The following is a 134,132-nucleotide window of genomic DNA, read 5'->3' on the forward strand; positions in this document are numbered from 1 at the left end:
CATTGTTTCAAGGTTTTTCTCCTTTTTTCAAACCTCTTTGTCTCACACTGAAAATGGTGAAGCGTGGTCTAGGCCCAAATATTTGCTATTTTCTACAAATGTTTCCTCATTTCCATGCATTTTTATATTTCCATGAGATGGCATTTGCAAATTGAAATCAAACGAAAGACAATCATATTTTCATTAGAATAACTGCCCCCCCCACTCTTCTTTCAATAGTCTAAAAATGACAAAATTTTATCATTCTTCTTTTCCTCAGTCACCTATTTTATATTATTATTCAAAAGTGAATGCATATTATTAGCTTAAAGTCAAAATTTGAAAATTTACTTCGAGGACTTCTTTGCTCCTCGAAGTAAATCAACATAAAAAAAGAAGAAAATTAAGTTCTGTTTCATGTTTAACAAACCAAACAGTATAACTAAAGTCAGCGCTTCGTTACCCGGGATGGCCCTTTGTGAATCTAATGTCGGGGTAGTATTTTGTTAATTTCGATAATTAAGAATTTTAAAGATATCTAAAATCAGGTATACTGATTGCTAATTTCAGTGATCTGGAAAATAGATCAAGAAAAGTAGATAACATGATAGCGCACTGATGGAATTATTAATCATTATAACCGTTGTGCTAGAGAACGGTAGCCCCCATCCCCCTTATCCCAAGTGCTAAAAACATAAAGCCATAAAAGAAAAAAAAGTCTTTACTGTCAAAAGTATTAGTCGTTACTCTAACCAAGGAAAAATACAGGAAGAAAATTTGCCCTACCCTTTGGGAGTTTAAAAATTGTAAGAATTGAATTGCAATTGATTGAATTTCGTATGGATCCATAACTAACAAGCTACTATAAAACAATTTGCTTGCTTTAAGTCCCGAAATGAGCAAACTACATGCCTGATTTTAGAACCTATAGAGCACAAATCCGGGTCCAGAAGACCCGATTTTAGTGGACCCCCCCACCCTAAAGAGCGTTAATTCAAATTATTGTTTTTACAAACTACTGATCAGCCTGCACATATATGCAGCAGACGCGGACACCTGTTAGCTGTTTCTAAATATTCTTATTTTCCCGTTAGATTACCTCTTATAGTACCAGAAATTTCATTTTAGAAAGATGTTTGGTTTCTAACCGCTACCTGCTGAGATTGCACAAGATTAGGAAGTTTTCAAAAGGAATCTGGACAATTTCTACTACTTGTTTCATATTCTATTTGTTGTGATAACTATTTGTCACATTGTCACAACTATTTGTTATGACGTATACTTTTTGTGACTTTGACATTGCCACAATGTCAGAACTTAGTATTGTAACAACTATTTGTTGTGCTGAATCTTCCCTTGTGAGTTTTTCTATTTCTTTCTTTTCCATTTATTTGCTCTGCTTCTTTTTCATATTTCTGTTAGCGAGAACTAATAGACTTATCTTGTCTTTAAGTCCCCCCCCCCAAAAAAAAATGATTGTATAAAACGTAAAGAGTGCAGTATAACGTATAGAAGCTTGAAAAACAGAAATAAATAAACTTACAAAAGACAGCTCGAGGCCAGTTAAGGGCTCAGCCGAGAGGCTGAAATGTGAAAATGAAGATGAATTTCCGTTCAGCGTCATTATGGGCAGAGAACTCCTCCCTGGAACAATTGAAGCATCCTTACTGACTACATCCTCAGTTTTACTCTCGACAAGGTCTACGCTTTCTACGTCTTAAAATAGATAAAACTAAATGACATAAACAATCGTATAAAAATAAATGAATAAATTCTTGGCTTTATTTAATATATTCTATTTTAATTAGTAGCTTAGAGGCTAATTATGTAAATAATAAACTTGGTTTAACTTGTTTACTTTTAGGAAAATTTTTGCTTACAAAAAAATGTACACAAGAAGCTGTGTCACATCTTGTGTAAATATTAAATTAGGTACTCCAGCGTATTTGAAATGTTGAATCTGATTCTGAAACACAAGTTTATGTTGATAGATTGATAAGACAAGTTTATTTCAGGAAATGATGATTAACATTAACAAAGATTCGGATATGCTCGAAGGGTATTGCTTTTCGTCATAACTGATGACGAAACATAAGTATATGGATGTGACATCAAAACCAAAGCTCAATCATGCCAATGGGAACGACTAAAAGAACAATGGCCAAAAAAGACTGCATAGCACGAGGAACTCAAGACAATACCACGCAAAGCATACACTAGAGGTATTCAAGTATAGAAAAAGTGGGTAGAAAAATGCGAGGTTGGTTTCTGCTATGGGTACAAAATAGATGTGGGTGAAAAAAAAATCACTTCACTAGAAAAACAAAATTCATGAACAACCCTCGTATAATTTTAGAATCACATATAAATCAAATTCTTTCCTTTTAGTCCCTTCTTAAAAAGTGTAAGGAGGATGTATAATTTTTTGCCAGTGTTTTACTGCTGTTTGATGAGGATGCAAACGTTCCTCTCACCCTTTGAAAGGCTCTAAATTTTGCTTACAGCCTAAAATTTGGTGATGATGCACAAGAAGATTATAAAATCAACGCAGAATATATAACGTGTATTCTGCACACAATGAAATCACAAGGACAAACCACACAAATATCACATAACAAAATATGTTCTAAGACCACACTGGGTATACATGTCGTCTGAATAAAAACCAAAGGGTTTTTTCTGTGTTTGAGCAGTAAGGATGGCTTGGCCGTCGAAATTTCTGTTTTCGTGTTTTCGCTTCGTTTTTTCAACTAGCTGAAAATCAACCTGGTTATCTTAATTTTCCTGATTCGACAGTCTCAAAAGACCATCTCGGTCGCAGCGGTAGCTAGAAACCTAGAAAGATCCACTTACAGGGCCAAAATTTATTTAAATAATCTGGGAGGAGATTTAATTTTTACAATTGAAAAGGAAACAGAGAATAAGTTACCGTTTCTATATATTTTGATCCATAGAAATAATAACGAACTAGCGTTTTCAATTTAGCGGATACTGAATAATAAAAACCGTTACTTGTCTTTTGAACTAAATCATTCAATCTAAGTAATAAGAGGTGTGGTTATTTCTTTTGTAGATAGGGTATTAAAACTATGATCACCAGAATACATAAGTAATGAACTAATTTTTATTAAAGATATTCTAGTAGGTAATGGCTATCCTGAAAATGTGATTTCTCAAATAATTGAAAAAAGGAAAAAAAAGTTGATGGAACCAGAAATACTAGAAGAAGATTGGTCAAATCAAGAAACAAATTACATAACTTTGCCTTTTATGCCAATATTGTCACAAAAATTAAGAAGAGAATTAAAAAAACATAATATAAATACAGCATTTAAATCAGGACAAACTACAAGCTCTTTGTTAAATAAAGGGAAAGACAGGGTACCGAGAAACTTGCAAAAGGGAGTATACAAAATTCCATGCTCTTGTGGTAAATTTTATGTGGGAAGAACACAACAGATTTTAGAAAATAGGCTACAGCAACACAAGAATGGGATAGATTACTCTCTAAAACAAAATAAAACACCGGAAAAGTTTGAGTCAGCTGTTGCAGAACATGTTTATAATTTTCCTCATCACAGTATTTTATTTGATCAAACAAAAATAGTAGATATGTCTGTAGGACTTTTACAAAGCTTCAGGGAAATTATAGAAATAAAAAGATAATATATGGGGGTATTAGTATCAATAGAGATGAAGGGGATTTTAGGATCAATTCAATTTATAATACTTTACTTAAAAAAGCAGGTAAGATTTTCAACCAATACTGATTTTAATAATAGTTCTGAAACGAAAGATGACCTTGCGAACAAAGGTCAGACTGGGTTAATTGCTGGGAAAAGTAAACGAACTGCAGCTAAGCTTGCAAGCAAATTAATCTGTTCAATTTATAATTCAAACATTGGGTGATGAACTTGTGAGATCTAATTAGGGGTTATGGGCCAGGGGTTAGCAGACCTTTATTGTTTTGGTTTAAGTATAAATATATTTCCAATTTTTGATAGATTTCCATTTATATACTGTGAGGAGGCGTGTTTCAATCAATATAAACATTCGATTTTGTTTATACGCCAGTGAATAGAAGTGTTTATTTAATATGGGTTTTGTTTCCTATTTATTTATATTTTTTCTTTTGATTGTTTAGTATGTTTTTATGTTGATGTAAATTAAGGTTTTTAAAAAGAAAATTTTTTGTTTCATTTTTTTCTTTTCTTCTTTTTTTTCCGTTGAGAAAGGCTCCCAGACGTGGGGCCGAAATATTCGGAGTATTTTTGTTTAATTAAGTGTTTATTTTATTGTATTCACTGCTTTATAAAAATTAAAACCCGTTTTTCTTGTTTAATTTTGCTTAATGGAAAAGCAGTGTGGTCTAATAAATTAGAAAATGCCATTCCCCAATAGCCATTAAATAAGAAGCTCTATTGAATAAGTCTATTCTAAAACTTACTTTAAACCTTATCTGTCTTAAAGCGCATTAGGTCAACACAAAAAACAATTAGGTTTTTCCCCAGTAGGTGATTGGAGAATCAGCAAACAACGAACCACACTTAGAAACAATAGGGAAATTGTTTTTTCTTTTTTTTTCAAGACAGTGGAATTTTAAATCTAAATGAATATTTTAGCCCTATTTCCAAAGACCGTCCTCAGCCCATCACAAGAGAAAATATAAAAAAGAAACTTACATTAAAGACTAAAAATTTTTATATGTTAATACAGCAATGAATCTTATTTCATAAATTGTGTAATGAATATAAGTTATATTATAATCTAAATTATATTATAAATACAAACTATAAATTATATATAATAAATTATTATTATTATTATAAATATGTAAATTGTATAGAGATAATATAAACAAATTCTATCATAAATAAAATAATTTAATAAATTATATATTTGACTTACAAATTGCCTCAGAAACGTTTAGTTCAGTTTTTGCCGTGTTTATGATATATTTGTTTATTATAAAATTTTCTAGTCGATTTAATTTTTATTTTTTTGATTTATACTGTAAGAAGAAAGAATTAGAAAAAAAGTGATAATTACATCCTATTTGAAACTCAAGTATTTGATGCTAGTCGTTTTATTTGCTTAATTAAAAACTAATTGTAAAATATTGACAAAAAGGAAAGTAAAAGTGGAGAAAAGAAGAAAAAGATCCAATCGTTAGAATGATCGAAAATTTTTGCTTAGTAAGAACAAAAAATAAAAAATATCTATTTCATTTATTAAGGTCAGTACATAAACGCGGCTGAATTAGCATATATTCATACCAGATTGTTCAGCACCAAGGACAAACAGTGCCAACCAATACCAAACGGCAGCAAAATTAGGGCTACTCACTAATAAGTGGAAATTCCGATTAAAAGAAAATACGTGATAGATTGGACCTAATCAGATAAACAGATATAAGGATTACTTATCATTTAGATGAATTACTTGAAGACTAAACTTTACTACAGTTGTATGATGCGTGTCATTTTTTTTTTGTTGGAGGGGAGCAACTTAAAGAGAAAGCAGAGCGAATTGAAAAAACAGTACTTAAATATGCCAACTCTTACATTTCAACGAATGAAATCCAAAATAAACTTTGAAACATCAAGAGAATGTAACAGTGACAAGGTAAACCACGAGAAAACAGTACTGAAATATTCCAACTCTTAGATTTCAATGAAATAAAAAATCAAAAGTGAACTTTGAAACATAAAGCGAATTTAGCAATGATTAGGTATACCACGAGAAAACACTACTAAAATATTCCAACTCTTACAGTTCAACGAAAAAAAATCAAAAATGAACTTAAAAACATCTTCAGAATGTAACAATGAGAAGGTAAACCATGACAGACACTACTGAAATGTTCCAACTCTTACATTTCAAAGGAAAAAATACAAAATGAACTTTGAAAAATAAAGAGAATGTAACAGTGACAAGGCAAACCACGACAAAACCCTACTGAAATATTCCAACTCTTACATTTCAACTTAAAAAAATCTAAAATGAACTTTGAAACATCAAGAGAATGTAACAGTGACAAGGTAAACCATGACAAAACACTACTAAAATATTCCAACTTTTACATTTCAAGGAAAAAAAAAATCTAAAATGAACTTTGAAACTTCAAGAGAATGTAACATTGACAAGGTAAACCACTACAAAACACTACTGAAATATTCCAACTCTTACATTTCAACGAAAAAAAAAAATCAAAAATGAACTTTGAAACATCTTCAGAATGTAATAGTGACGTGGTAAACCACGACAAAACACTACTGAAATAATCCAACTCTTACATTTCAACGAAAAAAATCCAAAATGAACCTTGAAAGATCAAGAGAATGTAACAGTGACAAGGTAAACCACGAGAAAGCACTACTGAAATATACCAACTCTTACATTCCAACGAGAAAAAATCCAAAATGAACTTTGAAACATCTTCAGAATGAAACAGTGACAAGGTAAACCATGACAAAAAACTACTGAAATATTCCGACTCCTACATTACAACGTAAGAAATCCAAAATGAACTTTGAAAAATCAAGAGAATTTAACAGTGACAAGGTAAACCACGACGAAACACTACTGAGATGTTCCAACTCTTACAAAGAACAAGAGAATATAATGGTGACAAATTAAACCACGAGAAACACTACTGAGATATGCCAACTCTTACATTTCAACAAAAAAAATCCAAAATGAACTTTGAAACATCAAGAGAATGTAACAATGGCAAGGTAAACCACGACAAAAAATATTTAAATATTCCAACTCTTACATTTCAACGAAAGAAATCCAAAATGAACTTTGAAAAATCTTCAGAATGTAACAATGACAAGAAAAATCATGACGAAATGTAAAAAAAAGTTGAAAAAAATACTATGTTAAAAAAAAAAAAAAAGTGTAATAAAATGGGGGCTCGGGGGGGGGGAGGGGGCTCTTTGGGGGCTCGAGGGGAGGGAAGCCCTTTGGGGGCCTGGGGGGAGGGGCACGTTTGGGGTTGAGGTAGGGGACCTTACAACACTGTCCAAATGGAACTTGTGTATTATAACGACCACAGAGTTTCGACCCAGATCATCCTCTAAAATGTCTCAAACTGTTTCGCCGAAATAATCCCTAAAATGCCGACTAATTTGTTTTCTCCCAAATAATTCCCTAAAAGTAATTCCTGCGTGTTCCTTTGTTTCAGCGTCCCTGCGCTGTAACATTTGAAATTCCCAGGAAACCATTTCCCGTGTAAAATTAAAATATATTCAATCTTAAGGTTTCGAATGAATATTAATTTATCTCTCAGACCTAAAGATCAGAGAAGCCATATTTAAAAATAGAACATTAATTTATCTCTCAGACCTAAAGATCAGAGAAGCCATATTTAAAAATAGAATATTAAATCATCTCTCGGACCTAAAGACCAGAGAAGCCATATTTAAAAATGAAATCCCCTCATGATAGAATTCCCAGTTGATTATGCAAATCAATTTCTCAGAAATCCTGTCCCCTCTAGTGGATCAATACACTTAGATTGGCCTAGAAAGAGGTGTCACTGACCCGTTAGCGGGTCAATAATTCCCCGTTAGTACTCAGTGCACATGTGCAAACTTCGTCTCGGAGTCAGTAGGCTTAGAAACAGCCCCTGATTGACCTTGAAAAAGGTGTCATTGACCCGTTAGTGGATCAACAAACCATGAATAAATTATGTAAGATCAGTACCTTCTTGCCCATCTCTACTAGTATCTAAATCGTCGAAAGACTGCATCAAGGATTCAAGGCAAGGGTTAGTAATTGTATTTAAATAGGCTAGGATGAAAGGTTTTGCCCAAACTAATATGTTAAAAAGTTTTCCTAGATTATAGTCAACCAATCCTAACTAGCTCAATACCAATCATCGGCCAATTCCAACTATCTGCATCATATCGAAGATTAGAAACCCTATAAGCATATTTATAAAAAATACGTTTTAATCAAAACATTCGCCCACGATTAGGAACTGTCCATGCACAGGGGTATTACCCTATATAATTATTTAGCAGCAATAAGCCTAGGATCGCTTGTGTGAGAGGTTGACTCTTATTGATAATCAGGGGCGTCAGTTGGAGGGGGGCAAGGGGGCAGTTGCCCCTCCAATAATGTGGAGAAAAAATTATTATATATACCGTACCCCTTGACTATCTGGATATGGACCTTTCTTCCCCTCCCCCCCCAAAAAAAAACAAACTAAATGCTGGAGATTCACCCCTGTTGATAAGAAAGCATAGCAAAGTGTTGAAAGCGGTGATCAGATGCATTTGGGGCAATATGGAAGTGGGGAGGGGTAGTCACCCCTTCCCACTCTGACCTCTAATCAATTGACCTCTAGTTGATCTCTAATCAATTTTACTTTTAAATAAACCACAACAACTTTTATTTTTTAATCAAATGAGCCCCCTCCAAAGTTTCTATGACCAACCTTATATATGAAGAGCCACTGGGAAAAAATAATAATTATTATTAATTGAAGCCTTATGGCCGTTTACTATAGACAATGCTAGCGGTGGCGGATCCAGGGGGGGCAAGGGAGCGTGCGCCCCCTAGCGTAGTCTAAAGCAGTCTAATATACTTAATTAACTCAAGTTTGCGTTAATTAAACTTGCTCCTAACGCAAGTTTATCGGATCAACCTATTTTGCCCCCCCCTCCCCAATTTTTTTTTTTTTCGTATCAACCTATTTTGCCCCCCCCCCCTAAGAAAATCCTGGATCCGCCCCTGAATGCTAGTGTGTTGTCTTTGATTCTGCAACAAGGATAAGGTCATACCAATGTATACAAGTCTAAAATCACTTGGGTAAATGACTTATTCCAAAGATTTTACAACGCAAAGGATATTAAAAAGCCGTAAATAGTCATTACATAAAAAATAAATAAAAGTCCTACAGCCATTTAATTAGGAGTCATTAATCACCAATATGACATTCCAAAGGTTCCTGGCAAACTTTCAACTTGGGAAACATGTAGTATTTTGAACGAAGATTAAGATAATCCGTCTTATACATCCTTCAATACAGTCCTTTCATATGAGCCGGAACACCAAAATTAATAGATATATTTATGTAACGGACATACATCGGTTCATTTCTGCAAGCACTCTTAAAGTATTCAGCATAAGATTAAATCCCGTCTTCAAGATCAGGGGACAAATCTTTCTTTTTTAAGATTATATTAATTTCGGTTGTATTTATCTTTTGACAAATGTTTAACATACAACTCCACTCGTTTGGCCATTGGTATACATTGATCTAAGTACGGTGCCTGTGTGGATAGGCAGGTAACGCCATGGCATAAAGTAATCCCAGCTGTTTTTGAACATTGATGGGACCATCATATAAACCAGGGGTTCCCGACCTTTTTCAAATCCTGTAACCCTTAAAAAGATTTCCATTGGGGTGTACCCTCTCTCGCGTAGTAATATTAACTAACCTATAATACTTGTAAGATATTATTTTTATTTTCTTCCTCATCTTAATTAAGACTGAGCTTTAAATGTACAAATTATAAATACAACATAAATGAAAACTGAGTATATTCGTAAAGTGAGAAATAAGACTAAATATAACTAAAATTCTTTTTTAAACGAAAACTAAAAGAAAAGAACGCGTAAGTTACTGCTATAAGTCAGAAAACAAATCTAAAACTAGATTGGATACATCTTTTAACATAATCATAGGCAGCGCATTAGCGCTGCCTAAGTAAAGAACAATGTTGGCAAAATGTATTATTTTTTTTCCATACCAGGGCACTTCGTATCGAAGGAGTTGTCGCAGAAAGGGAGTGGAGGGCAATTAACCCCTCTCTAACGCCCACCATTTCCCCAAATACATCCAATCAAAATGTTGTGATAGCCATTTTGTTCAGCGTAGTTGATTTCCAGATAGAAAATACATTTTTGAGGAGGAAACTTCCCCACAACCCTAAGGGCAAGGGTTTTAAGTTATGCCCTGGGGGGCATATAAGAACGATGTTGGCACGATGTATTATTTATTATTTTTTCCTTTAGACCGGGGCACTGCGTATCGAAGAAGTTGTCGTAGAAACTTCGAAAAGGGCTCATTCAATTGGAAATTGGAGTGGAACACCCTTTCCATTCCCGCCATTTCCCGAAACACACCCAATCACAATTTTTAGAGAACTATTGTGTTCAGCATTGTTTATTTTTTAATTTAGATCATGTTTTTGAGGAAGATACTCCTCTAAAGCCTCTATGACAAGTTTTGTGAGATATAACCTGGGGGCATATAAGGTTTTTATAGAAAGTGTTGTCGCAGAAACTTCGAAACGGTTCATTTGATTGGAAATGGAAAGGGCTAGTGCTTTTTTTAATAGTTGAAAGTGATTAGAAAGCGACCTACGCCCCTCTGACGCCCACCATTTCCCCAAACACATCCAATCAAAATTTTGAGATATCCATTTTGTTTAGCGTAGTTGAAAGTTCCGGAAATTAGGTCTTAGAGGATGACAACCACCTTAACAGTGCATAAGGTAAGGGTTGTAAATTATGCCCTGGGGTCATATAAGGTGTTCATAGAAAGAGTTGTCGTAGAAACTCAAAAAGAGCTCATACGATTGGAAATCGAAAGGCCTCTAGTGCCCATTTTAATAGTCGAAAGGGATTGGAAGGCAACTAACACCCCTTCCACACCCACCATTTCCCCAAACACATCCAGTCAAAGTTTTGAGATAGCCATTTTGTTCAGCATAGTTGCTTTCCAGATAGAAAATATGTTTTTGAGGAGGACACTCCCCCACAGCCCTCAGGGCAAGGGTTTTAAGTTATGCCCTGGGGTCATATAAGAACGATGTTGGCACAATAATAATTTATTTTTGACCCACAATACAGAAAATGAAGTGGAGTAACACAAGAAAAGATAAAAAAAAAAAAAAAAAAAAAAAAACCACAAAGATACATTTTAAAAAAGCATAAAAAAAAACTATTACAATCAATGCACGATGGCTACCCGGATAAGTGGGTGGTTAATACTCAAAGTAGCATAAATGTTCTTTTGAAGACGGCTACTTTGTCTGACAAAACAATTTACAATAACCGGAGCGCCGAAAAACCATATCATCTTTCTATTACTGTACCTGCGAGGTAGATACAATAAAAACTTGCAATATCTGGAACACATAGTTCTAATATCGCTAATATCCCCTGGCCGAAACAGGATGTGAAGGCCAGCTGGGAACAAACCCGCATGGTCACAAAAACTGGAGTACAATTTAGCCAATGCTTTTCTGTTATATCTTCCCCTGTTGAAGACAATTTTGGCATACCCCAGTTTCAGCTTCTCTTTAATATCACTCAATGCCCGGAAACGAAATAAGGTAAGTGATTTGCAAATATTGATCCCAAGCCATCGGAAAGATTCAACACTTTTTACAGAAAATACGCCGCAATCAAGCGGTGTCGCTGAAGATTTTGAATTAAACACTAAATATTCGCATTTATCAGTGTTGAGGCTTAATCCAATTTCCCCAACCAGCCGCGATACTAGCAGCACAGACTTCATTAATGTAAACTTTGACCTGCTAACAAGCAGAAGATCATCCGCATATGCAATATAGGAGACGTTTGACAACCCTGAGGAGTAAAAAAGCGGTATCATATTAAGAACATACAATAAACAAGGTTTAAAAATATGAGGTGAAAGCACACCACCCTGACAGACCCCAGATCTAACTGGGATTTTGCCAAAGGCCCGGGAGCCCTGCCTCAACTGAATAAATGAATTCTGGTGCCAAAACCGAAGTACACAAATAATTGAACTATTTATACCCAGACGTGCCAGAGAAAACCATGCCTGAGAGTGACAAACAGTATCGAAAGCTTTAGATAGGTCTAACGCACAAAAGTGAACTTCCGTTTTTAAACGATGTGCTTCTTGTAACACCTTTACAAGTATACGGTGAGCATGATGGCATCCTATGCGAGACTTAAAACCGAACTTTTTTGCGTCATAATCCACCTTATCTTGAATAAATGGGAGCAATACATATTCAAATAGTTTGCTTAAATTACACGCTACAGTGATAGGGCAGTAGGATCCACAATTAAGCGGATCCTTCCCTCGCTTCAGAACAGAGGTAACAGTACCACACAGGAAAGAATCAGGCACTAGTGAGCTACTAACACACATCTGAAAAAGTAGTTGCAGATGGCTAATCAACTCGGGAGAATCGATTCTTAAATGTTCAACACAAATTCCATCCAAATCAACAGATTTAGATTTTAGTTTTTTAATGCTTCTCACAACAGACTCAGCACTAATAGGGATAATATCTTTCTGGCGTAGTCTACGCGGAATAACTGAATCAAGCAATCTACAAAACCTGGAATGGACTGCATAATTTACTGTACTGAAAACTGTCGAGTAATGACTAATCCATGAATCACCAGGAATTAAACTGAACGAAACAGTCAGGTTTAGCTTACTAGAATTCACCACTTCACTCCATTGCCGAGGATTCTTCGGAAATTCCTTACCCTTATATCGGACGCTTCGCAAATAATATTTGAATTCAGATTTAGTTTTTCTTTTAATATTAAATACATGACCCTAAGTGGGGCGGCCGCACGCATTCCATATCCGAAGCCACATTTTTGCCCGATTTTTAACTGAGGGTCCTCTTTCCATAAAGAACTTCTAGTTTTCGAACGAATACGCGAAACAGGGACAGCTATGGCCTCGGCTTGTTTAAGGCAGGCAACAATCAGAGAATAGTAAGAATTAAGTTGTGATCGAGCATTAGGCGAGAGGACACTGGTACAAAGTAAATGGTAAGGAACTATCACAGATGAGAGCAGAGTTGCCAAAGTACAGATATATAATGTCAGTTAGCTTTATTCCATTCACGCTTATTATACTATTTCATTCACCGTTCAGAAGATTCACACTGATTCAGCCCAGAAGAATGCGAAACAGAGACTGTAAAAGATAGGGGAAGGTGATCATAATATCTTTCTTCACTATGAACCTCGACACTCGAGCATATAACACCAGCCGAGCAAACACAGTGGTCTATATCAGACACACATCCACTATTATGAATATAAAAAAAATCTGCACTCTTGGCTACTATCTGATATCCATCTGGCAAAGACTGAAGCACACGATCAGACCGAGTTGACTCTCTATTTATGTTACAATTTAGGTCTCCCACTATGATCCACTTAAAGCTATGACTTTCAATATTCCGAAGGAAATTCTTCAGAGAAGACACAATTTTTGTGAATTTATTAAGTGACAAAACTGTTTTTTTAACATGAGGTAGGTAAGTATTGATAATCACTAGATCTGCAATTCGAAGGGCAATAAAATTATCGCAAGAGTGTATGCACTGGGGAGAGAAGCACGAAAGTCTATTACTCACAAGAAATGCAAGCCCTCCGGAATGTCTGCCCCTCGTACGTCTGGCACTGGTTGTATAAGCTACATGTTCATCACTTCTGTTTAGTGAGCTGACACTTACCGCCGGCAAAAAGATGTTCCTGTAGCAACACGATGTCAAAATCGTTCATTTTCTGATTTATTGAATAATCTTTGTCTTTGGTGCCATTTAGGTTGAAGGAACACACAGAAAACGTTACTGCTCTAGGCATTTCTTGTTTGAGGCTCTCTTAGCTATGGGATTGTGGATTACGCGGCATTTTAGACTGAATGTAACATGACCTTCACAACACAGCACGCATTTCAGTTCAACCAAGCATGGTGCAACTTTTGTTGATAAATGCATACCGCTGCAGCAGGAACAACGGGGAGGGCTGGTACAATTGGCCTTGACATGATCTGGTGATTGACACTTATAACAGCAACGGGGAGGACGGAGGCACTCAAATACTCGGAAAATTTCATATTCTACCTTAAGTCCGAGACGAAGTGCATTTGAAAGTCCAACAGCATCGTAGAAGAATATCTTAACAGTCAAGGACTGCCCGAGGCACTTAGCGTCTACAACTCCTTCACGCCCCACGAACAAACTGACGTCATAAGCTAGCTGTATGTCTTTAACTATTCCAACGAGTTTCTGCTCTTGAAGTTTTGCATCGCACTTCAGAACATTTGGTACCGCATCACAAACGTCCTTTGCAGCAACTGGGTCAATCTGCACAAAAAGTATATTGCCCGACGGATTGATAGAATGATTGGCTTGGTGTCCCTTGATTCGGTCAATGACATCGTGGCGTTTTACAGGATTGTCACCCCCGGAACTTCAGAGACCACTACAGTAGTGGTGGATGCGTTGCCATTTCTCTTACACGAAGTACTTGACAAGGAGAGGAAATTCATACAATAAGATGTCGATTTCTCGTTTATCTGTTTAAGGGCTTGGTCTAGGGAGCTAATCTTACTGACTAACCTGGAGTAAGCTACTGCAGGGATAACCGCCACTTCAGTAGGTGAGACAATGACAAAAATTGGCAGCAGGGTATTATCAGAGTCACACTAACGCAACAAGTCCAAAATATCTTTCAAATTTCACCCTGCCGCTTTGGAACAGATTTATTCAGATCTGCTATTCCCCAAAACTCCGCCTTGGCGTCTTTAATGACTTTATCATCAAAAAATTCCAGTGCATGATTAATTATCGTCACGTCATCGATTCCTTCACGAAAATTTGATTGGAGAAAATTCAGAACCGGCAAATATGCGTATTCCACTAACATCTTGCTCACGTTACAGCAATAATAACTGAAATGCCAATTTTAGGTCAAAAACAGTCCATTGATATAGTTAGATCAATATCCAAAGAATTAAACCTTATGCGCAATGGAAAAGTATAGTCTCTCCTGGAAAACAACATCCACTCCCGAGTGCTGAATGATGTTTTTCAAGTGGTTTCGATGCGAGAGGAGTAAGGTAAGTGTTGGAGGCTGTCTACCTTGTCCCCGCAATTTAAGGGGCAAGCCCAGCGGGTACCACGCTAACAACAGAGGGTACCCAGTGGCTCTTGCTAACAACTCTCCACCCCTCTTCTGCTTACTTTTCTTTCCCCAACTCAATCTCAGCGTAATTGCCTACGAATATCGTATGTCCAGTTTGATCTTAAATGTGAACTTTTATAATTTTGAAGGTCACTGAATTAATTAAGTTCTTGTTAATGAAGTAATAAGTCTAAAAATAGGTGCTTACACTCTGAAGACTGACAATGAAAATGTACTGTCCCAAGGGAATTCGATATAGCCAGCAAAACGATAATCTGATTATGTAAATAAATCCAAACTGAAAGTCCACAGGGGAAAATCACAGCTTTAGCAGGGTTATATCTGAAAAAAATTTGGTGTTAGCACAACGAAGTCTGAATCAATACTGAAATGTATTATTGTATTACAATTATTTTTATTATTTATTAATGTATTATGTATTATTTATTATTTTTTTCCTTTAGACCAGGGCATTTATGTACATATACGGATATTTAGTAATCAAAATGTTAATATTATTTGATTTATTAAAGTTATAAAAGTAAAAACATTTCTATTTTTTCAGTAAAGTGCAAATTCTGTTCTGGCCTTGGGAAGGCATAGGGGTTATGAGCCCAACTCATGTTAATTTCTGCTCGTTTTGAGTTTGACTCGGTTATTTATTGTAATTTCTGTTCGTTTTGGGTTTTATTTATTCATCGATGCTGATTTGTGGTAGTTTCACGCTTGGTAGATAATTTGATTTTATTTTTGCTCATTTTTGGTATAATGGAGTTGTTTACTTTTCTTTGAAAAAGTTTTTTTTAATTAATCTCAGAGTAACAGAACATTTTGCATTGTTATTTTCTAAAGTATTCGGCACAAATATTTATGAACGGACAACTTAATAGTTTCATTTATGAACAGAAAACTTAACACTTCTCAATGAGATCCTTAACACTTACACTTCTCTTAAAACTTAACACTTCTCAATGATATTATGTTTGAGCAAAGATTTTTGAAATATGGGCATAACGATGACAGGTAGAGCCTTAAATAAGGAGCTGGAACATGTATGTTTTTAGGTTTTTTATTGATAAACGCAAACAATGAAAATTCTCACTCAACAAGTGCTGGACTTTGGAAAGCCAGCAAACACTTCAAGACTTTGTAAGGCTTTTTTACGACGAAACAACTGGAAATGCAACTGGGGGAGACTCGAAGTCATGCTTTATTAGGCAAAGATGGACACCCTAATAACTTTCAAAAGAGATGGGGTTTCAAAAATAATTCCAAAAGGTTAAATATTTTTGTAATGTTACTGCTACTACTACTAACAACAAGTCATTGCAGTGCCAAGTCACCTGAAGCCAACACAGTCAACGCGGAAGCTCCTCGTGTAGGTAAAACTGCTCACTTGATCGATATTCTCATTACTCAACATCCCCTCTTCACCTTCATTTGTTCCTAGTTTAAGCAACTTAGTCTTCTTAACATTAATTTTCAAACCTCCCATTCTTGAACCCTGAACTCACAAAATCTAAAAAAAAATAATACATTTTGCTACCATTTTTATCTAGGACACTAGTACCATCTGAATAATCTAAAATACATGCACAAAAACAACATCACTGTGACAGTATGCTTACTGGGAAAGACCTGTTAATTAACAGCCTATTAAAAAAAGGACATTCATATAACATTTTACATAATAGAGAAACATCGCTTTAAAATTATTCTGAGGAAGTTTCCATGAGGGCGAGGGAATTCCATGGGGGTAGAATCTTCCAAATTAAAACGAATTTGATTTTAGTATCTTTTCCCTACTCTTTGCATACGCAATAAAACAAATTAATAAGTTAATTTACGGTAAAATACAATTTTATTCAGCATGACTTTCAAATTAAAATTCGATGTTTGTATTTATTGATTCAGCATATGATGGTGTTTTTCGATTTTTCAATGGAGGAGCAAATTTGGGGGATGGGGAGCTAAATAGTGGCAGCTGGGTAACTGGGGTCCAAATACTTTGGATAAGAAAAATATGTGCACAACAAAAAAGAAAAAGAGATATCGCTGTCTCATACTTCCGTAGTAAAAAGTTTGCTTGAATTCCATTGTTCTATTTTTTTGCACCATGTTTTCAGGACAGTCACACCATTCTTGATACGTATATCAGAATGGGGTGCCCTTTAACTGACAATTTTCTAACCATCTTTTTGGTAATCCGTTGCCGATTTGTCAAATTTTGAACTCGTGAGAAGTACCCAAAACCTGAACATTTTTTTTTATATAGAATTTTTTGTTTGATACATATTGAGACAACCGATTTCCCTGGATTTGTTTATATTAAAACCAGTGCATGCATAGGTCTAAAGTCTGTTGTACCAAAAGGCTCTAAAAACTGGCAGTAACTGTTACAAAGTTGAGAGCTTGATTAACCCTTTCAAGGCCGTACCCAGGATTTTTTTTCGGAGGGGTTTTACTCCAAGATTTTTTTTCGGGGGGGGGGGGGCTGCACAAAAAAAACTCAAAACACATAAAAACTGGAAAACCTTCACATTTATTCCTTTCATTAACCAATTAAAAAATACAACAAACAATCACATTTCCCTGACAACATTTTTGTATAGAATATACAAAAACATTTCCCTTGCAAGAAGCCTTTAAAAGCAACATAAAGAGCTACATTAAACCAAAGATAAAGTCAACTAATGATTCAAGCGTAAATCGGGGCATAAATCAATAACTAAATGAAACCCAAAACGAATAGAATCTATAAAAAATAATCAAGTCAAACCTAATACAAATAGCAATTAACTAAAGCAGGAGTAGGGCTAGTGCCCACCATGGGCGCCCATAAGCTGAATTCCAGGGGGGGGGCAAACTTCGTCTAATTGCTACTTTTAATGCTATATAATAGAAATCTCAGAACAAAAATATAAAAATAAGGCAGCATCATTCAGCCAGGGGGGGGCAGACGCCCCCCCCCCCCCCCCCTGCCCCGGCCGGGCCCCCCATATGGGCGCCCATGGTGCCCACTCATTCTTCATGAAACAAGAACGTCATTTTCGCTTAACTAAAAAAAGTAAATATTTAAAACATTTCTCTGTTGTAAGATTAAAAACTCAAAATTTTCAGGAATGAATATCAACACATACTGTACTGCCAATTCACATTTGGTTAATGCTTTTTAGTAATCTTGGTCATTATGGCAATTTTTGTTCTTTTTTATAATTGATGTAGCGAAAAATAAAAACTCACTGCTAGAAATAAAAACCACTTTGAACAACAATTGTTATGCTTTCGTCCTGGTATTTAGAAAGCATTGAAGGCGTTAGTCCTAGTCTTGTTTGTGGTAATTTTTGTTAGTTTTAGGTTTGACTTCATTATTGATTGCATGGGCGTAGGTAGGGGGGCAGGGGGCAGCTGCCCCCTAGACCTTCAAATTTGCATTACATATGGCTGGAAAAGCAGATGGTTTGGAAAAAGCAGTTGATAAAACTCCATCACACTATCTAGTGCCCCCCCCCCTAGACAATATGCTGCCTAATCCTGCCTACGCCCATGATTGATTGTAATTTCTTTCTGTTTTGTCTTTTATTTATTAATTGACAGAGACTTATTTTTGTTTACAGCTTGAAATAATATTTTCCTTTAATTCTTCTCGTTCTTGGTCTAATGTAGCTATTAACTTTTCGTTGAAAATCTTCTTTTATGGAAAGCTTTTCTAAAGAGGTTTTCTAAACGGCTAAAAAGAAAAACGGGTACTGATGCATTATGCGGACACGGCTACATACTGTATGTGGAATGTCAAACGGGAAATGCTACAGTCAAATAGGATGAATATATAATAGTTTAGAAACAAATTTGGGCTATATATTTGCACATTAAGGGGGGAGGGGGGTTAAAGCATACCATATATTAAATATATAACCTAACGTAACCTAGGTACCTTCCCTCCCCCTAAACCCCAAAAAATAACAGCTTAAATATTGTAATCTCAATGAAAACCGCGCTTTGCATTCCACTCTAACAACTGTTTTAATACCGGGTATCTGTATCTCCCGTTTGACTGTAGCATTTCCCGTTTGACATTCCACATACAGTATATAGCGGTGTCCGCATAATGCAATAGTACCGAAAAATGTAAATTTGGCTGTCATAGGTTCAAAGGAAAGCACATGGTCAGGGAGGTATTTACTGGCAATAAACTAAGCGATGAAAACCTTTCTTTCTCATTAAGTTACATGATAAAATACAAATGGTGTTTACAAGAACCAGGCCTAGTATAACATCTTAGTAGATTCAATCAACTCCTTGTCAATAACAGTCTCATTTCCTCATATCTGCATTTAGTGTCATCACATTGATAAACAAACATAACGAGCTCAGTTGGCCAGTTTATTTATTTAGCAGGATTGTGCAATATAACTATAGAAACCTGTTCTGTATTCTGAAGCTTTGCGTTGAGAAAAAAAAGCGTCTGGCCATAAATCCCCATAACCCTGCATGCAATTTTTGCTTAGTATAAATTCCAGGGGTTGCGCATTATGTGCTACAAGCCAATGGAGGATCTAGATCAAACTTTGGGGGCGGGGGAATGTGATAAGGGTGCAAATAACTGACCAAATTGACTAACTTATTTTAAAAAAGAGAAAACAAAATGAGAACACCATAATTTTTTTGGGGGGGGGGGAGGGGACACTATCTCCGCCACCCTCCCCTGGTTTCGCCCCTACTGCAAGCACAAACAATTCAAATTATGATAAAGCTAGTTGAATAGCTTCTTGCTTTCTTGGAAAGCAGTTGAGTTTGGTGAATGAGTCTCTTAGGAATGAATCCAGGGCTCAAAATATGCCCTGGGAAGGTATTGTCAAGCTATTGTTTCAACCTTTTTCTTATTTTAGGTCTCAGATGATTGGGTACATGACAGGTTTTGCCTAAATTTTGACGAAAAATTTTTAACATAAATTTTAGTTTCTCGGTATCTTTTTCATTAGCTCTAGTTTCTGGAAATGCAATTGCTATTAGGCCACTTTAGCTATTGAGAACAGTTAATACAGAGCCCTGGATAACACCACATTTAACAAGAATTTCACTTGAAACAAATCCATTAAGGTGAACATACTGCTCTCTGTTATGGAGGTAATCATGAAGCAAAGCCAAAATATCCCCTCTTAGTCCATAAAATACACATTTTTGCAATAGTATTTGGTGGTCAACAGTGTAAACCACTCAAACCTACTCTAAGGTTATTATCAAGAGCTCCATTAATTAGAGCTTTTTTTTAATTTTCTTAGGGGGAATCCTTGTAATATTTATTTATGTCTCTTCCCTGAGTGCTAATGAGAAGTTTAATGTTAGATTGACCTCTTTCCTCTGAACCTTATCCACAGCTATCATTTTTCTACTAATCCTGACTAGGACTGAGATGCTATCAATACTGAGGGTTGTGGGGGAGTGTCCTCCTCAAAAATATATTTTCTATCTGGAAATCAAATACGCTGAACAAAATGGATGTATCAAATTTTTGATTGGTTATGTTTGGGGTAATTGTGGGCGTGGGAGGGGGGGCTAGTTGCCCTCCAATCATTTTCGACTATTAAAAAGGGCACTAGAATTCTCGATTTCCAATCGACTGAGCCCCCTTTGAAGTTTCTACGACAACCCCTTCCATATGAAGTGCCTCTGGGAAAAAACAAAAAAAAACAAAAAAACATTGGAGCCGTATGGCTTTTACTATAGGGAACGCTACAGCGTTGCCTCTGATATAAATGTAAAATTTCCGTTTTCATTGATAATTGTTGGATGTAATCGCAGCAATGTAAGCACAATGTGCTATTTTTTTTATTTGTTTGTTTTTGAAAAAAAATTCACCAAGGCACTACGTATGGAAGACTTGTCGCATAAACTTCGAAAGAGGCTAATTCGATTAGAAATTGAAAGTTTTAGTCCCCTTTCTAAGAATAAAAAAAAACATCCGATAAATATTTTGAGATAGAGATTTGAAATTTGAGATAAACATTTTCAGCAAAGCTTAAAAGTACAAAAACTGCTGTGCAAAAAAATGAAAAAAAGATTTATTTAGAAAAGAAACGGAAAACTAATTAAATCAAATATAGTTTTAGTCTGGACAATGCTTAATAAATCCAGTCCAATTGGGACAAATTGTAATGTAGAAAGTACAGTTTTTCAGCATTTTGTCCTCTCAGAGACCTTCGTTCATCATCATAAATGTTCCCAACTATGTTGAAAATTTCTTTCACATGGGACAGAAGAGGGTGGATAGCAAAGATACTTCCGAACACGTTGTGCCAGTCTCTTAAAACGACTGCTGTTATTTCGCCACCACTCTAATGACAGCTTTTTTCCTGTCAATGACGGCCTCATTCCTGTACCTTTCCAATTCTTGATCTAAGTTGTCCGCTGACTCTTCTTCCTCACTTGTTGAAGTTGTGAGCATATTAGCAAACAGGTGGTCGATCAAAGCTGCTGTCCCTTCTCTCCTTTGTTTGGGGTTTCCTCCTTTTCTTTTGCAGTGGCTAATTTCGTTTCTTCCAATGTCTGACTCTGTGTTTCTTCTTGTAGTCACCTTTTAGTGTTACTGAGTGCCCCTTTATTTAGGGGTTGGTGCTTGTATCTTGGATCCAGGAGACAAGAAAGAACATCTTCTATGGTTGTAGGTTCTTAAACTCACCCTTCATTTTGAACATTGCTGCACCAAGTGTGTATCGACAAGTATTTACAATAAATATATTTTGACTTCATTTGACTTATCTGGTGGTTCTCTCTGTTCTCCTCTATGAACGTGAAACGTGGTCACTAAAAGTAGCCGAAGCGTTGATCTTGAATACCTTCAACCACAAAAGCCTGCGTCATATCCTGGGCCTCCACCTCTCAGATAGAATGTCGAACGACGAAGTCAGGAGAAGATGTGGGGATCGCCCATTTGTGGATATATATAACTGCTCACTTGATCGATATTCTCATTACTCAACATCCCCTCTTCACCTTCATTTGTTCCTAGTTTAAGCAACTTAGTCTTCTTAACATTAATTTTCAAACCTCCCATTCTTGAACCCTGAACTCACAAAATCTAAAAAAAAATAATACATTTTGCTACCATTTTTATCTAGGACACTAGTACCATCTGAATAATCTAAAATACATGCACAAAAACAACATCACTGTGACAGTATGCTTACTGGGAAAGACCTGTTAATTAACAGCCTATTAAAAAAAGGACATTCATATAACATTTTACATAATAGAGAAACATCGCTTTAAAAGTATTCTGAGGAAGTTTCCAAGAGGGCGAGGGAATTCCATGGGGGTAGAATCTTCCAAATTAAAACGAATTTGATTTGAGTATCTTTTCCCTACTCTTTGCATACGCAATAAAACAAATTAATAAGTTAATTTACGGTAAAATACAATTTTATTTAGCATAATTTTCAAATTAAAATTCGATGTTTGTATTTATTGATTCAGCATATTATGGTGTTTTTCGATTTTTCAATGGAGGAGCATATTTGGGGGATGGGGAGCTAAATAGTGGCAGCTGGGTAACTGGGGTCCAAATACTTTGGATAAGAAAATATGTACACAACAAAAAAGAAAAAGAGATATCGCTGTCTCATACTTCCGTAGTAAAAAGTTTGCTTGAATGCCATTGTTCTATTTTTTTGCACCATGTTTTCAGGACAGTCACACCATTCTTGATACGTATATCAGAATGGGGTGCCCTTTAACTGACAATTTTCTAACCATCTTTTTGCTAATCCGTTGTCACTTTGTCAAATTTTGAACTCGTGAGAAGTACCCAAAACCTGAAAATTTTTTTTATATAGAATTTTTTTGTTTGATACATATTGAGACAACCGATTTCCCTGGATTTGTTTATATTTAAACCAGTGCATGCATAGGTCTAAAGGCTGTTGTACCAAAAGCCTCTAAAAACTGGCAGTAACTGTTACAAAGTTGAGAGCTTGATTAACCCTTTCAAGTCCGTAACCAGGATTTGTTTTGGAGGTGTTTTTACTCCAAGATTTTTTTTTCAGGGGGGGGGGGCTGCACAAAAAAAAACTCAAAACACATAAAAGCTTTGCTTATATCCATTTTCGTTGCGTTTTTACGAGTCAAACAAATATTTCGGGGGGGGGGGTTCAACCACCCCTCTGGGTACGGCCTTGAATCCTTTATAAAAATTTATTAGGAAGAGTTTTAGGTCTGGATACTCTATAGCAGATAGAATCTTTTATATAATTTTAAAAGAGTATATTTCTTACTGGCTTAAAAGGTCGAAAAGTTTCCGATTCAAAACATATCTTATAAGCATATTCTGTTGTTTTTGTGTGGTATAAATCTAAAATGACACCTATAATTTAAAATAATAGATGACGCATAAAACTGTCTATAAACATTTTTAATGCCCCTTTGTGGTGGTAATATCAACACTCATTACAACTGGCTATTATTCAATTGAGATACACAAATATATGCATGAGCAATCGGAAAACCTGGCGTATTCACTCTTGAGGAGACTTCTGGGTCTCATTCATCCCATTTTATGCATGGAAAAATTTCCTCCAACTCTTCTAAGATACGATTTTAAAATTATCTTGAGGTTTATTTTATTTTTACAAAACCAGTCAGAAGGTGAATTTGTCTAGGCTACTCAGAGAATTCCAAAACATGAGAATGCAAATTAGACGGTTGGTCTTCAAAAATATGAGCAAGACTTTTAAAGACCCGTCGTTGTACTATTAAAGGTCTCAGTAACTTTTTATTTTTGTATGTTATAATTATAACAGAGAAACTGTTTAAACTACAGCTTATTTTCAGTAAATAGCAGATGTCACTTTGACCCTTAGAATGTTTAGGGGAGCGGTAGTCTGGCTCTTATTGGTCGTTATTTCTCTTGATATGAAGTTGGAAATAACTAATCATTTTAGTTACTGTTCCTATTAGGATCAATTTACGCATGCATAGCAGAAAATGTTATCTTTATGTTTGATTTGATTATTCATTTAAATTTCATTTCATTCAGGGTTTCAACTATCGATATACATTAGCTTCTGTTAGCTTTGAGTTTTAATAATTTGATTTTTTTTTTCTACTTGTCTTAAAATTTTTATATGGCTGTTTATTTTTCTTTTAAAATAACTATTCTGCAAATTATTTTTCAAATTGATTTCAGCTCAGTTTTTAATTGCCATATTTATATTACTGGTTAATCTTAGGAATATTTTTAGTTTTTTTTGTGGAATTAAATTAAAATTTTGGAAAAAATTTTATAAGGCTACTGAATTAAAATATTTGACCAGCAGTCTTTCCTGCAGTAATATTTTACTTTTATTTTTACTAATGAATTTGGGGTCTTTGAGGAAAAAAGGGGCGTGGAAGCAGGGCCAGTTGCCTAAAAAAATTTTCGGTCACTTAAAAAGGGCACTAAACTTTTAATTTCCGTTAAAATGAGCCCTCTTCCGACATTCTACGACCATTGGTCCAATTCGATCAACCCCAAAATTCAAACTTTAACAAACACGTATCCATGATCTTTCGTCTTTGCAAAATTACAAAATTCTACGTTTTACAGGCGGGAGCTTGAAACCTCTGCAGTATGGTTCTCGGATAAACTGAATATGATTCTGCGATTTTCATTAAGATTCCTTTTTGGGTGTGTTCACCCCTTTTTCCAAAATCAGGCAAGTTTTCTCCAGGCTTGTAGCTTTCGATGGGTAAAAATTAACGTAATAGATATTATATTTTTGTGATCAGCATAAAAAGAAAATTCTTTCGATGCATCTACTGATATCAAAACTTTGTTTTTTACAGTGGCGGTTACTATTGAGCCGAGCCGCTCCTTACTTATAGTTCGCTACCACAAACTGTTTGATATCACGCGTAAGAATGCCTTAATTTGTTTTGTTTTTTCAAGTAAGAACTAGTAAAGAATTAACCACGTTCTCATCACTTTTACTCGAGCCGATCTTTAAGTAATTTCCCGGAATGATTTGAAAAATTATCAGAAATGAAATAACAAAAGCAGGTTTTTCAGCTGAAATTGATGAGCTACCATATAACTTAAAATGAGCAGAAATTACTCCTTATATGAGGGAGGTCCCCCCTTCCTCAGCAATCGCTAGTTACGTAAAAGTTTTCTAGTGCTTTAATAAAGCTTCTTATTTCAATTGAACTTCTTATTCTTTGAGGATTGGTAAAAGGATTAAGAATTGAAAAGTAAAGTTTGGCTTAAAAAGTGAGGGTTGAGGAAATGGCAGTCCCCTTCAAAAAAGGAATAATTTCTGTTTGTTTTTAGTTTTTATGTTGCTCCTTTCTTTCCGTTGGAAAAAAACTTGTTTTATAAAATTAATTTCGGATCTTTATTCAAAAAATACCGTTTTGGTTTCTGATTTTGGATTTTGGATTTGGATTTTGGATTGGACCGTTTTGGATTTGGTTTTTGGTTTCTGATGGTATCAGGATATAATGGAACTGGCTTTGAAATTTGCTACTCTCCAAAAATGCGTCAAAGAAATGATTGAGAACTGGATCCGAAATAATGTTATGAAAAATTTGATTTCCAAAAAAATAAAATAGCTAAGGCGGCATCTAAAATAAATATTCATATTAGTATACATATAAAGCATATATTTTTACATATATAGTAGAATGAAACACTCAATTTTCGTATATATCAATGCATTCGAAAGTTAATTACTTTCTCCTCTTTTTTAATTACTCCAAAAATAATATCCCGCTTAAATCGAAAAATTATGTTTCTTGCTGGATTATTCTTTCAAACTTAATACTAAACAGATTATTTTACAATAAAAAATTATTAATACGTTGACTCGAGGTCAAACATTTACATATAACATTAAATCACTAGTTAAAATTTAAAGTAAATTAAAAAGGCGTATATATAAATAAGCATTGTGTAATAACTTACACAAGTATTTAAGTCGCAAAACTAGATATGTTATTATACTATTGGTTAAAACTTAAAGCATTTTTAAAAACAAAATACGGTATAGACTAGTATTTATAACAGTAGATATTTTCTCAATTACATTTGTTACAACTATATAACTTTTCTCATATGCGACTACATACATTTTGTTTTAACACTTTGGTTCTATTTCGAACCCACTTGCGTCATTAACTGTCATTAGCTTATAAGCCTGTTTGTTTATTCAGACTTTTAAGCTTTTCAATTCTTTTCGAATTTCTAGGTACTTTAGACAGTTTTCTTAACGTTTTTGTCTGTAATCTCTCTTTTTTTCAGATTTAATTGTCTTTTTGGTTTAAGGCTTTATTGACAGCTTATATCTGATAAGCTAAAAAAAATTTTGCTGTTCACCTTATACCTGTAATGCCATTATCAAATGATTTTTGCCTGTACTCTGAAGGTTCGCTTACCATGACTGCCTTCTGGTAGCTCCTTATAACGTTTCCAGGTCCTCTTGTCATGGCTACAGCTAAAAGGACTATTATGAACCTGCACAGACAAGAGTTATTTGTTTAATAATTTGTGGCTACAATTTCCTCTTGGGCTCTTCTTTCATCAGAAAAGTGGCCCTTGTGCAGAAAATACCGGGCCTTCACGGCAAACAGTAATTCAGTTTTTGACATACAAGTGACAATGACTATTTTATTTTAACGTCCCCACTTTTAGTGGTCTTGTCTTAGGTTTCAACAGCAAATTAAGTCCTTATTAATATTATGTGAAATTTTTTTTTTAATTTTTTATGACATGTTATTTATGTTTCTGAAAACGACTTCAACATAAGAGAGCCCAATTTCTTTTCTCGACTACTTTGAGCATTTTTCTAAAATTTCTATTGATCTTGGCCCGTATTAACCAATGTAACGGGAACACCGAAGTATTAGTGATAACAATTTGTACTTATTTAGCACAATTTTCATACTAGTTCGTTCGGGAAGTTCAATAAGTGTGTCTAACAGAGTTTAACTGACTTCATTCAGTTTATTTTCCTTTTAGTTTCGTTTGGCTATATTTTCAACTTTAACCTTTCTCTTTTTTTTGATTCGATATTTCAATGGAGTCTAAGGGTTTTTTCAAGTATTTTCCCGCTTTTTCAGTAAAATATTTGTTTTTTTTAAAGCCTATATTTATATATTCCATGTTCTTTTTCAATAACCTTAAAAAGTTTTTATGCTGATTGCCATTTATGATAAAATTCATTGTATCCATATTTCTATGAGGTGGGGGGGGGAGTGTCTAATTTTTGCAACCTCTATATTCTTTTTGAAATTATTCAAATTTTTTCTTAAAAAGTTTTTGTATTAGAAAAGTACTGTAGTTTTTCATCTATTTTTTTTTAGAACACTTTTAATTAAGTTTTGCCTTGCATTTGCTAGTTCTCATTTCTTCCTTAAAATGCAATTTTTACGATATACTGGTTGCCAATTTAATCCCAGCTTTAATTACCATTTTATTTGCCAAAGAAAGAGAGACAATACTTCCGTTGCAAGGCTAAATAACTTTGAATTCGGTGCTCCTTATCTGTGGTTTATTGATAAGCTTGAATCTGGGAGAATTACAAGAATGAATTCTGTTCAGAGTTCATTACTGCGAGTTTTCTTTTGTTGTGTAAAGCTATATTTTATTTTCAAAGAAAAAGTGGATACTGTTTAGTTTGTGTTAGGGTTCAACGGATTGGGATTTGGGTGTTTGGGTTGGCACAGGTGAAAACTAATTGTTTAAACTAGGATTCTCCTGTGCCAGTTCGTTTTCTCAGATCCAATACATCGCTAGAGTTAAAATTATTATCTTGAACTACTGTGGTTTTCTTGTGACGATGGGGTTAATTTTTGGCTGATTTTTAATGGATTTTGTTGTTGGCTTTTACCTTCTGGTAAGTTTTTTTTAGGTTATAATTTATTTTTATATCACTTTTTGTTTCCTTTACCTAGGACTCTTTTTTCTTTCTAATCTTATTCTAAGTTTTGCTTAAACCTTTATAGCGCTTCTTTAAAATTTCTTTTTTTCTTTTTACCATTTGTAACCAATAAAAAAAATATTCTCTTAGACTATAACTAATTATAATAAGATTACAGTTAGCTTGTACATGTTAGGATTCATGTAAACTCTCGCTGTATTTTCCTATTATTATTTTTTTTAAATTTCTTCAAAACAATTTTTTTTTTTAAATTCGACTGAAAGTGTCACCTCAAAGAGTTAAAGGTCATTAGATGCATTGCATGTACTTAACAACGAGAGACCAGCAGTGATTGAGCTCACTCCAAATTTGCTAGCTTCCAATGACCCTATTTCCGTAAACTAACCTTCTTCGTTTTTTTTTATTTTTGATTATCCCCCCAAATATATTTTTCCAATATACATATCAAAAGAATTGCCTTTTAATGCTGATTTCGAATATGCATAATTCAATTTGTTTCCTACACACATTTAAAAGTTACGTGGCCTTATTAATTTTATGAAATGAAGCCTAATTTGTTTATACAAGTCTTGTCATTACACCTTTCGTGAAGTTTTATCTCGTTTCGGAAACAAAATTTTTGCAGGAACGTATGATGTAACTTCAGATCGGAGCTAATAATTTAGCGTTAGAACGTGATAGTAATAATTTTTACTGGCGATATATATTTGAAGGAAAACTTGATGTTATTTATATACCGATTAAAAAGAAAATATAGATATTTCTTAAGAGGCTTTTTACTCGTTTTGTTTTTATTTAATTTATTTTTTTCCGTAATATTATTTCTATTTAGTTCCTGGATACAATCTACTTGTACTCTAATTTGAATATAAGGGACTATTGGCTTCACTCTATTTGATTTCTACTATCAGACCGTGTTTTATCTGATATACACTCTACCTGATATTCGACTAAACTCTACTGATTTATAATCAGACTAGACTTGGGGATGATTCGTCATTGTGTAACCGTAAGAGCGGACCAGAGTTATCAATATTAGCTATTCCAAAAGGATGCATTGCCTTCTCTGTTTGTCCTAATGTGGCTTATATTCTATGTAAACAAGCATAACAGTTTTCATATACTGGTAGCTTTATATCCATATGGCTCAAAAGCAGCCATGGCTCAAAATTCAAGTTTGAACTTGTTTTTTACGCATTTTGTACGGCCAGTTCAGGATATAGGCGTTTTCTACAGGTGTTAGTTGAGTAATGATCCTCTGTGCGGGGAAAGGAAAACCTTTTAAGACCTATCCTCATGGCCCCATTTTCTGGTATTAAAACCGTGTCCTACCAACCTTTTTACCTTTTGCCAACTTCCAGTTGCAGCCGGGTAGAAACTCTTTTTTTCGTTTTCTTCGGCGACTTTTGCTAAGCTTTCACATCTGTTTTCTTACTTAAAAGGTTACTTTTCTCGTTTTTTTCCTTTCCTCAAGTACTATAATTATATATTTATATGTCTTTTCCTTTCCTTTGCTTGTGAAACTACATAACTAACCTAGTATTTGTTAGGTTTAAAAAAGGTAATTCTATTGCTTATTACGTCGTAAGATGCCATATTTTTGAAGCATCTATACTCCTAAGACACTTGCAAATGGCAGCTTCTAACCTATGATTGCTAGGACCACAATTTATGTGCTTTCTTTACTAAATTGTAGCAATGTTATCCTTGAACAATAAGTGTAGCCTCTACCTGTAGTATGGCTGACTTAGGACCCTATTTGCTACTATTATGTCTAAATTTCTTCTATTTCTACCAGCGTTTCATCAGTTCAGCTAGATTTTTTTATATTTTTATTTACGTATTATTTTTTTATTCTTTCAATTCGCAGTACAAATACTTTATTATTTAGGTATATACGGCACTACTACACTGCAGTTATTACTAACACTAATAAAATTTCTAACAATTCACATACTTCTACTTGCAAAATACTGAATACTATTTTTTTTTTCATTTTACAGTTCTTGATTGAACCCTTTCTCCATTTTTTCTACTGTACTCAAATCTTTGAGGGGATACAAATTTATTTCTAATAGCCAAAGTTCGAGCAAAGCTGCTCGAAGTTTTGCTAATTCGAGCGCCGCTAAAAGAAAAGTACATTCACTTTCCCCTTCTAATACGGTCATTTCGATTTTTTTTTTAATTTTGCAACCTTGTTTAGTCTCCTCGACCCAGTTTTTCCAACGACCACCAGTTGTTGTGATGTTCGAGGGGCAAAAGGTAGATCGTAGAGAGGTTGTCTAAAACACAATACTTTTATTCAATTTACACATAGTAATTACACATATAGATATGCTACTGGGACTGGCTGCCCCAAATAGACCACAAGTCTCAAAAGCTACAATAATATATAATAAGATACAGACACTTACAATGATCTGACAAAGTTCCAAGGTATTTCTAAAAACAACGAACCAGAGGTCAGTCCGGCATAAAGTTAGTATCAGATCTCCCCTTCCGATAAAATGTATCTTTTATACATTTTTATCAACCACACCTTCCCACGTAGTCGCTAGGAGGTGGTAATTTCTTAATTTCCCGTTAAACAGAACTTGGCAGGATATGTTCCTTATCTTAACAAAAAGTGGCATTTCAAAATTTCATATTTGCGTCTTATATATTTTTACTAAATTAATAATTAAATAAATTAGAAAGCTTTACCACAACCGCCACCATTTGAACCCTTAAAGAGCTATCTATGATGTTCCAACGTCCCGGTAGTGAATAAGAATAAAAAGCACGAAAAAAGAAGACTCATCAGTGCTACCCGTCAACAATTACGATTTGGTCGGTTTACTTTTCGTTTCGATCGGGCCAAATTTTCGAGGGTTTCAAGCTCTTTTTCAAAATTCCTGAAAACTTGCTTTAAAAATAACATATTCCTATTAAAATAATAGCTGCCACTTCTAAATCAGCTACAAAGGAAAATGTTCCATCACTAGACAGTTCTCTTAAAGACAAAGAATTTCTAAGTTTTCGGTTACTATTGGCAATGGCTCGTTCTTTACTAGGTTGCAGCAGTCACTGCAACCATGATGAAATCTTTTAAAGTTGTAATGAATTTTATACTGGCTGGACTACGAGACCCCTAGGAGGAAAGGATCAAAGACCACGCAGACTATTGAAACCTGTCTGAAAAAATGTGGAAGATACTGACAAGTTTTTTACCCTTACACTATATTTTTCCTAAAATTTCCTTATTTGGTAAACTTCGACCGAGTGACAACACTGATACTGGACTTGGTTCCCAATTGGCTAAAAATTAGATGCAAAAGTTCGTAAAGACCATTGGAATAAGATTGAATAGCATTAGTCACAATAACGACTGTGTTGAAATAAGGCAAAACAAAATTTGGGACATCGCACTAAATACTTTGCAGAGGCCCACATTCCATGTGTTTCCTCCAAAAACAAAACAGATCGCTACAATCTCGGATTTTACCAATATAAACCAATCCACCTAACTTGATTCTGTGTAGTTGGAGCTTTTAATGATTATTTTGATTTTGGTTAAAGTCCTAGAACAGAACTTGAGCTCAAACAAGCCAAACGATGACGTGGTAAAGGAACAGTCTAGATATTGCTTAATTAACCAACTCATACCTAAAGATTCTTAGCTATAGGTAGTGGCTGACTCAGGATTTTAAGAAGAGGGGAGGAGGGGGCTCTTTAAAAAAACACCAGGGCGTAATTAAGTCTAACGTACCTTACTGATATTGAAAGCTACATGCCTCTGCGTCTATCCGTCATTTGGCTGTTAGTTGCAAAAAGCTATCCATAAAAGTACATTTATAGAAACACTACAATATTATATAACAAATTCTCGCTCCCTGTTTCCGCTATTAGCAAACCTATCAGCAACACTTTCTACACTTATGACAATATCAAGGTGAATCTGAAAAAGGACAAGTCCGGCGAGTCTTTACTCCGTCATTTTGTTTCTTAGCTACGTTCTAAATCTTCTCAAGGTAGAAAAACTTTGGTCAGCCTACAATTTATTGACAAGAAAATTCTGAGCTTAAGTGTCCAGCGTTTCAACAGAAAAACGCATTTCCATATCCAAAACAATAATCTCGAATAGGGGAATACAAACTAACTATCTAAAATATTCATCGTGTGAGTTGAATGGCACATTAATCGATTCATTTACTTTTTCGCTATCGTCGGGACTGTCATTTCTAGTCCTAGCTCCATTGCTCCTTTAGTTACCTTGTCAAATGTTTTTTTGGCTCGCTTTCACTTTCCCCATACTTTACTTCCATCTGGGTAAGAAAGTCCGCAAAACGGCTTGCTGCAGTTATGCTGTAAGGGTTTCTAACGACTATAAGTTCGTTTTTGACAATTTTTCCAAAAAATGCTACTTATATATCTAAAGATTCTCAAAATGAGTATTTGCACGTATCTACAGTAATAGTCCTGGAAAACATTGTTGAGGAGGTTAATGAAGATAATGATGGGTTTTTCACTTTAATTGCTGATGAAATCAGAGACATTAGTACAAAGAAACAAATGTCTATTTGCGTCAGGTGTACAAACAAAACAAAAGTGTTTGAAAGGTTTTTAAGATTTTTTGAGCTTTCTGAGCTAACTGCAAAAGCTCTTTGCAAAAAATATTAAGTTTTTTTCAAAAGAATGATTAGAACATAAAGAAATGTATTGGCCCGGCCTACATTGGTGGTGCACTATAATGAGTAGAAGTGACCCTATTGATCCCGTACGTACACCATATATGGGCATAGAGTCATTAGGGACAACATGTGGTAATGTCAGTCCCGTACGTACACCAAATATGGGCATAGCCTCCCTAGGGAGAATGATTGCATAATCGGTCAATGACCTCTTTTTTCCAAGTCAAAAACAACAACAACGACCTTGACATTCGCTGAGAGCGTGCACTTACAACAACAACAACATCGACCTTGGAACACCTGTGCTGTCGACCTCAATTCACCTATCGTGAATCAATAATTCCCCTTAGAAACAACAAATTAATTCCCCTTTCTTGACAGATCAATCAACCAATGACATCATCTGTCAGACTTTAAAAATTTTCGCCTAGAAACGATTCTCCAGGAATAGATCCAAGTCATTAATGTCATTGCCTCGGAAACAACTCTCTTGGTCGAACTCTAAAGGATATTAATAACCAAAGGCCATGGAAACAATTCTCCAAGAAACATCTTAGCGATGAATTGTTTTAGCGCGGGAATCAGGTTTCTTATTAATTTGAAATGCATTAGCGCAGAGATGCCAAAAACAAAAGGAACACGCTGGAATTACGTTTAGGGATTATTTGGGCGAAACCGTTTTAGACAGGTTATGGAACTATTTCGGCGAAACAATTAGAGACATTTTGAAAGAAGATTTTAGGAAAGGTTTTAGAAGAGAGTTTGAGGGTGAAACTCTGTGGTCGTTATAATACACAAGTTTCATTTGAACAGTGTTGTGAGGTCCTCTACCCCAACCCCAAAGGGTTCCAACCCCCCACCCGAACCCCGAAGGAAGCCCCCGGTCCTCAAAGGTCTCCCAAGCTCCCAAAGAGCCCCCAGCCCCCCAAACGCCCTCCTCAGACCCTCAAAGGCCCTCCTATGGTCCTCAAAGGGGCCCCCGGACCCCCAAAGGGCACCCCGGCCCCCCGAGGCCCACCCCCCCGTCCTCCAAGGGGCCCCCCGACCCCCCAACGGCCCCCCCGCCCCCAGCGGCCCCCCCCCCGGTCCTCAAAGGTCCCCCGGGCCCGAGAAGCGCCGCGGGCCAGGAATGCACCGCATGGATGCGCCGCAGGGATGCGCCGCAGGAAGGCGCCGCAGGGATGCACCACAGGGATGCGCCGCAGGGATGTGCCGCAGGGATGCACCGCAAAAAGTAAACTAAAAAGTAAAAATTTCGAAAGGTTATCCCCCAAACGCCCTCCTCAGACCCCCAAAGGCCATCCCCGGGCCCCCCAAAGGCCCATCGAGCTCCCAAAGGACCAACGGGGTCCCAAAGGCCCTCCACCGGTCCCCAAATGTCCCCCACGCCCCCAACTGGCCCCCCGGACCCCCAAAGGTCCTTCCCCGGTCCCCAAAGGTCCACTGGGCTCCCCAAAAGACCACCCAATCCTCAAGGGCCCCCAGATCCCCAAACGCCCTCCCTGGGCCCCAAAGGTCCTCCCACTGTCCCAATGCATGCACACAAAAACTTACACACACACAAACGATTACACACACACCCCAAAACTTACACACACAAACACACAGAAACTTACACACACACACACACGAAAAATTACACACACACGCCAAAACTTACACACACACACGCCAAAACTTACACACACACACACACACAAAAACTTAAACATTCACAAGAAAACTTACATTCACAAAAAAACTTACATTCACACAAAAACTTACACACACACACACACACACAAAAATAACACACACAAACAAACGAAAACTCACACACACACGCCAAAACTTACACACACACAAAAACATACACACACACACAAAAACAAATACAAACACACACACACACAAAAATAAAAAGAACAAAAACGAAAAAATAAAAACACACTCAAAAACTTAAACACTAAAAAACTTACACACACACACACACACACACACACAAACTTACACACACACACACACACAAAAAACTTACACACACACACAAACACACACAAACTTACATGAACACAAACAAAACTTACACACAAACACAAAACCTTAGACACAAAAGAACTTAAACGCACAGACAAAAACTAACACCCACACGCGAAAACTTACATGCACACAAAAACTTACATGCACGCAAAAACTTACACGCACGCACAAAAACTTACACACACACCAAAATATTCCTTTCTTACCTCTGCAAAACGTCTAATAATGAATAATTCATACACATTTTCGACTAGCTTAGAGTAAGTGTTTTAAATAATAGCTATTCTGGTTCTATAACACACAAACGTTAGAAAAAATACAAAATTTTCCTTTATTACCTCTGCAAAACGGGTAAAAATGAAGAATTCATACACATTTTCAACTAGCTAAGGGTAAGTGTTTTAAATATGAACCATTCTGTTGCGAAAACACACAAAAGTTAGAAAAAATACAAAATGTTCCTTTATTACCTCTATAATACGGCTAAAAATGAAGAATTCATACACATTTTCAACTAGCTAAAGGGTAAATGTTTTAAATATGAGCCATTCTATTGCGAAAACACAAAAAAGAAATAAAAAATGAAAAATGAAACTTTATTAACACTGAAAAACGGCTAAAAAACAATAATTCATAAACCTTTTCAACTAGCGAATGGTAAGTGTTTTAAATATGAGCCATTCTGTTGCGAAAACACACAAAAGTTAGAAAAAATACAAAATATTCCTTTATTACCTCTGCAAAACGGCTAAAAATGAAGAATTCATACACATTTTCAACTAGCTAAGGGTAAGTGTTTTAAATATGAGCCATTCTGTTGCGAAAACACACAAAAGTTAGAAAAAATACAAAATATTCCTTTATTACCTCTGCAAAACGGCTAAAAATGAAGAATTCATACACATTTTCAACTAGCTAAGGGTAAGTGTTTTAAATATGAGCCATTCTGTTGCGAAAACACACAAAAGTTAGAAAAAATACAAGATATTACTTTATTTACTCTTATTATTTTAAATCAATTAATGTGAACTAACCTTCGAAATATTGCTAAAGGGTTAAATTTTTTATTTTTTAGCTAATATATCGCGAAAACACACAAAAGTTTGAAAAAATGCAATATGTTCATTTTTTGCATATGCATTGTAGCTAAAAATTAATAATTCATACACATTTTCAACTAGCTAAGGTTAAGTGTTTTAAATATGGGCCGGTCTATTGAGAAAACACAAAAAATTTAGAAAAAAATAAAAATGTTCATATATTACCTCTGAAAAATGGATAAAAATTAAGAATTCATTCAAATTTTAAAATAGCTAAAGGGTAAATGTTTTAAATATGATCCATTCTATTTCAAAAACACACAAAAGTTAGAAGAAATGCAAAATATTCCTTTATTACCTCTGCATTACAGCTAAAAATGAAGAATTCATACACATTTTCATTTAACTAAGGGTAAGTGTTTTACATATGAGCCATTCTATTGCCAAAACACACAAAAGTGAGAAAAAATGCAAACTCGTCCTTTATTACCTCTGCAATACGGATAAAAATGAAGAATTCATACACATTTTCAACTAGCTAAGGGTTAATGTTTTATATATGAGCCATTCTATTGCGAAAACACACAAAAGTTAGAAAAAATACAAAATGTTCCTTTATTACCTCTGCAATACGACTAAAAATGAAGAATTCATACACATTTTCAACTAGATCAGAGTAAATGTTTTAAATATGGGCCATTCTGTTGCGAAAACACACAAAAGTTAGAAAAAATACAAAATATTCCTTTATTACCTCTGCAATACGGCAAAAAAATAAGAATTCATACACATATACATCAAGCTAAGGGTAAGTGTTTTAAATATGAGCCATTCTGTTACGAAAACACACAAAAGTTAGAAAAAATACAAAATATTCCTTTATTACCTCTGCAATACGGGTAAAAATGAAGAATTCATACACATTTCAACTAGCTAAGGGTAAGTGTTTTAAATATGAGCCATTCTGTTGCGAAAACACACAAAAGTTAGAAAAAATACAAAATATTCCTTTATTACCTCTGCAAAACGGCTAAAAATGAAGAATTCATACACATTTTCAACTAGCTAAGGGTAAGTGTTTTAAATATGAGCCATTCTGTTGCGAAAACACACAAAAGTTAGAAAAAATACAAAATATTCCTTTATTACCTCTGCAAAACGGCTAAAAATGAAGAATTCATACACATTTTCAACTAGCTAAGGGTAAGTGTTTTAAATATGAGCCATTCTGTTGCGAAAACACACAAAAGTTAGAAAAAATACAAAATATTCCTTTATTACCTCTGCAAAACGGCTAAAAATGAAGAATTCATACACATTTTCAACTAGCTAAGGGTAAGTGTTTTAAATATGAGCCATTCTGTTGCGAAAACACACAAAAGTTAGAAAAAATACAAAATATTCCTTTATTACCTCTGCAAAACGGCTAAAAATGAAGAATTCATACACATTTTCAACTAGCTAAGGGTAAGTGTTTTAAATATGAGCCATTCTGTTGGGAAAACACACAAAAGTTAGAAAAAATACAAAATGTTCCTTTATTACCACTTCAATATGGATAAAAATTAAGAATTCATACAAATATTCAACTAGCTAAGGGTCAGTGTTTTAAATATGAGCCATTCTGTTGAGAAAGCACACAAAAGTTAGAAAAAATACAAAATATTCCTCTATTACCTCTCCAATAAGGCTAAAAATGAATAAGACATACCCAAATAAACAGAGCTTACGGATAGAGTAGATAATATGAGACATTCTGTTGAGAAAACAAACAAAAGTAAGAAAAAATACAAAATAATCCTTTATTACCTCTGCAATACGGGTAAAAATGAAGAATTCATACACATTTTCAACTAGCTAAGGGTAAGTGTTTTAAATATGAACCATTCTGTTGCGAAAACACACAAAAGTTATAAAAAATACAAAATATTCAGTTATTACATCTTAAAACCTCAAAAATTTGAATTATTCATTAAAAATTTATTCTATCTAAGTTTAAATATTTTAAATTTGAGACATTCTGTTGCGAAAACACACAAAAGTTAGAAAAAATACAAAATATTCCTTTATTACCTCTGCAAAACGGCTAAAAATGAAGAATTCATACACATTTTCAACTAGCTAAGGGTAAGTGTTTTAAATATGAGCCATTCTGTTGCGAAAACACACAAAAGTTAGAAAAAATACAAAATATTCCTTTATTACCTCTGCAAAACGGCTAAAAATGAAGAATTCATACACATTTTCAACTAGCTAAGGGTAAGTGTTTTAAATATGAGCCATTCTGTTGCGAAAACACACAAAAGTTAGAAAAAATACAAAATATTCCTTTATTACCTCTGCAAAACGGCTAAAAATGAAGAATTCATACACATTTTCAACTAGCTAAGGGTAAGTGTTTTAAATATGAGCCATTCTGTTGCGAAAACACACAAAAGTTAGAAAAAATACAAAATATTCCTTTATTACCTCTGCAAAACGGCTAAAAATGAAGAATTCATACACATTTTCAACTAGCTAAGGGTAAGTGTTTTAAATATGCGCCATTCTGTTGCGAAAACACACAAAAGTTAGAAAAAATGCAATATGTTAATTTTGGATCTATTTATTATGGCTAAAACTTATTATGTCGTACAGATCTTCAATTCGCTAAAGGGTGAATGTGATAAATTTGTGCCATACTATAGCGTAAACACACAATCGTTAAAAAAAATGCAAAATGATCATTGTTAACCTATGAATTATGTATAAAAATTAATAATTCAAACAAAATAAAAACTATATAAGTGAAAGTGTTTTAAATATGAGACATTCTGTTGCGAAAAAACACAAAAGTTAGAAAAAATGCAAAATAGTAATTTATTAATTCTGCAATACTGCTAAAAATTAAGAATTTATACACATTTTCAACTAGCTAAGGGTAAGTGTTTTAAATTTGAGCCATTCTGTTGCGAAAACACACAAAAGATAGAAAAAATACAAAATGTTCGTTTTTTACATCTGCAATACGGCTAAAAATGAAGAATTCATACACATTTTCAACTAGCTAAGGGTAAGTGTTTTAAATATGAGCCATTCTGTTGCGAAAACACACAAAAGTTAGAAAAAATACAAAATATTCCTTTATTACCTCTGCAAAACGGCTAAAAATGAAGAATTCATACACATTTTCAACTAGCTAAGGGTAAGTGTTTTAAATATGAGCCATTCTGTTGCGAAAACACACAAAAGTTAGAAAAAATACAAAATATTCCTTTATTACCTCTGCAAAACGGCTAAAAATGAAGAATTCATACACATTTTCAACTAGCTAAGGGTAAGTGTTTTAAATATGAGCCATTCTGTTGCGAAAACACACAAAAGTTAGAAAAAATACAAAATATTCCTTTATTACCTCTGCAAAACGGCTAAAAATGAAGAATTCATACACATTTTCAACTAGCTAAGGGTAAGTGTTTTAAATATGAGCCATTCTGTTGCGAAAACACACAAAACTAAGAAAAAATAAAAAATATTACTTTATTACCTCTTCAATATGGTTAAAAATGAATATTTCATACCAATTATAAAATAGATAAGTGTAAGTGTTTTAAATATGAGACATTCTGTTGAGAAAACACACAAAAGTTAGAAAAAATACAAAAATTTCATTTATTAACACTGAAACAAGGCTAAAAAAGAAGACTACAAACACAAATACCTCTACAGCATGGTTAGTTTTTTAAATATGAGCCACTCTGTTGCGAAAACACACAAAAGTTAGAAAAAATACAAAATATTCCTTTATTACCTCTGCAATACAGGTAAAAATGAAGAATTCATACACATTTTCAACTAGCTAAGGGTAAGTGTTTTAAATATGAGCCATTCTGTTGCGAAAACACACAAAAGTTAGAAAAAATACAAAATATTCCTTTATTACCTCTGCAAAACGGCTAAAAATGAAGAATTCATACACATTTTCAACTAGCTAAGGGTAAGTGTTTTAAATATGAGCCATTCTGTTGCGAAAACACACAAAAGTTAGAAAAAATACAAAATATTCCTTTATTACCTCTGCAAAACGGCTAAAAATGAAGAATTCATACACATTTTCAACTAGCTAAGGGTAAGTGTTTTAAATATGAGCCATTCTGTTGCGAAAACACACAAAAGTTAGAAAAAATACAAAATATTCCTTTATTACCTCTGCAAAACGGCTAAAAATCAAGAATTCATACACATTTTCAACTAGCGAAGGGTAAGTGTTTTAAATATGAGCCATTCTTTTGCGAAAACACACAAAAGTTAGAAAAAATACAAAATATTCCTTTATTACCTCTGCAAAACGGCTAAAAATGAAGAATTCGTGCACATTTTCAACTAGCTAAGGGTGAGTGTTTTAAATATGAGACATTATGTAGCCAAAACACACAAAATTTAGAAAAAATAAAAAAACTACATTTATTAAATCTGAAATTAGTGTATAAAAGAATTATTAATAAACATATTCAACTAGATAAGGGTAAGTGTTTTAAATATGAGCCATTCTGCTGCGAAAACACACAAAAGTTAGAAAAAATACAACCTGACCCCCTAATTGAAGGATATGAATTAGAACCATGGGAAAGTAATTTCATCGTATTTTGTATTTCCCAAAAGAGGGCACTTTTCGAGTAAAAGTAAAGAGCTACCAGACTAAACCAAAGATATGATTAAATAATAACGAATAATTGTTCAAACTTAAATTTTCTGTATTACGGGAATAGTTTATTTTCGAACCATTATATCTACCAAAGGTTCAATACCTGAGTTAAACTAAGAGGTTTCAATTTCAGGAAAAAATTACATTTTGACAACATTTGACAATTTACCAAATTTAAAGTTTTGTTTAGTTTCAAAATGTTTTCTGTCACTCATCTTCTATTAATCATTCACAAACAATACTAAAGAAAACCACTTCCCACGGTTTATTGATTTTAAATTATTAAGAAGGCTATTATTTCATTGAAATATACATTTTACATTTTTAATTTTCATGCTCTTGATAAGTATCTTGTCCTTTTGGTGTAAATTGCAGCTGAATGCTTATTTCATCATATTTTGCTTATTTTCGTTGGAAAACACACTGAAAAGACATATTATTGAACTCACATCAAACATTGCCGGGCTTGCATTTGAAGAACCTTCCATTATTTTCTATCTTGTCCTCTATTTCAGCATATAATGACTTTTAAAGCTTTTCAACGCTCTTAAATATACTAACCTAACGGTTATTTATTTACGAAATTGTGCAAACTGTTGATTTAGAACAATAATTACCTTTCTATATATCAATTAACACTCACTAGAATTGCCACTTTTCACTCACGGAGAATGGTTTCAAAACAATACTTCTTACATCGCATAGACTAAATGTGTCAAACGAAACATCTTCAATGCAGATTAATTAATTGTTAAGTTCGATTTTGTTTTGGGCATAGGAGAGCGTCAATGGGAAGTGAGAATTTCTGTAAAACTATCAAAGATTGATTAGGTGTATGGTTAGGCTAGGTTAGATTATGTTAGGTTAGGTTAATTTAGGGTAGACTAGCTTAGCCTACCTACGAGAAAGAAAAGTTCTTAGGTGTGGAGCTCCCCCACCGCCTCAACCATCACTCTTGAAATCCATTTACTTAGGTTAGAGACAGACAAAACGGTAGGTGTATGGTTAGGTTAGATTCTGTTAGGTTAATTAACGGCAGCCTCTATTGTTAAGGTTTTTTTTTTTGGGGGGGGGCTCCCGCCCCCCTCAACAAAAAGTTAGGTGTATGGTTAGGTTAGGTTAGATTATGTTAAGTTAGGTTAATTTAGGTTAGACTAGCTGCCTCTCCACCCCCGGGGGCCACGGGGACTGAAAGCCTACCACGGGTGGGACCCCCACCACCAAGGTTAGGCTACCTAACATTTCAAGGTGACCACCCCCCCACCCCGGGGCCACGGGACCGAAAGCCTGACACGGGTAGGACCCACACCACCAAGGTCAGGTTAGGTTAGACTAGGTTAAGTTACCTAACATTTCTAGGTTAACTTACATCAGGTTAAGTGGCGCGCCACTTAACCTGATGTAAGTTAACCTAGAAATGTTAGGTAACTTAACCTAATCTAACCTAACCTGACCTTGGTGGTGTGGGTCCTACCCGTGTCAGGCTTTCGGTCCCGTGGCCCCGGGGTTGGGGGGTGCACCTTGAAATGTTAGGTAACCCAACCTTGGTGGTGGGGGTCCCACCCGTGGTAGGCTTTCAGTCCCCGTGGCCCCGAGGGTGAGGGGCCATGCTAAGCTGGTCTAACCTAAATTAACCTAACCTAACATAATCTAACCTAACCTAACCATACACCTAACTTTTTTTGTTGAGGGAGGGCGGAGCCCCCCCCAAAATAAAGAAAGCCTTAACAAAAGAGGCTGCCATTAATTAACCTAACCTAACATAATCTAACCTAACCTAACCATACACCTAACTTTTTGTCTGTCTCTAACCTAATTCAATGGATTTCAAGAGTGATGGTTGAGGTGGTGGGGAGCTCCACACCTAAGAACTTTTCTTTCTCATACGTAGGCTAAGCTAGTCTACCCTAAATTAACCTAACCTAACATAATCTAACCTAGCCTAACCATACACCTAATCAATCTTTGATAGTTTTACAGAAATTCTCACTACCCATTGATGCTCTCCTATGTCCAAAACAAAATCGAACGTAACAATTAATTAATCTGCATTGAAGATGTCTCGTTTGACACATTTAGTCTACGCAATGTAAGAAGTATTGTTTTGAAACCAGTCTCCGCGAGTGAAAAGTGGCAATTCTAGTGAGTGTTAATTGATATATAGAAAGGTAATTATTGTTCTAAATCAACAGTTTGCACAATTTCGTAAATAAATAACCGTTAGGATAGTATATTTAAGAGCGTTGAAAAACTTTAAAAGTCAGTATATGCTGAAATAGAGGACAAGATAGAAAATAATGGAAGGTTCTTCAAATGCAAGCCCGGCAATGTTTGATGTGAGTTCAATAATATGTCTTTTCAGTGTGTTTTCCAACTAAAATAAGCAAAATATGATGAAATAAGCCTTCAGCTGCAATTTACACCAAAAGGACAAGATACTTATCAAAAACATGAAAATTAAAAATGTAAAATGTATATTTCAATGAAATAATAGCCCTCTTAATAATTTAAAATCAATAAACCGTGGGAAGTGGTTTTCTTTAGTATTGTTTGTGAATGATTAAAAGAAGATGAGTGACAGAAAACATTTTGAAACTAAACAAAACTTTAAATTTGGTAAATTGTCATATGTTGTCAAAATGTAATTTTTTCCTGAAATTGAAACCTCTTAGTTTAACTCAGGTATTGAACCTTTGGTAGATATAATGGTTCAAAAATAAACTATTCCCATAATACAGGAAATTTAAGTTTGAACAATTATTCGCTATTATTTCATCATATCTTTGGTTTAGTCTGGTAGGTCTTTACTTTTACTCGAAAAGTGTCCTCTTGTGGGAAATACAAAATACGATGAAATTACTTTCCCATGGTTCTAATTCATATCCTTCAATTAGGGGGTCAGGTTGTATTTTTTCTAAATTTTGTGTGTTTTCGCAACAGAATGACTCATATTTAAAACACTTACCCTTAGCTAGTTGAAAATGTGTATGAATTCTTCATTTTTAGCCATTTTGCAGAGGTAATAAAGGAATATTTTGTATTTTTTCTAACTTTTGTGTGTTTTCGCAACAGAATGGCTCATATTTAAAACACTTACCCTTAGCTAGTTGAAAATGTGTATGAATTCTTCATTTTTAGCCGTTTTGCAGAGGTAATAAAGGAATATTTTGTATTTTTTCTAACTTTTGTGTGTTTTCGCAACAGAATGGCTCATATTTAAAACACTTACCCTTAGCTAGTTGAAAATGTGTATGAATTCTTCATTTTTAGCCGTTTTGCAGAGGTAATAAAGGAATATTTTGTATTTTTTCTAACTTTTGTGTGTTTTCGCAACAGAATGGCTCATATTTAAAACACTTACCCTTAGCTAGTTGAAAATGTGTATGAATTCTTCATTTTTAGCCGTATTGCAGAGGTAATAACCGAATATTTTGTATTTTTTCTAACTTTTGTGTGTTTTCGCAACAGACTGGCCCATATTTTAAAAACTTACCCTTAGCTAGTTGAAAATGTGTATGAATTCTTCATTTTTATCCGTTTTGTAGAGGTAATAAAGGAATAAATTTTATTTTTTATAACTTTTGTGTGTTTTCACAACAGAATGGCTCATATTTAAAACATTTACCCTTAGCTAGTTTAAAATGTGTATGAAATCTTCATTTTTAGCCGTATTTCGTAGGTAATAACGTAACATTTGGCATTTTTCTAACTTTTGTGTGTTTTCACAATAGAATGGTTCATAATTAAAACATTTACCCTTAGCTAGTTGAAAATGTGTATGAATTCTTCATTTTTACCCGTTTTGCAGAGGTAATAAAGGATTATTCTGTATTTTTCTAACTTTTGTGTGTTTTCGCGACAGAATGGCTCATATTTAAAACACTTACCCTTAGCTAATTGAAAATGTGTATGAATTCTTCATTTTTAGCCGTATTGCAGAGGTAATAAAGGAATATTGTGTATTTTTTCTAACTTTTGTGTGTTTTCGCAACAGAATGGCTCATATTTAAAACACTTACCCTTAGCTAGTTGAAAATGTGTATGAATTCTTCATTTTTAGCCGTTTTGCAGAGGTAATAAAGGAATATTTTGTATTTTTTCTAACTTTTGTGTGTTTTCGCAACAGAATGGCTCATATTTAAAACACTTACCCTTAGCTAGTTGAAAATGTGTATGAATTCTTCATTTTTAGCCGTTTTGCAGAGGTAATAAAGGAATATTTTGTATTTTTTCTAACTTTTGTGTGTTTTCGCAACAGAATGGCTCATATTTAAAACACTTACCCTTAGCTAGTTGAAAATGTGTATGAATTCTTCATTTTTAGCCGTTTTGCAGAGGTAATAAAGGAATATTTTGTATTTTTTCTAACTTTTGTGTGTTTTCGCAACAGAATGGCTCATATTTAAAACACTTACCCTTAGCTAGTTGAAAATGTGTATGAATTCTTCATTTTTAGCCGTATTGCAGAGGTAATAAAGGAATATTTTGTATTTTTTCTAACTTTTGTGTGTTTTCGCAATAGAATGGCTCATATTTAAAACATTTATCCTTAGCTAGTTGAAAATGTGTATGAATTCTTCATTTTTAGCCGTTTTGCAGAGGTAATAAAGGAATATTTTGTATTTTTTCTAACTTTTGTGTGTTTTCGCAACAGAATGGCTCATATTTAAAACACTTACCCTTAGCTAGTTGAAAATGTGTATGAATTCTTCATTTTTAGCCGTTTTGCAGAGGTAATAAAGGAATATTTTGTGTGTGTTTGCTAAGTTTTTGTGCGTGTGTTTCGCAACAGTAATGGCTGCATATTTAAAGCATTTGCCCTGTATGCTAAGTTGATAATGCGTGTGAATTCGTCAGTTTTTAGTCGTGTTGCAGAGTGTAAGTATTTTGTGTGTCTAAGCTTTTGTGTGTGTGTCGTAACGTTTTGTGTGTGTGTTTGTAAGCTTGTGTGTGCTTGTGTGATGTGTATAAGTTCTTATTTTTAGCTGTGTTGTAGTGTGTAAGTATTGTGTATGTGTTGTAGTGTGTGTGTGTGCAAGTTTTTGTGTGTGTAAAGTTTTGGCGTGTGTGTGTAGAGTTTTCGTGTGTGTGCGTGTAAGTTTAGTGTGTGTGTGTGTTTGTAACGTTTTGTGTGTGTGTGCTAGTGTGTGTGTGTGTGTGTAAGTCTTTTGTGTGTGTGTAAGTTTTCAGCGTGTGTGTGTGAGGTATTCGTGTGTTTGTGTGTGTAAGTTTTGTGTGTGTGTCGTGTGTATGTGTAAGTTTTTGTGTGCATGTAAGTTTTTGTGTGCATGTAAGTTTTCGTGTGCATAGTGTAAAGTATTTTGTGTGTGTGTGTGTAAGTTTTTGTGTGTTCGCTACAGTTTTGGCGTGTGTGTGTAAGTTTTCGTGTGTGTGTGTGTAAGTTTTCTGTGTGTGTGTGTGTGTGTGTGTGTGTAATGTAGGAGTATTTTGTGTGTGTGTGTGTAAGTTTTGTGTGTTTTCATGTGTAAGTTTTTGTGTGTGTGTAAGTTTTGGCGTGTGTGTGTGAGTTTTCGTGTGTGTGTGTGTAAGTTTTGTGTGTGTGTGTGTGTGTGTAAGTTTTGTGTGTGTGTGTGTAAGTTTTTGTGTTCATGTGTAAGTTCTGTGTGTGTGTGTGTATGTGTCGTAAGTTTTGGCGTGTGTGTGTGAGTTTTCGTGTGTGTGTGTGTGTAAGTTTTTTGTGTGTGTGTGTGTGTTAAATTTTTGTGTGCATGTAAGTTTTTGTGTGCATGTAAGTTTTCGTGTGCATGTGTAAGTTTTTGTGTGTGTTGTGTGTGTGTGTGTAAGTTTTTGTGTGTTTGTGTGTAAGTTTTGGCGTGTGTGTGTGTAAGTTTTGACGTTGTGTGTGTAAGTTTTCATGTGTGTGTGTGTGTGTAAGTTTTTGTGTGTGTGTGTAAGTTTTTGTGCGTGTGTGTAAGTTTTGTTTGTGCGTGTGTGTAAGTTTGTTCATGTGTAAGTTTGTGTGTGTGTGTGTGTGTGTGTGTGTGTAAGTTTTGGAGTGTGTGTGTGAGTTTTCGTGTGTGTGTGTGTGTAAGTTTTGTGTGTGTGTGTGTGTGTAAGTTTTTGTGTGAAAGTAAGTTTTTGTGTGCAAGTAAGTTTTCGTGTGCATGTGTTAGTTTTTGTGTGTGTGTGTTTATGTGTAAGTTTTTGTGTGTGTGTGTGTAAGTTTTGGCGTGTGTGTGTAAGTTTTCGTGTGTTTGTGTGTGTGAGTTTTGTTTGTGTGTGTGTGTGTAATTTTTTTTGTGCATGTAATTTTTTGTGTGAATGTCATTTTTCTATTGAATTTTTAATTTTGTGTGTTTGTTTGTGTGTGTAATTGTGTTTGTGTGTGTGTGTTAGTTTTGGTGTGTGTGTGTGTAAGTTTTGGAGTTTGTGTGTAAGTTTTAATGTGTGTGTGTGTGTGTAAGTTTTTGTGTGTGTGTGTGTGTGTTTTTTTGTGTTCATGTGTAAGTTTTTGTGTGTGTGTGTGTTTGTGTGTGTGTAAGTTTTTGTGTGCATGTAAGTTTTTGTGTGCATGCAAGTTTTTGCGTGTGGGTGTAAGTTTTTGTGTGTGTGTGTGTAAGTTTTTGTGTGTCTAAGCTTTTGTGTGTGGATGTAAGTTTTTTGTGTGTGTGTGTGTAAGTTTGTGTGTGTGTGTGTGTGTGTGTAAGTTTTTGTGTGTGTAAGTTTTTTGTGTGTGTGTGTGTGCATAAGTTTGTGTGTGCATGTAAGTTTTCGTGTGCATGTGTAAGTTTTTGTGTGTGTGTATGTTTGCGTTTTTGTGAGTAAGTTTTTTTGTTTGTGTGTTATTTTTCGTGAGTGTGTGTGTTTTAGTTTTGGTGTGTGTGTGTGATTTTGTGTGCGGGTGTGTTAGTTTTTTTGCGTGTGTTAGTTTTTGTGTGTGTGTGAGTTTTGGCGTGTTTGTGTGTGTTTTCGTGTGTGTGTGTGTGTGTGTAAGTTTGTGTGTGTGTGTGTGTGTAAGTTTTTGTGTGCATGTAAGTTTTTGTGTGCATGTAAGTTTTCGTGTGCATGTGTAAGTTTTTGTGTGTGTGTGTGTGTAATTTTGTGTTTGTGGGTGTATGTAAGTTTCTGCGTTTGTGTTTAAGTTTTCGTGTGTGTGTGTGTAAGTTTTAGTGTGTGTGTGTTAGTTTTTTTGTGTGTGTGTGTGTAAGTTTTTGTGTGTGTGTAAGTTTTTGTGTGCATGTATGGGGACCGGGGGAGGGCCTTTGGGGCCCAGGGAGGGCGTTTGGGGATCCGGGGGCCCTTGAGGATTGGGTGGTCTTTTGGGAGCCCAGTGGACCTTTGGGGACCGGGGGGACCTTTGGGGATCGGGGACCCTTGGGGGCCAGTTGGCCCTTTGGGGTCGGGGACCTGAGGCCAGGAGGGCCTTTGGGGGTCTTGGGAGGCCTTTGGGGGGCTGGGGGCTCTTTGGGAGCTTGGGGGACCTTTGAGGACCGGGGGCTTCCTTCGGGGTTGGGGTGGGAGGATCGGAACCCTTTGGGGTTGGGGTAGAGGACCTCACAACACTGTTCAAATGAAACTTGTGTATTATAACGACCACAGAGTTTCACCATTAAATTCTCTTCTAAAACCTTTCCTAAAATCTTCTTTCAAAATGTCTCTAACTGTTTCGCCGAAATAGTTCCATAGCCTGTCTAAAACGGTTTCGCCCAAATAATCCCTAAACGTAATTTCAGCGTGTTCCTTTTGTTTTTGGCATCTCTGCGCTAATGCATTTCAAATTAATAAGAAACCTGATTCCCGCGCTAAAATAATTCATCGCTAAGATGTTTCTTGGAGAATTGTTTCCATGGCCTTTGGTTATTAATATCCTTTGGAGTTCGACCAAGAGAGTTGTTTCCGAGGCAATGACATTAATGACTTGGATCTATTCCTGGAGAATCGTTTCTAGGCGAAAATTTTTAAAGTCTGACAGATGATGTCATTGGTTGATTGATCTGTCAAGAAAGGGGAATTAATTTGTTGTTTCTAAGGGGAATTATTTATTCACGATAGGTGAATTGAGGTCGACAGCACAGGTGTTCCAAGGTCGATGTTGTTGTTGTTGTAAGTGCACGCTCTCAGCGAATGTCAAGGTCGATGTTGTTGTTGTTGACACACTATCAACCTTGGAAAAAAGAGGTCATTGACCGATTATGCAATCATTCTCCCTAGGGAGGCTATGCCCATATATGGTGTACGTACGGGACTGACATTACCACATGTTGTCCCTAATGACTCTATGCCCATATATGGTGTACGTACGGGATCAATAGAGTCACTTCTACTATAATGGTGCATTACAATGGTGGTGCATTAATGTTATATATGTTTGTGTTATAACGGTGGTGCATAACAGGTTAATATTATCCCAAAACTTCATACTGTTCAAACTGTTTTAGAATCGGGACTAACCCTAAGGCTTGTCTGTAGTTGCACTGATTTCAAGAAATTTGCTTAGTTACTGAAAAAAAAACAAGTTTTGACACCCACACTTTTTGAAGCTTCGACGACTTACGAGATGACCAGGGACAAAATTCCCTAAGGACTTGAGGCAGGCAGATTAAGTATCCACAAATCCTTTTAAAACATGCGTTGATCTTACAATCAAGTTACGGAAATCAAATGATATAACTTCCCCCCTGAAGATTTGTCTGGATATAGCCTATAGATGAGCTTAGGAATTCAAGTTTTGTCGTTTTATTTTATACTCCTTAATATAATAGTAAGGAAAAGAACTTCATTTTCAGAGCGTATTATGCAGCTCACATAGGATTGGGTTTTTCTCGAAAACATTTTTACGCGATATCTTGACCTGAAAAAAAAGAAGATAATATTAAATCTACAGAAGTTTTCGCATGTACGTTTCATATAAATTGATAAGTTTATATAATAACACATACAATATGACATCTAACATGCAACAGTATAGTAACATTCAATAGAAATCTGATAAAAAGTCTGAGTACACCTAAACATACAGTACAAAGAAAAAAACATCATACACACATTTTATAAAAGAACCTTAAAAAAACAAAAAAACCATTGGGTGTTTACTATTTTAAAAGGACTAAACCCATGTGTTTATACATGTTAAGTATTGGATTTTATCTTTTTAATCCTAGGCATAAGTGACGCAGATACTAAAATAGTTACACCTAGCAAGACACGGGTCAAGTATGCAGTGATGATCGTCCTCCATATATACTATCTTTATAAACGAGCAATCATTGTATATTTATTTATTTATTCTCTGTCGAAAACGGGTCTATATTTCTTCGAGAAAATGGGTATCCTTGAGATATATTCGCCTAAAAAAACGATCTAAATAGGTCAGAAGCTTGAAAAAATTCGTTAAGAGCCTTAATTTTGAAAAAAAAAGATTCATACCAATGGCGCCATTTTTGTATAAATCATTGCAGTATCGTAACGACGTTGTCAGACTTATTTGGAAAAATTGAAGATTTTCATGCATGCAAAAGTTTACATTAAATTGCTTAAAGAACAAAGAACAGGTAATTGCAGAAATATTCGATAAGGGATTACGACGATTCAAAAACCTTAAACAAAACCCAAAAGTTTGAAGCTTAGTAGATATCGGACTTGATTCAATAATCAAATATATTTGAAACGACATTAAATTGCGTAAAGAGCAAAAACGGGTAAATACAAAAATATTTGTATATATCAAACAGTTCGTAGTAACGAACTGTAAGGAGCGACCCGGCTCAATAGTAACCGAAACTCTAAAAAACGGAATTTTGATACCAATAGATACATCAAAAGAGTCGGATTTTTATGCTAAATTTAAATATATATGTTTCATCGAGTTCAGTCTTAGTCATCAAAGTTACGGGCCTGAGAAAATTCGCATTATTTTTGAAAAAGGTGGAAGCACCCCCTAAAGTCATAGAATCTTACTTAAAATCACACCATCAGATTCAGCTTATCAGAGAACCGAACTGAAGAGGTTTCAAACTCCTATCTGCAATAATTAGGAATTTTGTCTTTTTTGCCAGAATGAAGAAAGATCCCGGATGCGTGTTTATTTGATTTTTTTGTATTTTCTTTTCCCCAGGGGTGATCGTATCGACCCAGTGGTCTTAGAATGTCGCGAGAGGGCTCATTTGAACGAAAATTAAAAGTTCTAGTGCTTTTTGTAATTAAAAAACAAAAAGTTTTTAAAATAGTAGAATAACTTTTTACAAAATTCTAGCAAGGGATTAAAACAATTCAAAAATCTTGCAAAAAAAGAAGTTTGAAGCTTAGCAGAAATCGTTATTAGAAGTCAGACTTGTTTGAATAATCAAATATCTTTGAGGATTAAAATGATGATTCTTTGGAACCACAGGCTTGCAGGGAAAGATATAGAAGAAAATGAAAAATTTTGGGATAAACTGGATCTGAGGTTAGAAATAAGTTACTGAAGATTATGAATATGATTTTTGAAAAAGGGGAAGTACCTAACGATTTTAGAAAAACCTTAATTAAGCCACTTTATAAGAAAGGTGATAGGAGTGAGTGTAGTAATTATCGAGGCATTAGTTTGGTCTCTGTAGGTAGCAAATTACTTAGTAATATGATAATTTTTAGACCGAGAGATGCTGTAGACAAAGTTTTAAGATAAGAAAAGAGTGCAGTTTTAGAAAAAGTAGAAGATGTGTCAACCAAATTTTCACTCAGTGGTTAATAATTCAGAAGTGCCTGAGTTGTCAAACACCTTTGGTCCTCAGTTTTATAGATTATGAGCAAGCGTTCGATACTTTTGATAGAATAGCTTTAGCAAAGGTCTTATCCTTGCATGGTATACCAGACGAATACATTAAAGTTATTAGTGCTATGTACTAGAATAACACAGCTACGGTTAAGGTAGGAAATGAGGTTAGCAGCTGGTTTTGCATCAAATCAGGAGTTAAGCAGGGTTGTGTTCCATCCCCCTTCATATGGATTATCTGGATGGACTTTGTCTTAAGGAGCACAGGAAAGGCAATGGGAGACCAAGGAATCAAATGGGGAGGAAAAAGTCTCCTGGACTTAGATTATGCTGATGATCTATGCATCCTAGATGAAAGTGTGAGCAAAATAAATGAACTTTAAGAGGTTTTGCGAGTTCAGGGTGCTAAAATAGTTTTGAAAATCAATGTTAAGAAGACTAAGTCACTAAGGCGAAGAATAAGTGAAGATGAAAAAGTGACGTTGGGTAACGAAAAGATTGATCAGGTAGGCAGCTTCACTTACCTTGGTAGTATTATTAGTAAATACGGTGGGAGCAGTGAAGATGTTAAAACTAGAATAGCCAAGGCTTAGGGTATTTTTTCACAGTTAAAAATAAGTTTGGAAGAATAGGAAGATAAGTCTGCAAACCAAGATTAGAATATTAGAAGCTACAGTGATGACAGCGGTCAAATACGGCTCTGAAGTATGGGCGCTCCGAATAGGAGATGAAGATTTGCTAGATATTTTCAAGAGAAATTTCTTACGGATGGATTGTTCTGGGTACCCAGCTGACTGACCGTATTTCAAACACTAGGCTGTAAGAAAAATGTGGTTAAATCCCTCTTTCTAGGACTATAATGAAAGAATGGTTGAAGTGGCTAGGACACGTTGTGCGGATGAAGGATGACAGATTGCCGAAGATTGTCCTTTTCGGCCAACCGTCTGGGGCTAAACGGAAAGCAGGCCGTCCTCGTCTTGGGTGGGAGGACGTCATAAAGAAAGATTTAAAGGAAATGGGGACTTCCTGGGAAAGGGTTTATAAAGGGAGGTTTTGAATAGATTGGGATGAAGGAGGACCGTGCATAGCTGTGTTGGCCTCAGGCGGCTTGGTGCTGCTGTGAGTTATTAGTAGTAATAGTAGAAAATCAACAACCTGGACTATCAAATGAGACAAGACCCATAAAACAAAAATTACAAAATTTTATAAATGATAATTTGTTGGAAGAAATAGAAGCTTTTGTCCCACCATCTAAACAATTAACAAACCTACAACCTGAACCTCGATGTAAATCGACCAATAAGGGCAGCTAAAGTACAGGACATGCCTCTGTTAAAAAATTAAGTTTCTGTATGTATTTCATAATGACAAAAGAAAAGCCGGGGCAAAAGTTGACGATCAACATTTTATAAAAGCTCCAAGCAATGAAATCAAACAGTTCGTGGTAACGAACTGTAAGTAAGGAGCGATCCGGCTCAATGGTAACCGAAACTCTAGAAAACGGGTTTTTGATACCAATATATACATCAAAAGAATCAAATTTCAATGCTGATTTCAAATATATAACTTTCATCAAGTTTAGTGCTACCCATCAAAAGTCTCAGCGCCTGAGAAAATTTGGCTGATTTTCAAAAAAGGGGGAAAGACCCCCTAAAAGCGATAGAATCTTAATGAAAATTAAACCATTAGAGTCAGCGTAACAGAAAACCCTACGGTAGATTTTTCAAACACCTATTTGCAAAAATGCGGAATCTCGTATTTTTTGCCAGAAGAAAGATCACGGATGCGTGTTTATTTGTTTTTCTTTCACAGGGGAGATCGTATCGACCCAGTGGTCCTAGAATATCTTAGAAGGGCTCATTAGAACGGATATTAAAAGTTCTAGTGCCCTTTTTAAGTGACCAAAAAAAATGGAGGCCCCCTCCCACGCTTATTGTTTTCCCAAAGTCACCCGATCAAAATTTTGAGATAGCCATTTTGTTCAGCATGGTCAAAAATATGATAAATATGTTTTTTAGGATGACTTAATCCGCCGAAGTCCCCAGGGGGAGGGCTAAAAGTTATGAGCTTTACCCAATGTTAACATATAGTATTGGTTATTGGGAAGTATACATAAGTTTTCAAGAGGATTTTTTTCTGGTAGTGAGGGGGGTGGGTGGGTGGGTCGGGGGTTATGTTGGAGGATCTGTCCATGAAGGAAGTTTTCATGGGGGAAGAAAAATTGCCATGAAAGGGGCGCCGGACTAGCAAGCATTCTTTTGTTTCTATTGGGGCGCATGAATACTTTTTCTGGAGGAATTGAGGTCTGGAGGGGGGGGGGCTAGAGGAGGGGGTCCCTAGGGGGAATATTTCTGTGGAGGATTGGGATTTGAAGTAAAGGGCATTTCGCTGAAGGGGGCACTAGATTTCCAAACATTATTTTAAAAAATGTCAGAAATTAAATTAAAAAAACAAGTTTTTCAACTGAAAGTAAGAAGGAACATCAGAACTTAAAACGAACAGAAATTATAACGTATGTGAGGTGGTTCTCCCCCAAGTCAATACCTCGCTCTCTACGCTACAATTTTTTTTTTTTTAGTACTTTCAAAAGAGCTATCTATTCTAATTAAACATCCTTTGTGATTCAGGGGTTTGTGAATCAATTTTTTTTAAAATTTAACGTAAAGTGCGTGGTATTGACTAAGGGGAGAACCCCCTCATATACGTAATAACATATACGTAATAAAAAGAACAAAAAAAAAATAAGCGATACGGCTCAATAGCAATCGAAACTTTTAAAAACAGAATTTTGATGTCAATAAATGTATCAAAAGAATGTGTTTATAATGCTGATTCTAAATGTACAAATTTTATTAAGTTTAGTATTACTCATCAAAGGCTACGAGCCTGAAAACATTTGCCTGATTTTTGAAAGAGGGGGGGGGGAACATCCCCTACAATGAAATAAATTAAATGAAAATCACACCGTCAGATTCAGCGTATCAGAAAACCCTATTACATAGGTTTCAAGCTCATATCTGCAAAAATCTGCAAGTTTGTATTTTTTTTGCCAGAAGAAACATATACGAATATAGAAGTTAGTTACGTAAGTTAATTTGTAAATTACGTCATAACCAAATTTAAAGACATCCATTTAGCAAAAGAAAAGTAAAATTTTTATGCAAATTTTTTTTACTCATTCAATGACGGTGAGCCAAAATAAAAGCTGTATTAACTAAAAAACGATCAGAAATTAAATAATAAAAACCAAGTCTTTTTAAACTGAAAGTAAGGAGCGACATCAAGACTTAAAACGAACAGAAATTATTCCGTATATTAAAGGGGCTGTTCCCTCCTCAACGCCTCGCTCTTTACGCTAAAGTTTGACTCTGTCTCACAACTTTATTTTTTAAAACAATAAAAAACTTTAGCGTAAAGAGCGAAGCGTTGAGGAGGGACAGCCCTTTCATATACGGAATAATTTCTGTTCGTTTTAAGTTTTAATGTCGCTCCTTACTTTCAGTTTAAAAAACTTGTTTTTTTTATTTAATGTAAACAAGTACCGATATTAATTTTACTACTTAATTTTTACTATTTAAAGCCCAATTCTAAATTCAGTTTTTCCTTCAGACGGTTATATGAAAACCACCCAGGCTGGAGTCCTGGACGCATTTTCAGTGAAATTTAACGAATGGCTAAAGATCTTTATAATTTTGTAACAGCCAAAAGAAAAATCTTAGTTTCCTGGTTGTCAGGTTTGAATAGACCTAAGATGAAGCCAAGAGGCAAAAAGAGTTTTAATTTTGATGTCCTTGGTACTTAAGAATAGATTTGATATTATGAAATCATATACGAAAAATATAAGAGCCAAAATGACGAGTATCAGCATAAAGGAAATACCGCGATGCTACTCATATACAATGCATGGAAAGAGCAGACTAACCTTTCCGAAATTTCTAACTTTCAAATAAGTTAGTCTCTCGCGCTGTGAAAGAAAATTGGGTAAACTTTCCTCATCCTTGCCACAGGGGAAGCAAGTTTAACATTTATATGACCTTTTGACATTATACGCCTGGAACTGACGACACTTCTCATTTGATTTTTAAATTAATTTATCTGAAAGACAAAACATCAGCAAAACTGTACGGCATGTGACAACCTTGCCATGGATAGAGGTGTCAATTTTGGCGATTAGAATTGATTAAGTAAGACGTAGTATCAACCTGCATAATAAATGAGTCAAAGAGTCAAACTTCTGCTTAGTAACTTGGGTGAGGGAAGCGCTTTTCAACCAACCAGATCATCTACATCTTTATTTTATTTATTGGAATCATCTTTATGTCCCCGTCCCCCTTGCACTGGTCTCTAGTCTTTGCAATAACTTCTCCTAACATTTATAGTTTTGCAATACCCATTCCTTCATCACAAAAAAAGAGCGATAGATTTTTTTTTACACATTCACATATCCGTTACAGGTCTTATTTAAGGAGATAATTTGAGACAGAGATAGGCTACTATTCAAGAAGGCCAGGGGGCTTGGTTGCCAATAATTTTTGACAGGCGAACATCGTTTAGAAAGTTTTTCTTTGACGAGAAACGGGATTGCTCAGGTATTTACGTATAGAGGATTTACGTATAGAGGATTTACGTATAGAGGATTTACGTATAGAGTATTTACGTATAGAGTATTTATGTATAGAGGATTTACGTAGAGATGATTTACGTATAGAGGATTTAAGTATAGAGGATTTACGTATAGAGTATTTACGTATAGAGGATTTACGTATAGATGATTTATGTATAGAGGATTTACGTATAGAGGCTTCTTTTTAGAGGATGATATATTGGATTAAAGGGAAAACAGCTTTAAAAAAAACATACAAAAATAGGCCAGCTTAACAGAAAACATTAGAAATTATTTGGAAATTCCATGAATCTTGAAATTCTGGGGAATAGTCAGCCGGGGGGGGGGGGATTTGACCCCCAATACTTTTTGCGTCCCCTCAAATATTTTGAAAATACCTGTTTTTGGTATTTTCTGAGCAGTCTCATTAATAACTGGATCTTTATGAACTTTCGTTAAAAAAAAATTGCCCGCTTGATTTTAAGAAATATATTTTACCCCCCCCCCTCCCAACGCACACACACACTTCCGAGAACTGATGCGACTGGGAACAACTACCCAGGAATACCCCTATTTCCTTTTCTGGCCAATCGATAATCATAATTTAAGCTATTCCACCCTCCTTGCGTACCCTCACATTCAGTGAAACGATATTCGTATTTTAATAGAATTTGTATTTTTCCCAAGGGTGTATCCAGGATCTTCTTTGGAAGGGTGGGGTATATTTCGGGGAGGGTGGTTCACAAAAAAACTTACAAAACGCATAAAAAATTTGTTTATGTGCATTTTTGTTACTTATTTACGAGTCAAACAAAACTTTGGGAGGGGGGGGGGTGTCACTGCAACACTCCCCTAGATACATCCTTGATTTTGCCTATTATAATTTTGAGCCATTCTTAATCTGGATATGTTGAAAAGGTGAGCTATTACGCCATTTGATAATAAGCATTATTGGAATGTGTAATTATTAGCAAAGTGCATAACGTGCGAACTTGCTCTGAATTTCAAATACTACCAAAAAAAAAGCAAAAAAAAAACGCCAAATGGAAAAGTAAAATTTACAACCATAGTTATTTTGTTTAGCATAAAATGGTCCGTGGTAACGAACTGCAGAAAGTGACCCGGATTAATAGTAACCGAAACTCGAAAAAAGGAGTTTGAGAGCAATCCATGCAACAAAAGGATTGGCTTTTTATGGTAATTAAGTTTAAAAAAAACAAGTTTTTTCAGCTGAAAGTAAGGAGCTACATTAAAACTTAAAAAAATTATTATGCTTATGAGGGGTTTCGCCCCCTCGTCAATACCTCGCTCTTTACGCTAAAGTTCGTTTTTTTCTAATTTTTTAAGAATGACCTCTAAATCCAAAAGGCCGTTTAATTAGAATAAATATCTCTTTTGAAACTACTAAAAATACTTTAGCGCAAAGAGCGAGGTATTGACGAGGGGGCGAAACCCCTCATATACGTAATAATTTCTGTTCGTTTTAAATTTTAATGTAGCTCCTTATTTTCTGTTGAAAAAACTGTTTTTTTTATTTAATTTCTGATTGTTTTTTAAATAATGCTGGGAAAACCAGCTTCGTGAAAATTCTCTCCCCCTAAAAAACTGCTCCATGGAAAGATCCTCCTACGTAAGCCCTCGTGGACCCCCTCCCTCAACAAGAAAAAATACCCCCTGAAAACGTCTGGGTACTTCCTAATAACCCAGTTAATAACCCTTGTTTACCTATATGTAAACAAGGGACAAAGTTCATAACTTGCAGCCCTTCCCCCGGGGACTGTGGGGGATTAAGTCGCCTTCAACGACATAATTATTAGATTTTTCGACTATGCTGAACAAAATGGCTATCTCAAAATTTTGACGCGGTGGCTTTAGGAAAAAATGAGGGAGGGGGCCTAGTTGCCCTCCAATTTTTTTGATCACTTAAAAAGGGCACTAGAACTTGTAATTTCCGTTCAAATGAGTCCTCACGAGACATTCTAGGACTACTGAGTCGATACGATCACCCTGAAAAAAAAAAAAAAGTAAACAAATATCCGTGATCTTTCTTCTGGCAAAAAGTACAAAGTTCCACATTTTTGCAGATAGGAGCTTGAAAATGCTACAGTAGGGTTATCTGATACGCTGAATCTGATGGTCTAATTTTCATTAATATATTATGACTTTTAGGGGGTGTTTCACCTTTTGATGGGTAGGACTAAACTTGATAAAACTTATATATTTAAAATCAGCATAAAAATCTAATTCTTTTGATGTATCTATTGGTATAAAAATTCCGTTTTTAGAGTTTTGGTTACTATTGAACCGGGTCGCTCCTTACTTACAGTTCGTTAGCACGATTTGATTCCAAATATATAAAAGTTATCCAGTTTAAAGTACCTTGTAAACAAGCTAATACCTTGTAAACATTTTCCTGATTTCCTTAAAAGGAGGAAAACACCCCCCCCAAAAGGACAAGGAATCTTAATGAAAGTGACAATCAAATTATACACAAAGAAAACCTTATTATAGGGATTTCAAACTCATATCTACGAAAGTGTTGAATTTACATTTTTTTTTCCGAGACTGAAGATCCATAGATGTGTGTTTATTTGTTTGTTTGTTTGTTGTTTTTTCAGAGGTTATCGTGTCGAATTCAATACTCATGTTCGAAAAAAAAGTGTGGGTGGTAAAATAAATTCTGATTACATATTTGGATTCGCCATGAAAAGTTGCACATTGGAGAAAGTTCCAGATTGTTGCAGAAAAGTTGCAAAATTTTAGTCTAAATTTCATTAGGATCACACCAGTCTTCGGGGGTAATTTCCTCCGTTGTCTATAATTAATTAAAACAACTTTTATTTATTTAAACTTATTTAATTTTTAAACTTATTTAAACTTTGTTTTACTTTTATAACTTTAATAAATCAAATAATTTTAACATTTTGATTACTAAATATCAGTATATGTATATTAAACTGACAATGCACATTCATTTGTATTTTTTCAGTAAAGTGCAAGTTTTGTTCTGGCCTTGGGAAGGCATAGGGGTTTTGCGCCCAACTTATGTTAATTTCTGCTCGTTTTGAGTTTGACTCGGTTATTTATTGTAATTTCTGTTCTTTTTGGGTTTCATTTGTTTATCGATGCTCATTTGTGGTAGTTTCGAGCTTGGTAGATTATTTTATTTTTGCAAATTTTTTGTTTAATGGAGTTCTTTCCTTTTCTTTTAAAAACTCATTTTGTGGAAAAAGTTTTTTTTAAGTAATATTTTTTCGTTTTATGACATAATTTTTTCAGGAAAAATGAAAATCCCACTTAAAATATTTTCGTGTTTTAAGACCTTATAGTTTTGCCTTCTATTTGTATGCTGGAGAAAAATTTTCAGCAATTTTTAACAACATACACCATTTTAAAAATCTGGACAAAAATAGTACTGTTTAACTTAGCTTCATACTTCCTCTAGTTGACCTGAAATGAAAAACTTGATATCATTCGCAAAAAAATCTGTTTACTTTCTTTGATAGCTTGGATACACTTACACAATTTTGATTTGGTTAAATTTTAAGAGCAGAAGTAGCCTCTAAAGTTTGAACATAATACCCTCAGTCGTTCTTGGGTTATTACTGATATGACTTACCGGTAACTAGGTTTATAACAGTACATTTTTATTTATTCTTGAGGCAAAATTACTTTTTTAAACATAATGGGCCATTGGGTGGATGGGAGTGGAAGGGGGATTCGTTGCCCCCCAATTACTTTCAACTATTAATAAGGGCATCAGCCCTTTCTATTTTCAATTGAATGAGCCCCTTTCGAAGTTCCCACGACAGCTCCTTTGATACGAAGTGCCCTGGTCTAAGCAACAACAACAACAAAAAATATTACTAATCAATTTCAACTATTAAAAGGGCACTGGCCCTTTGAATTTCAAATTGAATGAGCCCTTTTCTGAAGTTTCTACGACAATGTCTTCTATAAAAACCTTATATGCCCCCAGGGCATAAATAAAAACCCTTGCCTTGAGGGCTGTGGCGGAGTATCCTCCCCAAAAACATATTTTCTATTTGTAAATCAACTACGCTGAACAAAATGGCAATCTCAAAATTGTGATTGGATGTGTTGAGGGGAATGATGGGCGTGGGGGGGGGCTAATTTCCCTCCAATCACTTTCGACTAATAAAAAGGGAACTAGCCCTTTGAATTTCTAATTGAATGAGCCTGTTTTTAAGTTTCTCCGACAACGCCTTCACTAAAAACCTTATATACCCCCAGGGCATACCTTAAAACCCCCCCAGGGCATAACTTAAGTTTTGATGACAGTATATTAATTAAAAGAATCCCTTTTTTATAGTGATTCCAACTCATAAAATTTATCAAGTTTAAAGTTATCTACAAAACGTTGGAAGCCCGAGAAAACTTGCCCCATCCTTTCGTTTTAACCGAGACTTAAATGGGAACATTCCTCATTTTATTATTTATATGGAAGTGCTTGTTATCTTCACAGTTCGGGGAATTAAGATACTATACACTATACACTCGAGATTTCTCGTGGGTGGCATTCCGCTATATAAGCCTAAACCACGCAGTTGTTATGTTTATAGATACTAACAAAATGATTTAATTTCACCTTTCTCTCCTCACTGAAGCCTTTGGCCCTTGCCAATGACAGGTGAGGAGCTTCAGTGTTATATCGGCCCTCGTATGATGATATCATGACGTCATCCTAGTGGCGTCAATTCACAAAAAAAGAAAGGGGGGGGGCAAAATTTATTTTTGAAGGCTCGGGGGACTTTTTTAGTTTTCAAATTTTTTCAATGAAATTACCAAAGACCCTTTTTTTAATCAAAATATCAAAAAAAGGTATTTTTTTAAATCTAGGGGGGAATTCAGTGGGATCGAATGCCCTCTTGCCCCTACCTGTTGAATCTGAGGAAGTTGTGGTTTTAATGTATGCTTAGAAATAAGGTGGGCCCATCTAGGGACAAAAAAAGATGTTTTGATGTATTTTGTACTTTTACGCTGAATTTAATAACACTCATTTTTTAAATTAAATATAAGTTGGAAGACCGATCTATAAGTTCTGAATTACTTCCTGAATTCAGGCTGATTGAAGACTGATATAAAACTTCCGAATTACTTCCTGAATCCGGCTTCTTTTACTTATGCAAAAGTAAAATTTATGCATATTAAGGCGGATTTGATAAATTAGTTACTAAATTAACTGAATCGAAAATAAACTAATGCGGAAGTTGCTCAAATTCTTACAAATAGCCTTACATACGAAGGGCTGGGTGCTAAAAAAAAGTTTTTAGTCGACGTAAAATGGAAAAAAAGTTCAACCTCACTTCCTTTTCAAGATTTAAGTATCTAAGACCCTTTGATGCAAGATCGTATGTTTTTTACCCCTGGTAATAAATAAAATTACCGTGGCTATTCATTGAAGTTTTACTTCCCATTTTCCAAGAAAATCCATGAAATGTTTGATATTCTACCGGAGAACTTTCCAGGGAAAGTTCTCTTTCTGGGGAACGCTATAGAAAGTCTTATTACAGGTCAAACAAAGGAAATAGAGATTACAAAAACACAAGATGCTCTTGGTTTGACAATCACAGATAATAGAGCGGGATATGCATTTATCAAAAGAGTAAAGGAAGGAAGCATTGTTTACAAAATTGACTACATTAAGGTAAAGGTTTTTAATATATTTCTTTCCTTTTTCCAACCCTAAAATAATCTCTATTTCTTGGTTTTCTCTCTAATTTTTAGTTTATAGTGCTTGGCAAACGCATAGTTCTCTTCCAGTGTTTTCCGCCCAGCTACAAAGGTGTACCAAGAGGAATCTAGGGGGAAACACTGTAAGTTTTTGGAGATTTGCCCCCAATCACGTATAGTACTCCTGGTCTATGGCAGAGCATCGGGAGATCGCTGCCTGTGGTACGTAGACCTCATTGGTTTGCATGTGAAAGTTTTGTTCTTGCTTTAGGAGTGACCTTGAAACGATTAGTTGACTTTTTCGGAGAAAAACATGCGCTTTCTTGACGAATATTTTCAATTTGTTAAACATAAATGCAATTTTTTTTAATTGTAAGTGCATTAATATATATTAACTTTTAAGTATTGTGATATATACATTATAATCAAGGGCTTCCTTTTTTTGTGGGGGGGGCAAGGGGGAAATTTGCCCCCCCCAATAATGTGGAGAAAAAATCAGTTACCCCATGCCCCTTGACTACCCAGATATGGACCCTCTTGCCCCCCCCCCCCCCCCCAATAAAAATGCTAGAGATTTGCCCCTTATTATAATATTAAGTATTTTGAGGAAATGAGGTTGGTAGTTGGTTATGTATTAAACATAACCAACAAACATAACCAAGAAACATATGTTAATTTCTCTATGTTACAAGTAAAAAAAAATGTCCGGATCGGGAGTCGAAGGGGGTGGGTTGCGTTTGAAGTCCGGAGAGGGTTAAGGGGAGAGGGTTGTTCTCAAATTAAAAATTTGAGAACATTAACTAGACTGGCTAAGAATATGAGGTATTTGTGTATTAGCCACTATACACTCGAGAGCTGAAGATAAGGTAATCCTAATGAAATATAACTTTTAGTTTATATAATAATATAATTTGGGCTATATATCTACACACGAGGGAGGGGGGGTAAGGTATTTGGACAGTGCCCTAACTTAACCTAACCCCCCAACCCAATAATTTGCAAATATATACCCTAAATTATACAAGTCCAATGAATTCTGTCTGAGTCCAATGGGTACTTGTGCATTATATCTAACCCACCGCTATACACGAAAGAAGTCAAGTTTGGTTAATGCTAATGAAATAAAATAAAATAAAATGAAAATATAATAGTTTAGAAACAAATTTAGGCTATATATTTGCACATTATAAAAGCATAGCATAATTTAAATATTATGTAAGAACATTATGTCAAGCATAGCATATATTAAATACGTAGCCTAACCTAGGTGCCCTCCCCCCACCCTAAAACACGAAAAAAAACAGTTTAAATATTGTAAACACTATAAGAAATCACGCTTTGCGATCCATTTATCTAGCAAATACTCGTTTGTCTGGTTTTTCCTTGTACAGTCTATAGCGCTGGGTTAGATATAATGCACCAGTACTGTCCTATGCCTTGTATTACTCGTCACTGGTCTTTGTAGCAATGAAACCGGTTTTCTGAGAACTTACCTAAGCCTAATTCTTGAGTGTGTATTCGATACACAAGTAAAGAATATGATTTAAGTTTTAACGTAAAAATTTTGACAAACTCATCTCATTATTATACAATTTATCACTAAAGCTTTCAAGACATGTTCTGGGTTGTGATGAATATCTTATGAGCAAACGAAATCTTAAGCTTAGAAAGTTTGATAATTTTTGTGAAAAAATGATTTGTTTGTAAGGTTTAATTTTTAGGCATATTTTCTTAGAAAAAACAGTATATACAAAGGACAATGTTAGTTCAATTACGAAGAAACTACAAAATCAGTAGTATTTCAGATATGTACAATTTTTGAAGAGCCCTTCAATTGAGGTCTGGTTGACGCCGGTTTCTCTAAATAAGGGCTCTGATCTGAACAGGGTTGTGAAGCTTTTGTAAATGAGAACGTCCCCTTAACATTCAAAAATGTGTCTTTATTAGACCAAATATGTCTATATTTTGTATATAACATTTCAATCTTAAAATTTCAAAAACTTTTATTTAATACTTGTGTTAATGACCAAAAGACACTTTGCAAAGTGGCCAGTTAACATCCAATATAATAAAAACGAAAATTTGTCGATCCAGAACGTATTAGTGTGAAAGCACTAAACTCATAAAAACATGTAAACAGTAAAAAAACTACTTGTGAGAGCTTACGGTTTATCTTTCGGCAAGAATTCCTCTTGAGGTATGATCGGCATGAGGGTCAGCATTTTCACTTCCTTCGGTAGCATTTCGCTAATCAGAGTACTTCTTGTGTATGTCATGAGGTACTAACCAGGAGTCAAGGGACGTTCCAGAATGCAAGATATCAATTACTTTCGACTCTTAAAAATCAATCAATCATCAATCATTTTATTAATACTAAACTGTATTGCAAACGTAAAGAAAAATTATTTGGCCCAAGAAGCTTGGCTTGTTGTGGGCCTTACAACACAATAATAAAGTACTAAAACAACCATAAATATTACTCTAAATCAAACAATATATATGAAATAAAGATTAAAGAGAATAAACAATACCATACAGTAAAAAAAAAAAAAAAAAAAAAAAAAAAAAAAAAATAATAATAACGATAACGATATATAAGGGAAAAACACAAAAGGAGAAACACTAGGAAAAGAGAAAACGGAAAATAAACGAAGGAGAGAGAAATTACTAAACTGGAAATACACGACGAATAACTGCCTTTGCAGACAGAAGTAATGGGACATCCGGTGAGATTGAATTCCATAATTGAATTTATTTATAAACAGGAGACCTCTGGGCTGCTGTAGATGATTGTTTGGGCAAAATAAATCTACGAGAAGAACTACGTAAAAAAGGAGAGTACCTACCTGAGCCTGTCCGTGAAAAAAATTGATGTAGAGGCGGTGGAAGTGTACCTAGAAAAGCAGAATGCGCTAAATAAAGATTACTTTTACTCACAATGCGATCCAGCGGAGCTATTCCAGTATCATTATAAAGATCAGAAGAAGGGTATAGCCGAGGGAGAAGAAAAGTAGCCTTCACTGCCCTATTTTAGGCTCTTTGAAGTAAGCACATAAAAGATTTGTTAGTACTGCCCCAGACAGAGCAGCAATAAAAAAGGCAAGGAAATATAAAAGCATATTAAAGAGAAAGTATAACACCTGGGGGAAGAAATGAGTTAACCCGGTGCAACATTGAAGACTGGCGGAAGATGAGGGAACGGGTGTGAGTTATATGAGGCTTAAAAGAGAGAAGACAGTCAAGATACACATCAAGAAATTTCACCATAGCAGCTTGCGGTATAACATCATTCCCATAAGTCAGGATGATTGGCTCCCTTACATCTCTCATACGATAAGGGGTACTGAAGTGTATAATGGCACTTTTTTGGCTGTTGAGAGTCATACCATTTGACCAGCACCAATCTTTTACTTTATCAAGAAGACCTTGAGCTAGGGTAAAAACAGATGGAAAGTCCACTGCAGCAATGAAAAAGTTACTGTCATCAGCAAAAAGAATAGGGTGCACAAGGGGATGAAGACCATCAACGAGATCATTAATGTACATTAAAAACAAAAGTGATCCAAGCACAGAGCCCTGTGGGACACCCTTCAATATAGGCAAAGTAGTGAAAGAATTACCATTAACTGAAACATACTGAGATCTTCCCGACAGATAAGACCTTAACCATTCTAGTGGGACTCCATTTACTCCAAATGAAGATAGTTTAGACAAAAGAACAGAGTAGTCAACCCTATCAAAGGCCTTTGAAAAGTCAAGAAATAGACCCAAAACACACAAGCCCTTGTGTTGCATCTGAGAGTGCATACGAGGTAGAGAAAGTGGGACGAAACCCATACTGATGGTTAGTTATGAGAGAATTTCCTGCAGTTGTATTAGTACTAAATACAAATGAAGAGAGTCTGCAATACACTACTCTTTCAACAACCTTAGAGATGACAGGAAGAAGAGAAATGGGTCTATAATTTGAAAATAGAGATGAATCACCTTTTTTATACAAAGGTAAAACTTTATCAACTTTAAATAAATGAGAGAGAACACCAAAAGGAAGAGAGTTGTTAGTTATGTGTGAGATGGGGTTAGAAACAAACTGACCAATTTTTTTAAGAACATTATTAGTCAAACCAAAACCATCAACTGAACGGCTACTTGGAAGCTGGGAGATAATACTATAAATCTCAATATCACTGCATGGGGAAAGGAAAAATGACTTTTCTGCTATGGGAAAACTACTTACCCTATTCTTGGGTTGAATGGGAACTGAAGGAAGAGTGGTGAAATACGAATTGAAGGCGTTTGCTGAAGAATTTCTATCCACAATAGATCCCTCAGCAATCCTGTAATGACTTGGGGGGACTGTTTGAGTTTCTTGCGAGAAATAGCTTCATTAACTACATTCCAAACCTTTCGCAAGTTCCCCTTACACTCATCAATTCGATACGAAAAATAGAGCTTTTTGGCTGCACGCACTGAAGTCGTAAGTACATTTATATAATATTTATACTTCAAAAGATCATTCTGTGTTTTACTTTTACATGCAACCTTGAACAGAGACGCCTTCATATGTGTAGCATTAATCCTACCTATGGACATCCATGGGCATTTGGGTGTAAAATTCCTTGGTCTCTTCCTAAGAGGAAAATGCTTATCCAACAGAGCTCCCATACGACACACAAATAAACTTGTTGCACATTCAACATCATTAGCTTCAAGAACACTAGACCAATCATTACTCTGAAGACTAAGAATTAAATTAGAAATTTCTTTATCTGTAAAAGTTCTAAAAGAAGATTCACCTTGCTCATTCACAGCAATCTCAGTTTTAGGCACAAAAAGTGATAGATAAATAGGGAAGTGATCAGACAGATCAGTGAAAACAAGACGAGAAGTAAACTTCAATTTTGGAGAATGAGAAATGAAAATATTATCTATCAAAGTGGCAGAATTTCTTATAGGATCAACACGAGAAGGAAAAAAATTGAAGGAAGTAGCCCAGAAGAAGAAAGCACATCAAAGAGATGGTCACATTCATCACTTGATCCAACATTTAACATATTACAATTAAAATCTCCCAAAACACAAATACGTTTTTTAGAGAAAGTCCCTGCACCAGAAAGCTGATCAAGCAAATCACAGAACATGTGTTGGAAAAGGAGGGGGCTTATAAAACAAACAAACAGTATCACATGCAAACTGGCTTTTCAGATCAATGACAAAAGAATAAACAGTCCTACTATTGGACACTACTGAAGTAAACAAGGATTCAAGGTCATACCGTCTACTGAATTTAATATCAGATTTTCTAGATAAACAAATGCCCCCTGAGCACTTTGTTACCATTCTAGGGACATGAATAGCAATATAACCATGCATATCATAAGCTGTTAAATTTTCACTATCAGATAACCATGTTTCAGTTAAACCAATTACATCAAAAGGGCAAGAATTATCAGACCACAAAAAGAACACTAGAACTTTCAATTTACAATTGAATGAACTCCTTTCGAATTTTCTAGGACAACTCCTATTACTCGAAGTGCTTAGGTCAGGAAAAAAAAATACATTGTGCCCACATCGCTCTTTACTTCAGCAGTGCTATTGCGCTGCCCATGATTTCTGGTCGTTTTGAGTTTTAATCATTATTGGGGTTTATATCTGCTGAATTTATTTATGGATTGTCACCATCTCAATATAATTTAACTAACTTTTTCAAAAGAAATTGCTATTGAAATATTTGTAGTATCTAAATCGAGCATTGAACATCAAATTAAATGTTATGGTCAATTCTTTGCTATCTCATATTGCATAAGAGCATAAGAAGTTTGGTTTCACAATATTTCAGGGGGATTACCCCTATTGCCCCCCCCCCCACCTCTTACACACAACACTGCATAAGAAATATCAGTTTTTCTTCCACTGATGGTAATACTGGCTCCCATCATGCCTCAATAGGCTACATAAGATGCCTTTAGGACTTAGTAAGCCTGACTGCATACATCCTATAATTTGTTTATTTATAGCTATGACTACAGCCTGACTATATCATGATTATTATTAGCTAATTATTGGTCTGGCTTGATCTGTGCTTGGAAGCGTTGAACCTAGGTATTTCTGTTTAGGTATTTAAGCAGGTAAAGATGCAGATTAGGGGCTCCTGATAAAAACAACTAATTTCTGACTATATATAATTTATTGGGATCTAAAGGTACAGAGGTACTGCTCCGTAGAAGTAATATATAAACAATTTATTCTTTATTGTAGGGTCTGGTTTTCTTGGGCAGTATTTTTGCAACATTTACTCTAAACATTTACCCTAATCCTTAACCTTTATCTTAAATCTAGTACAAGGACGAAAAAAGTGTTAGAAGACAGGCCGGTAGCTCTGACCAAGTCCTTAAAAAGCGTGAGATTAAAGACGGATTTATCGAAGTCACGAGCATTTACTATTATTCTGATTTTTCTTTTTAAGTTCAGGTTCGTTTCGGCAATTAGCGGCCAGGTTCGCAAGTGAGAAGGGGTCACCCACAGCATAAGACAAATTATAAACATATTGTGATTCAAGTGGATTCAAGCCCAAAAGCAGCAAAATTGGAAGCATCGTATCCCAAAAATCTGCTACATGGGTTTTTAGTCACTTGACTCGGGAAAATGAAAATTTAGTATCTTAGTTGGTGGAACATAGCCCAACCAGGTAACAGATATTGGTAAATGCCTAAAAAGCAACTGAAACGCAAATAGCCACTTCTATATTTTCTTCTCACATATCTTTTTTGCTTCAGTGAATTCGACTTCTAATGATAAAATTATAAGTTAGGTATCAATTTTTAATCAAATATTATACCTGATTTTTAATTCAAAAATAACTGTTGTATATGAAGATTATGTAATATAGTAAGCACTTGTCATATCCGGCAATTAGTAACTGTAGACACCAAATACGACTTTAATATTTATCAATTAAAAAAAAAAGTTTTTTTTACCTGAAAGTAAGGAGCAGCATTAAAACTCAAACGAACAGAAATTATTCCCTTTATGAAGGATTTAACCCCTCCTCAATACCTTGCTCTTAACACTAAAGTTTTTAGCACTTTTAAAAAAGCTTGCTATTCTAACTAAACGGCCCATGTGTTTCAAAAGTCGTTCTTAAGAAATTGGGACAAACAGTCAAACGTTAGCGCAAAGAGCAAGGTATCAAGGAGGAAGCAACTTTTTCACATACGGAATTACTTCTGTTCGTCTTGAGTTTTAATGTTTTCTCCTTACTTTCAGGTAAAAAAAATCTTGTTTTTTTGTATTTAATTTCTGATAGTTATTCAAATAGTTCTGGTAAATCTGGCTCACCCTCTGTGAAAAATTCCCTCCCCTCACGGGAAACTTCTCCGTGGAAATTTCCATTAACGTAAAATACACCTCCTTCCCCAGTAAAATTCTATCCTCGCTGTAAATCTCCCTCCCCTGTAAATTTCCTGCGGACGATTCAGCCTGAAAAATTATCCCTAACATACTCTAATTTGGAAAAAAAACTTTGATTTCTAATAGTTTTCCCGATCACTGCGGAAACCTTTTTTCCGTGGGTTTTTTTTCCCGGAAGTTCAAACACGCTGAAAATAACCCCCAGATAAATCCCCCGGAGCATCTCCAAATTAAAAATCGAGTTGGCAAAGAGAAAGTAAGACAAATAAATAGAGTTTCGTATAGGAATTCTATCAAATCCCTCAGTGTAAATTTTTTCCTGGAAAGTTCATCCATGGAAATTTGTCTGCTATTGATGCGCCCATGTCAAAAAGACCTGTGGCCACCCCTGCCCCACCATTGAAACTACCTTTTTCGTTTAGCCTCAATCTCTGCCTTTACGGAGCAGTTACCATTGAATCAGCGAACTGGCATTTTGAGTCAAATTAAACATTTAATTCATGACTTTTAAACATTATGTTAGCAAATTTATTGGTAACACAGCACAATTCTTCACAGTGTAGAATAAACAACCCAAAAATATTAACGAAAGTCTGAAAGAATTGAATTTTTTTGATGTTAGCGCCGTAAGAGTTCTTGCTTAAAAGCTGGTTTAAAGTTTGTGTCTTTTAAAAACGATTATTTTTCCTTTAATACTGCAAAATTTTGTTGCAATTATTTTTCATAATTGCAAAGTAAATGCACAATTTGCCTTGGGAAGGCCATTTTTATGGTGAGGTTTGACTTTGCTCTGAAACGCAAGATTTTGTAATAAGTGTATAGCTGTAACTGGCAGTAAAATAACAGAACATTTGTTTAGTAGGATTTATTAGTTTTACCGTCCGTTTATTCATCAAGATAAATTATGATCTTACTTATGAACATTTCTTAGTGATAGATTTAAACTTTCTTATAAATAAGAAAGAGTATGTTGTTGTTGTTGATGTAGGTTTCCAATGTAAGTTTCAAGTTTCAACGTGATCCTGCGAATAAGGTATATAATTGCGATAATCACGACGTAATACTAATCTTCCTAAGTTGAATTGTGCGCTTAATGGTTCTTTAAATTAAGATTAATTTTTTTTAGGGGGAGGGGGATTGGTCCATAGAGGGACAGGGGTCGCTGCATTAAGTTTTGCCTTACACTATGTAATCTTACGGATCAAATTTTGTCCGTAATATAGGCAGTGCCAAGTGAACCCGAACACTGCTTAGAATTTTAGGCTAAGTAAGTTCTTGTTACGTTACGGTATAATCAAAAAAGATGTATGGATGAACAATTAATAACTTTAATACATTAATAATACATTAATAATAAATTAAATTATAACAATTAATAATAAATTAAATGAATAATTCTTAGAAAGCCTTTTATGCTTGATCAGAGCTTAAATTTCATCTCCATTCCATATTTTAAATTTTTGAGTAACTTATTAGTTATGATTTTGTTTTATTTTAGACGATTTTTAAGCTAGCCTAGTGTGAAAGAAATTGTTTAAACGTGAAAAAAATATGTTTAACATAGTGAAACTTAACCACTTAGCATAGAAAATTACGTACATAATATGAAATTCACTTAACTTATGATTTTAAAACTTGTAAACTCTTCAGAGTCTATAATAACTAGAGGAAAACTAAATAGAAAAATTAATATGCCTCCGGAATAAAAGCTAGATTACGAGATCAGTTCAAATGTTCGCTGTCTTTATAAATACTTAAACAGAGATACCTCTGATCAACCCTCCCAAGCGGAGATCAAGCCAGGCCAATAATTAGCTAATAATGATCATGCTATAGTCAGGCTGTAGTCATACCTATGACTAAATAAATGTAAGATGAATGCAGTCAGGCTTACTAAACTCTAAAGGCATCTCATGTAGCCTACTGAAGGCATGCTAGGAGCCAGTACTGCAATCAATGAAAAAAAACTCTGATAATTCTTACGCAGTAGTGTATAGTAGAGGGGGCAACAGGGTTGATCCCCTTGAAATCCTGTGAAACCCAACTCCTTATGTTCTTATTAACAATATTTTTTTTAGGAACTACTGACCTAGAAGTTCTTGTGCCTAGTAACTTTTTCTTTTCCTCTTTTTGTGTGTGGGTCTTACCATTCTTATCCTTATCCTGTCTGGTCTTATCCTTTAATGGTATACCAGACAAATACAATAAAGACATTATTGCTATATACGAGAATAAAACTGCTGCGGTTAATTTAGGAAATGAGGTTAGCAGCTGGTCTTTTATTAAAATTTCCTTTAAAATGAGCCGTTGAACAACTCTCGACGATGTTCCAGTGCCAAGCTATCTGTGGAAAAGAAAAAAAGAAAAAAGGTGCCGTTTAGGCAGAATGCTGTAGTAGCTGCCACTTTTCTTGATTTTCAAGCCAATATATTTCCCTTGCTGTTAAAGCCAAATGACAGAAAGTCACCTATACAGGGATTTCAGACATGGCGGTTCTAATGGTGTACTTTTTGTTTTGATCTGAATTTTTTTTTTTTAGGAGTTATGGGTTTTTATATTTCTTAACATGGACGTGATCGTCTCTTACTAGGTTGCTAGCTACCGCTGCAACCCGGATATGGATGAACCACAGGATTCAGTTCCTTTGGGCTTGAGTGCGCTCTTTACTCTAACATATATAATGAACAGGATCGATCCTTTATGTATATATAGTTATGAGAGGCAGCGTGGCCGAGTTGTCCAAGGCGCTGGTGTTAGTCACCAGTCTCTTCCAAGGCGTGGGTTGAAATCTTACCGCTGGTATACGATTATGATTTATGTACAAAAATCAAATATATTTGAAAAGACTGCAGTATGAAAAGACTTCAAAAATGCAGTTTTTAGTGGAAAAATTTATTCTCTTTTAGAAATAATTTATTTTAGTTACAAAAGATTTTTAACCCAATTAATTTCCTTTAACAACTCTCTACGATGTTCCAGTGCCAAGCTATCTGTGGAAAAGAAAAAAAAGAAAAAAATATGCCGTTTAGGCAAAATGTTGTAGTAGCCGCCACTTTTCTTGATTTTCAAGCCAATATATTTCCCTTGCTGTTCAAGCCAAATAACAGAAAGTTTACTATACAGGGTTTTCGGACAAGGCGGTTCTAATGGCGCCTTGTCCTTGTACGTGATCGTCTCTTACTAGGTTGCTAGCTACCGCTGCAACCCGGATGCTAGCTACCGCTGCAACCCGGATCAGGAGTTTAGAAGGGCTGCGTTCTTTCCCCAGATATAGGGATCATTTTGATGGGCTTTGGCTTAAGGAGCACAACAAAAGCAATGGGAGAACACGGAATCAAATAGGGACGTAAAACTTTCCTGGACTTACATTATGCTGATGATTTAAGCATCCTAGGTGAAAATGTTTGCAAAATAAATAGCATTTTAGAGATTTTGCGAGTCCAGGGCGCCAGAATAAGTTTGAAAATTAATATTAAAAAGACTAAGTCACTATTGCTAGAAATAAGTTAAAATGAAAAGGTGGCATTGGATAACGAAACGTTCGATCAACTGGACAGTTTCAGTTATGTAGAATAGCTAAGGTCCAGGGTGTTTTTTCACAGTTGAAAAAAGTTTGGAAGAACTGGAAGATAAGTCTGCGAACCAAGATTTGAATAATTCGAATATTGGAAGCTACAGTGATGACGCTACAGTTATTATAGTAGCCAAATAAGGTCCTTAAACTTCTGAAGAAGTGTGGTTCATGGGTGCTTCAGAAAACGGAGGAAGATTCGCTAGATGCGTTCCAGAGAAATTGTCTACGAATTGTGTTCGGTACCCGACACATTGACCGTATCTCGAACAGTAGGCTGTACGAAAGGTGTGGCTCAATCCCGCTTTCTAGGGCTATAATTAGAGAAAGTTTGATTTGCCTAGGACACACTCTACGGATGAAGAATGATAGATTGCCAAAGATTTTCCTTTTCGGCCAACCGTCTAAGGCTAAAAGGAAAGCATGTCGTTTTTGGTTGGGACTGGAGGATGTCGTAAGGAAAAATTGGAGAAAAATGGAAACTTCCTGGGAGGGTGTAAAGAGGGAGACTTTGAACAGATTGGGATGGAGGAGGAGTGTGCGTAGCTGTGTTGGCCCCAGGCGGCTTGGTGCTCCGGTGAGTTCTAGTAGTAGTAGTAGTATTGTGACTAAATCTATAAACACGGGTTGCTCAAGGAAAAGAATTTCTTCGGTAAAGTGATCAATGAGCATATCAAATAAATTGGTTGCTCATGAAACTTCTATAGCCACCATTTATAAGAATCTAATATTGAAAATATCGGATTTTTGGAGTCAAACTCAACGGTTCAAATGTTTTGAAAGGCAATCGATAAATTAAACGCTTGCAGTTACCCACTAATTATACTTGCCCAACTCAGAATAATTTCAGTTGGTTTTAAGTTTGTAATGCCGCTCATTCCCTTTCATTTGAATTTTTTAATTTAATACTATAAAGCGCTTTGTTTGTTTGTCTTTTCCAATGCACTCCTAAGCACGTGAACCATTTGGGCTGAAAATTTTGCTGAAATGTTTTGAAACGACGAGGAAAATATAGGCTAAACAATGTGAAAAATATGCACCAAGAGCTAAAAAAGCACTAAATACTAAAAATGTGACGTCATTATCTGTACTATAAAACGCCTCATTTTTTTCTCTGTTTCCAATACAATCCCTAGTAAATGTTTCAATTGGTGTGAAAATTATCCTAGGCTGTTTTAAATCTACGACGAAAAACACGGTCTATTAAAATCTGAAACCATGTCTTAAGACTAAAAAAAGAAAACAACAACATAAAAAATTAAGTTTGACATCATAATCTATTATAAAATGCTTCGTTTGATGGTCTGCTACACAATCCCAGACAAATGAAGGACGTCGTCTGAAAATCAGAACGTGTTACCCTGAAGTGGCAAAAGAATAGTGAGTAGGAGTTTTTGGGGAGGCCTAACATATTGCTCTCTGTTTAAAGTGCTTATAGCATGTATAACCATCTCCGGCAGAAGGTCAAGAGGGCCTTGGAAAGATGAAGCTCAGGGATCGTTCAGTCATTATTAACGTCCATTGGCATCTGATATTATTAAGCTAGCCTTAACCGTCCCTTGCTTTAATGGTCAAGAAGCGGTGGGGGGGGAGGAGGAGAGTTAATATATTCGTTTAGATGTATCGTGCTTCGGTTAAAACGTTCATAGCACGTCTGAGCCTCTCTGGCAGAAGTTCAACAAGTGGTAAGGGTGCGGGGGTAGAGAGGGGTAGCTCAGCAATGTGTTTAAAATTATTTTAATTTTTTGACACGTAATATTATTACTAAAGAGGCAAAGAGAGATGACTGTCCTACGCTTCCCTTTTCAAAAATGTGCTTTAAGTCTATTGGTTTATCTTTGTGATGAATTTTCGCAAGCTATTGTAGTATTCCTTAAGCGTATGTTAGAAGGTGGGCACTGTTCCCATTTTTTCTATTGTTGTGTTTGCCCTTTGGTGCTAAGTCAAATTTTGAGCTATTAAAGCCACGATTTTTTTTTACCTTTAAGCCATTAAAAAGAGTGAAAAGTTTATAGTTATAATTTTGTTTTTTTTTCACGAGTCTAGGATCTGTCTTTGTGCGTTATCAACATTAGTCATCTTGAGAGGAGCTCAGAAATTCTTTTGTAATTTTATGTAGAATGCCATCTCCAGATTTTGACAATCGAGATCAAGGTGGCGAGACTTTTGAGGGATGAGAAGCCTAGAGATTCGTTTTCAATGTTAATAAAGTGATATCAGAAAGCACTAAGAAAGTAGAGATAGAATACCAAAAGATTATATTTTCAGGGGGGGGGGGGCTCGAATATTTTGTTTTCAATTGTTTCTATTATAATCCTAATACCTGTGGGTGAGTAGATAAATAGTGATTTTTTTAAATCAATTTTATCTATTTAATCATCCTAAAAGGTTGGATCGCCAAAATCCATTTGGATAGTAGATCCCTTTGGGTCCGCAACAGACCCTTTGTCCTAACAATTCAATAGACTCTTCTCTGACTGCGAAACGTCTTTAACTTTCTTTCTAATTTTGCCGTGACTGAGAACCGAACTTAATTTATATCCCCTTTATATTTGCGTGCTACAAGACAAACATAGAGCTGGCAAAATTTCCCGATAAGACTTCAAACTTAGTTTTCAACAAAATTAGAAAGAAAGTTATGGCGTCTTATTTTGGGATCAAATACTCTTGGTATAACTTTTCATTGTCGTGTCACATAGTCATGACTTTGGTGTTAGATTTGCATTTTTCTAATTAAGTTACTCCAGTGATTGTATAGTATTTAAACGATATCGATCAAATAGAGAATATAACATCCTTTAAAAGGTTTAATCTAACGAGCTCAGCTCTTTCTTTCAAACAGTTGCACTTTTCATGACATTAAAACTTTCTAGAGATAAACATAGAAAAGGGAGCGAGAGGTTAAAGAGAGGTGTTTTAAGCTAATACTTCGTTTTGCTCCAGCCACAAACGTATGGTTGGCGCGTATTATCCGAGAGCTTAAAGTTACAGACCAGCTCCAGAAAAAATCACATACATCTTAATATTTTTGAGAAGGGGCTTGATATGAAGGTTCATTCTATCTGATTTCGTGTCTTCATCAAACGTAGCTTTTTTTTATTGTTTGCTTAGCTGCGTTAGCAAAGGCTAGCCCCTTTCATATGCGGAATAATTTCTGTTCGTTTTATGTTTTAATGTTGCTCTTTACTTTCAGTTAAAAAAAACTTGTTTTTTTTATTTAATAGCTATAAATAACGACAATAGAGTTTATAAGGACGTTAGCCAAGAACCTGATACTGTTTCAGCCTCTACTAAAAGATAAAGGTTCGGTGTTATGTTTTTCATAATGACAAAAAAAAGCCAAGGCAAAAGTTAAAGGTCTAATAGAAAAAAAACGTAATTTCACAAAAGCACTAGTTCAAATTTAAGGTCATTTAATCGCAATCGCAAGTAGCGAATCTGCAACTTGGACCATCATGTAAGGCTAGACCAATAAAGGCAGCTAAAGCAAAAGGCATTGGCAATAAATTCACAATGGGTGAAAATCCACAACCTGGACCATCAAATGAGACAAGTCCCAAAAAACAAAAATTTACAAGTATTATAAATTATAATTCGTTGGAAGAAAACGAAGTTTTTGTACCATCACCTGAACGACTAACAAATCTACAGTCTTGACCATTATGTAAGACTAGACCAATAAGAGAAGCTAAAGTAAAGAGCATTGGCAAATCGTATTGAACCCACAAACCTCTGATCAAGGGTCACACTTTCATCCACCGTACTGCGGCAAGGCATTCAATAATTAAATTTTTTCCACAAAACTGTATATAAAATTTGGATAAAGGTATTATAACAGCCATTCTGACGAATCCGAGAGGCTAAGGTAAAGGATATTGAAACAAAGTCAAAAATAATGATAAACGAAAATGAAAATATCGTTAGAATACTTGCGTCAGCGAAAATTGCAACGAGTCAAAAACAAAAGTGAAGAACAAAGGAACATCCGGTTCGAAGATAATCAGCAGCAAGAATTAAAACAAGTCAAAACCAAAGTGAAGATAAAAGAAATATGCGGTTACAATGCATGCGACAACAAGCAGTAGAACAAATTAGATATGAAAGTGAAGAACGAAAAAGTATGCGGCCAAAAGATATGCCACAGCAAGAATAAAGAAATATGCGGTTAGAAGATGAGTGCCAGCAAGAATTACAAGCGACAGCGAGAAAGCGAGTGTAAATGACCACAAAAACGATCTAAATAGGTCACGACTTAATCTGTGGTGACGTCATGACATCAAGAAGAGGCTGACGTCTGCGGCTGGAAGAAAAGCGACAATGAGAATCCATATATAGTAGCCTGCCGCATGGCGAGTGCCAGGGCCCGACGAAGGAGCAGCCGGACTCCCGGCGCTATATATATATATATATATATATATATATATATATATATATATATATATATATATATATATATATATATATATATATATATATATATATATATATATATATATATATATACACGTTACATACATTGATATATATGCAAGTTTAAAGTGTTTGCAAGTTTACAAATTCAAGATAATATAAGAATTATACAAAACAATCAAACAATTCGTGACATGAACTATGCCAGATTAATGTCACATGGAAGTAAGGATAATAAGAAAAAAGACTTTACTATTATTGTGAATGTCTTGGCAACACTTATTATTCATGAATTCTATACTTGTCTTACAAATTTACACAAATAAACAAATCATCCGTTCCGAAGCTAATCTAAAATTGGACTAAAGTCCATAGTAAAGGTAATTAACAAACACTAAAATAAAATTTGTTTTTTAATTTATTTCGGCGAGGTTTGCTCCAAAGCAACTTTCCCAGTTGCTTTGGAGGGTGTACCTAAATTATTCAGAAGCCAATTGAACTAAGCACATGCAGCAAATATTTTTTTTTGTGTTTCAATTTTTTTCATGTTTTTATGTTGTTTTTTAATTGTTTTTATTTTAGTGTAATAATTATAATTCCGAAGAAAACGCATGTCTAATTTGGGCCTTGCTAAAAAGAAGGAAAAAAAAAAAAAACAAACAAAAAAAACATGGATTCTCAGTTCAATTGACATATATTGATATTTATTCATTAAAGTTTTGATAATTTTTTATTTATGAAAGTAAGAAAAGTGAAAACATTTCAAACGTGTTTGTTTTCAGTAAAGCGCAAATTGTGTTCTAGTTTTGAGAAGACGAGGAGTTATCAGCCCTACTTTTGCTGCGTTCGAGTTTTTTGCCCTAATTTTTGCTCGTTTGAGTTTGACTCGGCTATTTATAGTAATTTCCGTTCGTTTTGGGTTTCATTTATTTATTGATAGTGGTTTGTGGTAGTTTTACGCTTGGCAGATTATTTGACTTTATTTTTGCTCATCAACAGTATTTTTTAATTTAATTTTATAGCTTCTGAAGTTGACCTGAAAAATAAAACTTAGTATTATTCCCAAAAGTTTCTTTCTATGCTTTTTGACAACGTGGATACACTTACACTCTTTTTATGTATTTGAATTGTAAAAGCAGAAGTAGTAATAGTAGTATCCCCAAAAGTTTCAACTTAATACCCCCAGTCGTTCTCGATATATTGCTGAGGTGTCTTATTGGCAACCATAACTACAATGTTTTTTGTTTTATTTTAAAAGCAAGATTTAGTTTTAAAGCATAATGGGTCAATTACAGTATAGTCCAAGGTACTATTTCTGAGCCTTTATGTTCCTTCCGGTTTTTCTGGTAGTCTTATTTTACTGGTCATTACACTCTTTCTTTGTCAAGGGATTTACGCAATTTCAAAGTTCAAGTTTTTTTTTAGGTTAAATCCGTGTCGGAAAAACCGGTGCGTCTTTTTAGTTGCCAGTTATTTTTTGTATATATTCAGGTTTCAAATTAGATTCTTCAACAGTTTTGAATAGTTTATTGAACTTAACACTATTGAAATTTTTTGTAAACATTTACATAGAAAATGGATAATTCTAAGCAATTTCTGGTGAGTAAAAATTTTCTCATTATTATAATAAAAAGAAATTGTCTTGTCATTAAGTTAAGGAAGAAATTCTTTCCTTACACTAGAACTAAGGGTACTTATGCACTTAGAAGCCTATTGTTTTTAGGAGCTGAAACCTCTAAATAGTTCTCTTATAGGCTGAAATTTACGGTGCGATTTTTATCAAGATCAGTGAGCCTTTTTAGAGATGTTTTTGAAAAAAGTGCTTAGCTTTCGATCGGTAAGTTGGGATTAGAATAAAATGTTGATTTTTTTAATGTATTAATTGTTACAAAAGCTTCCTTTTTATCAAGATCAATGGCCCTTTTTTTTAGGGATGTTTTTGAAAATACTTCCAGGCCAGTCTGCATTTACGGTGCGATTTTTATCAAGATCAGTTAACCTTTTTAGGGATGTTTTTGAAAAAGTGCTTAGCTCTCGATCGGTAATTTGGGGGTTAGAATAAAATGTTTATTCTTTTAATGTATTAATTGTTACAAAAGCTTCCTTTTTAGAGTTTCGGTTTTTTCTTTACTTATAGTTCGTTATCATGTACTGCTGGAAAATGTATTTCAGTGATATTTTAGATCATAGTAGCCTAATGATGCTTTTAGTCTTTAGAAGAAGAACCAAAACAATTTAGAATCTATTACGACTTCTTTCGTCTTCGATAAGTGCGTGGATAAAAATTCTAATTGGCATTTTTTGTTTTTAATTCACAAAATGGTTGGTTTAAGTTTTCTTTTACAAGATACTCAAGCAGGAAGGATGGGGTACATAGACAGGGAGTAGGGCTCGCCTAATGATGCTTTTAGTCTTTAGAAGAAGAACCAAAACAATTTAGAATCTATTACGACTTCTTTCGTCTTCGATAAGTGCGTGGATAAAAATTCTAATTGGCCTTTTTTGTTTTTAATTCACAAAATGGTTGGTTTAAGTTCTCTTTTACAAGATACTCAAGCAGGAAGGATGGGGTACATAAACAGCGAGTAGGGCTCGCCTAATGATGCTTTTAGTCTTTAGAAGAAGAACCAAAACAATTTAGAATATATGCTGCTTACCTTAGTTTAAGAGCTGAAAATCATTCTAAAAAATCTAAATTTGTAACAATGAGTATTTTATTTTGATAATAAAGGAAAATATAAATATTTATTTAATAGAAAAAAAAATGTTTTACACTACTTTAGACGCCTAACATAAACTGAACTATTTTCCAAACCTAAAATGCATTTTTGTTACATGCTAAATTTTAACCTTTTTTTTTCAAGGAAGTGGATACGTGCAATAACCCCCCTTCTGACAAGAAAGCAAGATATAGCGAAGGTGTATTAATGCAAGCTGCAAGACCATCAATTATCAAATATGCCGTTAGAATTACACACGATCTGGACCATCCAACGAGCACCCAACTTATAGTGTCAGAGCCCTCTAACCCCAGTGTTAGCTCCACGCATGCTGGAAGGAAGTTGAAGAGAGAATGGACTGCTTCTCATAATGCCTCAGCTCAGCCTACTGAGGATCTTGAGCTTGACCCCATTCATGTTTTGCCAAGGAGTTCATATATAGAAGCCCAGTCAGAATTTGTAAGTAAATACATAATTTTTTTTTCTATCACTATTTTCAAAAATAAGTTAAATTTTCTCAGGCACATAGCTTTCTATGATTAAAACTTAAAATTTGGTTCTAAAATATTTCATACTCTTTAATTAAAAAAATTAGCTGTATATAAAGTAATGATTATCACTCAATTATATAAAAAAAACAAACAAAAAACCTTACCTTGTAAATTCTAACAAAGATGCATTATAATGAAATAATTCCAATATTCCTTTTAAACAAAAACTAACTATTTGAAAAAAAAAAAAAAACGATTTGCTATTTCACAGTCGGCAAGCACTATTAAACTGGTATTTTTGCGCTAAGCCATTTGCACGCATCCGCTCCTTATCAGATCTCCCATCGCTTTTTAATCCGCTTTGAATTCTAAGTGGGCTTCTTGTGACAGGAAGAAGGTTTTTAGTAATCTCCAATTATATCTTCATAGTGTTGTCAAGAAACATTATTTGGGGCGAACTCATTTCATTGAAACACTTAGGTGTTTTCGAGAAAGAATTTGAGGCTGTTCTATTTGAACAGTGTTGTGAAGTCCGATACCCCCAACACGAACGGGTATCGATCCTCCTACCTCGAAGGAAGCTCCCGGTTCCCACGGGTTCTCCCAGGGGGTTTGGGGGGGAGAGCTGTGGGAGGCACTGCATGAAGCGCCACAGGCCCGAGAAGCACCGCAGGGATGCGCCGCGGGCCAGGAAAGCGCCGCGGGATGCGCCGCAGGGATGCGCCGCAAAAAAAAAATGATTATTTTACATAAAAATAAAAACTTTTTTTTCTACAGATTAAAAATATAGCACCACCAGCGACACCATTGAGTAATGAAGCAAGTATATTTACAGAACCAATTCTGTCACCACCAGCAGAGTTCAGGGATGACCCTACACTACTTCTAGAGAATTTGCAGTGGCTTAGAGGGTTCCTTAATGATGTTTTTGGGGAAATGGCCAGCCTGGAGGACTTAACTTGCGATATTGACATGCTTGAGGACCCAGAGTGGGCAGATAGTTTCATGCGTGAAAATTTAGGTGATGTTACAAGTAAATCTGAACTGGGTCCTCATAACGAAATTCCATCAGAGGACAATACGGGCTGGCTCGATCAATTGTCCCCAAACACCTTGGAATATGTACTAGGGAACCTCATGTCACATCCCCCCAATGTGATTGAACAGACTAGGAGTAGTGTTATTGACAATTCCCTGTCACCCTCCTCCACCATTCCACTTAATAGTATACATAGTAGTAGTAAAAAAACAGCAGCTCATTTTTCCGGGGACATTTTTAACAGCAACTTTACAATTAGTGAATTGAATCCTGAACAAACAGGGACGGGACAGGCAAATAGTGCAATGTCCCCGGAATTGCCTGACTTTTATCTGTTTGAATCTGCTCTAAGCCATTTGCAAACATACAGGGTAGATTTTAGCCTTCCCGAGGAAAACGCGAGCATTATTTTAACGGACCCTTTGACAGTCCTTCAGCGTTATACCGACAAAAGTCGGTCTCTGATTGATGTTCATAGTCAAAATTGGGGGGGTCGGGGGAGGCTTAAAGCGTCAGTGACTCAAAAAGTTTACTTACAAAAAGAGACATCTGGGGCCATGTTTTTTTTTCACTTTTCGAAAGGCAGCCAGACTTTCTAACCAGGTCTAAAAGAATTTTAATACAACATTTTAAAATGGGTTAATAAAGTAATTTAAAATTTGGATACATTTAATGAGTGGGGAAGTGGGTCAACAATTTTATACATTGAACGCATGGATCTGAATCTCAGTAGATTTAAAAAAAACTTTATTTTAAGGGGAGCGGGTAATCTAATAATAAAATGCTACCCAGATTTGTCGGCTACCAGATGGGTTCAGAGTTTCAATTTTGACACTAGACTCCAATTTTTTACGTTCTTAAATGAATAAATGACCAATAGAACAACCTCAGAAGAAGCGAAAAGAATACACCGCGGCGGAAGTGATCGCACCGGTGGAAACAAAGTTCCCAACTAAAATATCTTTGGGGAGTTGATACGATCTCCATGTTTATGTAAAGAAATAAGACACTTTGAGCAAGCACATAAAAACAGTTGGGTGGAGGGAGTTTCTTCCATAACTAAATAGACTTTGTAAAGGGGGGGAAAAACCAGATAAAAAAGGGGTTTTGTATTCATTGAGGACACCGATGGTGGAAAATGTTAAACATTGGGTACGGGTTATTTACCAACACCGCAAAGATGTAACTTCTTATGGTCATTTTTCCCCGTCACTGCGATAAGTCGACTCCTATCTCAAGGCAAGACCAAAGGGGAAAGTTTTTATTGCCCCATGTGTCTCTCCTCATTTAGACCTGAGCAAACAGTCTCAGACCACATGGGACATTGCAAAATTCACGGAAATCAGAGAATAGAAATGCCGACAGAAGGCAAAGACACTTTACAATTTAAAAATTTTCAAAATTCTCTTCTACAATCTGATAAAATGTCTGCGGATTATAAAACAAGACTGGTTGAGGTATCGGACCCATTAAAGCCAAGTATAGTCAAGGAACACAAACTAGTCTGCGTGTTCCTACGCGCACGCCCGTCGCAACGCCAACAATAAAATGCAATTGGAAGAGTTTTTTTACTATGGACGAGGAGGGCAGTATGGAAAAGTTATTGGTTTCTTTAATAAAAACGACAAACAAGGCAATTTCACGATTACGTCATACCAATTATCCAATAACATTGTCAGATAAACAGCAACTGGTGCTGGAAAAGTGGACAATTTGCTGGGTTTGTAGGGGTGCCCTTACCCTAAAAGACGCAGTGCAGGACCACAATCACCTTATTGACCCCAATTCAACGGGAAAAAGTAACTTTCGAGGGTGGGCTCACAAGTCGTGTAATTTAAAAATTAAACAACTTTTTCTACCTGTTTTTATACATAACTAAATATGATCTGAAGTATATGCTACCAGTATTGGCTCGTCTTCAAGGAAATTGAACATTGGATGATGATGCATTGGTGATAGACATCTTTACGTACAAAATCATAACTAAATCATCAAAAAAGTTGCTTGTGTTTGACTTTATGTGAACTTATGCTGACGCTGGTGTGGAGTACCCGAATAAATTTCACTTTTTATATTCCTACAGTTTTTTCCCCAATTAATTGAGTGCATTAATTCAAGTGCAGAAAAACGATGACGGTTGCAATGCTTTCCCCCTTCTCAAGCAACAATTTCCAAATGATTTATATGATTTATTAACGGTCAAGGGCATCTCTCCTTATGATTATTATTGTTCCATGTTGAGATTCGCTGAGGAGACTATTCCTTGTATTGAATCGTTTTACGACAGTCTTCACGATCGTAGTTGCACCCCAGAGGAATACAGTTTTGCTAAGAAAGTTTGGGCAGAGGGAGGGTGTAAAAATGGGTTTGACTACTGCGAGCTGTATTTGTTGAGTGACGTGTTAACCCTGTTAGACATTATGTGTAAAAATACGGATAAAATCTATGAGGAGTTTAATCTTGATTTGGGGTATTATTTTTCTTCGCCTCATCTAGTGATGGACCTCATCCTGAAAATTAGTGGGGAAAAAATTGGGCTAATCACTGACATTGATCAGCATCTGTTCATCAAGAGGTCAATGAGGGGGGGGTTTTGTTTTTCACGGAGACCGTATCTTGGAAAACGATCCAACAGGAGAGAAGACGGGGACAAAATTAAATGCAGTTTTCTTCGATATGAATTCTCTCTACCCCTCGGCCGTGCCCCATTATGCACTACCTTGCGGCGACTATAAATGGCTCAATGACCCTCAAGCTCCCCATTTCCCCAACATTAACAGTGTTGAGGAGAATGGACCGGTTGGATGGTTTTTTGAAATTGATGGAGAGATACCAGCCGAGCTTCACGATTCAGTAAAGGATTTTGTTTTCACGTGCATCAATAGACCTGTGACTAAGGACTCTTTGAGCCCTCGGAATAGGCGTTTAGTCGAGATGGACAGATTGCATTGGACGCCTTCAAAACAAAAACTTATTGCTGACCTTCTGCCGAAAAAAAACATAGTTATACACTATGTAGCTTTAAAATGGAAGTGTAACAATGGTTTCAACGTCACAAAGGTTCACCGAGCACTTGAGTCAATTCCAAATCCCTATCTAAAAACATTTTTTGACACTTTTGTCAGTAAACTTTCCGCAGCCCAGACGAAAGCCGAAAAATAAATTTGTAAACTCAATTTGAATTCAGCTTTCGTCAAAATGCGGGAGAGCGTGCACAATAGGAATCGTTGTGACGTTGTGACCGATCCTGAACAATATGCTCGAATTATTGCCGATCCAAATTATACTTCCTTCACAATCATTGGCCCGGATAGGGTACTTTTGAATAGGAAAAAAAGACGCATTGTCTTGAAAAAAAAAAATTGCTGCAGGCAGTGCTATCTTGGAGATCTCAAAAAAGCTCATGTTGCAATTCTACTATAATGTGGCTAGGGTACAGTGGCCGGAAAAGGAGCAAGTAGAGGTCTGCTATGGTGACACGGATTCTCTACTGCTCAAAGTAAAAACACCAAATCTAATTGATAATTTGGCGCACGGTTAAATTATCAGTTCACGGATGGACTACCCTCATGGGAGTGGTGGTCTTTACCCTGAGCTAGTAAAACGTCGGGTGCCCAATCAGCTTTTAATTTATAAATCAGAAATAGGAAGCGGCTTGATTTCCCTTGGTATGTTTGTTTGCCTGAAGGTGTACTTTATACAGACACACGACGGAGAAATCAAGAAACTTTGTAATACAGTACCCACGCGCTTTGTGGACAAGAATTTCGACATGAACATTTATAGGAATTGTATTGTTGAAAATGCAATTCCACGAGCCAAATTGTTGGCAATTCGTTCATTGAACTACAGGAACTATACTGTAAATCTAGAAAAAATAGCCATGAGTACCATTTCCGACAAGGTCTATGTTTGTCAAGAGGGTGTGACCACCCACCCCCTGGGAAAACTATTTAACTTCAGACCGGACCGAATGTATGGACCACCGGGAAAGTCTCGGTTTAAATAAAGTCCTTTAAATAATTTCCTAAAAAAAAACCTTTTGGGCGGGGGGCCTCGCGGCCTTTGGAAGGGGGGGGGGTCTCGCGGCCCGGGGGGGCCGCAGCCAGCGCGGGGGGCGAACCGTCACCAAAGTTATCTTTTTTTTGGACTTAGAGCAGTTGTTTTTTTTTTCAAGTGCCATCTCTCTCTAATTTAATGTTTTTTTTTCTCTATAAATAAACAAAAAAAAATAATGTTTTTTCTCTCTGTGTGTGTGTACCTATGTAAATGTTGTTGTTGTATTTTTTTATTATAAATAAATTTTAAAAAGTGTATTTTTTCAAGTGCTCTCTCTCTAGAATTTAATGTTTTTTTTCTCTATAAATAAAAAAAAAGTGTTTTTTCTCTCTGTGTGTGGGTACCTATGTAAATGTTGTTGTATTCTTTATTATGAATAAATTTAAAAAAAGTGTATTTTTTTTTTCAATGTATCTTTACTTTTTTTTTGTCATATAATAAAAGAAAAAATATGATTCTTTATTAGTATTTGTCTTTGTCTTCTTCTTGAATAAAAGAGTAGTAGTAGGGAAAAAAATTATTTAGTCATTAGACAATTAGGGTCTACAGTTAGTTGTCCAGGTGAACTGTTGAAAGGAACATGTATCAATTTAAAACACCATTCAGATCATTTCTGTGTGGGCCCTCAATGTCGGGCAAAACACAGTCTTAACTAAAATAATTAAAAATTGTGATAAAATGTTTGCGGAAAAGCTGAAAAAAATCTACTATTGCTATAGTATTTGGCAGGAGTCATAAAATAAAATAAAAGCAATTGCTGCCGCCGCCATGAGATTGATGCAGATATAGTTCATACAGAGACTGGATTTTTTCAACATTATTGAACAAAACTCTTGGCTGATCATTGATGATCTGGCTGAATCTATTGAACAATAGTCTCAGAAAATGTTACAATTGTTCACTGTTCGCTCTCATCATGAACAGATTTCCGTTAGTCTGGTTCTACACAATCTCTTTCATCAGAGCAAATGTATGCGAACACTTGCTTTGAACTGCCCCTACTATATCATCTACAGAGTTGTTCGTGATTCTAGCTCGCTAATAACCCTCAATAAACAAATCTATCCAGGAGCCCCTAAATTTCTGCTCTCAGCATACAATCAGGCAACTAATAAACACCACGGCTACATACTATTGGATCTTAATGAAAATACATCCGAGGATCTGCGTGTAGTCACAGATATTTTTGACAATGATATTACAGTATATCTCTCAGTGAACACTAAAAAGACCTATTAGTCGCTATCATAACACTGAAGAAACTACATGAAAATAGACATTTGTTTTCAGTTCTAAGCACTTCAAAACCTTCACTTAGAAAAGCAATACTCAACATGGTATTGACAATGATTTCATTAATCTAATATCTGAATTTTGTTTAAATTTGACAGAGGGTAATGTTCAACTGCCAGAAGTAGTTAAGCAACAGGCAAAGCAACATCGTTCCATTGTACGTACATTGGCCTCTAAAAAGAAAGGAAAGAATTTTAAAAGGAAACGGCTTCTTCAGGCGGGCGGTAGCTTTTTCACACTTTTACTGCCAATAATTGCAGGACTTGTAAACAGTTTTCTCTAGATGGCAAAACCCTATAAATTGACTCCAATAGAACTTGCTCTCTCATCCGTCAAACACTTTGAGGACAGTCTGAGTAAATTCCTCGACATTAAAACTATTGACGATGATAAAAAACTGATTTTACTTCAAGATGCACTTCGTCGAGTGGACAAACACTATTGATCAAAGCCCACTCCTGCTGTTGCTGCTGATCCAAAAAAAGAATCATTTTCTCACGAATCTACGGCTACTGCTTTAAAAAATTAAAATAAGTATTATTGTTTTAAATTTTTTTTTAATTTGTTAATTAAAAGCCCAAAATATTTGGTTGACACCATAACACGACTCCTAATTTATATATTGTGTTTCGATCAAATTCAAGTTGAGAGCAATGGGGAAAGGATTATTATTCAGGGCAAGAGCTATATTCAACTTGATTTAATGTATGACATGGTTACAAATCGTAAAGGACTATTATCATTTTACACTAGTCTATACAACTTTCTAAATACATTAAACTTCCCCAAAAGTCTTATTGGCAATATACAAATTCTAAAAAAAATTAAATGAACAAGCATCATCATCATCATCAACATTAAAAGAAGAACTTGAAGAAGAAGAAGAAGAAGAGTTTAAATAGATTTTGGAAACTACTAGCACAACACTGATAGCTAGACAAAAGCGAAGACGCATCACATCAATATCCCAACCACCAGCAGCAGCCCGTTTACATCAGGGTAGCGTACATTACTCAACATGTTTACATTCAAAATGGCTGAAGTTCTGAAAGGTGTTTATAAAAGTATTGGCGAGGTGGGGAGTTTAAGTTCCCACACAACTCTTTCCAAAGTCACGGGTGTTCGCACTAAAAGTGTACAAGACTATCTACAAAATGAACCAAGGTACACTCTGCATAGAAATCATAGACTTCGTGCCAATCAATATCGAAAAACTAAAGCCTTTTACCCAATGGATATAATGCAAGCAGATCTCCTGAGTTTAGATGAGCTTCAAAGACGTCACAATACGCCGTACAAGTACATTCCACTTGTAATCAGTGTTTTTAGTCGCTATGCATATGCAATTCCATTGCGATCAAAGAGAGGTGTTGAAGTTGTTGCTCAGGCCATTGAAAGTATTCTCGAAAAGAATTCATATAAAAAAATTCAAACGGATCGCGGTAGTGAATTTGTTAATCCTCATGTTGCAAAAGTACTAGAGAAATATAGTACGCTGCTCTATCATAGTCACAGTCCTATAAAGGCTGCATTGGCCGAACGATTGATAAGAACTATTCGACTGTTAATTTCAAGATATTGTACATTAAAAAATACGCCGGCTTTTATTCATGATCTAGATAAAATCATGTTGATTTATAATCAACGACCTCATTGATCATTGTCCAACTCTACACCAACGGAAGTTCATCATTCGGATCATAATACAATTGACACCTTTCTTAAACAATATTCCAATGAATCAAAAGTCAAGAAGAAGAAAAATAAATTCAATGTTGGTGATACTGTTCGAATTAATAGAACAACTAATGTTTTTGAAAAGGGGAATTACTTGTGGTCCACCGAACTTTTTAAAGTGGCAAAAATCCTAGACACTAAACCCATAACTTATCGCCTGCGTGATACCAAAGATGAAGAGATTCTCGGCAAAAAAGTTAAAAATGCTAGTGAAATCTATCAAATTGAAAAGATATTAAAGACACGTACTCGCAGGGGTAAGAAACAGTTACTTGTTCGATGGCTAGGATACAACTCTGATTTTAATTCTTGGATTGGTGTTGAAGATATTGACAATACCCAATGATTTCTATGTAGCTTTTATGTCCAATGTTTCCGATCCTCTCTACAACGACTTGAATACGACAAGTTATTTTTTGACGAAAGTCTCCCCCACCATTAAATTTGACGGTGCATATGAAGTGGCTCTTGTTAACTGTAGTCTCAAAAATAACTATGCTATCCTGAGAAAGGATCATAAATATGAAATAAAACTTAGATCCTATGATTGGCCGCCACCACCAGGTGATCAAGAACAAATTCAAAAAATCAATTGGATGGATTATCCATATATTGAATTACCCTACGAGGAGCTCACCTGCATGAATGATTTATGTCGTACTATCAATAAAAGAATTTCTGCTCGTAAAAAAGGAGCTTTTCATTTCAACTATTCAAAGGAGGAGGGCAAGATCTACATTAGTTCACCTATTGCCAATGAAAAGATTATTCTCAATGATAACTTAAAGGACGTTCTTGGCTTTAAGCTCAATATAATCAATGGCAGAAGTGCAGGAAACACTAATTTCATTTCTGCTGACTACCCACCTGCCTTCTCCATGGACACTTGCATATTTCTCTACGCTTCATTTGTGGAAACATCTCGGGTTGGTAATTCAAATGTTCCCATCCTACGAGTTCTTGAACAAAAAACCAATCAAGAACATGTTCACCACTACAATATAGAGCATTTTCAGTATATCCCCGTCAACACTTCCTATTTGGAACTCTTTTAGTTAACACTAAGAACTGAATTAGGTGATTCTCTAGCAATTTCAAAAGGCTTAGCAGTGATTACATGTCATTTTCAACCCATTGTCAACGAGGACGACGGTACAATCAACTCTAATATGAGAGATTGAAGAAGTCCGTTTGTTTGCTATGAGAAAGTATGCTATCTTGAGTCCGTGAGTCCACGTCAAATCGACCAGGGATCGTGCCACTACCTAGTGCGTATTACCATTTTGTTTGCTTGTTGGGGTCGCTCGGTAGCTTTGTCTTTTTATTTTGCATTGCACCTTGCCAGAATGAATCTTGTACCTACTGCGTCGAATTTTGCTGCATCTACACTGCAGGTCTGGGGGTCGGGCAAGAATTTCAAGGAGAGTGTTAAGGAAAATATTAGATCTTCAGCAAGAGCTGTTGGTGAACAATTAAAATCTCGAGAAAATGGGAAGGGATTGAAAAGGATGCGTTCGCGTCATTCACTCATCAGTCTCTACCCAGGCAGGAAGCAAAGTACATCAACAAGTACTTTGAGAAATAAAACAACGAAGGTCAATAAGCAGCAGAAGAAGAAAAAGAAAAATATTTTTAGATCAAAGAAGGATTTCTTCTCTTAAGATGACTTATCTCCCCCACAAGGAGTCATATCCATCAATCAGTTCCTCATTGAATCTATTCAATGCTGAAAATGTTGATTTCAGTGTCAAGTATGGCTACTATGAACAATTTCATCCTCAACAACCCCTCTTGGAAAATATACACTTTCAAATATTTTCCAATGAAGACTATTTCATTGATTTGTCGTCAACATTTATTGATTTAAATGTTGTGGTGACGAAAAAGTATGATAATGCAACTCCAAATGCCAGTGATGGTCTCTCTTATGAAAACTGTATTCTACACAACCTATTCAAACAAATTAATGTATTTATTAATGGAACATTGGTGAGCACTAGCAATAATTTATCCAACTATGCAAGCTACATACAATTTTTGATGATGACGCCAAAGGCTTACAAGGAGTTGAGAGGACAATCATTAGGCTATGAATATCGAACAGGTGTTGATACTGACGGTGAGTTGACTACTGCAGTCACCCAGGAGTATCATCTATTTGGAAAATTAAATCATGAGATATTCAATATATCCCTATGGCTACCCCACAATGTCAAAATTGACATAAAGTTACAGATGGCCCCATCGAATGTCATTTTGAGAAAAACACTTCCTTCAGCACCCGATACAAATGTTGTTATCACATCGTCAGTTCTCCATGTTCGAAAACAACAAGTTATGAGCTCTGTTGCATTGGCAGTGGAAAAGGTAAGAGCCAATGGTAACAACATTAAACTTCTTGTCCCCCAGACAATCACCAATCAACGTCACATTGCCACCGGCTCTCGTAGCTATAGCGATTCATCATTTATCAATGGAGAATTCCCTTCAAAATTGGCATTGGCCGTTGTGAAGAGTGGCAGTGCCGTTGGATCCTGGACTGAATCACCCCACGATTTTAATTTTTTCGGTCTATCTAGTCTCGTGTGCAAAGTGAATGGTATTCCACTGTAAACTCTATCGTTTGACAAAAAATCCTATAGAACTCTTTACGAATTGACCATGGAATCCTTATATCATGACTCAACTATTTGAAATTGGAATGACCAATTCAATCTTTTCAAAAAATCACGAGGCTTTTGTTTCGGACTTGTCAGGCACACAAGATATGACCATAGTACGAACTGGGAATGTACGTTTAGAGTGTATATTTGCCAATGCTCTGACTGAGAGTATCACACTAATATCACTGAGTCAATTTGAAACCTATTGGGAAATCACACCCGACGCCAGTGTTCTAATAGACCTAGCACCATGAACACAAACCAAATAATCAGCGTATTTAGTATGGATCCATACATGTCCCAGCACAGGTCCTATTGCATACCCTCGGACTACATTGAAAAAATTCCAAGTGTTAAAAATACCCTTATCATTTTTAATAGCAGTCCATCGACTTTGAAGACCGGTCATTGGCTATGCATCTTTAAAACAGCAAGGAACATTGAATTTTTTGACCCTCTTGGCCTCTCATATAAATTCTACGCACCATTCGTTAGCAAGTTTATTGAAAGCAGGGGGAAAACTATTATTCAAAATCAACGAAGAGTACAGGATTTAACGACTAAGACATGTGGCTTTCATGCACTACTCTTTTTCATGTTCAGATGTCGTGGCTACACCTACAAGCAGTTTCTCAACATCTACGTTGACTTACCTCAATTGAACGACTTTCTAGTTGATAATATACTTACAAGTGTATTTAATATTGATTTTAGTGCCCTAAGAATAAAATGTTCTAAAAATTTATGTTAAATTGTTTATTAATAAAAAAAAAATCATATACATGATAAAACGACTTTTCTACTCTTTAGATTTCATCCACTACTACTAGGTATTTGTAGACAACAACTAGCGCAGGTAGATTATCTGAATTCACAGTGTACTGATCCTCATGTAGTGCAATGTCAGGGTCCCATTTTCTACAGTAGAGTGTGACTTCACTCTTGTCATATCTCTTTGTATAGTCAATGATACTATTCTCATTCATTCTATAGAATTCACATGTTTCAATTTGCCTATTTGAAGTAATGTCACAAACAGTGTCTTCAAGTGTCAAATCACAGTTCTTCACAGCCAAATAAAAATCGGTGGGCTTATAATAGTAACATTCTGTTTCTTCCCAATGATGACGTATAAATCATATTCTTTTCTTTCTCCAGCAGTTGAATCAATGACCCGCTTCCTCCTCCCAGAACATTCTAAAATCCCGACGATACCAATCTCGTACTAGTAAACTAAAATCAAGGTTAGGATTCTTTCCAATCATACCGGGATATGTACTCTCCCACTGATTACATTTATCATAATGACAATTGGAGCATAGGTGACCTCTAGGATGAGAGTCACACACCTCTTCAAGACAGGAATTACAACCTTTAATTTGTACAGCATATCCTCTATGCAATTTATACGGGTTGCATAATCTACACTTTTCATCATACTCCTCAATCATTGTGCAATTCTCACATGAGGACCAGCTGCCCAGTGAGTACATACATAACGGACATGTATGGAACATTTTGTCATGTGTTAACGCTCTCACTGCCACAATAAAACTGAGCTAGCAACAAAAAAAAAATTGTCTGAGAGAGAGAGAGAGAGGAGTAAATAATCCTTGAGCACCAACTTTCTTATGAAAAAAAGTCCAAAATTTCTAAAAACTAATTTTTAAAAGCATAACAACAAAATAATTTTGTCGTGTAGTTATAAATATATAAATAAATTTTTTAAATGCATTTGGACCACGATGTAGAAGCTTCATAAAATAGTCTATTGATGGAGAATAAGTTTTCATTATATTGACAAGAATTATTCTAGAAAATATCTTAAATTGAATAGAAAAATCTATAAAATCATCATATATAATTAAACTTTCGTAAATAATAACTATATTCCTAATTATTCGATATTACTCAAATCTATCCATTTTTTTTTTTTTTTTATTCCTAAATCTATCACGATCAAATTCAGACTAAACAGAATTTATTTTTTCTACTCTAGAAAATATACGCTTGTCTACTATAGAAAAAGAAAAAATACCATTGATTTAGAAACAGTTTTATTGATCATAATTACAATAATAATATTCACTGATGCATTTTGTTCTCATCAATATATTTCGATAGGACATCTAATGCTGACCGAAGTTTATTTATATGGAGAATATTTACTTTTCCAGCAAAAAACAGCTGCTCCTCCTGCTTAAATTTGCTTAATGATATCACGTATCTAGCATACATAGTGTCCCATTCAAGACATAGTCTACAGCCAGCAGTTATTTCCACAGATAAATTAGGTACTCGTATATCGTTGCTGCTGCTGCTGTCGGTTCCATAATTAATCTCCAATAATGTAAATAAACCACACATTTTTTTTTCTCCATTTATATACTTTCAAATAAAAACTATTCTCTTTTAATTCAATTCTCTTACTAATATGAACGGTAACGAAAACTATTCTTTTTATTCAAATCCTAATCACCAATCGAGTTATACTCGTTCCTCTTGGCAAAGGTGTAATGACCTGTAGAATAGGACTACCAGAAAAACCGGAAGGAACGTAAAGGCGTAGAAATAGAACCTTGGACTATACTAATTGCATAATTGTGGGGGGTTGGCATGCCTAATATCCCTAAGAACATGGTTGCTGGGCCCTTCTGCTCTGCTGAACAAAATGGCTGTCTCAAAATTTTGACTTGATGCGTTTGGAAAATTCATGGGCTTGAGAGAAAGGCTACTTTCTCTCCAATCTCTTGTTACTCTTAAAAAGGGCATCATAACTTTTAATTTTGAGTTGAATTAGCTTCTTTAAAAGTTACAATAATATTTCCAGCTATTATAGATTGGTGCTACCTATGATATTGCTTATATGCCCTTTTCAAAACCTGCATGCCTTATGTTCCCTAAAGTTTCATCTTAATACATTTAGCGCTATTAGTTCCATTAACTGTAGTGGTAGTATTAAAAGTATACATATAGTGCCTTCTAACTAATTCAAAATCCACCACAACTTACCCTTAAAGGTCTAAATTAATAATGTAAGTTGTACTTCAGACATTGCTTTGTCACCTTTTTGAAGGTCCACATACTCATAGTTTTTTGGGTTTTCTTTTACTTAGTTCAGTATCGGCCTAAATATTCCTTAAAAGCTTCACCTTAATACCCTTAGCTTTTGCAGTAGCAATAGTTGTAGGATCATTAGTAGCAGTATGCGCGTAACGCACTTGGTTTCTTCAACAACCTGTTCGACACACGCTGAAAGTTTCAGCTCAATACATACCATCAACTATCCCTGAAGCATTTTTGATGCGTCTGCTTGACAACCTGTGTGGGCATATTGTGTTTCGGTTTAGTTTCATACAGTTTCTATATATCCCAAAACTTTCGCCTTAATATCCTTAGTTTTAATAGCAGCAGTAGTAGCAGTAGCTGTAGAATTAATTATAGCCTAAGCTTTAGTAGAAGCAGTAGTAATACAAGTAGTAAAAATGGTAGCAGTAGCAGTTGTATGAGTAGAAGTAGTAGCATTAGTATGCAAATATTTTCTTGGTTAGTTCAATATCCCTCGCAAAAAGCCCTGTTAGTTTCAACTTCACACACCAAACTGTTCCTAAGATATTGCTGTTCCACCCTTTTGAGAACCTGCATACAGAGGGAGTGTTCTGATTCTGTTTATCTTCCCCACTCAAAATTTCTTGAAAATTTCACCTTCATGCCCTTTGACATAGTTGTAATAGCAGTCACAGTAGTATTAACCTATTGTCTTTTGGTCAGTTGAATATCTTTCTCATCAAATCCTGAAAGTTTCAGCTTAATACAATTAGCTATTGCTATGACATTGCTGATATGCCCTTCTGATAACCTGTATGTCCATATACTTCTTGAAAATTTCATCCCAATGCTCTAAGCCCTAAAAGTAGCTGCAATTGAAGTAGTAGCAGTAGTGGTAGTAAATTTAGCAATAAAAGTAGTATTAGCAGCAGTGTGCACATATTGCCTTTTGGTAAAATGATCTTCAGCTTTTAGTATTCTCTGAAATTTTCAACTTAGCCTAAATCAATTCTTAAGATACGCTATTTTGACAATGTGCATGCACACCTCGTCTTTTGATTTAGTTCAAATTTCCCCTTAATACTGTTGATGGAAAAGTGTGGTAGTAGTAGTGGTGGTAGTTGTAGTAGCATTGATAGCATGCAAATATTGCATGCTATCAGAGTGCTTCAAACGCATGCCTTTCTCAATATCATATTATGTGTAAACAATGGACGAATTTCCTAAGTTACAGCCCTTGTCCTTAGGACTCTGTCCTTGGGGAGGACATCGCCAATAACTGGACCTTTCAACAATGCTGAACAAAATATCTCTCTTAAAATTTCTATCGGATATGTTTTGGGGAATAATGGGATTTTGGGGGGGGGACGACGTCCCTCCATTCACCTTTGACTCTTAAAAAGGGCACTAAGACTTCCGACTTCCAATCAAAGGAGCTCCATCCGATTTCAAAGTTTATGCATCTACCCGTTCCATAAAAACCTTATATACTCTTGGCATAACTTACAACCCTTGCCGAAAGGTTCCGGGGGATTATGCCCAGCCTAAAGACATTGTTATATGATTTTTGGACTATTTGTAACAAAATGCCTATCTCACAATAACAATTAAATGTGTTTTGGGAAAAGCTGATGTCAGGGAGGGGGGCTAGTTGCTCTCCATTATGTTTGAATTTTAAAAGGGAACTAGTACTATACATTTCAAATCAAATGAGCCTTTTCTAAAGTTCACACAACCACCCCTTCCATAAAAATCTTATACTTCCTTGGGACATAACTTACAACCCTGACCCCCAGACTCCAGGGGATTCTGTCAACCCCACAGGCCTTATTATGTTATCTTTGGACTACTTTTGAACGAATGCCTATCTCAAGATTTTGATCGGATGTATTTGTGGAAAGTAAAACGTAAGGAGGGGGCAGCTGCCCCAAATTATTTTAACTCTTAAATTTTCAAATCACTTTGACTCCTAAAGAGTTTATACGACTAGCCTTTCCATAAAATCCTTATATGCCCTCAAAGTGAAACTTATAACCCTTGCGCTGAGGGCTCGGTGCGGGGGGGGGGGTGTCATCCTTAAAGACATAATTTCTAGACCTTCCAACTACGCTGAACAAAATGACTATCTCAAAATTTTGATTATATGTTTTGGAAATTGACGGGCGTGGGGGGGGGGGGTTGTTACCCTCCAATCACTTTTGACTATTAAAACAGGCCCTTTCAATTTCCAATTGAATGAGCCTTTATTGAACTTTCTACGGGAACAAATGGCCATCTCGAAATTTCAATCAGATGCATTTTGGGAAAATACGAAGTGGGGGGGGGGGGGTATCCACCCTCCGATCCCTTTGAATCTTAAAAAAGGTAATAGAACATCTGATTACCAATCCAATGAGCCCCTTCTGAAGTTTATACGACCACACTTTCCATAAAAAAAACCTCATATGTCCCCGGGGCATAACTTACAGCCCTTGCCCCCAGGCTGGCGGGGGGGACTGTAATCATCAAAAACATAATTTCCAGACCTTTTAACTACGTTGTACAAAATGGCTATCTAAAAATTTTGATTGGATGTGTTTGGGAAAATGGTGGGCGTGTGAGGGGGGTTAATTTCCCTCCAATCACTTTTGATGACTATTGAAAAGGGCATTAGTCTCTTTAACTTCCAATTAAATGAGCCTTTTCTGAAGTTTCTACGACATCAAATGGCCATCTCAATTTTCTATAAGTTGCATCTCGGGAAAATACGAGGTGTGTGCGTGAGGGGGGGGGGTATCCACCCTCTGATCGCTCTGAATCTTGAAAGGATAGTAGAACTTCTGATTACCAATCCAATGAGTCCCCTCCAAAGTTTATACGATCACATCTTCTATATTCACCTGATATCCCCCAGGGCATAACTTACAACCCTTTCCCTGAGGGTTTTGGGGGGAACCTCATTTTCAAAGACATAATTTTCGGACCTTTCAACTACTTTGAACAAAATGGCTTACCTCAAAATTTTGATTGAATGTGTTTGGGAAAATGGTGGGCGTGAGAGGGGGTCAGTTGCCCTTCACTGACTTTCGCATATTAATAAGGACACTAGCCCTTTCATTTTCCAATCGAATGAGTCGTTTTTGAAGTTTGTGCGACAACACTTTCTATAAAAAAAACCTTATATCCCCCCAGGACATAACTTACAACCCTTCCCCTGAGGGGTAGGGGGGGGGGGGGTTGGTTTCACCCTCAAAGACATAATTTTAAAACTTTCAACTACGTTTCAACTACGTTGAACAAAATGACTTACCTAAAAATTTTGATTGAATGTTTTTGGGGAAATGGTGGGCATGAGAGTTGCCGTCCAATCACTTTCAACTATTAAAAAGGGCACTAGCCCTTTCAGTTTCCAGTCGAATGAGCCCTTTTTGAAGCTTCTGCGACGGCATTAAAAAAAAAAAAACCTTATATGCCCCCAGGGCATAAGTTACAACCCTTGCCCTGAGGGCTGTGGGGGGAGTGTCATCCTCAAAGACATAATAGGGAGAAGGAAAGCATCAGCTCTATAGGAGGCTAAGAATTGGGCCAATTTCCAACATTTTAAAAAAATAATATTCCTCCTAAGCATCTCTGCAAAGTTCTATAGTAAAACTCTTATCAAAATCCTTGACGAAACATTTTCCATAATATGAATATTAAGCCAGAATATTAATTATTAAAATCTAAGGCCAAAAAAATAAAGCTTAATAAATCTAAAGAATTTATTCTTTATCTATTGTGATGAACTCTAAAAAAGAAACTTTGACCGCAATTAATACAGCAAAGGAACTGAATTTTTTTGGCTATTTCCAAATATAGTTTAAAGTTCCAAATAAAGTTCATTAAGTTTAATGTTACAGTTCAAAAGCTACGAACCTGAGAAAAATGAACTAACTTTTCGAAAAAGAGGGTGGGGGGGGGGGTAATATTAATGAAAGTCACAACGTTGATTCAGTATATCAGAAAACCATGTTTTTGAGGTTTCAAGCTCCTATCTACAAAAATGTAGAATTTTGCTTCTTATTTCCAGAAGGAAGATCAAACGATAAGTGTTCATTTGTTGCTTTTTTTTCAGAGGCTATCATATCGAACTGATGGCGGTAAAAGATCGTAAAAGAGCTCATTTGAAAGGAAATTAAATCTTCTAGTGTCCTTTTTAAGTGACCGAAAAAATTGTACTATGGGTTAAGTGGCGTTTACAGTCATTTTGTAGCACCAAACTCCGACAATGACACTTTTTACAGTATAAAGATATAGCAAATTAGGATTGCTGCTTTTTTTCGTTTAATTCGATGTCAATCATGCATAATAAGCTCAGTCTAATGAATAGCTCTTGCCATGGTTCTGAAAAGGACATTTCATTATTATTTTGTAGACAAGTCCGAAGTGAAGCGATCTCGATGGCATTAGGACAATAGACTAGCCTTAGACTTTGTATCATTACTTGAAATCATCCGTTGTATAGAGAGAAATAACTGGATTTCCGAAGTTCATGTTATGGTTTATTTCTTCTTCATTTCAAGTGATACTAGAACACGTTTTTATAATATAAAGTTGTATATTACTCACTATTGGTATTACAGCCGGTGAGACCAATATGTTACCTGATACATCAATCTATTATTTTTGTATGCTGTTCAATGTCTTTGCGATTATTAAAATAATATTAATTTTGATGCTAAAATTTTAAGGTAATTTTAATTGTGTACTGAAAGATATCGATATCAAAGCTGTTTTAAGACTAATAAGCGTTTTATGTTATTTTGCTATGGCCAGGCTGCGTGCTTACTTTTGACAACTAAATTAATGCACTTTTTTTTTATATTTGGATTTTGTGTTTTCAGTAAAGCACTAGTTTTCTATAATCCTAAAAACATAGCAAAATATCATCATTTGGTTTACTTCCACTAGTTTTATCGATATATGTTAGATAAGCTGTGGTGCAATAATTGTTGTTCGTTTTAAGTTTCAATTTTAAACAGTTTTTTTTTCTAACTGAAAGTAAGGAGCGACATCATAACTTAAAACGAACAGAAATTATTCCGTATATGAAAGGAGCTATCCCATCCTCAACGCCCCGCTCTTTACGCTAAAGTTTTTATTTCTTCAAAAAGTAGAGTTATGACAAAGAGTCATGCCTTGGCGCAAAGAATGAGGCATTGAGGATGGGACAGACCCATTTCATATACAAAATAATTTCTGTTCGTTTTAAGTTTTAACGTCGCTCTTTACTTTCAGTTGAAAACAACTTATTTTGTTTATTTAATTTCTGAATGTTTTCAGGTAATGGCGGAAATACGCCTAATTAGAATTTTTTTTGCCCCCCCACCCTCCCAAATGGAAAGTTTCTCCCGCGCAAAATTACCCCATGGAGAATGTCAGTAGTAATCAATGTTATACTTTGCCTGCGCCCCTAGAAATTTCAACGTTATTTGCTTGTGCCTCTACACCTTTTCAAAGAGAGTGAGTATCCTCTCACATAATGGAATTTGAGGGTCGATAAAGTGAAATTATGTCACTATTCTAGTTTCTCTAACCCAGTATTGCCTATAACTTAATTTACGTAGACAATGAACAATATTAATTATTGTTTTGAATAATAGGAGTGTGAATGATTCTAATTAGTGATTGGATTGTATGAAGGTGGAGAAAAAAAGGATTATGAAATTATGTCACTATTCTAGTTTTTCTAAACCAGTATTGCCTATAACTTAATTTACGTAAACAATGAACGATATTAATTAATATTTTGAATAATAGGAGTGTGAATGATTCTAATTAGTGATTGGATTGTATGAAGGTGGAAAAAAAGGATTATGAAATTATGTCACTATTCTAGTTTTTCTAAAGCAGTATTGACTAGAATTCAATTTACGTAGACAACGAACAATATTAATTAATGTTTTGAATAGTAAGAATGTGAATGATTTTAATTAGGGATTGGATTGTATCAGTGGAGAAAAAAAGTATTAAACTGATTAGTAGTTAAGATAACCCCGACGGAGTTGTTAACTCAGGTAATTTGTTATAAATTTGAAACATCATCAGTCTGTGAAAAATGCCTAAGGACGAATCGGAAAGGTTTGATTAACATTTGCAAAAAAAGGGGTAATGGGATTTGCAAATTGGAGGAGATGGGGTGATTGTGTATTGTATAATACACAAGTGATGTTTTGGAGAGTATTGTCAATTTAAAATAGTTTAGAAATAAAAAAAAAATTTAGCCAGAAATGGCTGAAAAGTGTTTTGAGGGAGATGGGTTGCATGGAGGGTTGAGTTGCACGAGGGTTCAGTTAAAGGGGGTACAGTTACACGGGGGTTTAGTTAAATTGGGTCGAGTTGCACGAGGGTTCAAGAGCACGAGAGGTCAGGCGCCTAGGGGGTCAGGTGTACAGTGGGTCTGATATCCAGGGTAACAGGGACAGGAAGGGTCCTGTTTAACGGGGGGTGTATTATCTGGCGGATTGAGTTGCACGGGGGTTAACTTAAATTGAGCCTGGTCCTCAGTGGTGAGGTTAAATTGGTTTGTGTTGCACGAGGGTTCAGTAGCACGAGGGTTCAGTAGCACGAGGGTTCAGTTGTACAGGGTTTCGGTTATACAGGGGTTCAGTTACATGGAGGTTTCAGTTGCACGGGGGTTGAGTTAAATGGGGTTTGAATTCCACGAGAGTCGACTATAAATAAGGCTTTTGCGTCTTTCTGAACTTTCTGTGAGAGGTGGGGGTAAGTATTTAGTTTAAATAATTAACTGTGAGAGGCGGGAGGGGAGGGGTCAATTTTGGAGGGAAAACCAAAAATACTCAGAATCGAAAATAAACGGGATCTGCCTCAAGGGGAAGGCTCAAAGACCCTTCGTTCCCACATTTCTGAGGGCAGGGGAGGGAGAGGGGGAGTCAATTTCAGAGGGAAAACCAAAAGTACTCAGAATCGAAAATAAACAGGATCTGTCTCATGGGCAAAGCTCAGAGGTCATGGTTGACTTGAACTAAATCAAAATACACTATGTGCAAGCAGATTTTCAAAATGTATGAAGGGGAAAAAAAGGATTAAACTGATTAGCAGTTAAGGTAACCCCGAAGGAGTTGTTAAGCCAGGTAATTTTTTATAAATATGGAAAATCATCAGTATATGAAATTGGCTAACGATGATAGAATGACTTTGTGACTTGACCTAGCTTTACCTTTCCGATGTGGTCTGTATAATACAAAAGTGATGTTTGATAAGCATTGTCAATTTAAAATAGGATGTAACGTTCCCTTCGTTCCCACATTTCTGAGGGCAGGGGAGAGGAGGGGGGTCAATTTTGGAGGGAAAACCAAAAATACTAAGAATCGAAAATAAAGCATGATCGGCCACACGGGTAAGGCTCCGAGGCCCTCGGTTCCCCCTTTTATCAGGGCAGGGGAGGGGGGGGGATCAATTTTGATGGGAAAACCAAAAATAATCCGAACTGACAATAAATTGGATCTGTATAATGGGGCAGGCACCCTGGTCCGTTGGGTCTCCTGTTCTAAGTGACAGGATAGGGTGTGGGTCAAGTTTTAAGAGAAAACCAAAAATGATCTGAATCGATAATAAACAGAAAGCACCCCCAGGGGGAAGTCTCAGTGGTCCTACTGTCCCACATTTCTGAGGGCAGGGGGGGTGTAATTTAGGAGGGAAAACCAAAAATGCTCAGAATCGGAAATAAACGGGATCTACCTCAAGGGGAAGGCCTGGGCTAATGTTTGCAAGTCAAAGAATTTGTCTTTGTTGATTTGAATGTCTAAAGTGCCTGGGTTTCTCTGTTTACATGTCTGATTCTTTTTGTTTGCATGTCCGGGTTGGTGTTTGCAAGTCCAAATTGGGTTTTCAGACCTACGTTTTTTAGATTTTCGTGGGTGTTAGGTTCCTGGGATTCATTATTTGAGAAGTTAACTTTAGTATTTCATAGTTTGACTTGCCTGAAATCATGAATTAGAATATTTAATTAGCTGTTTAGGGTTTTCAGACCTAGTTTTTTTAGATTTTGGTGGATGTTTGACTCCTGGGGTTTATTATTTGAGAAGTTAACTTTAGTATTTTGTAGTTTTACGTGCCTGAAATCATGAATTAGAATAGTTAATTACCTGTTTAGGGTTTTCAGACCTAGGTTTTTTAGATTTTCGTTGGTGTTTGTTTCCTGGAGTTTATTATTTGAGCAGTTAACTTTAGTATTTCATGGTTTGACGTGCCTGAAATCATGAATTAGAATAGTTAATTAGCTGTTTGGGTTTTCAGACCTAGTTTTTTAGATTTTCGCGGGTGTTAGGTTCCTGGGGTTTATTATTTGAGAAGTTAACTTTAGTATTTTGTGGTTTTACGTGCCTGAAATCATGAATTAGAATAGTTAATTAGCTGTTTGGGTTTTCAGACATAGTTTTTTTAGATTTTCATGGGTGTTAGTCTCCTGGGATTTATTATTTGAGAAGTTAACTTTATTGTTTCATGGTTTGACTTGCCTGAAATCATGAATTAGAATAGTTAACTAGCTGTTTGGGTTTTCAGACCTAGTTTTTTAGATTTTCGTGGGTGTTTGTTTCCTGGAGTTTATTATTTGAGAAGTTAACTTTAGTATTTCATGGTTTGACGTGCCTGAAATCATGAATTAGAATAGTTAATTAGCTGTTTGGGTTTTCAGACATAGTTTTTTAGATTTTCGCGGGTGTTAGGTTCCTGGAGTTTATTATTTGAGAAGTTAACTTTAGTATTTTGTGGTTTTACGTGCCTGAAATCATGAATTAGAATAGTTAATTTTCTATTTGGGTTTTAAGACATAGTTTTTTTAGATTTTCCTGGGTGTTAGGTTCCTGGGATTTAGTATTTGAGAAGTTAACTTTATTATTTGGTGGTTTTACTTGCCTGAAATCATGAATTGGAATATTTAATTAGCAGTTTGGGTTTTCAGACATATTTATTAGATTTTCATGGGTGTTAGGTTCCTGGGATTTATTATTTGAGAAGTTAACTTTAGTATTTCATGGTTTGACTTGCCTGAAATCATGAATTAGAATATTTAATTGGCTGTTTGGGGATTTTCAGACCTAGGTTTTTTAGGTTTTCGTGAGTGTTTGTTTCCTGGAGTTTATTATTTTAGAAGTTAACTTTAGTATTTTGTGGTTTTACGTGCCTGAAATCATGAATTAGAATAGTTAATCAGCTGTTTGGGTTTTCAGACCTAGTTTTTTAGATTTTCGTGGGTGTTAGGTTCCTGGGATTTATTATTTGAGAAGTTAACTTTAGTATTTCATGGTTTGACTTGCCTGAAATCATGAATTAGAATAGTTAATTAGCAGTTTAGGGTTTTCAGACCTAGGTTTCTTAGATTTTCGTGGGTGTTTGTTTCCTGGAGTTTATTATTTGAGAATAAACCTCTTGAAATTATGAAAATATTTGTAAGTAAGTAACCAACTCTTCATTGATTTCACGTCTTGGATATACAGTACAGATACTTCATGCAATAAATTATGAAAAAATCGCAAGTAAGTAACAAACTCTTTATTGTTTTCACCTCTTGGATATACAATACGGAAATTTCATTCAATAAATTATGAAAATTTGTAAGCAAGTAACAAACTCTTTGAAGTCACCTCTTGGATACACAATACAGAAATTTCATAAAAGAAGTTATGAAAAAATTGTAAGTAAGTAGCAAATTCTTTCTTGAATTCACCTGCTGGATAAACAAAAAGACATTTCGTTCAAGAAATTATGACAAAAGTCTAAGTAAGTAACAAACGCTTTATTGTTTTAACGGCTTAGATACACGATGTAGAAATTTAATTCAAGAAATCATGAAAAAATTCTCAGTAAGTAACAATTTCATTTTTAATCAAGTAACAAACTCTTTGAAGTCAACTCTTTGATAAACAATATAGAAATTTCATAAAATAAATTATGAAAAGATTTTAAGCAAGTAGAAAAAACTTTCTTGAATTCACCTGATGGATAAACAAAAAGACATTTCGTTCAATAAATTATGACAAAAGTCTAAGTAAATAACAAACGCTTTATTGTTTTAACGGCTTAGATACACGATGTAGAAATTTAATTCAAGAAATTATAAAAATATTCTCAGTAAGTAACAATTTCTTTCTTGAATTCAACTCTTTGATACTCAATGTGTAAATTTAATTCAATAAATTATGAAAATATTTTTAAGTAAGTAAAAAACTCTTTATTGATTTCACCTCTTGTATATAACGTACAGATACTTCCTTCAATAAATTATGAAAAAAACGCAAGTAAGTGAGAAACTCTTTATTGTTTTCACCTCTTGGATATACAATACGGAAATTTCATTCAATAAATTATGAAAATTCGTAAGCAAGTAACAAACTCTTTCCTGAAGTCACCTCTTGGATAAACAATGCAGAAACTTCATTTAAGAAAGTATGAAAAAATTGTAAGTAAGTAAGTAAGTAACAAATTCTTTCTTGAATTCGCCTCTTGGATAAACAAAAAAAAGTCATTTCATTCAAGAAATTATGACAAAATTCTAAATAAGTAACAAACCCTTTCTTGAATTCGCCATTGGATTGCACAATACAGAAATTTAATTCAGGAAACTATGAAAAACATTGCAAACCAACTCTTTCTCGAACTCGCTTCCTGGACAGACAATACAGCAATTACACTCAAGAAATTATGAAAAAATTGTAAGTAAGTAGCAAACTGTTTCTTGAATTCTCCTCCTGGATGCAGAATACAGATATTTCATTCAAGAAATTATAAAAAAATTGTAAGTAAGTAACAAACTCTTTCTTGAATACACCTCTTGGATACCCAATACGGAAATTTCATTCAAGAAATTATGAGAAAATTCTAAGTAAGTAACAATCTCTTTTTTGAAGTCCCCTCTTGGATACACAATACGGATGTTTTATTCAAGAAATTATAAAAAAAAGGAAAGTAAGTAACAAACCCTTTATTGATTTCACCTCTTGGATACAAGAAAAAAGACATTTCCTTCAAGAAATTGTGACAAAATTCTAAGTAAGTAAAAAAACTCATTCTTAAATTCGCCGTTTGAATGCTCAATACAAAAATTTTCTTCTATGGGACCTCTACATGTGATTAAACACGTTTTGAAACTACATACTATTTGCTTGTCTTTCCTTGGTACCTTTCCAAGCGAGCGAGGATTCCCCACTGGTTCCTACACATTGCAAAAAAGTGAGCAGTACGAAAACTCAACGTTTTCAACCAGACTGGTTTTTTAGACAACACCCATTTTTTCGGGGGTCAATCAGACAGCGGAGATTGCTCAATATACGATAACTTGATCGGTGATTGGTTACACACCGCAACGGCGCATACATAGTGAGAGAGACATGCAAAGTCGACATTGCTTTATTTCATTTTTTAAGGTTGATTTAGACGAGGTTACGTGCGCGCACGTAACCTCGTCTAAATTAACCTTAAAAAATGAAATAAACCTATGTCGATTTTGCATGTCTCTCTCACTATGTATGCGCCGTTGCGGTGTGTAACCAATCACCAATTAAGTTATCGTATATTGAGCAATCTCCGCTGTCTGATTGACCCCCGAAAAAATGTGTGTTGTCTAAAAAACCAGTCTGGTTGAAAACGTGGAGTTTTCGTACTGCTCATTTTTTTACAATGTTTAGGAACCAGTGGGGAATCCTCGCTCGTTTGGAAAGGTACCAAGGAAAAGCAAACAAATAGAATGTAGTTTCAAAACGTGTTTAATCACGTGTAGAGGTCCCATAGAATGAAAAATCTGTATTGAGCATGCAAACGGCGAATTCAAGAATGAGTTTTTTTACTTACTTAGAATTTTGTCATAATTTCTTGAATGAAATGTGTTTTTTTTTGTATCCAAGAGGTGAAATCAATAAAGAGTTTGTTACTTACTTTCCTTTTTTTTATAATTTCTTGAATAAAATATCCGTATTGTGTATCCAAGAGGGGACTTCAAGAAAGAGATTGTTACTTACCTGGAATTTTCTCATAATTTCTTGAATAAAATTTCCGTATCGTATTGCGTGTCCAAGAGGGGACTTCAAGAAAGAGATTGTTACTTACTTAGAATTTTCTCATAATTTCTTTAATGAAATTTCCGTACTGGGTATCCAAGAGGTGTATTCAAGAAAGAGTTTGTTACTTACTTACAATTTTTTTTTATAATTTCTTGAATTAAATATCTGTATTGTGCATCCAGGAAGAGAATTCAAGAAACAGTTTTCTACTTACTTACAATTTTTTCATAATTTCTTGAGTGAAATTGCTGTATTGTCTGTCCAGGAAGTGATTTCGAGAAAGAGTTTATTTGAAATGTTTTTCATAGTTTCCTGAATTAAATTTCTGTATTGTGCAACCCAATGGCGAATTCAAGAAAGGGTTTGTTACTTATTTAGAATTTTGTCATAATTTCTTGAATGAAATGACTTTTTTTTGTTTATCCAAGAGGCGAATTAAAGAAAGAATTTGTTACTTACTTACTTACTTAAAATTTTTTCATACTTTCTTAAATGAAGGTTCTGCATTGTTTATCCAAGAGGTGACTTCAGGAAAGAGTTTGTTACTTGCTTACAAATTTTCATAATTTATTGAATGAAATTTCCGTATTGTATATCCAAGAGGTGAAAACAATAAATAGTTTCTTACTTACTGGCGATTTTTTCATAATTTATTGAATGAAGTATCTGTACTGTATATCCAAGAGGTTAAATCAATAAAGAGTTTGTTACTTACTTACAAATATTTTCATAATTTCTTGAATGAAATTTCCGTATTGCGTATCCAAGAGTTGACTTCAAGAAAGAAATTGTTACTTACTGAGAATTTTTTCATAATTTCTTGAATTAAATTTCTACATCGTGTATCTAAGTCGTGAAAACAATAAAAAGTTTGTTACTTACTTAGAATTTTGTCATAATTTCTTGAACAAAATGTCTTTTTTTTATCCAGCAGGTGAATTCAAGAAAGAATTTGCTACTTACTTACAATTTTTTCATAATTTCTTTAATGAAATTTCTGTATTGTGTATCCAAGAGGTGACTTCAAAGAGTTTGTTACTTGCTTACAAATTTTCATAATTTATTGAATGAAATTTCCGTATTTTATATCCAAGAGGTGAAAACAATAAAGAGTTTGTTACGTGCTTGCGATTTTTTCTTAATTTATTGAATGAAGTATATGTACTGTATATCCAAGAGGTGGAATCAATAATGAGTTTGTTACTTACTTACAAATATTTTCATAATTTATTGAATGAAATTTTCGTGTTGTGTATCCAAGAGTTGACTTCAAAAAAGAAATTGTTACTTACTGAGAATTTTTTCATAATTTCTTGAATTAAATTTCTACATCGTGTATCTAAGTCGTGAAAACAATAAAGAGTTTGTTACTTACTTAGAATTTTGTCATAATTTCTTGAACGAAATGTCTTTTTGTTTATCCAGCAGGTGAATTCAAGAAAGAATTTGCTACTTACTTAAAATTTTTTCATAATTTCTTTTATGAAATTTCTGTATTGTGTATCCAAGAAGTGACTTCAAAGAGTTTGTTACTTGCTTACAAAAGAAATTGTTACTTACTGAGAATTTTTTCATGATTTCTTGAATTAAATTTCTACATCGTGTATCTAAGCCGTTAAAACAATAAAGCGTTTGTTACTTACTTAGACTTTTGTCATAATTTCTTGAACGAAATGTCTTTTTGTTTATCCAGCAGGTGAATTCAAGAAAGAATTTGCTACTTACTTAAAATTTTTTCATAATTTCTTTTATGAAATTTCTGTATTGTGTATCCAAGAGGTGACTTCAAGAAAGAATTTGTTACTTACTTACTTACAATTTTTCATAGTTTCTTAAATGAAGTTTCTGCATTGTGTCTGAAAACACAAACAGTTAATTAACTATTCTAATTTATGATTTCAGGCACGTCAAACCACAAATACTAAAGTTAACTTCTCAAATAATAAACTCCAGGAAACAAACACCCACGACAATCTAAAAAACATAGGTCTGAAAACCCTAAACAGCTAATTAACTATTCTAGTTCATGATTTCAGGCACGTAAAACCACAAAATACTAAAGTGAACTTCTCAAATAATAAACCCCAGGAGTCAAACATACACGAAAACCTAAAAAACCTAGGTCTGAAAATCCCCAAACAGCCAATTAAATATTCTAATTCATGATTTCAGGAAAGTCAAACCACGAAATACTAAAGTTAACTTCTCAAATAATAAACCCCAGGAACCTAACACCCACGAAAATCTAAAAAAATAGGTCTGAAAACCCAAACAGCTAATTAACTATTCTAATTCATGATTTCAGGCACGTCAAACCAAGAAATACTAAAGTTAACTTCTCAAATAATAAACTCCAGGAAACAAACACCCACGAAAATCTAAAAAACCTAGGTCTGAAAACCCTAAACTGCTAATTAACTATTCTAATTCATGATTTCAGGCAAGTAAAACCATGAAATACTAACGTTAACTTCTCAAATAATAAATCCCAGGAGCCTAACACCCACGAAAATCTAAAAAACTAGGTCTGAAAACCCAAACAGCTAATTAACTATTCTAATTCATGATTTCAGGCACGTAAAACCACAAAATACTAAAGTTAGCTTCTCAAATAATAAATCCCAGGAACCTAACACCCACGAAAATCTAAAAAACTAGGTCTGAAAACCCAAACAGCTAATTAACTATTCTAATTCATGATTTCAGGCACTTCAAACCATGAACTACTAAAGTTAACTTCTCAAATAATAAAATCCAGGAACCTAACACCCGCGAAAATCTAAAAAACTAGGTCTGAAAACCCAAACAGCTAATTAACTATTCTAATTCATGATTTCAGGCACGTCAAACCATGAAATACTAAAGTTAACTGCTCAAATAATAAACTCCAGGAAACAAACACCAACGAAAATCTAAAAAACCTAGGTCTGAAAACCCTAAACAGGTAATTAACTATTCTAATTCATGATTACAGGCACGTAAAACCACAAAATACTAAAGTTAACTTCTCAAATAATAAACCCCAGGAGTAAAACATCCACCAAAATCTAAAAAAACTAGGTCTGAAAACCCTAAACAGCTAATTAAATATTCTAATTCATGATTTCAGGCAAGTCAAACTATGAAATACTAAAGTTAACTTCTCAAATAATGAATCCCAGGAACCTAACACCCACGAAAATCTATAAAACGTAGGTCTGAAAACCCAACTTGTTGCAAACACCAACCCGGACATGCAAACAAAAAGAATCAGACATGTAAACAGAGAAAGACAGGCACTTTAGACATTCAAATCAACAAAGACAAATTCTTTGACTTGCAAACATCAGCCTAGGCCTTCCCCTTGAGGTAGACCCTGTTTATTTTCGATTCTGAGTATTTTTGGTTTTCCCTCCAAAATTAAACCCCCCTGCCCTCAGAAATGGGGGAAAGTATGGCTTCTGAGCCTTCCCCCTTGAGGCAGATTCCCGTTTATTTTCGATTCCTAGTATTTTTGGTTTTCCCTCCAAAATTGACTCCCTCCCTCTCCTGCCCCTCAGAAATGGAGGAACGAAGGACCTCTGAGCCCTGCCCATGAGACAGATCCCGATTATTTTCGATTCTGAGTATTTTTTGTTTCCCCTTCAAAATTGACCCCCCCTCCCCTGCCCACAGAAATGGGGGGAACGAAGGGCTTCTGAGCCTTCCCCGTTAGGCAGACCAGGCTTTATTTTCGATTCTGAATATTTTTGGTTTTCCCTCCAAAATTGACCCCCCTCCTCTCCCCTGCCCTCAGAAATGGGGGAACGAAGGGAACGTTAGATCCTATTTTAAATTGGCAATACTTATCAAACATCACTTGTGTATTATACAGACCACATCGGAAAGGCAAAGCTAGGTCAAGTCACAATGTCATTCTATCGTCGTTTGCCGTTTTAATAGACTGATGTTGTTTCAAATTTATAAAAAATTACCTGAGTTAACAACTCCTTCGGGGTTACCTTAACTGCTAATAAGTTTAATCCTTTTTTTTCCCCTTCATACATTTTGAAAATCTGCTTGCACATAGTGTATTTTGATTTAGTTCAAGTCAACCACGACCTCTGAGCTTTGCCCATGAGACAGATCATTTTTATTTTCGATTCTGAGTATTTTTGGTTTTCCCTCTGAAATTGACTCCCCCTCTCCCTCCCCTGCCCTCAGAATTATGTGAAGGAAGGGTCTTTTAGCCTTCCCCTTTAGGCAGATCCCGTTTATTTTCGATTCTGAGTATTTTTGGTTTTCCCTCCAAAATTGACCCCTCCCCTCCCGCCTCTCACAGTTAATTATTTAAACTAAATACTTACCCCCACCTCTCACAGAAAGTTCAGAAAGACGCAAAAGCCTTATTTATAGTCGACTCTCGTGGAACTCAAGCCCCATTTAACTCAACCCCCGTGCAACTGAACCCTCCATGTAACTGAACCCCTGTATAACCAAAACCCTGTACAACTGAACCCTCGTGCTACTGAACCCTCTTGCTACTGAACCCTCGTGCAACTCAACCCAATTTAACTAAACCCCCGTGTAACTGTACCCCTTTAACTGAACCCTCGTGTAACTCAAGCCCCATTTAACTCAACCCCCCGTGCAACTGAACCCTCCATGTAACTGAACACCTGTATAACCGAAACCCTGTACAACTGAACCCCCGTGCTACTGAACTCTCGTGCTACTGAACCCTCGTTCAACTCAACCCAATTTAACTAAACCCCCGTGTTACTGTGTCCTCTTTAACTGAATTCTCGTACACCTCAACCTTCCATGCAACCCATCTCCCTCAAAACACTTTTCATCCAGTTCTTGTTAATTTTTTTTTTATTTCTAAAGTGTTTTAAAGTGACAGTACTCCCCAAAAAATCACTTGTGTATTATACAGCACCCTATCACCCCACTTCCTCCAATTCGCAAATCCCATGACCCCTTTTTTGCAAATGTTAATCAAACATTTCCGATTCGTCGTTAGGCATTTTTCATAGACTGATGTTGTTTCAAATTTATCATAAATTACCTGAGTTAACATATCCATTGGGGCTACCTCAACTGCTAATCAGTTCAATCCTTTTTTTTTCTCCACTGATACAATCCCCTCCCTAATTAGAATTATTCACACTCCTATTATTCAAAACATTAATTAATTTCGTTTATTGTCTACGTAAATTAAGTTATAGTCAAGACTGGTTTAGAAAAACTAGAATAGTGACATAATTTAATAATCCTTTTTTTCTCCACCTTCATAAAATCCAATCACTAATTAGAATCATTCACACTCCTATTATTCAAAATATTAATTAATATCGTTCATTGTTTACGTAAATTAAGTTATAGGCAATACTGGTTTAGAAAAACTAGAATAGTGACATAATTTCATAATCCTTTTTTTTCCTCCACCTTCATACAATCCAATCACTAATTAGAATTATTCGCACTCCTATTATTCAAAACATTAATTAATATCGTTCATTGTCTACGTAAATTAAGTTATAGGCAATACTGTTTTAGAGAAACTAGAATAGTGACATAATTTCACTTTATCGACCCTCAAATTCCATTATGTGAGAGGATACTCACTCTCTTTGAAACGGTGTAGAGGCACAAGCAAATAACGTTGAAATTCCTAGGGGCGCAGGCAAAGTATAACATTGATTACTACTAATGTCTCACGGTGAAATTCCCCCATTGAACACATACCCCGGTGATAATTCCCCTAAGGAGAATTTCTTTCGTGAATACCCCCCCCCCGTCACAGAAAAATCTCCCAGAGATTTCCAATCCCGCTGGAAATTTCCCCTTCACAAGTGCACTAGAACATCTCTACGCATAAAAAGGAGTTACCGAAAAGAAAGTAAGGTGATAAAAACAGACTTCTTATATGAATTCTGGTAAACTCCATCCTTGTAAAACTTCCTCAGGAAATTTCACCCCCAAGACCTTCCATTCCAACGAAAAATTCTCCCCATAAGAAATAATCTTCCCCCATGGAAGATCACTCCCCTCGAAAAATGTCTGTATACTCCCCAATAACCAGTACTATATGTAAACAATGGGCAAAGTTCATTGCTTATAGCCCTCCAATAGCTGCCCTTCAATATTTTTTGTCGCTTAAAAAGGGCACTAGAACTTTTGATTTCCGATCAAATGAGCCATCTCCTGATTTTCTATGATCACTGGTTCGACACGATAACCCCTTTAAAAAAAATAAAACAAACACGCAGCCGTGATCTTTCTTCTGGCAAAAAAAGCAAAACTTCTATATTAGAGTTTTCTTATACGCTGAATTTGATGATGTGATTTTCGTTAAGATTCTGTGACTTTTAGGGGGTGTTTATCCCTTTTTTGAAAGAACAGACAAATTTTTTCAGGCTCATAGCCTTTAATGCGTAAAACTGAAATTATTAAAACTTATATATTTGAAATCAACATATTAAGGCGATTCCTTTGATATAAATATTGGTATCAAAATTTCGTTTTTTAGAGTTGCGGTTACTATTGCGCCGGATTGCTCCTTACCTAAAGTTCGTAATCACGAACTTTTTGATCTATTGATATCAAAATTCCATTTATTAGAGTTAAGGTCACTATGGAGCAGCATCGCTCCTTACTTACAGTTCGTTACCACAAACTGTTTAAAAAGACGACAAGTGACAAAAAGTGTTTGTGTAACTTAAGTGATGAAGGACTCTTCACCATAAGGCTTGCTTATCTGAGAGGATTTTGCCAATGGATGAAAACTGACTTGCAAAGGATAATATTTCTAGGTATTAATTTTGGTAGCGGTGGGTTTACATGAAAAAAAGTTATTCAATTAAAATTTTATTCATAAGAAATCTATCCAGCTGCTCCCCATTTTCTGGATAGTGTCTATTTGTTCAAGACAGTGTCAGGGATTATTTTTTAACCATTGAACACAGACAAAAGATTAGCTTTTGAATCAGCCGAAAGCTATATAAAACGTAAAGCCTTGCGGCGTTACGAAAAGATACGAACAATTGGACAAATATATTATTTTAAAATGATACAACAGCCTGTATAAAAATGGAAGGAAACATGAACATCTGATTAAAGAAACTTTATGCATATTATAAAATAGGAGTTTGTATTCCTCTGGTATATGCATATAACTTAGGGCTATATGCAACAATTCAATCTATACAATTGCTTAATCAGATTCATTCCAGATGCCGCTGATCAATGAGAGTATTCGCACTATTTTGTATTCTCTCAATTACCTCTTGAACATCTGTAATTCCACACCAAAAATTAGCTGAAAACACCGAGTTAATGAAAAAAAAAATGTTTTGATTTTAGAATTAGAATCTTGAAAAATTATTTACGAAAGCTCCTTCAAAAAGTGCCGGTTATTTTGTTATATAGCCTATGGGTTCCTTAATTCACTATATAAGCATTCATCAAAGGCTAAGAGATAAGTGCTTTATCAGGTATATACACATGCAGGGGCGAATCTCCGGCATTTCTATTGGGGGGGGGGTGGGTCCATATCCAGAATGTCAAGGGGCATGGGATATATAATATTTTTTCTCCATATTATCGGGGGGCAACTCCCCCCCCCCCAAAAAAAAAAAAATTACACCCCTGTACAAATGGAGGAAGGTTAAATATTTTCTTAAGGGCCAAAGAACAGACATAGTCAATAAAAACTACGAAGGACAAAACAAGTTGATGTGATAGGTGCAAGATTCCTTTTCTGACTTAAATACTATAAGATCAAAATTATTACTTCATTATATTCACAAAATATATGTTTAATGTATTTTTATAGTTGCTTCCAGTTCAGCTAATTTAAACCAAAGTAATAAGCAAACTTATGAGACAAATTTGTGGACAAATGTTAATAGTAAAATATATGAAACTCAAACGTAAAGTATATGAAAAAGAAAATCACATTTATTTCTACCAATAACCATGAACTAATAGTTTTTAGTTACTCGATGCAAACTAAAGATACTGATTTCGCGATCATAGGCAGCGCCTATGATCGAGGCAGCGCCTATGAGACATTTATTTTTCAAAATCTAGGGGGGGGGTTCATTTTTTCAATTATAAAACCAAAAAAGGCATTTTTCAGCGAAAATATCCCAAAAACGTATTTTCCTAAATCTAGAGGAGGCAAACCTATCCCAACTGATAGTCTGCCTGTCCTGAGTGTCCCTTCACCATTTCCCCAAATATATTCCTGCTTAAATGCCCGCGTTCGCACAAATAAAACATAAGCCCAAGTATTTCTCCAGCCTAAGCAGATAGAGGTTTTTTCTCAGGAGAGGCAAAACTTGAAACATGCATTTGAGTCTATTACTTTTTAATTTGTAATATTTGGGGGGGGGGGGGTTGATGAAAGATAAAAGACTTACGTTTTTTGCTTGTGATAATTTTACCTTTCTATGGGAATATAACGTTACAGAAGAAGATTGTATTCTTTTTTACAGGATAAAATTTACAAATATGTCAATTTCGCACGTGATTTGCAGTGAAATTATTTTTTTTATACACGTTATTACATATAAATTTACAATATTATTTTATATAAATTTATATAATATATTTTATATAAGTTTTTTAATAAATTTATATAAATTTATTTTATATAAATATAAATTTACATATATATATATATATATAATATATTATATAATATAAATTATTTACATATAATATATATTATATATATATATAAATTATTTGTATAATATATTATATATATATATATATATATATATATATATATATATATATAGATATATATATATATATATATATATATATATATATATATATATATATATATATATATATATATATATATATATATATATATATATATATATATATATATATATATATATATATATATATATATATATATAATTATATATATATAATTATATATAATATAATTTACATATATTATATATAAATTTACATAATATAAATTTACGAATATGTCAATTTTGCACGTGACTTGCAGTGACATCAATTTTTTTACACACGTTATCGCATCTCATCCAGTTGAATCGCTTACCTCCATCCTCAGAATACGAATGATAATATAAATTTTCATCTCAAAACAACAATTACAATCAAATAATACTGAATTGATTTGTCTATTAAAAATAAGCTTTTTAACATTAAAAACTTTATTAAAAATTTATTTTTTTAACATTAATAAAAATTTGGTAATTATCTCCGAGGATTCCTGATAGGGGAATTCACCTGATAGGGGATTCCTGATAGGGGGGATGTGACACCTTTGCCTTGTGGCAAAGATTTTGCCGTCTCACCTTTAGGTTTGACGACAACGATGCAGTTCAAAATCAAAAACCTTGTTATTAGGTACGTCTTTCAGGCTTTCCAAACTTTTGGACAAGACGTCTCAAAAAACGAGCTCCATCATCTGTTCACACCCTAAACTTACAGACTCCTTAACTGGAAAAGGCTCCAGGAAATCCGAGGTTTTTGTGGTTTTTCTAAGTTGATTTCAGGTTGTTCTTGTCATTTATTTACTATCGAATAGTCACATTATCTTCAATCGAAATACCTTCTGAGTTTAAGATAGTCATAAAAGCCTTTGTATCCTAACCAGTATAGAGTGTATATCATCAAATCACAATAAAATCCTAGCACTATCACGCTGTGAAATTCGCAAATTCACTATATCGATGCACTTTTAAATTTAATTGCATTTAAAATAATCAAGTAAAAACCATCAGAAGATGCTCAAGTTCTTGTGACTACACAAGAAATAACAAAGTTTATTGTAATTTTAATTGTCTACCTTGATCCGCCTTGGATTTTACGACTATGAAGAGAAAAAGCACAAGGAGAAATCCTGTCTGTACCCGACAGCGGTCTGTAGGTCCCATGCCAAATCTAATTCTGAAAAATAAAAAAGTAATTAATTTTTCAAAATGACTCAAGGCAGCATCTAAAAGAACCTGGAGGAAACAGCTTTACGCAATGGTCTAAAATATTCCCTTTTTTGTTAAGATTTAACAATTTTTTTTTGTTAAGATTACTTTTCCAATCTTTTTTTAACATAACAGAGCAGCCATACCCCTCAGCGTACTCTCGAACAGCATTTCTTAAAAGCAAATGTGTTCTTGTTCTAAAAATTAAAATGGTGATGGAAGGTGTTTTTATATATTATTTTGTCGTTGTTTGGATAAGATATCCCTACTCACTGTTGCCTGTATAATTGGCATTACTAAGTCTGGAATTGACTTGTGTTGACGGTAGGTCGGAATGGCCTGTCAATGGCATTTATTTAATAAGAACTAGCCAACAGGCAAGACTAATTCTGTTTGTTTCTGTGAAAAGGTGTAGTTTTTTTCGTTTTTTCTCGTTGGTATACACGAACTCTGTTCCCCACCAACGAAAAAAAACGTATACCATTCTTTAATTTATTGCATTTATAATAGAGCCTTGAACCTGAAAAAATAACACTCATTATTATGATTCACATGAGCCGCCACCTAAAAAAAATCTCTAGAGGAGACAGCTATATGAATCAGGCATTAAATCAAGGGATCGGTACCTGAAAAACACAGACCTTTGGTCAGCATGCATTTTTTTTCACTACAAGAGAGCCACTGCACCCCCTCGGCCCTCCCCCCATTAGCTTCTCTTAAATATATCAAATTAAAGTAAAAGTAAATGAATTAAAAGCCTGGTTAAAAGCAGAATTTTTTAAAAACAAATTTATTCTTTTTCAAAAATATGAAAGCCAAACTACTTTTTTTTTTAAATTATCCACAAAGGCGCCATCTAAAAAAATAACGGGAGGGGACAGCTTCATCTAAAGTTTTTTTTTCACCCCAGACAGCGACCATACCTTCAACCATGCATAAAACTTCGCAAGAAAAAAAATATAACTAAATATTTTCAAATCACTCCCAGACATCCCTTCCCTCCCTGGGAAATTACCCTGAATACCCCTCTATTAAAACACATGAAAAGGAACAAAACGAGTAAATTACTTTAAATAAAGACAGTAAAAATCGACACGAATATATTCAAAACACGCGGAAATTCTTCTCAATTAAATAACAAAGAGATATAAAAAAAGAAAAACTACAAAGCTTATAAAAAATATATAAATAATTCGAACATGTATAAACAAACCAGTCTACAAGTACCGCAAACAGGATGAAATACTTCTTTAGGTAACAAAACGTATTTATCAACCACGCGTAGCAGCTTTTTTTTAGAATTTTTTAAGTAAATTTTACTGAAAAAATGAAAAAAAAAAAAATACTGTCCCGCTTAGATTTAAAAAATACTGTTTGCTCGCCCCTCTAACACTTTTTTTAATTGGTGCCACTGTTTGTTCGGCCACTCACAGGGACATCCACAGAGAAGGGGGCGGATTTTGAAAAACACATATTTTCGAGTAATTTCATAAAAAAAGATAAGAGCCGTCCTCGCCAAGTGGTTAGCGCCCTAAACTTGAAATCCTTTTGTCGTGAGAACGGGGTTTCAGTCCTTGTGTTGCTGGGCATTTCGTTTGGAACAGTGGCGGATCCAGGGGAGCGAGGGGGCGCCCTCCCTAGCGTAGTCTAATTTACTTAATTAACTCAATTTTGCGTTAATTAAACTTGCTCATAACGCAAGTTTATCGGATCAACCTATTTTGCGCCCCCCTTTAAAAAATTTTTCGGATCAACCTATTTTGCCCCCCCCCTAAAAAAACTGAATCCGCCCCTAGTTTGGAAGGGGGGATCCGTGGTGTGACTCTGTAAGCTCAACCAAGAGTCGACCTAGCTACAAATGAGCACCTGGATCCCCGCAACCACGCATTCCCCCCCCCCCCCACCTCATTTCTGAGAATTGACAACACTGGCCACTCAAAAATACCCCACATTAAATTACCGCGGCCAGCCTGTCAAAACAATCTTATAGAAACTAGAATTAAAGCATTTCAATAATCTGCCTATCAAAAATGCGGCTCCGCTGATCAAAGCAAGCAAAAACTTGTTTTGAAAATTTAGCATTTGATAGCCAAAAAGACTGCAGGTTTTTGAGACTTTTTTTGCTACTTATGCACGTCTCTTATTACAGGGAATCTAAGTCTTTGATCAGATACTGGCAAACCTAAAATTAAAGTTGAAATCAATACACAAAAAAGGATTCAAGACATGATCACACAAGTAATTAAACAATTCATGGTAAATAAGCAGAGGCAGTGTAGGATATGACAGGATGACTAATTGCACAATTAGGACAAGGTTTTGTGATTTGAATTTTGTTAAAGTTTTAAGGGTTATAAAAGAAACTTTTCGAGTGTGCTGCCCATCCCTGTCTGCAATGTGTCAACAACCTAACTATTCAAGCTAGAAACGTGTGATTTTTGCAACAAAAAAATTCTTTGCTTTACAGCTGTTTTTGTACGCTATAATACAAAAAAAAAACTTAAAATAAAATAGAAAAATGATACCATACTAGGAGCTTTTTCTATAAATGCTTGGTAAAAGGTGGTGCTGGTGGTCCCTACCGGTGGTGCCGATCTCCGTTTCGTGGCCATTCAACGGGGAAGCGCAATGGGGATGGGGGCTAGCCATCCATTGCTTTCGCATAGCCTTCCTATTTACCTTCCCAGATTTCTTCAGAAACTCATTTAGAGCTGGGTCGACTCTGACTGACCTAGGACCTCATTAAATAAAGCCGCGTCTACAAGTTGGAAAAACAGTTAATTAAGCATTAAATGTGCTGTTTTATATACTGCTAAAGAAGTCAAGTTTGGTTAATGCTAATGAAATAAAATAGGATGAATATATAAGTTTAGAGACAAATTTGGGCTATATATTTGCATATTAGGGGGGGGGGGTTAGCATACCATATACAAAATACGTAACCTAACCTAGGTAGCTTCCCCCCCCCCTACACCCCAAAAAACAAAAAACAACAGTAAATATCGTAGACGCAATGAAAACTACTCTTCGCATTCCAATTATTAATAGCGGTCTCGAAATAACCAGTCTGGCGGGTATCTGTCCCGGTATCTGTAGCATATCCAGTTTGACATTCTATATACAGTATATAAAAGAGTACGTTTAATACTTAAGTACCGACAAATATTACTGAAACTAGGTTTTACCCCCCCCCCCCCCTCGTGTCAAAGCCTTGGTTCTTCTGACTAAGGAATGTATGCAAGAATTTCTTTTGCAAGAAGCGAAGTAACAGACAGGGGGTGGGGAGGAGTCAATTAAGAAAACGAACAGGCAGCTTACAAAAGTATATAATAAATTTGGAGGAGGAGATTGTAAGGGGCAGTGAGATGTATTGACTTAGTATAGCTCCTCCCTCATATAATTCTGCTTAGACACTAGGGACTATTTTGTTCAACAGATATAGGTCAATATATACGATATCATATTATTGAGTTAGGACTAAAGTGAATAAACCATTCAATGCCTTTTTTTATGCTGATTACGAATATAATAAGCATTTCTATCGGAAATGAATTTCAGCTACCCCCCTATATATGTCAATTCCGGGTTAGGTTTAGCCTATATAGGGGGGGGGGGGCTAAAATTCATTTCCGATATAAATGCTTATTATATTCGTAATAAGCATATAAAAAGGCATCGAATGGTGTATTCACTTTAGTCCTAACTCAATAATATGATTTCGTATATATTGGCCCAGATATAGTCGCATAAACCAAAATCCTATGGGAGAAGGAGGATTGCGCTTCAAGGTTTTTTCGGGGGTGGGTAGTCAACAAAAGGGGCCAGAATTTTCAGAGGATTCTTTAATCTGTCATTACGAGAGTTTCTCCAATTGTATAAGGTCTTCATAATCGCATAAGAAATCATAATAAGGACTCTCTTATCATCACCCTGATCAAAAATAGATCTTTTTTCTTTCTTTATTAAAGCGACAAATTTGAAGTGATAGAAATAACAGAACTTCAAATCCGATTTTTTGTTTCAAAGAATGTCATAGAAAAATAGATCTGGTAACTGGTAATTTCCTTCGCCAAATTCCTTTTCTGAAAGAAATGCTTTCATTGAAAAAGAGCAACATCATCCAATTCCCCATTCAACACTTTCCAGATATAATCGCCGCTAGATGGCAATTGTTTCCCACCCTTTCCCCTTCCCGTAGTGTGGCCAGATATAGGTCTATGCTAAATATAAAAGTGATTTTTACTTGTTTTCAAATAAATGGCAAATAAGCGAAATCAACAAAATCTAGAAACGAAAAAATACAAGGAAAAATAATTAATTTGGATTATATATCCAGAGGTATGGTTTCGGGATCGGGGGCAGTTGTCCCCCCAATAATTTGGAGAAAAAAATATTATGTATGCCATGCCCCTAGACTATCGGGATGTGGCCCCCTCTTGCCCCCCAATAAAAATGCTGGGGCTACGCTCCTGTATATATCTGCGCATCAGGGTGAGGGGTAAAGTAAAATGGAGCGCTTTTAAAAGTACCATAAAGTAAATATTCTAGGATTTTTTTTTATTGTTTTCAGAATTTTATAGCTTATCAATCCTAGGCTTAGGCTATACCATGTGGGCTATATATTTGTCCTTTAGAAGGGGGGGGGGTACAATGGAATTGGAGTCAATATGTGGTAGATACAATTTTTCTGCACATCATCAACTAAGAATTGTTGTCTTAACATGTTTCTTTCAAACAGCCCTAATTCTAGGCTTCTACCACCTAGTCCAAAAACTGTCAGGGGATAAGCAACTTCACTAAACAAAACGATACTTGTATGAAATACCCCCTGTTTAATATTCTTCTAATATGTTTTTCCGACGCTCAATCCTAATGAAATAGGTAGATTTTCGGCAGTTCATATTATTGACTATTGACTTACTTTGACTTATGTCTCCTGCCGGGCACTGCTCGGCGTAGAAGTGACGTCTGCCTCCTCCATCCACTTCGGTCCATGGCAAGCGTTTGCACATTGCTCAACCGGATATTTGCCATCGTCAGGAACTCGGATAGGCTGTCAGACCATCGTTTCTTCGGTCGGCCGCGAGGTCGCTTCCAACCGACTTTGACAGGGTCAAAGTCATGGATCGTTTTCGCAGGTATGTGTGGAGGCATTCGAAGCAGGTGTCCGAACCATCGTAGTGTTCACTCGGCTGCTTGGGTCGAAAACCAAGACTGCTTGGTGAGCTGCAGCAGATTCTCATTGCTGACAAAGTCGAACCATCGTAGACCTTCGATCCTCCTCAGGCTCTTCGACTGAAAGACATCAATTGCCTTGAGGGTTGCGGCTGAAGCTTGCCACGTCTCAGCTCCATAGAGCATCACAGAGCCGACGAGGGCGTTGAAAATCCGAAGCTTCGTTGTGCGACTGATGTTCGGTTTTCGCCAGAGGTGACGGTTCAGTCTGCCCATGGCAGAAGACGCTTTGGATATTCTCGCTTATAGTTCGGAGAGAAGCGAGCCATCTGAGGAAATTGTGGACCCATGTACGTGAGCCTTTGGACAACTTCGATGCTAGTGGTGCTTTCCAGGCTAACTGAAGGATTGGCAGCAGGAGAGGATGGGTCTATGGCCATAATTTTAGTTTTAGTCCAGTTTATCTGCAGTCCTACTTTTGCAGCCTCTTCTCGTAGGATTCGAAGCGCTTCCAGCAACGGCTCCATGGAGTCCGCCAGAATGGCCAAGTCATCGACAAAATCAGCATCTGTAATGACACGATATTATTGACTATGCTCTTTACGAATATAATAATCATTTTTGTCGGAAATGAATTTTAGGTAAATTATTACCGCATCGAGTATTATGTTCACTTTATTCGTAAGTCAATAATATGATTTGGTAAATATTTACCCAAATTTGGGCTATATATTTGCACATTACGGGGGGGGGGGTACAGTATAGCGGGTCTGCATGCCTAATGTGTTAGATAAAATTATTATGCATATTATCTACAGTAAGAATTGTTTTCTAGCTTCACACTGTCCAAATACCCCCCCCCCCCCTTAATGTACAAATATATAGCCAAAGTTATATAGCCTGTTTTCCATTTACTCTGTCACTTCTCTAAGTCTCACGCTAAGCTGAAAAATTAGGCTAACAAAAAACCGGTTCAGCAATGCGCAAATGAATGAACAACTTGAGCGGTAGGGGATATTTTGTACATGTACCAACAAAACATCATGATATCAAGATTAAATGAGTACTTACAAAAACTACGAGCTAAACTAACTAATCCTCATTATCAAATTAATCCAAAACCCACTGCAGTTCTCTTAATCAATTATAGTCCATATTCACTCTTTCAAAGACAAAATAAGACTAAGCAACTTTACAAGATGGCGATAAAATGTTTACAACTCGGAGCACTGTGTGCAGCCGACTCCACTAAGGGGATAGACACTTTTATCACCAAACCATAGCCAGGAAATATTTCCTCATTTGGAAAGCTCTTTATTGTGGCAGTTGGCAGGTTACGATTCCTTTATAGGATCCATGAACCCAGCCATAAATTCGTTTTTATATATCTGATATTTTTATGCTGTTATCTGAGTAGAGGAGGGGGTACCAGCGCGACGATGACCACGTGGTTTATGGTTTTCTCAGTGAGAATGAAAAAACAGGAATTTTCTCACTTGAAAAACCATGAATTTTGTCACATTTATGTCTGTTTTTATGGTTTTTGTCAGTGAGAAGTTGAAAAACAGGAACTTTTTCACATTTTGTATGTTTTTATGGGTTTTGTCAGTGAGAATTTGAAAAAAAAGTAACTTTCTCACTGAGAAAACCATAAACCACGTGGTGCTGTCTCGAGTCAGAACACCTGTGCTGTCGACCTCAATCCACCTATCGTGAATCAATAATTCCCCGTAGAAACAACAAATTAATTTCTCTTTTCTTGACAGATCAATCAATCAATGACATCATCTGTCAGACTTTAAAAATTTCCGCCTAGAAACATTTCTCCAGGAATAGATCCATATCATTAATGTCTTTGCCTCGTGAACAGTTCTACTTGTCGAACTCCAAAGGATATTAATAACCAAAGGCCATGGAAACAATTAGGCAAGAAACATCTTAGCGATGAATTGTTTTAGCACGCGAAAAGGTTTCATATTAATTTGAAATGCGTTAGCGCAGAGATGCCAATAACAAAGGAACACGCTGAATTTACGTTTAGGGATTATTTGGGCGAAACCGTTTTAGACAGGTTATGGAACTATTTCGGCGAAACAGATAGAGACATTTTAAAAGAAGATTTTGAAGAGATTTTGGAGGAGGTTTTGAGTGTGGTCGTTATAATACACAAGTTTCATTTGAACAGTGTTGTGAGGTCCTCTAACCCAACCCCAAAGGGTTCCAATCCTCCTACCCCAACCCCGAAGGAAGCCCCCGGTCCTCAAAAGCCCCCCTAGCTCCCAAAGGCCCTCCACCGGTCCCCAAATGTCCCCCAGGCCCCCAACTGCCCCCCCGGACACTCAAAGGTCCCCCAAGCTCCCAAAGGGCCACCAGCGCCCCCAAAGGCCCACCCAGACCCCCAAAGGCCATCCCCGGGCCCCCCCAAAGGCCCATCGAGCCCCCAAAGGACCAACGGGGTCCCAAAGGCCCTCCTTCGGTCCCCAAATGTCCCCAGGCTCCCAACTGGCCCCCCGGGCCCCCAAAGGCCCGCCCCCCGCCCCCAAAGGTCCACCAGGCTCCCAAAGAACCAAACGGTCCTCAAGTGCCCCCCAGACCCCCAAAGGCCCACCCAGACCCCCAAATGCCATCCCCGGACCCCCAAAGCCCATCCCCCGGTCCCCAAAGGTCCCCCCGAGCTCCCAAAGGACCACCGACCCTCAAGGGACCCACAGACCCTCAAAGGCTCTCCCCGAGCACCCGTCTTTCGTTGATGTGTGTTGTCTGAAACTTATGATTTGGGATGTGTAGTTTGCTACTTCAGGCTTTTCTGAGCTAAGGTTTCCTAGTATTTCATAGGTGAATGTTGTCTGAAACCAATAGTTTGGGATGAGTAGTTTGCTATTTCAGGCTTTTATGAGCTAGGTTTCTTAGCCTTTCGTTGGTGTGTGTTGAGTGAAACTTATGATTTGGGATATGTAGTTTGCTATTTTTGACTTTTCTGAGTTGGATTTCTTAGTCTTTCATAGGTGTGTGGTGTCTGAAACCTATGATTTGGGATGTGTAGTTTGCTATTTTCGACTTTTCTGAGCTGGATTTCTTAGCCTTTCATAGGTATGCGTTGTCAGAAAATTATGATTTGGGATGTATAGTTTGCTATTTCAGGCTTTTCTGAGCTAAGGTTTTCTAGTATTTCGTAGGTGAATGTTGACTGAAACCAATAGTTTGGGATGAATAGTTTGCTATTTTTGACTTTTCTGAGCTAGGTTTCTTAGTCTTTCGTTGGTGTGTGTTGACTGAAACCGATGATTTGGGATATGTATTTTGCTATTTTTGACATTTCTGAGTTGGATTTCTTATTCTTTCATATGTGTGTGTTGTATGAAACCTATGATTTGGGGTGGGTGGATTGCTACTTTTGACTTTTCTGAGCTGGATTTCTTAGCCTTTCATAGGTGTTTGTTGTCTGAAACCTATAGTTTGGGATGACTAGTTTGCTATTTTTGACTTTTCTGAGCTAGGTTTCTTAGCCGTTCATAGGTGAGTGTTGTCTGAAACCTATGATTTGGGATATGTAATTTGCTATTTCCGACTTTTCATAACTGGATTTCATAGTCTTTCGTAGGTGTGTGGTGTCTGAAACCTATGATTTGGGATGTGTGGGTTGCTATTTTTTTGACTTTTCTGAGCTGGATTTCTTAGCCATTCGTAGGTGTGTGTTAACTGAAACCTATGATTTGGGATGGTTAATTTGCTATTTTTGACTTTTCTGAGCTAGATTTCTTAGCCTATCATATATGTGTCCTTTCAGAAAATTATGATTTGGGAGGTGTAGTTTGCTTTTTGGACTTTTCAGAGCTAGGATTCTTAGTCACTCATAGGTGTTTGTTGTCTGAAACTTCGGGTTTGGGATGAGTAGTTGGCTATTTCAGACTTTTCTGAGCTAAGGTTTCTTAGTATTTCGTAGGTGAATGCTGTCTGAAACTTATGATTTGGGATATGTAAATTACTATTTCGGGCTTTTCTGAGTTGGATTTCTTAGTCTTTCATAGGTGTGTAGTGTCTGAAACCTATGATTTTTGATGTGTAGTTTGCTATTTTCGACTTTTCTGAGCTAGGTTTCTTAGCATTTCATATGTATGTGTTGTAATAAAATTATGATTTTGGATGTGTAGTTTGCTATTTCAGGCTTTTCTGAGCTAAGGTTTTCTAGTATTTCGTAGGTGAATGTTGTCTGAAACCAATAGTTTGGGATGTGTAATTTGCTATTTCCGACTTTTCATAAACGGTTTTCTTAGTCTTTCGTTGGTGTGTGGTGTCTGAAACATATGATTTGTGATTTGTGGGTTGCTATTTCAGTCTTTTCTGAGTTGTATTTCTTAGTCTTTCATAGGTGTGTAGTGTCTGAAACCTATGATTTGGGGTGGGTGGATTGCTACTTTTGACCTTTCTGAGCTGGATTTCTTAGCCTTTCATAGGTGTTTGTTGTCTGAAACATATAGTTTGGGATGACTATTTTGCTATTTTTGACTTTTCTGAGCTAGGTTTCTTAGCCGTTCATAGGTGAGTGTTGTCTGAAACCTATGATTTGGAATATGTAATTTGCTATTTCTGACTTTTCATAACCAGATTTCTTAGTCTTTCGTAGGTGTGTGATGTCTGAAACCTATGATTTGGGGGTGTGTGGGTTGATATTTTTTGACTTTTCTGAGCAGGATTTCATAGCCATTCGTAGGTGTGTGTTGACTGAAACCTATGATTTGGGATGGTTAATTTGCTATTTTTGACTTTTCTGAGCTAGATTTCTTAGCCACTCATAGGAGTGTGATGTCTGAAACCTATGATTTGGGATGTTTGGGTTGCTATTTTTTGACTTTTCCGAGCTGGATTTCTTAGTCTTTCGTAGGTGTGTGGTGTCTGAAACCTATGATTTGGGATGTGTGTGTTGCTATTTTTTTGACTTTTCTGATCTAGATTTATTAGCCATTCGTAGGTGTGTGTTGACTGAAACCTATGATTTGGGATGGTTAATTTGATATTTTTGACTTTTCTGAGCTAGATTTCTTAGCCTATCATATGTGTGATCTTTCGGAAAATTATGATTTGGGAGGTATAGTTTGCTTTTTGGACTTTTCAGAGCTAGGATTCTTAGTCACTCATAGGTGTTTGTTGTCTGAAACTTCGAGTTTGGGATGGTTAATTTGCTATTTTCGACTTTTCTGAGCTAAGGTTTCTTAGTATTTCATAGGTGAATGCTGTCTGAAACCCATGATTTGGGATATGTAAATTACTATTTCGGGCTTTTCTAAGCTGGATTTCTTAGTCTTTCATAGGTGTGTAGTGTCTGAAACCTATGATTTGTGATGTGTAGTTTGCTATTTTTGACTTTTCTGAGCTGGATTTCTTAGCCTTTTATAGGTATGTGTTGTCAGAAAATTATGATTTGGGATGTGTAGTTTGCTATTTCAGGCTTTTCTGAGCAGGATTTCTTAGCCATTTGTAGGTGTTTGTTGTCTGAAACCAATAGTTTGGGATGACTAGTTTGCTATTTCAGGCTTGTTCATTTTGAATTTCTGTCATGAAATGCAAGAGTTGGAAAATTAGGGTCTTAGTCCACCAGCTCAGTATTAGGGTCCCAGTCCACCAGCCTGAACGGTGGAAATTCACTAGCTCAGAATTGGGGTCTTAGTCCACCAGCCTGAATGGTGGAAATCCACTAGCTCAATATTGGGGTCTCAGTCCACCAGCCTGAATGGTGGAAATTCACTAGCTCAGAATTAGGATCTTAGTCCACCAGCCCGAATGGTGGAAATTCACTAGCTCAGAATTAGGATCTTAGTCCAACAGCCTGAATGTTTGAAATTCACATTAGACGACACAAAAAATTAAAAAAACACAAAAAATTAAACAAACTCAAAAAACATAAAACAAAAACAAACAAAATAAAACAAAGACAAACATTAAAAATTAAACAAAAACTCAAAAACTTAAAAACAAACTACGAAACTTACACACACACACACACACAAAAACTTACACACACACAAACTAACACAAGCACACGAAAACTAACATGCACACAAAAACTGACATGCACACAAAAACTTACACACACACACACACACACACAAACTTACACACGCACACACAAACACGAAAACTCACACACACACACAAAAACTAACACACACACAAAAACTTACACACACAAACACACGCACACAAAAACAAACACAAGAAAACAAAAAAAAACTCACACACACATGCACAAAAACTTACACACACACACACACACACACACACACACACAAAACTTACACACACACACACTACAACTTACACACACACACCACAAAACTTACACACAAAAAAACTTACACACACACACACACACACACACAAAAAAAAACTTACACATGCATGCGAAAACTTACATGCAAACAAAAACTTACAGGCACACAAAAAATTACACACACATACACACACAAAACTTACACACACACACACACGAAAACTCACACACACACACCCCAAAACTTACACACACACAAAATCTTACACACACACACACACACACACACACACACACACAAAAAAAAAAAAAAAAAACAAAAAAAAAAACGAACAAACAAAAAAAACAAAACCACACAAACACAAACAGACACACAGACACACACACACCCAGACACACACACACACACTCACACACACACACACACACCCACACACACCCCCCCCCACCCACCCACACCCCGAAACCAAACCCGACACTCAATCACTCAACCTAAGAAACAATCAGACACACACTCTAAAAAACACTAACTATAACAAAAATAGACACACACACACACACACACGAAAACTTACACCCACAAACTTACACACACCCACTCACAAAAACTAACACACACACACACATACACAAAACTTACACACACACACACGAAAACTTACACACACACGCCAAAAATAACACACACACAAAAACTAACACAAGCACACGAAAACTAACACACACACACACACACGAAAAATTACACACACACGTCAAAACTTACACACACACACACAAACACAAACTTACACACACACACACACACACAAACTTACACACACACACACACACAAAAAAAAAACTTACACATGCACAATAAAAATAACATTCACAAAAAAACTTACAAGCACAAGAAAACTAACACACACATACACACAAAACTTACACACACACAAACACACACGAAAACTTACACACACACGCCAAAACTTACACACACACAAAAACATACACACACACACACACACACACACACACACAAAACTTACACATGAACACAAAAACTCACACACACACACACAAAAACTTACACACACACACACACACAAACTTCCACACACACACACGAAAACATACACACACACACACCAAAACTTACACACACAAAAACTTACACACACACACACACACACACACACACACACACAAACTTAAACACACACACACACACACAAAAACTTACACACACAAAACTTACACACACACACACACACACACACAAACTTACACAAACACACAAAAACTTATATCCACACGCAAAAGCTTACATACACAAAAACTTACACACACACACAAAAACTTACACCCACACGCAAAAACTTACATGCACACAAAAACTTACATGCACACAAAAATTAACACACAAACACAAAAACTTACACATACGCACAAAAACTTACACACACACAAACAAAAACTTACACACACACACACGAAAACTTACACACACACGCCAAAACTTGCACACACACACACAAAAACTTACACACACACACACACAAACACACACACAAACAAAAACTTACACAATCACACTAAAACTAACAAGCACACAAAAACTAATACACACACACACTAAAACTGACAATCACAATTCAAAACTTACACACACAAAATATTAGACACAAACAAAAAAAAACACACACACAAAAAAACAAAAAATCACACCCATTCACAAAATTAAACACAAACACACACAAAAACTAACACACACAAACAATTACACAAGCACACAAACACACACACACGCAAAAAAACGCACACACTCACAAAAAAACACACACACACACAAAAAATAACAAAAACACACAAACAAAAACTCACACAAACAATAAAACACACACTCACAAAAACTAACACACACACAAAAACTAACACACACGCACAAAAACTAACACACACACACACACGAAAACTGATGCACACACACTAAAACTACCATATCACAGTTACATTGTCTTAATTTTTCAAATTTCATTTTGAATTTCTATCGTGAAATGCAAGAGTTGGAATATTTCAGTAGTGACTTGCTGTGCTTTACCTTCTCACAGTTACATTCTCTTGATTTTTCGAAGTTCATTTTGAATTTCTGTCATGAAATGCAAGAGTTGGAAAATTGGGGTCTTAGTCCACCAGCTCAGTATTGGGGATCCAGTCCACCAGCCTGGACGGTGGAAATTCACTAGCTCAGAATTGGGGTCATAGTCCACCAGCCTGAATGGTGGAAATCCACTAGCTCAATATTGGGGTCTCAGTCCACCAGCCTGAATGGTGGAAATTCACTAGCTCAGAATTAGGGTCATAGTCCACCAGCCTGAATGGTGGAAATTCACTAGCTCAGAATTGGGGTCTTAGTCCACCAGCCTGAATGGTTGAAATTCACATTAGACGAGGTTATGTGCGCACACACACACACAGAGAGACGAGTAACACACAGGGACAACATACACACAAAGAGACGACACCTAACCTTTTCCGGCGAGTATGGTTAGGTTAGGTTAGGCTAGATTAAGTTAGGTTAGGTTAAGTTAGGTTAGGTTAGCCCACGTACGCTTCACTTAGGTTAGCTTAGGTTAGGTGAGAGACAGGCAAAAGTTAGGTGTATGATTAGGTTAGGTTAGGTTAGATTAAGTTAGGTTAGGTTAAGTTAGGTTAGGCTAGGTTAGCCTACGTACGCGCGCGTACGTAGGCTAACCTAGCCTAACCTAACTTAACCTAACCTAACTTAATCTAACCTAACCTAATCTAATCATACACCTAACTTTTTGCATGTCTCTCACCTAACCTCAGCTAACCTATGTGAAGCGTACGTGGGCTAACCTAACCTAACCTAACCTAACCTAACTTAATCTAGCCTAACCTAACCTAACCATACTCACCGGAAAAGGTTAGGTGTCGTCTCTTTGTGTGTGTGTTGTCCCTGTGTGTTAGTCGTCTCTCTCTGTGTGTGTGTGTGCACATAACCTCGTCTAATGTGAATTTCCACCATTCAGGCTGGTGGACTAAGACCCCAATTCTGAGCTAGTGAATTTCCACCATTCAGGCTGGTGGACTATGACCCTAATTCTGAGCTAGTGAATTTCCACCATTCAGGCTGGTGGACTGAGACCCCAATAGTGAGCTAGTGGATTTCCACCATTCAGGCTGGTGGACTATGACCCCAATTCTGAGCTAGTGAATTTCCACCGTCCAGGCTGGTGGACTGGATCCCTAATACTGAGCTGGTGGACTAAGACCCCAATTTTCCAACTCTTGCATTTCATGACAGAAATTCAAAATGAACTTCGAAAAATCAAGAGAATGTAACTGTGAGAAGGTAAAGCACAGCAAGTCACTACTGAAATATTCCAACTCTTGCATTTCACGATAGAAATTCAAAATGAAATTTGAAAAATTAAGACAATGTAACTGTGATATGGTAGTTTTCGTGTGTGTGCATAAGTTTTCGTGTGTGTGTGTGTGTAAATTTTTGTGCGTGTGTGTTAGTGTTTGTGTGTGTGTAAGTTTTTGTAAGTGTGTGTAAGTTTCTGTGTGTGAGTATGTTTTCGTGTGTGTGTGTAAGTTTTTGTGTGTGTGTAAGCGTGTTCGTGTGTTTGTTAGTTTTTGTGTGTGTGTGTGTGTGTGTGTGTGTATTTGTTTTTTTGTGTATGTTTTTGCTTGTATGTGTGTGTAATTTTTTGAGAGTGTGTGTAAGTTTTTGTGTGTGTGTGTGTGTAATATTTTGTGTGTCTAATATATTGTGTGTGTAAGTATTGACTTGTGTGTGTAATTTTTAGTGTGTGTGTGTATAAGTTTTTGTGTGATTGTAAGTTTTAGTGTGCTTGTGTAAGTTTTTGTGTGTGTGTGTGTGTGTGTGTGTGTGTGTAAGTGTTTTTGTGTGTGTGTATTTTTTTGCGTGTTTGTGTAAGTTTTCGTGTGTGTGTGTTTAAGATTGTGTTTTTGTGTGTGTTATTTTTTGTGCGTGTGTGTTAGTTTTTGTGTGTGTGTGTAAGTTTTTGTGTGCATGTAAGTTTTTGTGTGCATGTAAGTTTTTGCGTGTGGGTGTAAGTTTTTGTGTGTGTGTGTAAGTTTTTGTGTGTCTAAGATTTTGCGTGTGGATATAAGTTTTTTGTGTGTTTGTGTAAGTTTGTCTGTGTGTCTATGTGTGTGTGTGTTAGTTTTTGTGTGTGTAAGTTTTTTGTGTGTGTGTGTGTGTGTAAGTTTGTGTGTGTGTGTGGGTGTGTTTTTGTGTATTTTTTTTTTTGTTTATGTTTTGGTGTGTGTGTGTAATTTTTCTTTTGTTTGTGTGTTTGTTTTGTGTGTGTGTGTGTAAGTTTTTTTGCGTGTGTGTGTGAGTTTTTTGTGTTCATGTGTAAGTTTTTGTGTGTGTGTGTGTGTGTTTGTTTGTTTTTGTGTGTGTGTTAGTTTTGGCGTGTGTGTGTGAGTTTTCGTGTGTGTGTGTGTGTGTGTAAGTTTTGTGTGTGTGTGTGTGTTTGAATTTTTGTGTGCATTTAAGTTTTTGTGTGGTTGTTAGTTTTATTGTGAATGTGTTAGTTTTTGTGTGTGTGTGTTTTTGTGTGTTAGTTTGTGTGTGTGTGTGTGTGTTAGTTTGTGTGTGTGTGTGTGTGTGTTAGTTTTGAGGTGTGTGTGTTATTTTTCGTGTGTGTTTGTGTGTGTAAGTTTTAATTCGCTTGTGTTAGTTTTTGTGTGTGTAATTTTTTGGGTGTGTTTGTTATTTTTCGTGTTTGTGTGTGTGTTTTTTTTTTTTGTGTGTGTGTGTGTAAGGTTTTGTGCGTGTGTGTTTGTGAGTTTTTTTGTTTTCTTTTGTTAGTTTTTGTGTGTGTGTGTGTGTGTGTGTGTGTGTGTGTGTGTGTGTGTTTGTTTTTGTTTGTTTTTTTTTGTGTGTGTGTGTGTTAGTTTTCGTGTGTTTGTGTGTGTAAGTTTTGTGTGTGTGTGTGTGTGTAAGTTTTTGTGTGCATGTTAGTTTTTGTTTGCATGTAAGTTTTCGCGTGGATGTGTAAGTTTTTGTGTGTGTATGTGTGTGTGTGTGTGTGTAAGTTTGTGTGTTTTTCAGTTTTTGCGTGTGTGTGTGTATTTGTTCGTGTGTGTGTGTGTTAGTTTGTGTGTGTGTGTGTGTGTAAGTTTTTGTGGATGTGTGTTTGAGTTTTTTTTGTGTTCATGTGTTAGTTTTTGTGTGCGTGTGTGTGTGTGTGTAAGTTTTTGTGTGTGTGTTAGTTTTTGTGTGTGTGTGTCTTTTTTTGTTTTTGTTTGTGTTTTTGTGAGTTTTGTGTGTGTGTTTGTGTGTGTAATTTTTTGTGTGCCTGTAAGTTTTTGTGTGCATGTAAGTTTTCGTGTGCATATGTAAGTTTGTGTGTGTGTGTGTGTGTGTAAGTTTTTGTGTGTGTGTGTGTGTGTATTTTTAGGAGTGTGTGTGTAAGTTTTGTTGTGTGTGTTTAAGTTTTGATGTGTGTGTGTGTGTGTAAGTTTTTGTGTGTGTGTGTAAGTTTTTGTGCGTGTGTGTAAGTTTTTGTGTGTGTGTAAGTTTTTGTGTCGTCTAATGTGAATTTCAACCATTCAGGCTGGTGGACTAAGACCCCAATTCTGAGCTAGTGAATTTCCACCATTCGGGCTGATGGACTAAGACCCTAATTCTGAGCAAGTGAAATTCCACCATTCAGGCTGGTGGACTGAGACCCCAATATTGATCTAGTGGATTTCCACCATTCAGGCTGGTGGACTAAGACCCCAATTCTGAGCTAGTGAATTTCCACCGTTCAGGCTGGTGGACTGGGACCCTAATACTGAGCTGGTGGACTAAGACCCTAATTTTCCAACTCTTGCATTTCATGACAGAAATTCAAAATGAACAAGCCTGAAATAGCAAACTAGTCATCCCAAACTATTGGTTTCTGACAACAAACACCTACGAATGGCTAAGAAATCCTGCTCAGAAAAGCATGAAATAGCAACCCACACATCCCAAATCATAATTTTCTGACAACACATACATATGAAAGGCTAAGAAACCTAGCTCAGAAAAGTCAAAAATAGCAAACTACACATCACAAATCATAGGTTTCAGACACTACACACCAATGAAAGACTAAGAAATCTAACTCAGAAAAGCCCAAAATAGCAATTTACATATCCCAAATCATGAGTTTCAGACAGCATTCACCTATGAAATACTAAGAAACCTTAGCTCAGAAAAGTCGAAAATAGCAAATTAACCATCCCAAACTCGAAGTTTCAGACAACAAACACCTATGAGTTACTAAGAATCCTAGCTCTGAAAAGTCAAAAAAGCAAACTATACCTCCCAAATCATAATTTTCTGAAAGGGCAAACATATGATAGGCTAAGAAATCTAGCTCAGAAAAGTCAAAAATAGCAAATTAACCATCCCAAATCATAGGTTTCAGTCAACACACACCTACGAATGGCTAAGAAATCCAGCTCAGAAAAGTCAAAAAAATAGCAACCCACACACCCCAAATCATAGGTTTCAGACACCACACACCTACGAAAGACTAAGAAATCCAGCTCGGAAAAGTCAAAAAAATAGCAAACCACACACCCCAAATCATGGGTTTCAGACAACACACACCTATGAGTGGCTAAGAAATCTAGCTCAGAAAAGTCAAAAATAGCAAATTAACCATCCCAAATCATAGGTTTCAGTCAACACACACCTACGAATGGCTATGAAATCCTGCTCAGAAAAGTCAAAAAATATCAACCCACACACCCCCAAATCATAGGTTTCAGACATCACACACCTACGAAAGACTAAGAAATCTTGTTATGAAAAGTCAGAAATAGCAAATTACATATCCCAAATCATAGGTTTCAGACAACACTCACCTATGAACGGCTAAGAAACCTAGCTCAGAAAAGTCAAAAATAGCAAACTAGTCATCCCAAACTATATGTTTCAGACAACAAACACCTATGAAAGGCTAAGAAATCCAGCTCAGAAGGT

General features: G+C 35.6%; 1 protein-coding gene across 1 annotated transcript; it reads right to left on the minus strand.

Annotated features, from left to right (window-relative positions):
* Positions 1–48,952: 48,952 nt before the first annotated feature.
* On the minus strand, positions 48,953–120,720 carry LOC148941161 (uncharacterized). The gene is made up of 4 exons (XM_089104597.1): positions 120,608–120,720; positions 115,554–115,654; positions 63,430–63,599; positions 48,953–49,067 (listed from the first exon to the last, which is right to left on the minus strand). Exons 1-3 carry the CDS (start codon positions 120,718–120,720, stop codon positions 63,511–63,513), a joined length of 303 nt encoding a protein of 100 aa, XP_088960723.1. The 3' UTR covers positions 48,953–49,067; positions 63,430–63,510.
* Between the last annotated feature and the right edge of the window lie 13,412 nt (positions 120,721–134,132).

Source organism: Artemia sp. Qi Xiang Cuo, chromosome 18 (assembly GCF_049724085.1).
Source record: "Artemia sp. Qi Xiang Cuo chromosome 18, ASM4972408v1, whole genome shotgun sequence".
Lineage (NCBI taxonomy): Eukaryota > Metazoa > Arthropoda > Branchiopoda > Anostraca > Artemiidae > Artemia > Artemia sp. Qi Xiang Cuo.

Coding starts and splice junctions, on each gene's coding strand:
- LOC148941161 (XM_089104597.1), bottom strand. CDS start 120,720: ATGGCAAATATCCGGTTGAGCAATGTGCAAACGCTTGCCATGGACCGA. Junction 115,655..120,607: donor GGCAGGAGACATAAGTCAAA/GTAAGTCAATAG, acceptor TTTATTTTTCAG/AATTAGATTTGGCATGGGAC. Junction 63,600..115,553: donor AAAATCCAAGGCGGATCAAG/GTAGACAATTAA, acceptor TTGATTTTTAAG/AGTCGAAAGTAATTGATATC.